Source organism: Thermobia domestica, chromosome 13 (genome assembly GCF_964235325.1).
Source record: "Thermobia domestica chromosome 13, izTheDome1.hap1.1, whole genome shotgun sequence".
Taxonomy (NCBI): Eukaryota; Metazoa; Arthropoda; class Insecta; order Zygentoma; family Lepismatidae; genus Thermobia; species Thermobia domestica.
Genome location: NC_137466.1, coordinates 179,600,873 through 179,718,383, shown reverse-complemented (window position 1 = coordinate 179,718,383; position 117,511 = coordinate 179,600,873). Strand labels below are relative to the sequence as shown.

Here is a 117,511-nt window from a genome sequence, read left to right as displayed (position 1 = left end):
CGAACACCTGTTATGCACGAACGTGAGTTAGAAGCTATGGACAATGAGTCAGGTACGAGTACAAGAGAACTTAGCCATGAAATATATGTTAGTCACATAACTGTGTGGCTTGCGTTACATGTAAATGCCCTGCACACATATCATCTGCAAAGGATACAAGGACTGACAAAAGTGGATTTCCAATTACATGAAGCATTCTGCCAATGGTCCATTCAACAAACCACTACCATCATGCCGCTTCAGGCATTAGTACTGTTCATTGACGAGACCACGTTTGGAAGGGATAGTATCGTCAACATCCAAATCACACGTGGGCAGAAGCACATTCCCATACTACAGTTGTAACTCATCAACACCAATTTGGATTCAATGTATGGTGTGGTATTGTCCACGATCAATATATCGGCCCACACATGGTATCCCGTAGACTCAATGAAGCACAGTATTTGACCTACTTGCAGGATACACTGCCTAAATTACTGGAAAATGTTGCCCTAGCAATTCGCCGCAACATGTGGTGCATGTATGATGAGGCTTTCGCGCACTCCAGTGTGAATGTCTGCCGATGGTTGAACAACTTTCTAAGACGTTGTGTAATGAAACCTTGAACTAAGAATTTAAAAAATCAACATTTTTATTCATAAAAATTATAATGGCAATTTGGTAGGTTAACAATTTGGATAAAATCACTCAAAAAGACGAAAGCAAACCTCAAGGTAAAATTAAAGATCAAAAACACTTATATATATTTTTTTTTTACATAATTACATAACAACAATATTTTTTTTTAGATTAGGATTTTCCTAAGATTTTGTAAATTTTTATATTGGCTATTGGCAAAGTAAAAAGGAAAAATAATTAAAGCAAACAAGGACAATAGTCCATATAAAATGACCAAGTTTGCAAGTAAAAAATCATTCTGCATTCTGCATTCTGGGTCCTACATCCAGCATAGCAATGGAATGGTCTATACGAAATTACAAATACCGCAAGAGAGACCATTGTCTGGTCAAAACCAAGCGAAATATGCAATAAAGTAAGATATTACTACAGAGAACTTTAACTGTTTATTTTGCATGTGACATGATATTGGGAGAACTCTAAAACTGACAGGTAGATTTGAATGTTTAAATATTTAGCTTATTTCTGTTGTAATTGGCCTAGCATTGAGTGATTCTAAAAATTATCTGTTATACAGTTAAGCTAACCTACTATGTCTGGTTTTGAACTCAGTACTCTTGATTGTTCACAGTCAAATGATTATATTGTTTCAAAAGACTATATACTATACTACCATTGTAAGCTAATTGGGTTATCAATAAAATATTGTCATTTGTGACAATAAGAGATTGCAACCATTCGTTTAATTTCACTCTCTAATTTGATTTAAGAAATTGCTGTTCTTTAAGTTATTGATTTGGTACAATTTATTTTGATCTGTATTTCTTTAATATTTTAATTATTTTTTTTTTACTTGCGGTACAGTTGGATTGGGAGTGGCAGTCCTATGCATTGGCCTGCCCAGTCTCCGGACCTGAATCCCTGTATTTTTTTTTCGTGTTGAAAACACTCAACGAGAAAAAGTGGCTAAAATCAATAGCTAAAAGTGGCTAGAAATGGCTAGGAAAAAACAAAGCAAACTGAGACAAGGGTAAATAAGTTCTGCTCCTATAATAACATATAATTAAAGCAAACCTCCCCTAACAGAAATAAATGTCATTATAATCTTCAGGTTAAGTCGAAGCTTCGTTTGTCTCGGTTGCTTGTACTGAGCTGCTTTTGTTTCAACTAGTTGCAAAAGTGTGGCTGAAATTTTATATAGAAAATAACACTTGTGAACGCGGCACAACCCAAATCTCACTCTTAAAATTGAAGATAGCGTTTTTATTTTCAACCTGTTCCTGACTCTATTCACTTGGTTAAATACACGCTTCACTTTCGCGTTCGAATGTGGAAGGATTAGTATGAAAAAAAAAAAAAAATCTGAAAATGGACTCTTCTTCAGCATCCGAGTAGTGATTTACTTCTTGCAAAAAATCTTCAATTGGAGACTTATTTACTCTTTTCACGAAATTTATGTTAACTACTGATTTCCAATTTTATCTATATTATCTTCAAGTTCCAATGTGAAAGTTAAAGCTAAGTCAATAAAAGAATGTTTGACTTGTTTCAAATTCTCACTGACACTGAAAAGCGACATTTACTGAAGGATGTCTATACTATCAGGAAGTTTATTCTGAATTTCTTCGATTTTTTTTTTTTGCTAAAACTTCTTTCTCGAATTTTTTCAATGCCTACTAGTAATTTACAGGTTTTGAGCTCATTCTGTACAGTGCAACCAAAATATGAGGAGCAATTAGTATGACCATCAATATAATATTTTAGGGATTCAATTATAACAGTGGAGTTTAGAGTGCTACCTCTTCATGAACGAATCACAATTCAGAATATTGAAAAATGACACACACACACACACAATATATATATATATATATATATATATATATATATATATATATATATATATATATATATATACAGGGGTAGACAAAAAATCTAAAAACACTTCATACAGGACACCTAAGTTTGGTCCTCCACTGTACAACGCGTGTTGCGGTTGCCGATCGTTTTTTATTTTCAACGTGTCATGTGGACCTTCCTCTTCCGTCAGCAGGAATCCTGACAGATTTCCAAAGAGGCATGATCGTTGGTGCCCTTCTGGTTGGAGCTTCAGTGGAAACAGTGGCGAACATTGTGGAGGTATCGAAAGGCACCGTGTCCATGTCACGAGGGCATACACAATTCATGGGCAGACCCAGACGACGCGTCGTCGAAAGACAAGCAGCAAGTGGTCGAAAGACAATCCTGTCAGATAGGGACCGGAGAGCTTTAAAACGGATTGTAGCAGCTAAAAAGAAGACTACTGCAATGAAAATTAAGCCTCTGAACTCAATCCCAGCCTACAGAACCCAGTTTTATCGAAAACAGTGCGACGGGAACTTAATAAAATGAAAATTCATGGCAGGGTCGCTATCGTCAAACCCCTGGTCACAGCAGTAAATGCGAAGAGGCGTATCCAGTGGTGCAAGGACCACAAGGCAAGGACTCATGAGTAGTGCAAACACATAATGTGGTCCGATGGATCGACCTTCACCTTGTTTCCAACAACCGGTCGTGTTTACGTATGGAGAACACCGTCGCAGGCCTATGATACAGACTGTCTGTTCCCAACTGCAAAGCATGGGGGTGGTTCTGTTACAGTATGGGCAGTGATATCGTAACTATCCGCAGGTCCCATCATAGCCCTGCATGGAATGATGAATGCTAAGGCATATGAGGCCATTTTGGGGGACCTGGCCCAAATATTGTTTCTGATGGTGGTGGCATCTACCAAGATGATTTGGCACCCTGTCACGCTGCAAAACTATGAAATCATGGTTTGAGGAGCATGACCAGGAGTTATCACACTTCCCCTGGGTCCCATAACCACCAGATCTGAACATCATTGAGCCATCGTGGTCTGAGTTAGAAAGACGTGTTCGGTCTCATTACCCTCCACCAGCATACCTTGAGGAACTGGAGCATATTTTGGAGGAACAATGGTACAAAATTCCACACACCACAATTCAGGAACTGTATACGTTCATTCTACGTCGGATCCAAGCTGTTTTCGACGCAAAAGGAGGCCCCACACCATACTAGGTATGATTTTCACACTTACGTTTTATATTTTTGGCACCCCTATATATATATATATAAACTTTTTTGAATATTTGTGGCTAGCCAGACTCTAGGGCCAGATTTAGCCACGAAGTGGCTAAATTGGCAACCCTAATTTTTACCTGTGGGAATACATGTAAAGTGCGGTTTATGCTACTTCTGTCAACCATGTTGACTTGGAACACCATATATAAAACTCATGTGCAACTGTTGGCCATGACCTAAGTATCTTCGAACGGGTTCGCCAATCCATGATCCGGCGTTGTCATGCATGCATTGCTTTCCATGGTGGACACTTTAAACACCTCTTGTGATGTGTCTGACGAACGTGCGTTTGTGTCTTTTTGTACGTCCATATCTACCGCTCGAACATACTGTTCTTAAGCTTTCGGCTCTCGCTTACTCTGCCAATATGCCTAATATGCTATATTACTTATCTCGGTGTCAGGAATCGCCTCCTGACGTTTGTTACATTAATTATATTACACTCTGTATATGTGTTAGGTGGTAGTATATATTTAGTCTGTTGTATTACAATTTAAATTGTGTACTTGTTTAGAGAGTTTTAATGCTACGACGAGGAAATAAGGAGAAAAGAGAAGGAAACAATAAGGAAAAATAAGATAAAGGGGTACGAAGATCGAAAAGTAAACAGTGAAAGCATGAAGTGTTGCACTTGTATTTTTTTGTCTATTTTTATTTATCTATACATTTACCTTACTTTATTTTTTACTTTCAGGTACTGAAGAAAGGAGTAACACTGAAGAGCAAACAAAATAGGAACATTTTAATTATATGACTCAAAAGAAGAGCACGAAGAACTAATATTTTTTAATTCAGGGTATTCTATTTTAATTATATAGCTAATAAATAAATAAATAAATTTTAAAAAACGAAAGCAAGAAAAAGGGTAGTAAGGCATGGCTTAAATAATTAGTTATCTTGCTAATAAATAGTGACTTGCCTCAACCTGCTGAGATTTCAAAGCCGAACAGAAGAGATATACCGTAACAAAAATTAATTCAGTAGTTGAGAGAAAAAAGGCAGAGGCAAGTCGCGTCTGCCATAAATAAAACCTGAAGGATCGGCAACACAAGTGGGTGCTTTAAAAATTACACTCAAAGACTCTGCGCCCCACACACCGCGTCTATTGTCAGGACCAGACGGCGTAGAAGTGAAGAAGACGAACGGAAGCTAGCAGCAAGAATAGATTAGCGCAGCCATGTTCTTGTTCTATAACCACAGTGATGGTTTTATAATAGAAATGTCGTGGCCATTAGCCATGTCGATTATTACTCTATAGTTATTAAATAGTAATAAATTGTTTTAAAAACAAAATTAATATGCACTTTAATTGTCATGATCGCAATCAAACTGGCACAGGCATATAGCCCGAAGCCGCCCGTGTTAAACTGTTTGTTTTATTGCTAACTTTTGTTATAATGAAAGTTAGTGACACTAAAAACGTCCACAGTCTTTAAAATTTGTATCAAACTGGAGTTCGAGACAGTGCTACCTATCACGTCGCCATGTTGCCCCGAACTCCAATGCAGCCTCTTACATGCCCAAGCATCCTCGCGCACACTACATAACACAGAGAGAACACCACTCACTCTCCTGCAGCAGAGTATCCTCCCACATACACACACAACCCATATCTTACCACTATTCATTAGCGTCACCAGCACATATACTTTAAGGGACTGGGGGTATGAAATACCCTCAAGAAAGCGGGGGTCTGGGGCTTCTTCGCCCGGAAAACTTTAAAAAAATAGTCTTCGTACATTGCATTTTCAAATATTTTTTACTTAAAAAGTAAACAAAAACTTGAATTTTTTTATTTTTACCTTTTGATCTATTTTTTTATGGTACTAAAGAAACACACACTTTACAGTTTGTTTAGTCAAATAGTAAAATTCAAGGTCGTTTTACGATTTTATTTCAACTTAAATGACACCAAGTGTATGTCAAAAGAAAAATAATGATACAAGATAGTGTAAAGTGAATACAAAGGACTAATCAAGATTTGAAAACAGGTTTTTGGCTATAAACCTACAACTAATATTATGAAGCTCAAAAATGTGTAGTTAAAAATTAGTTGAAATTAAGCTAAACTAAACTCGCTTTTCTGCTCGCTGTCTAAATAAAAACAGTTTGTTACTTTACAGCTTACTCCACCTTCAGCTTCACAGAGCCATTTTTTTTTTTTTTTTTTTTTTTGATACAATTCGAAACAAACTTTGTGCCACTTCTTTAATGTCAACTTTAACATTGCTTTGTTGACGTAGCAAACTACTACATGGTTCAGCCACTTTTGGGTCATAGTTGACTTAAGATACGTCTTCAGTTTCCGCAGAGCACTAAAACTGCGCTCTGCTTCACAACTTGAAGCTGGGCATACTAGACTTTGCCTAGTTAGAACTTCAACATTTGAGAATAACTCCCAACCTCTTTGTTCATTGAAATCAAAACTTCCTTAACGTCTTTTAAGATTTTCATCACCCGGAAGTCGTACATATTTTAGCTCATTCCCTTAACTACTGCACAATGAAACGTTATATATTATAAATATTGTACTATAAGACAGAGTTATGTTTCAGCTACAACACAAGACCCTGATTTATTTCCTTGTGTGTTCTGATATCGAAAAAGGTAACAAATAAAGGAAAATCTTTGATTTGTTTTACAATAAGCACACAATATGGCATTTGCTGTTAGATCTTACTAGAAAGGCTCAGTTTTATGAAATGTTTATTTGTGTGTGTGAAGTATTTTAAAGTAACTATCTTATTACGAAATAGACATAGTGTTTGACAGTTTTTCGCGTTATGTTTCACATTTTATTTAAATATTAATTTACATCTAAGGAAATAGATTTTGAGAAGGAACTTACGCAGAACGCCATAATCAGTTGTTGCCAAATTGGTACGTTTACTGTGGTAGTCGTAATAAGAAAATTCCTATATTCTATCGTTGCAGTTCCAGGAGCGGAACTTAGCTGTGAATTGCGGTAAGGGTCAAAAACTAATTTCTCCAGTAAGTATCCAAGCAGAATTCCATGATTACTTCCTTAATTATCTGGCAACGTCACACTATCAAACAGCGTTTCTCATAGAACAGAGAACACATAATGATCCACGTTAAAGACTTGATTTGTACCAGGTGTGAAAAAGTTCGTTGTGTTTTCAACAACAGAATTAGTGCTGTCGAAATCGGTTTTTGAAAAAACCGAAAACCGGTTTTTGAAAAAAGTGAAATTTCATAAAACCGAAATGTCGGTTTTGAAAACCGCTGTTGCGGTTTCGGTTTTGAAAATCGTTTTTCGGTTTCGGTTTTGAAAACCGCATTTGCAGAGGGGAAAGAAGATATTTTTTCTTAAAATGTCTTAATGTGTACAGAAATTCTTGTTTAGTATACTTTTACAATTGGCAGAATAAAAAAAAATAATAAGTTGCAGTTCCTCACAAAGAGGCACGGCTATCGTTATTGGGAAGTAAAAAGATATAGAGTAAAATATGATCGGTGTTCCCTTCACGTATGAACTATTGCAGGTGTCTGAGACTTGCGATAAAAAGACAGTCAACACATGCAAAACCACAACATTCTCATTTATCGGAGTGGCAAAATTATGTATTGCGATCTAATTTTTTCTTTTATTTTTTTTTAAGAAAGGGAGGGTGTTTTTTGTTAACAAAAGAAAGTGTGGCAGTACTATTTTAAAACAAGGTGAAAGAGTAATGATAATATAAAAGATCTCAGGTTAAGTGGATGTGATTTCAAGTTGGATTTCATAAGTTGCAGGTGTAGTGATCTTAAATAGGGATATACCTTATTTTCGATTTAGCTTAGTGTTATCATATTACCCGATTTTTGCGGGTACCGCCCGATTTTCAGGTTCTATATTCGTCCCTCGCTTAAACGTATCTTAATCACGAAAAACCACCCGCTTTTTGGGATTGAAGAAAAATCTAAGACGACTTAATGGATAAAGTCTTGGCATATTCAACGTAAGCCGCTACAACTCTGACAATCTTAACCGCTGAACCTCAGATTTTTATATATTTCGTAAACTAGATCACAAGGAATACGAATCTGAAGGATTTTTGACATTCTGACTTCCGGAATTCGAGATATTAAAACTTTAAGTTTAATACAGATATATTCTCTATACGAAAAATATTATGTCCTGTGAGATATATAAAGGTAACCAAGAAAGTTCTGTAGCTTTTTGTGGAGGTCTGTGTTCAATTGATCCTCACACCGTGAGTTGAATGCGAATGGAGAAAAGGCGAAGGTGAGATGTTGGTGTGGGTATATCCTACATTCTACCTGCTTGTGGCAGTTCAGTTACAACGTGAACTTGTGTAAGGACAGAGTGAATATGGAACCTTCACAGAGCGTCATAAGGGCGTGTATGCTGTACGAGTTTAAACTTGGGTCAAACGCCACTGCAGCGGGGCGGAAGATATCTCAGGCATTACGTGAGGGTGTCGTGATTACGCAGACAGTGCAAGGGTGATTTAGAAAGTTTAAGGATGGTGACAAAACACTCACGAAAGACGCACCACGTGCCGGAAGACCAACACATGCACAAAACGAAAATCTTCAGGTAGCAATTGAGGCGAACAGTGGAGGGACCTATGAGGAACTGGGGCTAACATTCAATGTGAGTGGAGAAACCATCCGGCAGCACCTCCATCAACTTGGGAAGCACCACAATTAGAGTCTATTGGTCCCACATAAATTAATTCCGGGCCAGAAGGCTACGCGAGCAGACACCTGTGTTTCTTTGCTGTCTCGTCTGAGAAAGGAGCCATTTCTGGACAGGATGTTGACATGTGATGAGAAGCTCCATGGCGTCGTCATCATTGGTTAAAATCCCATGAACTGGTTCCAAAACAGCTGAAACCAGTAATGCAGCAGAAAGTCCTGCTGTGTATTTGGTGGACTGCTTGTGACATCGTACATCGGGAACTGTTACCGGCTGGTCAGAGCAGAACATTAATGCAACTGTTTACTGTCAGCAGTTGAGTCGTATTCAAGAAAAACTCAAAACCCTGGAGCCAGCACTTCTCAATCGCTAAGGGGTTCTCCCGTTACGGGACAACGCTAAGCCCCGCATGGCTAGATTGACCCGGGACACCATGCTACGCCTTGGATGGTAAACACTATTGCAACCGCCATACTCCCCAGACATTGCACCGTCCGAATATCACCTGTTCCATCCCTTGGATACTCACCTTAGAGAACTCCAGTTCAACTCCGTAGTAAAAGTGCAAAATACACTTGATACTTTCTTCGCTTCACGGCAAACCAAGTTCTACCGCGAAGGAATCCATGCCCACCCCGAACGTTGGGAGAAGGTTGTTGATACTGATGGGTACTATTTTTGATCTTCCAGGTACTTCTTAGGCAGGGATGTAGCCACGGGTGATTTCCTGGCCCTCCTAATGATTTCCTGGCCCTCCTAATGGCCAGATGTTAAAACATCATCGTGAGATTACTTCGCTTCAGTCATTTAAAAATAACAAAGTTTACATATAATTAATAATTTACGGTAAAATAGTATGGAAAAATAGTATTTTACCATACCGATCACAAACTAGTATGGTATTTCTTCCTTATAGCCATCCGAAAATAGTATGGTATACTCTTTGTGACAGCAGATTACACAATTTACGGCGATTTGTATTTGACAGTTTGAAGACAAACGTTTTGACAAGGTACTATAAATTCTATCATAAAACAATGGTACTAAATTGTAAGTACATTATATTATTTATATGCTGTAATTAGTGTTTTAAGAAAACTTTACATCAGACGGAAAATTTGGTGAAAAGCAACGTTTTTATTCAGTTTTTCAGTTTGGAATTCATTCGCTTTTTTAAATGCTTTTTCGTGTAAAACAGTGAGATATAGCTGTTAATAAAATAATTATGTCTTTTTCGTCACGAATAATAAATAAACATTTTTGTCAGAAAATCTTAAATAAATTAAGTGCAATTTCAAAGAAAATCAGTCTTATGTATAAAAGTAACCAAGAAAGTTATGTCGCTTTTTGTGGAGGTCTGCGATAATTGGCCCTCACTGGCAGCAGGGTTTCGTCGAGTCGAAACATATATTTCGTGTCGGGGTGTTGAAGTTACCACCGCGTAGCAGCGACCCGCGAGAACTTTGTTTTGGTCCGCACTTCTTAGATTATTTGCGGAGAATCGTGAAGGGACCAACATGAACTATCGCCAGTCATGTGCATGCGGTTATTATTATATATTATTTTTCCCTGGAGAATTGTTCCTAAAGTGAGCTCCGGGGGTCAAGAATAACCTATGCCTCAACATCATGAAGTGAAAAATCTTCGATAAGTGCGATAATTGCATGAATTTAGATGGCAACTGTGGTCGATCATTAGAAAGTGAGTATGGGAGAACTATGAAATACAGTAAATAGACACGCGTCATTTTGTTACAAAATTACGCACATTTTATCTAATTCCAAACAGTTATCGTCGAATATATACGGTTAAAGGAACACTCTGATTCACCCAATTAAAAAAGATCTTAACGATTTATCCCTTTACAAGCGACGTTTCCTTCATCGCCTTCGTAGCGAAGTAGGAAGAACACTTGCATAGTAATCATAAGGTTGGTGGTTTGAGTCCCCTGCGGGGTAATTTTTTGATACTTTTTAAAGTGTTTTTTACACTCACCTTAATGTAATAAATCACACATATATCCGGTTTAACATTTTGGGGGAGTAATTTTGTGGTTCGTTGGCGCTTTGTCGCGTCTCTGCCGCTGGTGGTATAATTTTCAAAACGGTAGAGGGGCCACCGGGAGTCGTCGCTGCGGCGCCGCCAATGTTTGGCAAGATGTCGCTAATTGCCCATTTGTGGTCCATCGACGCTTACGGCATGGGGACAATTCAGTGTGAGTGGCGAAACCATTCAGCAGCACCTTCATCAACTGAGAAAACACTAGAAGTTGGGTCGATGGGTCCCACATAACTTGATTCCGGTTCAAAAGGCAACGCAAGCAGTCACCTGTGTTTCTTTGCTGTCTCGTATGAGGAACGAGCCATTTTTGGACAAGGTGTTGCCATGTGATGAGAAATGGGTCCTGTACGAAGTTCCACGGCGCCGTCATAATTGGTTAGCATCCCATGAACAGTTCCAAGACAGCCGAAACCAGCACTACACCAGAAGAAAGTCCTCCTGTGTGTTTATGAACTGCTCGCGGCATGATGCTGGTCATCGCATCAATCAACTGTGTACTGTCAGCAGTAGCCGTGTTCAAGAGAAACTCAAAACTCTGGAGCCAGCACTTCTGAATCCCAAAGGGGTCCTTATGTTACAGGACAACGCTAAGCCCCTCGTGGCTAGGATGACCTGGGACACAATTTTACGCCTTGGATAGGAAACACTATTGTATACGCCACACTCACTGGACATTGCACCGTCCGATTATCATCTGTTCCCTTCCTTGGACAATCACCTTTAAAGGATGCCAGCTCAAATCCGAAGTAGAAGTGCAAAATACACTTGATACCTCCTTCGCTTCACGGAACACCAACCTCTACCGCGATGGAATAAATGGCCTTCCAGAACGTTTACAGAAAGTTGTCGATGTATTCTTAATCTTCTAGATACGTGTTAGGTGACATATAAATGGTGGTGGGTGAGAAAGCGATAGAACTTTCTTGTTTACCTTTATAGATCGGTTCTGTGTATTGAAATAGTTATGAACAAAGGTATAATGTTTGGTCGGGGGCAGTAGTTCTTGGTTAAACATAATACAAACTATCTGTAAAATAATTTATGAAATTATTATTATTAACAATAATAATAATAATAATAATAATAATAATAATAATAATAATAATAATAATAATAATAATAATAATAATGAGAAGAAGAAGAAGAAGCTAAAAACATTGTTTTTTAGTTTTCTGGAAGGAAACCAAAATTTTCCAGTTTGTTTCAGGCTTCAAAAACACTAGCTGCAACACATCTTTTTTTTTTTTTTTTTTTAGATTGTAGCTGGCCCCCCTTCAGAAACGACGAGCCCCTCCTACAGAAAACTGCTGTCTACACCCCTGGTCTTAGGTGAGAGATCGATGCTCTAAGGCAATAGGTCAAAAAGTGACAGAACTTTCTTCGTTAATTTTATACATACTATGTAATACTACTGTATAAGTTCTAGTATCTTGAGTTCGGGAAGTCGGAATGTCAAAATTCATCAGATTCGTGTTCCTCGTGGTCTAGTTTACAAAATATATAAAAATTAGTTTTGGTCCAGTTTGCTTCCGTGGTCACTTTATGTTCGAATATCTCGAGTTCCGAAATTCGGAATGTCAAAATTCCTTCAGATTCGTGTTCCTCGTGATCTAATTTACAAAATATATGAAAATCAGGTGGGGTCCAGTTTGCTTCCCTGCAGCCGAAAAGTACATTGGAAGTGTCATCAAAGAAGTAACTTTAAAAAAAAACTGCGAAGGATCCAAGGTCAGTATTTGTAAAACACAAGTTCACATCAGTACTTACGGTTTAGAACTCCCCACTTTTCTGACTTTAAAATATTGCAACCTTAATTTAGCTGTGACCTGTACAACCATCGAACTATGTTTTTTGCACAGTGCTGCATATATTACCATAATAATCTTGGAGCAAATAAAAAAAAGTTAAAACACAGACAAATCAATACAATGGTCTCGATCGATAAATGGTTTCACAATTGTTAAAAGGTGTAATTAAAATCATCAAACATTGTTTCTGCTTTGAAAAGGACAAACGAGGTTTCGTTTATAAAACCGCAAACACGGTTTCGGGCGGCTTTCGTTTTCAAAAAGAGCTTCTGCAGTTTCGGTTTTGAAAACCGCATTTGCGGTTTCGGTTTTGAAAACCGCTCTTGCGGTTTTGGTTTTGAAAACCGCTTTTTCGGTTTCGGTTTTGAAAACCGCTTTTGCGGTTTCGGTTTTCAAACCGCTTTTGCGGTTTCGGTTTTGAAAACCGCATTTGAGGTTTTCGGTTTTCAGAAAACCGGTTTTCTCAAAAAACGAAAACCGCAAATGTCACAAAAATTCAACAGCACTAAACTGAATATTGATCTCTGAGTAAAGATACACTACATCATATCCTTCCTTTTGAAGCAACACTTTCTAGCATTGTCTGTTTTTTCATACCTTCTTGGTTGAGTATTCCAGTTTTGAGTCCTTCCACAGCAATGCCAATTATTTGAAAGAAATCACGTCTATAATCTACTTCTGGTGAAATTAAGTCATGCTCATCAATGCCTTCAGAGATTCTCTTGGGCACTAGATAGTCTTAGCTCTTTAAGCCCAAGTTCTGATATTTTTTCATTACACTCTTATTGCACAGATGAAAACTTCTCTTTCGTTCTGAGCAGGGTTGATATGTTTAAAACAAAATATTTAAAACATGTTTAAAACGAGGGCTGTTGTTTTATTCAGTTTGTTTTAAACAAATTGTTTTAAACGTGTTTTTTTTTTCGATGCTCGTTGGACATGTTTAAAACAACTAAAATATCAGATTGAAGAGGCTATTGATGTTTGTTGTAAAAATAAATGTCATTTACGTCAAGAAACTTAAACTCCAAAAATTGGCTAACTGTGCCCCCTCCCTGCTCCCCCATATAAGCAAGAAGTACAAATACACGATATCACCATGTGGTGGCCTACTTCCTTGCTTCACGTAATGGCCCCCAAAAACTATTAAAAAAAAAAAAAAAACGATATTTACCCTTTCACATACATAAAATGCACACCAGCAAAGCTGCATCTTTCAGGAATAAATTGGTACCAAAACCATCTTCCAGCCTTAATTGGAGGTTTAAGACTGAGCCATTGAGGTTTAAAGCCCTGACACAGCAGTTGCGTCAATGGGCATTTAAAGATTAAGAATGCAGACGACCAGTAGAACGTAACACACAGAAACTAAACTACATATTCTGTGAACGGAGATCGGAAAAATCCCGATTTCTTTCTCCGGAATTGAACATTTGGACGGATCGAGATTAGGAAAGTTCCCGAAATTTGATCTAGCGGGTGAATATAGATGGCAAGCAATACATAAGAGTTTAAAAATGTAATATATATGCCTATTTAGATTATTGTTTTAAACCAAATAAACATTTTAAACGTTTTTTTTGTTTAAAACGTTTTTTTTTCAACCCTGGTTCTGAAGTTTGCCCACGTTTCGTTACTGTACACCATGGCTGGTCTTAATATCGACGGCCTTTTAACCTACAACTTACTGTTTTGTCACACAGCACCTCACCCATCCTTCAGTTTAGCCAACCAGATTTTATTCCGTGTTGAGTTTCCGTATATAATTCTCCATCGTGATCGAGGTACGATCCAAGATACTTAAAATTTCGAGTTGGTAATAGAGTCTCTCCTTGGAGCTGTAGGAAACTTTCGTTTTCATTGAGTGTCATATATTCTGTTTTTGTTCTACTTATCCTCAAGCGTGTCTCTTCCAACACTCTTCTCCATTCTTTCAGTCTCTTCTCTGTCTTTTCTTTGGATGTTTCAAATTTACTTATATTCTTGACACATATGCTTAATTGACAGGAAGTCGTTCAAAAAGGCAGTATCCTACAATTTTCGATTATTTAATCTTCCATTTGCTAGTAAGCCAAAACTAAGACAGTACTCACAATAAAAATCGGCTGATCAAACTTATTAAAGGAACATGAAAATTACTTCAGTTAAACACAGAACTGTTGCTGCATTATAATTCGCATACTTTTTTTCTTCTGGGGGATGTGTTCTATATAAGCATATCCTGACAACGTTTACATTGTCATATTACGGTGTCCGGGCTCGATCCGCGTACCTTCCTGATTGAGACTTTTGTCCCTGTGAAGGGCTTAGCCATTCTATTACGGTTCTGGGTTCAAGCAGCATAGTGCTGCGTGGTGCACACCATCCTCAACCGGCCTCCGCGGAGAACTCCCTACTCCTCGCCCTCAAATAATACAGCTTTACACCATTTTATTTGTGGGTTCGGAAAGTTTGTTCACGCGACGATTGCTTGAGGAAGACGCGACACACCTCACCGTTACGGTCCAGATTCGGACGGATCACCTGGGTGAAGACCTAAGGCGTATTACGAAAATAGACGAGAGCATCACCTACTTTCATGAATCGAATACAAGTTATCCAACAACCACGTTCTCGTTACGTCATGCAATCTGTGAAAGAAAAACTGATAAAATTACATCTTATTGTGCCATTTATTGGAAATAAGCAAACGTACCTGAGATAAACAAACTTTTCTTACACTTGTCGCCCCATTTGTGTAACGAATTCGTAAGTATACTTTTTACCACTCACTTCTATGTTTTCTGTCCGCCATGGCTTATAGATTGGTGTGATCACATTTTTAGTTGAGACACTATATATCCGTCGAATCCACTCACAAAAATCGTCCTTTCTTCCGGTATTGAGAATTTAACAGACAGTCATTCCAAGTGAACGTAGTGACAACATTATGTGGTGATGTCTGTTGAAGAACAGAATTATTTCGACCAGTTTTTGTGTCGGTCGTTTGCTATAAGTCCGTTGTCTTCAAGTACCACCCGCCGAGTTCTTTGTTTCACCTTTAATCTTGATCACACAGCCTCGTTGTTATGAAATATTACTTAGGGTTGATTTACTTTAATAATGTTTTATTTCAAAACTACCAAAACATCCACATTAACAGCACTGTTTTTAATGGATGATTACGCGATATCACGAATATTAAAGTTTTCTTAAAAAAGAATATTACTATTTATATTCTTCAAAATGTTTTGGGTTCAGGATTCAGCGTTATTCTAAAATTTTAGCTGAGTCATTCATAGAACACACACACACCAACACACATTGAAGTCTAACTAAAAACTCCATTCTTTCCTTTTCCTCTTCTTCTAATCTGACTTTTAGTACCACCAGGCGGCAGCACGATCAACAAGAAGCATACACTGCACAAAGTGTACGAATTCAGATAAACGTCACATAATGCACCAACGCAGAATTTGCGTTTATACGAAAAATATTTTAAGCAAAATTTTGGTACAGTTACAGTCATATGTGTCAATCATCAGTAACAAGACATACAGAACTTACACAGGTCTACAAATATAACCAAATTTCTACACATTAATGCTTTCGAAATCTGATTCGAATACTTTTACAAAAAAAACAATTTAAAACAGAAATTTCTCTCCTTCATTTAATTTGTAGTTCAACTGCACTGAAATTACCTCGGAGGCTTACCCGACCGTGAGCTCTCGCGAGGTCATACGAAGCTTATGCGTAAGACGCGGGAAACCGAGGTTCAATTCCCGGTGGGAGCTCACGTGGTTCAGATTCAACATTAAGCTGTGTTGAAAGGGATGCTGAAGGCAACATCAACGCAAGGACTGAGAGTGAGATAGCTACTGTTTCTCTCTCTCTTTTCAGGGTGTAAGTAGCATGCTGAAAACTGTAAGTTAACTAGTTTAAAGGTCACACAGTGTAAGAAATGTGATGAACGTCACAAGTGTCATATGTTTAAGAATCGTCTATAAAGGAGCAAAAAGGTCATATTTTTATAAACTGGAATTCATAATATAATGATGGAAATATAACTGCTGATTGCATAGATGATAGCATCATCATCAGATAGTGCAAATTATTTGAAAAGGGTCTTGACAATTTGCATCATTCCAGCCGACCTATAACTGCTAGAACTCGTTACTGAGAGAAGCATTGAGGGCGATAGATTCATATGCAAACACAAGCATCAAAGTTCAATTTTTAGTATATAGCTGTAGTGTTCCGCATGACAAATTGAACTTCCACAGTTTATATGCTTGAGTACACAATAATCTGACAGACGAGCAGGACCAGAAAACATTCAAGTCATCCTTGAAAGACTTGGTGCGTCACGCACTTACCTTATCTTAGCACAATCGTGCTGCTACAGCACTCTATGATCTTTGGCCTCCTCAGCTATCAGTCTCCATTCGTTTCATTCCTTTACTCTGTTAGTCCATCCTTTTTCTTCATCCGCTCCATCGTAAGATCGGATTTCCTCCTTACTCTACCAGCATGTTTCTTTTTTTTTTTTCGCGCAGGACTTTTCTTGGTAGTCCTGTCACCCATCGTCCTCTCTACATAACTGAACAATTTTTACTACTGAATCTTAATTTTGCGTTCTTCCTTCTGTACCTTCCACATAGAATGTTTCTGAACTCTAAATTCGAACGTTTCGTACAGGCGTCTTAAGGAAGCACTTCACCCCTTTCTCTTCCATTCTAGGTCAAACATCTAAAAACACTGAACATGTATTTAGTTATTTTACACTAAAAGCCCAGAACACCATATTTCATGTCATAACCTTAAGGGATTCCGACATATATTCGGCAGTAACAAGATGTTTATGTATTTTACACGGGCTGGAACCATTTATCTTGATAAGCCCTTGTAAGTTAAACTAATGGGACAAAAACACTGAAATTATGCATCATGCAAATATCAGCAGGGGGGGATGGTTTGGCGCACTCTTGATACCACAAGGCTAACAGTCTACTAAACAAAGTTTCATTTCTTCAAATAGCACGTCACGTTCAAGTTACATTATTCAGTGTTGCGAACTAAGGACGGCACAGTATCAGCAACATCCAAATTTTGGAGTCCTCTACAGAAGCAATAACACAGACGGGGCAATGCACGTCCGAAGTACTTTAGCGTCTATTATGTTCGTGATATGACAGATTTCTAATGAACACGAACAGTTACAAGGGGTTGAAAAATTTGACTTTTCAAAAGTCTTTTGAATTCGAAAAACTGCTTAGATAAGTACATCATCCAACTGCATAGATAGTTTTCATGGAAGATCACAATGCCGTTAACAACAATTTAATATCTCGAACTGTTCTGGAGATATGATAAAAACTGTTAAAAGTTTGTAACACTGCTTAAAAGTATGTAATTCCAGGAAATTATTCTTATTACACCTACCAAAACATATTGTTGTAATGTTATAAAAGCAAAGTAAATCAACTTATTTTAAAAAGTTTCCGCAAGTAGCCTATGCAATTTTAAGCAATATATCAAATTTTACTACAGTATTTTTTTCATATCTCCCGAATAGTTTGAGATATCAAAGTTCTGTAAACGGCATCATGATATTTACGTTTAATGACACCACGAGTGTAACTCGACACCTCATCAGATGAAAAAGTTTCATTAAGTTTCATTTAACGTAGAAAAACGACAAACGCGTGGGGCATTTATACACTTACATAAAAGTTTTATGGGGCTTTTACATGTAAAGTCTTTAAAGTTTTTTTTTTCATTCGGCACTGTCACTAAGTTAAACATTTATATATGCATGACTCACAATTAATATACAAAAATTCTCATGATATACTTTTGATATTTGAATTACAATGTTACTATATGCGCTCTTATTGTTAAAATAACTCAAACATTATACGTAATCATGGCATCATTTAGGCATAATATATTCACATTACTTACTTTACGACATTATGCAAAAAACTACAAAACAAACAATTAATTATTATGAACAACTCAACTTTTCAACAAATAGATAAAATAAACATTATTTGAATAATGTATTTCAATATTCCACAAAAGGAAATGAACAAACTTATTCTACACACATTATACTTAAATTGCATAAATGACAAAGTATACTTGCACTTCTCATGCTATTCTGACAAAAAAGTTACGAAAACAAAATTGTTATTCACAAATACAAGGATTACACATCATTTAAACATAATAACTACGTGAAACAAGTTTATTACCACTCTTTTGTACTGTAACAATAAGAGTGAGGCCGGATAGAAGTAAGTCTGCCACACTTTTACGCTAATTAGCGCCTATCCACTTAAATTTTTAAGTCTCCCTTCCCCATTACATTTCTATTATCATCCCACCCCTTTGGAATGGCAACAAGACCTTCTAGTGAGGTAGGAATATTAAACAACATAGAAAAATGAACCCAAAGGTTAAAAATAAATGAGGGGGGGGAAGTTGCCGTTCATAATTCAATACTCGTGTCACAGTGTTCCACTGACACATAAAAACTTACTCTCACTCTGACTAAATCAGAGCATATCATCGTTTACATTCTTAATAGTACATGAATGCTATACAATTCACCTCGTACATTTGGTGTTTTAAGATCTTACAGTTAGTCTTGATAACTTATCGCAAAGCATCAACAAGACAATACAATTACTCATGCAAGCGGTTTTTTTCCCTTTACATATGAATACTAATGAACAACATTCTCATACATACTAGCATTTAGGAAATAGTCATATCAGTGACTTTTTTTTTTACACGTCACGTCGATTTAGCTTAGGATTCAGCAAATGATTTAAAGCTAACATAAGAGTACGATACCGACAATCTAGCTTGTCGTTTAAATATTGCAAATATGTATCACATTTCAATAGTTCTTTCAACAACAACTGAACATTAAACTTATTACTTTCGCTTTCGTTGAAAATAGACAAACTAACTTTCGTTATATTCAAAGAATTTACATTTACTAAAGTTTCTGGTTCACAAGAATCAGTTTTTTCACTATTTTCTCTTACAGAATCAAATTCTCTTTCATGTATATGTTTCTTAGCTAATTCTAACCAGATGTTCCTAGTTTTCTGAGTGGGTCTCCACACTCATACGATCAACAGAATGTACGCCACAAGATTCTCCAGTTAAAGGATCTACAAGTTCAAAGACTTTATCTGAAATTTTATTTTTACAAAACAGTGGGCCTTTATAAAGCATGAAAAACTTGCGGATCTTTTTGTCTACTGCTGAACTCAAATGTGATTGCAACAAAAATACCAAATCATTTTCTTTTATTTTATATTTTCTTTCTTGGGATGCATTATATTTCTCGTTTCTTTTTCTAACCTTTTCACTTCTGCGGTAGTCAGCCATTATGAGTTTATTTTCCCAATTTACAGGTTCACTTTCATCATAGCTTTCGTTTGTTACAATGCCAAAATGCTTCAACACAGAATAATTTGCTTTTACATTTAAATGAAGACTAGCAGGGCTGACACCTAAACTATACACACAGAATAATTTAACAAAATGACAATTTGAGGTATGTATCTCTCCCAAGAAGTATGTTCTTCGTTACACAATAATTTGAACAACCTATTCGTCTCCCTATGGATACGTTCTACAATTGAGCTCTTTGGATGGTAAGGAGTTACATAGTGAATCTTAATACCATACTCTTCCATTTTAGATTTAAATTTCGCCGATACAAAACATCCACCATTGTCTACTAGTATAGATTTTGGAATTCCCATGGTTACAAAATAGTAATATTCTAAACATCTCAAAACACATTTGGTCGTTGCATTTCTGATTGGAAACATCGTGTAATATCTACTAAATACATCCAAAATTGACAATGCAAATTTATTTCCAGTATGAGAAGGTGGATAAGGTCCTAACAAATCGATCGAGACCATGTCTCTTACATTCTTTACAGCCACAGTTTGTAAAGGTCTAGCTGGTGGTGAAGTTTCAACTTTCGTACGTCTACAGACAACACAGTCACGCAAATAATTGCTGATATCTCGACGCATGGACTTCCAATAACAACAATCACTCACAAAGCCTAAAACCTTTTCAAAACCAAAATGACCTTGTTCATGATAATTTTGAATTACATCATTCACAAGTGAAGGAGGAATACAAATTTTCCATTGATTAGGAAAATGGTAACTACGATTCAACAAAATTCCATTTTCGATTTTGTAAAATTCACCAATATTTCGATTCTTAACCTTAACATAAGGATCGTTGGGATTCTCTAAGTACTTCATGATATTTTCATACTCCGGATGTTCTCTTTGCTTGCTAATTAAATCTTGAACAGTCCAATTTTTAAAACAAGATGGCAACACTTCGTACTTATTAACTTCATACTTTTCAACCTCAGGAAACAGAATGATACGTGACAATGCATCGCTAGCTTGATTATCTTGACCTTTAATATATACAATTTGTACATCAAATCCCTGAATTTGTAAACTCCAACGAGCAAGTCGAGAATTCCACTGTCTCATTTTGTGCAAATATACCAATGAGTTATGATCCGTGTAAATTTTTACATGCCTTCCATACAACAATTGAGACCAACGTTTAAGCGCGACTACAATTGAAAGACACTCACGTTCAGTCACAGTGTAATTCGTCTCAGCAGGTTTTAACGTTCTACTATAAAACCCTAAAATATGTTTCTTACCATCTACTTCTTGAAAAAGAATGTTTCCTAAAGCAACTGAACTACAGTCTGTAATTAAACAAAAATCATGATCTAACAAAGGATGTGCAAGCATTACCTCTTGAACTAAATCACTTTTCAACTGGTTAAAACTATCTTCACAAGATTGATCCCAGATCCATTTTTTATTTTTCTTTAACAAACCAAATAAAGGTTCAGATTTTTGAGCGAAATTTTCAACAAATTTGGCGCACCACTGGAACAAACCTAAAACTCTTTGCAATTCTTTCAAATTTCTAGGCCTTGGTAGGTCTTTGATACACTGTACATAAGAAGGATTTTTTGTTATGCCTTGCGGACTGATGTCAAACCCTAAAAAACTAAATTTCGTATTACAAAAAGTACACTTTTGTAGATTTAAAGTCATACCAGCCTCGTAGACTTTCTGAAATATTTGATCCAAAAATTGTAACTGTTCTTCAAAAGTCATAGAAATTACAGAGACATCATCGATGTACGAGACCACCTTTTCATATAAACCTGCCCCAAGGACAGTTTGCAAACACAACATAAAAGCAGCTCCTCCGTTTATGTAACCAAACGGAACTCGAGTATACTGATACATTTTACCGTTCCAACAAAAGGCTGTGTATTGTTTACTTTCTTCACTTAAACATACTTGTAAATAACTTCCCACAAAATCTAAACAAGACACGAATTGAATTCCTTGAAATTTGATGAGAAGGTCATCGATCTTATTGACTTTTAACTGCTTCAATTTCACAAATTTGTTCAATTGAGTTAAATCTACGACAGTACGAAGTTTACTAGTGTTTTTCTTAGCTACGCACAACAAAGGGTGACAATGCACAGAAATACATTCTTCCACTACGCCACATTCTAACCATTCAGCTATTTGCTGTTCAATATTTTCTTTGTACTTAAAAGGTAATGGATACTGACGTTTTACAATCGGTTGATCAGTTTCAACTTCGATGGTGTATTCAAATTTATTACATTTACCTGGCAAATCGCTAAAAACCAATCTATGTTTCAATAACAAATCATAAAGTCGTTGTTTTTGAACATTAGATAAATTTTCAATTTCAAGAACTTTTGTTCTAATTTCAGTAACAGAAGGAAAGTGACTTTGGGTATTACGAGTAATTTTACTTGTATTACAAACATCCTGATTTATTTTTACATTATTATGAGACTTTTGAATTTCCTCATCCAATTTATGAATTTGTTCCCCATAGAAATGATACAAAAAATTTACTTCAGCAGCTTCGTTCAAACGTGCTTGTTTTATTTGCTCTATGTTTAAATCATTATTGACATTACACCTTTCTACATGTTCAAATGCTTTACTGTTTTCAAACAAACTATCCATCCATTCCTGCGTCAGCTGTTTCTTATGCATTTCTAAATTCTTAACTATTGGACACTCTAGCCCAGGTTCGTCTACATCTTCGTTTTCGCTTTCAATAGCTGAATTAGTGTCAACACAATTCGCATTATTTAAATGAAAACCAACCTTATTAACACTCTCTCTAGTAAGTATTTTTACTTTACGTTTACTTTCATTACTCAGAAGGGGGTCACTACCAAATCCGTGCTCATACTCTTTCATTGGTACCTTACAAGTGTTAGGGTCGTAACCTACAGTAACGGATTTCTCGCCAAAGTCTAATTTCGCATTAGCTAGCGATAAGAAATCTCTGCCTAGCAGACAATTACAATTAAGGTCACTGACAACAATAAATCTAACATCACAAGTTACAGGTCCAATTTCTACACAGAGGGTAACCTCGCCCTTAACTGATTTTGTTCTTTTTCCACTATAATCTACTAGAACAATCTGAGGAGCGGGTTGTAATACAGCGTTTGACACTATATTAGATATTTTTTTTCACGCATTATAACTTAACAAACTAGCCGAAGCACCTGAATCGCACAGAGCGTACAGATTTTCATTCATAATTTTGACAAGAATTTCAGCAGTGGCACATGAATTTACATTAGTTTTACAAAAATCTTTAGTTTCCTCTTCGTCAGATGAGAAAACATCATCCCACTGTACTAAGTTTATTAGATTTTTATCAAGCTTTACAAAAACAGTCTGACTATTTGGAAGGAGTGCATTATTTAACTCATTACTACACGTTTGAATTAATTCCCTGCTATGAGCACTCTTCAGGCAGGGTGCTTCTAGTTTGGGGGAGGAAATCTATTTTGAAACCCAAAATTACCTGTAGCGACATTCGTAAAATTCGGTCTTGGTGGCCTAAAGCCAGTAGGATTACCAAAATTTGAAGGATTTACAAAATTTCCATTACTGTAACCAGACTGAGGTGAATTTCTTGTTTGGGAATTACCATTCGCTGGCCTATTAGTCACATCACTGGTGGCTTCATTTTGATTTACATTAGCATTGCTATTACTTACATTGGAACCATGATTGCAAAAACACACACTTTCTTCATGCCTATCAGAACTACTATTGTTATTCCATTTTTTCTTTTTGTTTCTACGAAAGGAATTTTTTCTTTTCCGATTATTTCTGTTGTTTGAATTTTCGTTCGAATGTACCTGATCTGACTCATCACAGTCACTAACGTTATTCTGATTACTTTTACGCTTACCGTTCTTATCAACAGATACCTGGTTGACTTTCAGAAACCTATGATTATTGCTGTTATTACGGTTATCAGACGTGGGAATTGCTTCTAATCTTTGTATGACGGACAATACAGAAGACAAATTCATAGTGGACAAAGTTGTTAACTGACGTCGGTAGTAAGGTGGAATCAAATTGAGAATCATACTAATAGCTAACGATTCTTTTATGTCGGGATTAATTTCTTGAATCTTATTACATCTATATGACACAAAATTGTACACACTTCCGTCGACTTTTGCATCATATGGTTTGTATTGCAATACCATTAACTTGTTAGCACGAACCTGTTCATTCTCAAACTCTAATTTGAACAACTCGGCAAAACGATCGTAAGAAGTGAAAAAACCACAATTGTTAATGTACCAATTTTGCGCAGAACCAGTCAACAAAAATTTGATAATATCTAAATATTGACTACGAGAAATTGACATAAGCGAAGCTTGATCTTCAAACTTACGTAAGAATGCAGTGGCAGTCAATTCATTTTCGTGACCAGAGAATTTCTCGAAAGATTCTAAATCTCGTAATTTTAAAGCTACTTTTCTTTCCCGCTTTTTCCTCCGTTTGATAGTTTTTACCCCAACAAGGCTATTATCACTGTGAGAATCCGAAGAATCATTTTCACTCAACACAGAACTAACATCGTAATCAAGAAAAGGATTGGTGTTTTTACGTACACTAGTGTCAACTTTTTCTTCTTTAATTTCCATCTCGGATTTTACGTTTCCCACAAGTGTTGATGACCTAATTTGACTTTCAATCATACTCACGCGCAAGTTTCTGACCTCTTGATTTACTATATCGAACTTACTTTCTACTTCGCCCTTAACATCGTCTATCATCGTTTGAGTATGATGAGCTATTTCTCGTGTTGCAATACTTACATCAAAAATCTCACGAACACTTTGATCCAATTTCATGATTCTACTTTCGTGTTCTCCCACTTTTTCCTGCGCTCGCTCAGCTTTATCATTTACTAAGTTGACATCGGAACTTAAATCCTTAACTTTATTTCCAATCATTATAATACGTTCCTCGGTGTCCCTAACTTGATCTCCTAACTGATTAGCTTTAGCACTGACTAAACGTATTTTGTCCTCGTTATTTTTCACGGCAAGCTTAACTTCATCAACCTTTGTTTCTTGTACATTTAATTTCTCTTGAAACTGTGCTGACAGTTTTTCAAAGTTATCCGCACAAGTACGACTAACCCTGTCTATTTCACTTCTCATTTGTACTAACTCAGTCGACAGTGTCTGAATTTGCCCATCCATCCTATATTCTAACATTTCTAATTTACCTGTAAGGTCGTTAGAGAACTTTTCTATCTGAGCTTGGGTTTCAGTTTTCGACTCGTTAATGACTTCATTGAGCTGTCGCTTAGTGTCATTTACGCTACCATTAAGTGATTGCATTTGTTCTTTAGTATCGTTAACAGCATCATTAAGTGATTGCTTAATCTCATTAATAGCTTCAAGCAAAGTTTGCAAACTCAAATTTTCACTTTCTGCCATGATTACCAGTTACAAATATACAAACACAACAAATACCAATAATATCTTCGAGTTAGCGCATATAGCATATCATGAGAAATGAAACCTATCAAATATTACAACACCTAGATCCTCTCCCAGATGTCACATCCGTTACGAATCAATTAATAAAAACGTGAATTATTATTAATTGATCCGTCCCTGGAGGGAAACGCCATTCTATTACGGTGTCCGGGCTCGATCCGCGTACCTTCCTGATTGAGACTTTTGTCCCTGTGAAGGGCTTAGCCATTCTATTACGGTTCTGGGTTCAAGCAGCATAGTGCTGCGTGGTGCACACCATCCTCAACCGGCCTCCGCGGAGAACTCCCTACTCCTCGCCCTCAAATAATACAGCTTTACACCATTTTATTTGTGGGTTCGGAAAGTTTGTTCACGCGACGATTGCTTGAGGAAGACGCGACACACCTCACCGTTACGGTCCAGATTCGGACGGATCACCTGGGTGAAGACCTAAGGCGTATTACGAAAATAGACGAGAGCATCACCTACTTTCATGAATCGAATACAAGTTATCCAACAACCACGTTCTCGTTACGTCATGCAATCTGTGAAAGAAAAACTGATAAAATTACATCTTATTGTGCCATTTATTGGAAATAAGCAAACGTACCTGAGATAAACAAACTTTTCTTACACTTGTCGCCCCATTTGTGTAACGAATTCGTAAGTATACTTTTTACCACTCACTTCTATGTTTTCTGTCCGCCATGGCTTATAGATTGGTGTGATCACATTTTTAGTTGAGACACTATATATCCGTCGAATCCACTCACAAAAATCGTCCTTTCTTCCGGTATTGAGAATTTAACAGACAGTCATTCCAAGTGAACGTAGTGACAACATTATGTGGTGATGTCTGTTGAAGAACAGAATTATTTCGACCAGTTTTTGTGTCGGTCGTTTGCTATAAGTCCGTTGTCTTCAAGTACCACCCGCCGAGTTCTTTGTTTCACCTTTAATCTTGATCACACAGCCTCGTTGTTATGAAATATTACTTAGGGTTGATTTACTTTAATAATGTTTTATTTCAAAACTACCAAAACATCCACATTAACAGCACTGTTTTTAATGGATGATTACGCGATATCACGAATATTAAAGTTTTCTTAAAAAAGAATATTACTATTTATATTCTTCAAAATGTTTTGGGTTCAGGATTCAGCGTTATTCTAAAATTTTAGCTGAGTCATTCATAGAACACACACACACCAACACACATTGAAGTCTAACTAAAAACTCCATTCTTTCCTTTTCCTCTTCTTCTAATCTGACTTTTAGTACCACCAGGCGGCAGCACGATCAACAAGAAGCATACACTGCACAAAGTGTACGAATTCAGATAAACGTCACATAATGCACCAACGCAGAATTTGCGTTTATACGAAAAATATTTTAAGCAAAATTTTGGTACAGTTAGTCATATGTGTCAATCATCAGTAACAAGACATACAGAACTTACACAGGTCTACAAATATAACCAAATTTCTACACATTAATGCTTTCGAAATCTGATTCGAATACTTTTACAAAAAAACAATTTAAAACAGAAATTTCTCTCCTTCATTTAATTTGTAGTTCAACTGCACTGAAATTACCTCGGAGGCTTACCCGACCGTGAGCTCTCGCGAGGTCATACGAAGCTTATGCGTAAGACGCGGGAAACCGAGGTTCAATTCCCGGTGGGAGCTCACGTGGTTCAGATTCAACATTAAGCTGTGTTGAAAGGGATGCTGAAGGCAACATCAACGCAAGGACTGAAAGTGAGATAGCTACTGTTTCTCTCTCTCTTTTCAGGGTGTAAGTAGCATGCTGAAAACTGTAAGTTAACTAGTTTAAAGGTCACACAGTGTAAGAAATGTGATGAACGTCACAAGTGTCATATGTTTAAGAATCGTCTATAAAGGAGCAAAAAGGTCATATTTTTATAAACTGGAATTCATAATATAATGATGGAAATATAACTGCTGATTGCATAGATGATAGCATCATCATCAGATAGTGCAAATTATTTGAAAAGGGTCTTGACAATTTGCATCATTCCAGCCGACCTATAACTGCTAGAACTCGTTACTGAGAGAAGCATTGAGGGCGATAGATTCATATGCAAACACAAGCATCAAAGTTCAATTTTTAGTATATAGCTGTAGTGTTCCGCATGACAAATTGAACTTCCACAGTTTATATGCTTGAGTACACAATAATCTGACAGACGAGCAGGACCAGAAAACATTCAAGTCATCCTTGAAAGACTTGGTGCGTCACGCACTTACCTTATCTTAGCACAATCGTGCTGCTACAGCACTCTATGATCTTTGGCCTCCTCAGCTATCAGCCTCCATTCGTTTCATTCCTTTACTCTGTTAGTCCATCCTTTTTCTTCATCCGCTCCATCGTAAGATCGGATTTCCTCCTTACTCTACCAGCATGTTTCTTTTTTTTTTTTTTCGCGCAGGACTTTTCTTGGTAGTCCTGTCACCCATCGTCCTCTCTACATAACTGAACAATTTTTACTACTGAATCTTAATTTTGCGTTCTTCCTTCTGTACCTTCCACATAGAATGTTTCTGAACTCTAAATTCGAACGTTTCGTACAGGCGTCTTAAGGAAGCACTTCACCCCTTTCTCTTCCATTCTAGGTCAAACATCTAAAAACACTGAACATGTATTTAGTTATTTTACACTAAAAGCCCAGAACACCATATTTCATGTCATAACCTTAAGGGATTCCGACATATATTCGGCAGTAACAAGATGTTTATGTATTTTACACGGGCTGGAACCATTTATCTTGATAAGCCCTTGTAAGTTAAACTAATGGGACAAAAACACTGAAATTATGCATCATGCAAATATCAGCAGGGGGGGATGGTTTGGCGCACTCTTGATACCACAAGGCTAACAGTCTACTAAACAAAGTTTCATTTCTTCAAATAGCACGTCACGTTCAAGTTACATTATTCAGTGTTGCGAACTAAGGACGGCACAGTATCAGCAACATCCAAATTTTGGAGTCCTCTACAGAAGCAATAACACAGACGGGGCAATGCACGTCCGAAGTACTTTAGCGTCTATTATGTTCGTGATATGACAGATTTCTAATGAACACGAACAGTTACAAGGGGTTGAAAAATTTGACTTTTCAAAAGTCTTTTGAATTCGAAAAACTGCTTAGATAAGTACATCATCCAACTGCATAGATAGTTTTCATGGAAGATCACAATGCCGTTAACAACAATTTAATATCTCGAACTGTTCTGGAGATATGATAAAAACTGTTAAAAGTTTGTAACACTGCTTAAAAGTATGTAATTCCAGGAAATTATTCTTATTACACCTACCAAAACATATTGTTGTAATGTTATAAAAGCAAAGTAAATCAACTTATTTTAAAAAGTTTCCGCAAGTATGCAATTTTAAGCAATATATCAAATTTTACTACAGTATTTTTTTTCATATCTCCCGAATAGTTTGAGATATCAAAGTTCTGTAAACGGCATCATGATATTTACGTTTAATGACACCACGAGTGTAACTTGGTGTGTTAATTATATAACATTTTTTCGAAATAAAATCCTTCAAAACAAAAAGTCAAATTTTGAATTCCTAGTAACTTTGTTTCTACTTGTTCGAAATACGTTAATATAATGACCGTAATATTCGACACTTTGGATGTGCATTACCCCAACAGTTTCAGTTGAATTATTACTGTTGTAGAACCCCCCTAGAATTTGGTTGTTTTTCTATGTTTGTGATCTGTAGTGTCCTTAATTTGCAATGTTGCACACAAGTATGGTATTGTATATTTTCGTTTTACATGTAGATCTGAAATATGTAATAATTTGATGTAGTTTCATTCGAAAAAAATAAAACTTCATGTTTAGTTGGTAACACTGTTAACCTCATGGTATCACAGGGTATTACCAAACAATGTCATCCTGTCGATATTTGCATGGTACAAAATTTCAGCGAATTTTGCCCATTAGCTTAAAAGTTATAAGTGGTAGGTACACATCCTATTACAACAATCCCACCACTTTTCTTCGCACTCTTATTCTCTCCTGGGACAAACATCAAAAGACTATGGAAAAGGTATTTAATTATTTTAAGCGAAAGGTCCAAACATCAAATTTCATGTCTCCAACGTTAAGGAATTGTTATTGTAATAAATGTTAAAAAAAAATGAAATCATTAAGTGTTACGTCCCACGTTTATGCCGGCTAGGCAAAAGGAGACGGTGGTAATAAGAGTGGTTGATTTTGAGTTTAACGTTCCTTTCAGCAGCGAGGCTATATGAGCGGCGATAATGAGAAAGGAATTAAATGGTGGAATGAAGAAAGTGGGAGAACCCCGAGAAAAAAACACGCACACGGTGTTTGCCCACCACAAAGTTCACGTGGCGCGAGTTCGGATCGAACCAAAAACCCCATGCACCACAGGTGAACGCTCTACCACTAAGCCACTGCGGCCCCATGTAATAAATGTAATCCCACCACACCACACCCCATTTTAGGTCTATATACCAACATTTTACATCTCTAACCTTCAGGAATTCGAACACATGGACATTATACCTCTATCCATAATAATTGTCACCTCTATCCCCCCTCCGCTTCCCATCGAATTTACAAAAGTCCTTCCTCAATGGCATCTTACATCACAAATCCTATGCACGGTCCAAATTTGAAGTTTCTAGCTTAAGTGGTTTGCCTGCGCGTTGATCAGTCACTCAGTTCTACTACTTTACATATATAATTTTTGTAGACTGTGCGTCACGCACACCAGATATCGGCATACTGACGAATCTTGGTGTTCCCTTACACTACCAAAACAAACAAGTTCTATATGGTAAAGGAAACATCCCACTCCATGACTTCAAGAAATTCACAATCAGTTTTTCTGGTCAAAGAATCCTCTAATAAGTGTTCAGGTACATGTAAGTTAGCTTCAATGTGTAATATGTAATATTACATATTGATTACGTCAGTAACACAAATTTTGCATTCTGTAATGCTCTATCATCCCTTTATATATATATATATATATATATATATATATATATATATATATATATATATATATATATATATATATATATATATATATATATAAACCATCTAAAGTTCTGAACTCAGCAATTTATTCGTTACGACATGTTTCAAATCTAACTGCCTCACGACATCGCACACCTACATGTTTCTTACCACATCCATGTCGAATTTGCTCGATGCATTATCCGCTCAGAAAATTCTCTTTTACAACCATACACAAAGAAATTCTTGAGCATGGGTTAGAGGCCATAACAGTTCTTATCCTAAAATCTTAAAGGTTAACATCGTCGTTGAAAAATGACAAAAACTGTCCTATATACTTAACATTGGAGTTTGTCGTCGCATTATTATCTGATTCAACAATTTACCACAAGAGATCACCACTTCTGAGATCTGTCTGGGCACTTGCGACTTAATTATGAAATTTATGAATAAGGGTGAAAGCAATGTGACGTACGTAACATGTTGACTTCCTTTTCTTACTTTCTTCGAGTGTAGCGGCCTTCATAATGAAGATATTGCTTTACTTCTTTTTTTATCAGAAAGATGGAAAATTCAGCATTAAATTGGTATAAAATACATCATCTATCAATTACCAATAAAAATTGCACGAATATGCAAAACGTCGTGACGTACGCACAATAAAATGACATGGAAGTCCGACATCGAGAAGAAAACGGTAAATTCTGCTCTGCTTTTGCATGTGTATGCTCGAAGAAAATTGCGTTTATAGGCGACTACTATTATGTTATTTCTGCATTGGAACCGAGGTTTTCGATGCATCGGTATTTTAGCAAAAAAATCGTAATTAGCGTGACGTACGCACATGTTTCGTGACGTACGTAACAGCGTGCACTTTGACTAGAAGAAACAATTGTGGAGGAGTGAAGACTCTAAACTGAAAGTCGTAAAGCCTATTGAAACATTGAGAATAAAAGGCAAAAATACTTTAGAGAATGCGAATAGAGATCGATTGGAAAGCCATACAAGAAATTTAAACCAATACAAGTTACTGACATTTATTGATGATAACACACAGTCGTATGTAAATGGCCGATTACAAAATTCAACATAGTACGAAAAATGTGCTTACAAACATAGTGTCATTTTACTAATTCAGTGTTTCTCAAAATGTGGCTCGCGAGGTTTTTTCTTTTAATTGTGAAAATTTTATTTTGATGCAGAAACATGTTGTAAAATAAGCGCCATTCAGAAAATGAAAATTGAAAGCGTTTGTTAATGGGGTGAAGAGTAAGTGGTTACTCAGAACCCTGCCCTGCTGTACAGTCAGTAGAGATGCTGGGTTAAGATGTAAAGAGAATGGCTGAGTCAAAATCTGTCACGGGTAGAGCATTGCGTTGAAAATAGTGTTAGCTCTGTGTTACCTTTATATGAAAAAATTAGAAATATGATTTACAAAATTTAATTGGTTTGAAATACCACTATAAAAGTAGGTGGGCCACAAAGTACTTTTTAATATTTAATGTGGGTCGCGGTAACAAGTTTGAGAACCACTGTACTAATTAGTAATGTTCAAATCTTGCAGGTGCTCGTGGTCAAAAGTGAAGCGACCTCGTTTCTCACGGGGTTTTGGAAGAACTTTCTGGATGTGATTTCGTTCCACAGAATCATAGTCGTCTACACATAAATGAAAAAAGAATGTGTCTTTGCCCTGGTCATTTTTACACATGTATTTTACTCGGTACATTCCATCACTTTCGACAGTAGTTACGTGTCCCACATGTGTTTTGTGTCCGCCTGACTGCATACGTCATTGGAAGATAACTTCCGATCTCGATGTCAACATTTTAGGAGGGAAGCAATTCGTCACTAATACTTTGCGAAATATTTTCCTGAGATTCATCTGGATCTGAACATATGTCACTCCCACTGCTGCTGAGCAACTGTTCACCTGGCAGTGTTCAATTGGTATGAGTTTTTCAGGATCGGCACTTGTGTTCTCATATATATCACAGCAACTACCCTTTCAATAAGAACAACGTATCTTGCGAACTTGATTTCTTTTAGTTGCTGTGAAGTGTGTAACAAACGGAAGGTCGTACTTGGCTATGTCTTGGTGCGATATAAAAAGGCATTCAATTTGCTGGATATTTTTGACAGCGATGGAATGGAAATCATTAGCGTCTGTTACTTCTGTTTTTCCTTGACAAACACGGAACTAAACTACCCATTTCACCTTTGCTTCAACTCCATCATGTGCTCCCTTTTCGTGATACTTTCGTGAAAATTCCAGTCTTTTGGTATAATTTCATTTAACAGCATTAGATAGGCCATGGATTTCCAGTTCTGAAAATGTTGCCTCGCTTCGTCTGTTCATAAGTGACTTTTTTTTAATGGACATTTCAGCAAAAGGTTATTAATGATTAAATCATTGAAGATGGCTACTTCGAAAGTATCATGGTTTTTCGTGTCAGATGTAAGTCCATTACTTCGCTCTTCATTGTTGAAGTATGCTACTGCGGTGTAAATGGTGACAGTAGGATCGCTGCGTTTGACCAGTGGTCCGCCATAACTTTGATGCTTAATTGCATAATTTTCTGCGAGTCTGTCTGCAGAACCACTTCATTCACTTGGAGACCCTTTTCATTTCTTCTTTGAAGGTGCTCAGTTCCCGATTTTGTCTTCTTAAGTTGTATGTGTGAGGCCGATACACTAGTAACTGCTTCTACATTTCTGTCACATATGATTGAAAGTCACACATACAATGAAGAGTTTCTAGGGTGCCTCTCTTCCATTGATAAACTTCAATCAATTCCTCAGGATCTTTTGGTTCACACAACAGACCTTGAATGTAAACAGGGATAAAAGTGTGGGGGAACGTCCCCCTCCCACCTCGAAAAAATATGTACGGCGTCCTCCAGTTTCTAAAAAAATACAATGAGCAAAGATATGCAAGGGGAACGGCGTGGCGTCATGCCGCTACCTAGCGTCCCCCTACCTTTTCAGATCCACTTTTACCCTTGATGTAAATTAATTTACATTATATTACATATAGTAACATGATACTTGATATGCAATAGATATTATTATTCGCCGTGACGTACATAACAGATACCGTTATGTTACGTACGTCACGCATTTAGTTCGTTGGTCACGCATTTTATTGGTTAACCAGTTGTTACAAAAGTTTGCTGTAAATTCTTATTGTTAGAAGGCATAATCTATTTGAATAATTTAACGAATAACAGTTGTCCACTCGCTTTTTATTGTACAGGATAAACTTAACCACTTTTTCCGTGACGTACGTAACATTACAACACGGGTCTTCTCGATTTCGCTGCTACTAGTGATACCTACCCACATAGAGCTGATAATTTCCGTTTTGGCCTGGCATTCCATAGATGACATTTCTATGAAGAATAGTGAAAGTATTGCACACATGCTCAGTGGAAAAATAACTAAACGATGCACTTGCCTTTCATTTCACAACAGCACATTAATGCACTTTCTGTTACAAAGAAGCTGATTACTTACAATAGACAACAATTTCACAACAAATTCTGCAAAACATGTAACTACACTTCATTCTCTTTCTATGGATGTATAACATGTTATGGTGGAAGCATTATGGTTTTTGCCCTTCAGTGTCCTGACTTATTTGCTTTCACCCATAAGCCAATTTGCATAATATACCTTGAGAGCATTGATCAAGTTTATATACAACTGCGAATCGCTTTGTCTATATTTGTTTTGGATAAAGTGAATAATATTCCCGTTCTCAGTCTTTAATGCAGGATCCCAATGGTTAATTTTTAAAAGAACATTTAAAAAATCCATATTCAACGGAAAATTAATCAAATTCATAGCTCCATTGAATGTACCATCAATAACTCACTGAAATCTCGTGAAATGGATTTCTATGCCCACATTAGATAAATTCAGGGCCTCTTTGTGGTTTACTAGTAAATACTTTAGCACGAGGTATCAAGAGAAGACTACAGTATGTCTGAGAAATGGCAACCAGTGATCCTTTTAGTGAAACTAATATTACCTATCTGCAATTTGTTTACTTAGCGCGCATTGCTGATAAAGCTCACTCAAACTTTATTTTACATTCCAAAGGCTCTCATCTATATTCTTCAACAAGAAACATGATTATTGTTAATTACATAAGTTCTGAACAGCATTAAAAATATACAAATTTTTTGCCTGTATATGAAAATTAAACACGATCGTATAAGACTTTCACGTACTTTTTGGGCACGCACACAAAAACAAAGAAGTTTACTTGGTATCTTCCTGAACTGAGGACAAAATAAATGCTAGGATCTAAATTAAATGAGAATACAAGAATGGTAAGACTTTATAGCAATTTATTATAATAATGCCTTATGTTGCCGAGACAATTATTCACAATAAATGTTACGTTTACAACCAAAGTTCCTGTCACCAGATAGGACTGCATAGTGTACTTCGTGCTGTACAGACCTGAGAGAGCCCAAATACAGGCATCTAGTTCATTCCACCTTTACTAAATTCAATTGCAAAAAACGTCTCGAATTTTAACAATGACTAACGTACGATTCAGTTCAAAATTTATATTACAATGGCCTCAAATTAAAAGCTGAAATCTGCCCAAAAAAAGTATGACAATGATCAAATAGTTCGACTCACAAAATATATATATTAACAATGCAGCACATTCACAGCTCTTAGGTCACATTTACACCTCACCTACTCCACCCAAAGTCATTCTAGAGCAGACTGTCAAGTAAAGTAGTTTTTATTTAGGTCAGATCTTGTGAATTCATAATCCTGTGAAGACACTGATTTGATTCTTCTACGAGGAAGTGCGTTATTAAATCATCTGCCCGGTCCAGAAATTTCACATGTAGTCACTGCTAACAGGTAATGTCCTCTGCAGTGATGTCCAAAGTTGAAAAAACAGGAAAAAAAAAGTTAAAAACATCCATTCACTGAACACATACTACAAAACCATCACTCCCACTCTGTTGTTCCCGGAGGTTTAGATGTGAGATCATACAGGACTCTGGATATTCCAGGAACCATACGAATTTCTGATACCATTCTATTCACAACCTAATAAAAATAAGAAAGAAACTACTTATTATTTAGATACACTTTTATGTAAATTGGGACCTTCAGTAAAGGTCGGAATTCTTTAAAATATCAAGATCATTACAAGCACCTACATCATGCTATACGGTTGGATATAAAAACTAAGTGGTTCTCCATTTTAGTTAAGTTTAAAGAAACTATGGAACATCTGTAAAGTACTCATTTTCAGCTATGTATTGGCTCACCTAATAAGGAAGAATTACTAGGAACTCTTCATAGTTCTTTCATATAATAATCTCTCTCTCTGTACATTTTTCTAATTTTTAACACATGCTTCTTGTATTTTTCGATCTCCAATTTTGCTGGACTTAGAAAAAGATACTACTACATACAAGAAATTACTATCTACAATAAATCTTCCCGATTAGAAGTACTCATAACTTGCATTTAACGATATTCCGGTATGTAATAGGTGATATCAACTGGAAGAGTACCAAATTTTGGGACATTTTAAGATCTACCAAGTGGGAACACAAATTAATAAGTGACATTTCGATTTTAAGGAAAGAGATTGCTATGCAGGCAAAAGTTATTTGGTCCTCCATTACTAAACGCTGCAAGAGCGGTCATATATAAACAAATACAGATACGAAGTCTATAGAAATCTACCATATCAGCCAGCAAAAAATTACATATTCTACAACTGAATAGAGGATTCCACTCAAACCTCTGCGATTTTATCCCTATCAGTTGCAACTGTTCTGGACATCGAAACCTCCAAAGTGAAGCGACTTCCTTGCTGCGAAAGTATAAAAACTTTAATCGAAACCAAAATTTCATGGAATCTCCACTGACCAATACACCTTTCGGATAGAGTGATAAACCTCATGCTACAATCTGGAAGACGGACAGCCCACAATCCTATGAAGAACATATGCACAACGTTCCCAAGTGAATGTACTTTAGGCTAGACTTATGAGAAAGTGTCCAGTCCCTTCTTTTTCGATGAGGAAACAATCACGAATCCTTTCTACCTGAGAGTCTCTTACTTTTGCTGTACCTGGAATAGGACATTCTAGATTTTATCTTCCAACAGGACGGGGTATCCCCCTTTTTCTATCAGAAATGGCTACCAAATAAATAGTTTGGCCACACTGATCCAACATCTTCCGTGATTTCCATGTTTCACAATATCATGCTCCACGACTGTTTTCTCTAAAGTTCTGTTACAGACAGACCAAGGGTGGTCAACGTGGTGAACGTGGTCTACTAGTCGACCGGCAAACAGTGAGAGGTAGCCTGCGGTGCTGTCACATTGTCTATATCAATTATTGTTGCTGTTTTATCATTCCCTCTAAGTAGGATTTTTGAAGTAAAAAGCAGCCCTCAAACCTAAAAAGTTTGGTCACCCTTGACAGTCTACAAGCCTCTCCGACCATCCATCACAAAGTAGGCAACGAAGAAGTTATCACCCAATAGTGATATGCTACAATGTGTAGGCAGAAATTAATATGGACTTGGTATGTGTCAAATGAAAATGAGGGCTCAAATTGAGCCTCTGCTCTGAAAAAGAATTATGATGTGAGATAGTTTCTGTACTTTTCTATTGAACACCTTCTTCGTGTATCTGAGTGTAATTATACGTGAGTCATGGTTGTTTCCTTTGAAATAACCTTGTATCACTGGCATTTACACACGTTATGGAAAATCCCAATGAATAAAATTGCTTGAAACTTCAAAGAAAGAATTTACATGTTTGTGCGTCTGAAAAGCAGTACAGAACTTTACTTACATCAAGTGACAATTCTCGACCAGGTACAGCTGGAACTCCCGTCATAAAATCGTGGGTGCAAAAAGGTCGTAGTACTACTGACCGCTGACATGATGGAATCCTTGATGCCGGGTCACGGTCGAAGTGGATCGGAATTAATATAATTGGCATCTGACTAACTTTATTCACAAATCCTGATGTTGAAAGAACCTAAAAAAAAGTAAATAAATGAAAAGAAATACTTTTAGTATCTCTCCATTTGATATAATATAGTATACTTGAACACATCATAACTCTTCCATATTTGTTAAGACAAACAAAACTATATAAACGATGAGTCATGTATACTTTGAGTCTGTCCCACAATTGAAAATCTCACCTAAAGAAGAAGAAAGGAAGAAAGAAAAGAAAGCGAAAATTAAACGTGCAAGTTTATAATGGAATACATATTAAAAGATAAAAACATTCCTCAGGAAATTGTGTTCTAGGAACTGAAAAACTTTCCGATATTTCGGATACGCCAACAAGTATCCTTTCTCGAGGATTACTGAAGCTTAATATATGTTACGCAAAGAGTTTTTTTTTTTTTTTTTTAACATGCTTTTAACTTTAGTATCCTCGAAAAAGGTCAATCGCTGACGTACCCGAAATATCGAAAATACAATTAGGTGAGTATTGATTTTATTTCGTAATATGTATTCCATACGTCCTATCAGTCAATATAATCAATGGCCAAACACAAAATCAGCCATACGAAAACTGAATGTATAATCCTCGAGGAAAAAAAACTTGCCGACTTATCCGAAATATCGCAGTTTTCAGCTACTAGGTATACAATTAGGAGATTACTGTTTTTACCTTGAGGTAGGCTAGTTTATTTCAGCTTGAATGGTGTAGAAATAAGTAGTAAAACGTTTGCCTAGAATACATAAGTTGATTCGTTTATATTGAGCTGAAGTCAATGTACAACTGTGCCGCGCGTGTGCAACTCATCGCCGTGAGACTGCCACGAGGCAAGCAACATTCTCTCGTTAGTCATTCAGTAGAGCAATGTGGTCGAGCATAGTTTGATCCCGCCGAAACAGAACAGATTCTGGGAGGGGTTCATTGTGGTCCCTCCCGACGCTAAGTTCACGACGCCACGCATCGTAATTATCATAATTTTCGTGTCACTGATAATTGTATTATACAGAAATATGCAGTAGAGTCCTGGGCTCACCACACTGACGCGACCAGCTAGAAACCAGCCTCCCGTGAAGAGGACCCCGCTGCTATTACGTGAGATTCGGCGTATGGCGACCTCCGAAAATCCCCCCCCCCCACACATTATATATATATATATATTAATTGCACCATTCACATGGATTTACGCCTCACGGTCTTTCACAAGAGCAGTGTGCATGTCGCAAGTCATCGGTGAAATTTGTTGTTACCCTTGATGAGGCGTGGATTTACCTCACAGTCTGTGGTAAAGTTCGTGGCGTTACGTACAGACCTGTTGACGCAAAGGGCCGAAGCACGTTCTTCTGCCAGTACGCAGAGACTTTCCAAAAAGGATTTATGATTGTGGCCAATTCCTTGTACTCCAGAAAGTAGAGCAAAACGTCAAACTTAATGTAATGCTACGTACTACCAGACTCATGTTCTGACTGAAATGTACCAGCATAATATCCCAGCATTTTACGGAAAAGACGTGAACCAGGTTGAACTGCACCACGACAAGGTATCTAGACACACGACAGAAACATCGCTGGAACAGGAACAGGAAACTGGAATTGTGGAAATTCCCTTCTCTAACATCCCTGTCACGAGTCCAGATGCCAGCCCAATGGACTATTGTGCTTTCGGACTCAAGCGGCTCCTGTCCCATCATCGAGTACGTAGTCTCTCGCAATGGAAGCTTCGGTGCCGTGCAACAGTCAGTAGAGGTGGGGCATTACCTAGGTAAGTGGCCCATTCTAATACGGCTAAATACAAATGAATCAACCTCTGTATAAATCACACAAAGTCTAAATGCATTAGTACGGAAAACTATTTTATGAAAGGACTCACTCATGCAATTACATAACTTCTGAGAATTGACGATCTTCACATTTTCCTTCAGTTCACCAATTAACTTTTACCACTTATATACTCAGTTCTATAACTCCTGATCTACAGAATAAAGTTAATTTATTACAAAATCTAACATGCAGTTATGAAGTGTTCCGAGATTATTTTTTTGAAGAATAAAGCACAATAACACAAATAAAATTAAAATATCAATACTAGTACTTTAACGAGACTTTGCTGCAAAGTAAAGATAAATCAATGGAAACACATTATAAGTAAAATTCCATGAGTTAAAAAAAAAAAAAAAAAAAAAAAAATCAAATCGAGAACATGTTGTTAAATATGCTCAATCATGAATATCCTCACACAACTAAAATGATTACCTGATTTGCTAAGAAATCTGCCTGTCGTAGTGTACTAAGCACATTCGACGTTAGGAATGTTGGTGTTATATCTGTAACAGAATCTCGAATAAGGTCTCCGAATATGTAACAGACTCTGTTGACGTTGTGACACACTCGGGGAATGAGTCGCGCTATAAACACCAGATCATCCCAGTCCGGTTCTCTTTCTGACGAGATGCCCACAACGTAACTATACGTTCGACAATCACCCTGAAATATTAGAAAACAAAGTGCGTCTGTTAAATAGTGTTAACAATGATGAATTATGATAATCATACCAAAATAAAACTATATATATATATATATATATATATATATATATATATATATACAGTAAGTGCATATTGTGAAAGACAGGGCAGCTACCGATCGTGGAATCAAGTGCTGAACTGATCAACACACTTCTTCCAATGCACCAATCAATGATGGCACTGATTATTATGTTCTGGGGTATGCTGAATCTGAAAGTTACTTTCATTTTTCCCTATCACGTACAGTTTGCTTGCAAAACAAGAATTTTAGGAATGATCAAAAAATGGATCAAAAGATTCTGATCTTGGCCAATAATTTTAGGAATGATCCAAAAAATGCATCAGAAGATTGCGATCTTGGCCAATAATTAGATTTTGGATCAGGGGCCACAAAAGTTTGGGACGGCCCCTAAATCGAGTTTTCGTATTTTTTACGGAATAAGCACATCATACTGAGTAAATTGTTAGTTTTGCTTTGGCTACACTATATGCAGTTCTCGAGATATAGGGCCTACAAGAAAATTTTTGCCTGAAGTATATTGAATCTTTTGATTTAATAAGGGAGTGTAACACACTGATTTGTCATTTAAAACAAAACGTATCTATCATGTACAACTGAAGTATATTTGCCACTCATGACACATTTGTGGTTGACAGATTTTTAATATTTACTCTGTTGATCTGTGAAATCTTTTCTTATTATCGGGGCCGCGGTGGCTCAATGGTAGAGCGTTCACCTCTGGTGCTTGGGGTCCCGGGTTTGATCCCAGCCCCCGCCAAGTGAACTTTGTGGTGAACAAACACCGTGTGTGTGGGTTTTCTCGGGGTTCTCCCGTTTCCTCCCACTTTCTTCATTCCACCATTTCATTCATTACTCATCATCACCGTCTCCTTTAGCCTCACTGGTATAAACGTGGGACGTAAAACTCAAAGATTTCATTTCATTTTTTCTTATTATCTTTCATACTTCTCTTAGTTATCTTCGGATTTCCCGTTTAAGCATCTAACAGTAGTCTAAACTTCCCTTCACCTATTATATTCATATTTCCTCATTTTCTCTCACTAATTGCTCTACATTTTTCCTTATTTTGTACTTCTTATAAACACTGTAGAATTCACCGTTAAACGTAGAACTTACTAATAAGAGAATATCTGGCACGACTGTACTTTCAATGGCAAATGCCGAAGCTAAATTTGCAAGAAAACCTGATGTGATGGAATTTGAGTATTTTTCTCGTATTGAGCTTGCAAAAATTTAACACCACAGGAAAACGCACACGCAGTTTTTTTGGTCGTAGATCTGTCTAATAATAAAACTAACCTGTACTACATCTTTGTTTCATACACTGATACGGGTAATAACAATATACCTTTACGGTCATTGTATTCATACGATTTTGTCACATTGTGCGCTAATAACATTAGACATCATATCTTCACATTCATAATGAAGATTTCCAATAATAATATTATAATAAATATCCGATAAGGATACGCTTTGAATTCTGTTAAATCTTGGGCACACATTTCCAACTGGCCAATGTGTGGGGTAGGAGCGGGTTTTTACGATCACCGCCAGGAGAGAGAGAGAGAGAGAGAAACGTTGAGCAAAGAAATAGATTGAATGGAATAAAACAAGTGTGGGCAGTGTTCGATTAGTCATGAATCCATGAGTAGCGTATCAGCAAAACCTTCGAGTATGCCTTGTTTCCCGATTACCACTGTCTTCTATAACTTCTAGGTTTCTTGCCTTCTTGCTCTCTGTGAATGGTTTGCTGAGAATCCGAGCAGCAAACTATGACGTCAAAAAACATCCAGTTGGCAGTTACTGGTCTTCGCTGATTAGTCAATCACTAACATGCGTTCTAAAACTCTTTTTGAAACAAAATACATGGATGTGAACACTTCTGTGGAGGATTTTTTTTTTTTTTTTTTTTAATCGGAAGGTTGAACAAACACACATACTTCTGAATTACGCCACTTCATCCAGTGTTCCTTAAAATTTTCTTGTAACTTACTAATTCCGTATAGCAAAATATGCAGGACTGAGGTAAGGTGTCCACTCCAATAGGCCCCCCTTTTCTCCCAATCCAGTGTCTGCGGAAATATGTCAGGCAAATAATGGTGTACCATTTCTGCACATTACTTTTTAATATATATAAATAACTACATTATTTTCTTCTACGAGGCGCATCCAGAAAGTAAGTTTAGATCGATTGTAAAATGAAAGACCACCATGAGAAGAAAATTATTTTACTACTCTGGAGTTAGTGACACATATTAACGAAAGAAGGAAACATTTTTAACACACCAACTCCTCTATAGGTGCGAATTCACTGATACATAAGTTAAAAAGTGCATAACTGAACCGGGACTCGAACTAGAATCTGTAGCGTACAGTGCCGATGTGTTAATCACTACGGTACACAGTCAGCTCCCAGAACAGCGATACACTCTCTCACTCTTGATGTCGGTGTTCTTTCACTCAGACCACATGTTTTATACCACAACTTCGTGTTGTGTTTGGACAATCCAGTGTCCATACTAAGAACACTCCTGATGGTTGTATTATCATTATATTACATAGTGTAGTATAATATAGTGATAATACAACCATTAAAGATGTTCTGAATATGGATAGTTAATTGTCCAAGCACAAAAGGAAGTTGTAGTACAAACCACGTGTTCTGAGTGAAACACAGACTTCAAGAGTAAGAGAATGTATGGCTGTTCCGGAAGCGAACTGGGTAGCGTAGCGGTTAACGCATCGGCACGGTACGGCGAATGTCCCGGGTTCGAGTCCCGATCTAATCATACATTTTTTTCACTCTGTATATTAGTGATACATAACCTACTTTTCAATATATACACAATTTTCACTGACGCATTTGTCGTAACACTGTCAATTCTGCCATCAAAGACTGGAACCAGGATGTCAGAACCATCTGCAACTCAGTTGCGCTGTTGACACGTTGTCCCGCGAAGCATCGCTTCAGATTTAAAAAAAATTGGAAGTCGCTGGGTGTCATGTTTCGTCCACGGTGACGATACGATCGAGGAACTGCTCCTTCCTGATGGTAACGCAGCATGAAGTTCAAAGCGGACGCTAGGCGCTTCTTCTTGTGGTCCGCTGTTGGTTGTTTTGAAAAGTTTGGATGTTGTGAACCGCGGTTCTGTAGAATTTCTTGCTGCACACTTTTCACCAATTCAGCTGTAACCATGGATGGTCTTGCCCCTACGGTATTCCTCGTGTACATTGGTGTGGCCAGTTGTGAATTGTCTGCATCATGATCTGACCATATTTTTATTTAAGGACGTCCGGTCCATATACTTCACACGACTACCTGTGGATCTCACAAACTGACAGCTTCGTAGCACGGAGAAACCTGATTATCACATGTACCTCACACTCAGCGGGAGTGTATGAGCCTAATTATGTTTACAACACTATAATTTTCTCACCACTGCCTGCACATGACTGCGCTCGTGCCATGTCATGGCTGTGTGTTCTTGCGTATACACGTCCTGCTGACTGTCTAGTTTTGCAGCACTTTCAGAACTTATCTGGATATGTCTTGTTTTTAATTAGAATTTTATTACCATGTTTTATTAATCCAAATATATGTTAACATTATTATTATTATTATTATTATTTACGGCTATATTAATATCACTTATTTCGCATGTTACGTACCTGAACACCAACACTTCGCACTGGTAACAACGTTGCTGCCAAATGTTGCTTACTGGATACTTTCTCCAGCTGCATTCGTTCATCGTCCGATGTTGCACTTTCTACTCGATTTAGTAAAGCATGTTTCTACAATAAAAATAAAATAAAAACTTATTTATATTCACACACTCGTGAAACGAAATGTTAAAAAACATTCAAAGTGTTACCAAATATTTAGCTGCAATTATCGATATTGAAGAAGACCCATCTTTATTTCTTATAAGAGCGTTTTTTAAACTTTTTCAGAAACACTCTTCTGACATAAAATCAGTCTGTCTACTAGTACTTTGAAATGTACGTATCCATATTCTTTAATTCTCTCTATATATTTTATCTACTATTTAATATCGGACCAGAACCACACATACTCAGATTTGAGCCTCCTGCATTTAAATTGGGAATACTAATTACTAAGTTACCGGCAAAGGAGTTTTCCAGCGTTTTGATGTGAAGCTTCCTTTATATTGAAATAAAATTAAATACATAGTTGAAATATCGATTTATGCTCTAGGTTCAAGAAGAACTGGTCGAAAGAACACAAAGGAAAATAGAGGAATATAGATAACATTGTCCATTACGAACACACATCAAACTATGGCAAAATGTACTGTAATGACAATAAACAATACAAACATGTCTCGACTTGCGGTTTGACTACGTATCTGATTAAATATTGATTACGCATCAGTTGCGAACACCTATAATGAAGATATTAATATTTAATCTTCTGTCCATGTGATCTCCGGTTTGATCCACAGCAGAAATATATTTTGTTTAAATTCTATGTTAAACTGTAGATATAGTCTCACTCATGATTAATATGACGAGTGCAGAGTTAGTTACATTACTTTGCCCAATTGCCTCATCTGACAACTTACTTCCACAGTCAATGACGTGCTTCTACAGTAAGATTTATTAAAAATTAAGTAATACGATATGGAGCAAAGAGGCTTCTTCCTTCCCAAAACAACAATAAACTACAAGAAACAGAAACGAAGAGATATTAATACCTTCTGAAGCATTTGAGAATATTCCGCTATGATTTTCACTAGAACTTGAGTTTCTGAAAAATCTCGTTCCATATATGGTTCTTCTACGCATAAAATTCTAATTGCAAGGCCTGGTCCAGGGAATGGATGTCGCATTACTAGATCTTGTGGAAGACCTAGGTCACGACCAAGTAATCGAACCTAAAAAGGAAGAAAAAAAACTGTTACATAACATGTTTCAATATATATATATTCATATTCATTATTCAGAATTCAATTTATTTAATACAGAATGTTTGGTAAAAAGTAGCCCTCAGCAAATCTCTTCTCTGCTGAAAGGTTGTTCTCTTACCAGTTACTATAGGAGGATCGTATCAGTAGTCATCATAAAAGATTGATAAGCCACTTTCTTATTCCTCCAGTTCAATTGGTTTTGAATTTCTACACTTCGATACAGTGAAACCTGTCTGTCTGTTACCGTTTGATCTATAGATAGAAAAATCCTTAACTTACGCAAAAATTAGTGTAGTCACTAAATAAAACTGGACTTTACATTTCAAGTCGACCCAGACCGTCCTTCAAAGGTTAAAAGATAGATAAAAAGTACTAAGGTGAAAAAATAGCAAATTAATAAACTAAGGAATTTGCACACCAATTATTTATACGAGCTTTATCATATTATTTATATATTGCGCTTCGTGACACCGTCACTAGACTGTTCCTCTTTCTTCTCCGCGACAAAGCTTAATAAGTGACTTAAATTATCCATCTCTCGTTCCTACTTTTAAAAATTTGATTAAATTATATATTTATTTTTTAAATCTTGTGATATTTAATTTTCGATTTTTGTAAGTTATTGTCAGTTTTGTACAACAATTAAAACATCATTTATATTGTGTAGTTTTCTTTAATGTGCTTTGGAAACTGCAATACTAGGTTTTCGCTTTTAGCATCTGTTTCATGTTCTTTCAATCTCTTTATCACAAATAAATGTAACTTCATACAGGTCATTGCGCTGTGTAATCTTGGGGAAAATATGCGTTCCAATATTTCTGCCCTGTACTACCCGCTAGTCTAGTGATTAACATGCACGTGCTTTTAGTGTACGGGATATCGAGTTTGATTCCCGGTGGAAACGCTTTGAAATTTGAATGCATTACAGTGGTTCCGATTCCACCTTATGCTATATGTAGTTCACATCTCCTGTAGTCTTGGTGCTGAAAAGTGACGCTAAATTCCAACAAACAAAATATTTCTTCCCGATTTACAGGCCACATTAATGTTATACAAATTAAATCTCTCTTTTTATTTATATATTTCCTGTTATTAATAGGCTTGAGATAAAAAAATGCCTATTCAAATAATATTATTATTATTCCCTCACCCTTATTGACAACAGTTAAAGGCTAAGAACATATTCTTTTTGTAACATTTTCTTTCCCATGTATATAAAAAATGCAATGTTCTCTATTTACCTTCAATTCCCAGGCTTACACAGATAAGGTATTTGAAAAATAAAGTCCCATATTTATTTGATTTTATCCAAAATTCGTGAGTAGATGTTAACACAAAAATGTAATCTCGTAGTGTGCTTTCTGTACATTTTTGCATTACATTTATTATTGTTTCTGTACACAAATTTTAAAAAATAAATTACTTATTATTTTTCTTGTTGCAATCACCTTTATTTTAAGAAATATGAAAATTAGAATACCGGTTAGAACATTATGAGTACTATCTTCATGGTTGTATGTTGTCATTTAAAATCTTTTAAATTTTACGTCCCACAGTATGTCGTGTAGGCTAGAGGAGACGGTGATGATAAGAAATGAATAAAATGGTAGAATGGAGAAAGTAGGAGGAAACGGGAGAAGCCCGAGAAAATCCGCGCACACGGTCCACCACAAACCTCACTTGGCGCAAGCTGGAATCAAACCAAGGATCCCATGCACCAGAGGTGAACGCTCTACCACTAAGCCAAAGCCGCTCCATGTGACCATTTAAAATCCACTACAAAATCCGTAAGGCTTCCTGAACTTTTTACTAGTATATTATTCGTAAAGCCAAGCTGTATCAAACTGCGTTTTTGTTTGTTTTTGTTACGAGACATTGGGATTTTTATTTGGCGAATTAGAAACTTCACATATTAGGATATACTGCGTACAACATTTAATATATACTAGTATTATTCTAAGATCATCGACAAATTATGAATATACTGAATGACTAAAACTAAATAAGTAAATCAATCTTAGTTTTAGATACTTGAACAAATTAATGTATGGATTATGTTTATATTTGAAATATTATACACAATTTTACATTTAATTGATAAAAAAGGCAGTAATAAAATTTCGAAAACAAAGCAGCCTAGAATGTAGGAATTATTGATCTGAACATTCTTGGCACAACGTTATGACTGGGAATGTTTCTTTATCTGTATTTATTTGGCGTAGTGCACAAAGAGAGATACAGATGAAGGAGATCCGAAATTCGAACTGACGCAATAAATAGTCTGACCAATTTGGGCATTTTTATGACATGGTTAGTCCTTTAATCTTGGAAAGTTTACTCATTTATTTTGGTGCGGATGACAGGTGACATTAGTCTCTGGCAAAATTAAAATAATATGATATATATGCCAGTATTAATTTTGGCGCCGGAAACAAAGCAGAAACGCGACTAAGGAGACTTAAATTCAAATTTAACAGCTTTTGTATCGTGTAAAAACTATTAATTGATTTTGCACTTCCTGGTGCAAGTGTAGGCCTTCGGACTGGAAAAGTTCACAGTACGTATATATTCTTGTTAACTCTGGAGTCAAACGGATTACCGCCAAAAACGGGACTCAAAATTCAAATTCAGCATCAACATAAAACTGACTTTTAACCGATATTTTTTTTTGGTCACGTGTTCGAAGAATTTTCCTCCTGGAAAACCCACAAAAAGAATATGGTAAACGACGATCTGATTCATGTTACAAAGTGAAAAAACAACTCGTTTCAATTCCTTGAAGGTTAAAACCCAGCAGCAGGATGAATGTGAATCCAGAACAAAAACCCATGACGGATAAGATGGCATGAATATTCCAGTTCTTCCTGAAACTGACGTGATTATCTAAATTTGTTGTCAAGGTGGAAGGAAAAAAAGAATGTGGCATGTAGATAATTAGCAGTTGAAGTTATATTTGAATCATAGACTGGGAGTGGCAAACTCAGATATTTATTACATGTAATGATTTAATTTTGCAGAAATAATTTTTACTGTTTATTTAGTTGGTTGGTTTGGAATTCTTTTCAGCACCCAGACTATGTGAGACGTGCATTTACAGCTTAACGTGGAATCAGAACCACATGAGTTCTCACTGGGAATCGCACCCTGATCTCCCATGCTGAAGTTGTGTACGCTAACCATATAGCAACGAGGAAGCTGATATATAAGATGTAAACTGATATGCAACTTGTACGTAGCTATTCCATTGCAAATGTGTATGATACGATCTTTTAATTGTTACCACTTTTCAATGGAACCGACGGTAGCCAACAAACAGGTTTCACAAACGAAAGCAGCTTGACTGTTTTTATAGTTACTGAAACAAAAAAAGAGCTAGGAAAATGGGCACACTAAATGAGTGCCCTATTTGTTCCACAGCACCCCTTATCTTGGAGCCACGCGGGTTACACGAAAATTTCATATAGCCAGGTATATAATTTTTTATCACTGAAAAAAAAAACTTTAGTGTAAAATAGTTTTAAAAACTGATAAATGTTTGCAAAATAAAATATACTAAAATTGAACAGTTATTTTATTTTCTTTTTCGCTTCACACTTTTTCCTCTTATTCAAATATAATTAAAGACAAATACTGAACTATTCAATTTTCTGTAACTTGAAAATTTGTGCGTACGGAACACATTATTAAAATAACCTTACAGAGATCTTTTGAAGAATCGAATATCGTAATTAGTCCAGTCAATATGAAAAAAAGGGTACGAAACTTATTGCTAGTTTTCTCTCTTTTATGAAGAAACGCCTGACTCACATTTAGATGATTTTTTTTTTTTTTTTTTTTTAATCTTCACTCTATGTAAAATTTAATTATATAGGTTCTGAATTCATGCTTTCACTAAACTTTACAATTGTACCCGTTAGCACTTACTTTCATATTCTATAAGTGAATACAAAATTAGCATTTTTATTGTTTCTGTTTACTTTCCAAAATTCTTGTATCATTTAATTATGGCCAATAATTTTCTCTCTTTAAGAATATAGAACAGAAGCCAGAAATAAGTTTTGTATCCTCTGACGTCTCGTATTATTATTATTATTATTTAGTTGGATTAATTGCAATATTCAATACTTCAAGACATCTCTGTAGTACAAAGATTAGTACTTATTCACTTTTTTATTCAGACTCAAATTATAAATAACTAACCCGTCTACTGCCATACTAGCCATTCCTTCAGCAAATTTATATCTACCACCCCAATAAATGTTGTGTGTCAACGAAGTTACCAAACTTCAAGACCTTGTCTACCGCACCCGCGCCTCCTTTCCTAATAATACGAGCAATGAGTCGCAAGAAGGGAAACAAAGTACAAAAGTAGTCCTCTTAAAATATGGAATTGTTGAAAAAACGATTTAAAAAATAAAAAAATAGGTATATTTTTAAAAAGTAAGAATTACATTTATGACAATGTATATGCATGTAAAAAATATCTCTGCTTCCTGTTGAATGAAACTATACGCACACTTTAAACAAACAGGCCTTAACTGCATTCCTACGACTGTACACGTAAAGAATATCTCAACGTTTAATATAAGCTGAACGAACACTACCAAATGAATGTGTTTGATTACCTCATCTTTATGGAAATCCTTGAGAGGTTCAACTACTCGTCCTTCGTTTCTTAATTGCCTTATTAATTCGCTATCATTGTGATGAGTTTTTATCGTATCTGCTTTTGAACTTGCGAGAGAAGATGCGGATTCGATAAGGTCTGGTCGTAACGTTCCTTGAGCCAAAAACACTTCTTCTGGTTTAAGATTCAGTTCTGCAATTACCTCATTCGCAACCTGTAATAATGCGTGAATAATCGGATATATTAAATATTCTATAGGCTATATCTCATTATACAAATGTATTTTAAAAGACCATAATAATTGAACTACAACTGAATCAGTAGAAATCCAACGAATGAAAATGTGATAACAATTATGTCACCAGTCTCTCCATAAACTACCAATATATTTTCACTCTTGAAGCAATGTCCAGTCAATTCAACCCACACGGACCATACTACAACTTACATCTGTTGTCATGGTCAACCTACGTACTTCATATTACTGTTGATGACGGTTGAATGATACACATTTAGTGAGGGAATAAAAAAAAGGAACAGTTGACCCTTTGATTTTGATTTTGAGTTTAATGAGTTTAATGTTATTTTTAGCAGCGAGGCTATATGAAACGAAGATTTACACTTTAACGTATGATTCGAACCACATAAGCTCTCGCCGGAAATCGAATCTTGATCTCCAGCGCCGAAAACGCGTACGCTACCACACAGCTATGAAGGAGATCCGATTGGCACTTTTATACCACATCATATGTATTCAATTCGAAGAATCAGAATGTGTGATTTGATCGAGAATAGTAGTCGGGTTACCATGTTAGTATAACAACCGGCCTCTCAGTCCTTTCCAAACCAAACCACATATTTTTCACTCTTGAAGTGGTGTTCTACGAAAGGACTGTCTTCTGGGTGGGACAGTGATTTGCGCACCCGGCAAGGTATATAGGTTCGACTCCCAGGAAGTTGCACACTTCCCTTATACTTCATTGTATTTATATCTGTAGAAGATTGGTATAAAGAATATCGGTTGTTTACCCAATTTCTCACTATATGAATCAGTACAGGTGGTAATACAGATAAGAAAACAATAGTATATTGTAACTAGTAAGGACTTCCCCGAATGCGCAAAAGAAATTTGCCTTCACTGATTTTGATAAAATTTGAATATAAACGTTTAACGTTTAACAGTATATTTCATGTATTTCGCTTTGATTGTTGTTCTAAATAGCAATTAATAGGGGGAGCACAGGTAGTAAATACACAGTTAATCATATTCTTACCAAGTTCAAACGTAAAATATCTTTCTTTAAAGCAGTGTTTACTAAATAAAGGAAATAAATTTTCTCGATATTACGAAAATTCATACTTTGTTGCTTGTATTTGAACAATACATACCCTAACAAACACATCTCCTATTATTTTCCTCTTTTCTTCTGGATTGGTTGTCATGCACAACATTTTCGTTACCCTTGTTCTTGAATTTATGTCCTTCTTATCTATGGGAATTGTTGTGGATCCGTTGTAAAATTGATGACATGCTTTCACGACTAGAAAATTAACAAATCATGAGTTAACAAACCATACAATACTGCTTATGTCAAAAACAATATTAAACTAGCTTCCATTAGTACAAATCTATTACTCGTATATTCAGAAGTCTTCGTGGAGTTATTTATAATGAAATATATTTGCCTTTGGTTTTTCATCCACATTTTGTTTGTTTAATGTGGATGGAAATACAAACACCTAATTTATTTTATTGAAAGTCTTCTCTTGTTTTAGACTGTACTTTACTTCGATTAATAAATTATAGACGAACACGACTCAATAATAATTTAACTTTTAAAAGAATGAAGTACAACAGTATAAACTTAATATGAAACAAAGCTATTAGCTACTACATCAAATTCACTCTCGGCAGCAATGTTTTGGTTATGTGAAGGCAGTACACTCACTAACCTTTAACTGTGTTAATACAAAACAACACGATGTGAAAGTTTTTATAAAAACAATAGAAAATTACACTAAAAGTTCATCTGTCTCCAGAATTATCTTTAAAATTTCGCAACGTTGATTCATTCAATAACAAGAACCAATACTTCCCATTCGCCTGTTCAAAAACTGATATTTACTTTCACGTCTTTCCAGAATGAAATGAAATGCTTTTAGTTTAACGTCTCACGGTTATGTCCATTAGGCTGAAGGGGACGGATGATCAATGAAAGTGAATGATTACGAAATTATTTTTTTGTGATCTCCCACCAGGAATCGAATCCGGGACCACGTGCACCAAAGGCACAGGTGCTAGTCACCAGACCAGTGGGGAGGGCTCATGTCCTTCCGAAAATTTCAATGTATTGAGGAAAGTGCATAGGAAGATAAAAATAACTACGGATAAAACATTCCTAATGTAAAACTTTCTTGAAATGAAGCACAATAATTACACATACGGCAAGTCCGAAAACTGTACAGTTAACTTAATCCTTCTTTATTGCTTGAAATCCGAGTTAAGAATATTGATATAATTACCATACGTTCTACATTTCGATAAAATATACACGATCGTGAAACTTTACCGTTCTTTTATCCTTACTATCAGATTTACAAGTAACTTAAGGTTCTTTCGTATCATGAAACTGATTATAATAAAACATGTTTTGAAAAACTTAAGGTTGGTTGTTTATTTTATAGGTCCTTCAAACTTTTCTTAATTCTAGATTTTTTATGGTTTTCTAATTAATCCGCTCGTATGAACAAGAAAAATGGTATACTTCTACTAATTTGCAAATTGCCGTAGTTCCAAAACTAACAAGGATATATTAATATAATTGCATATGAATTGATTTTGTCTTTAAGGCTTAACTGTAAAATTTCGAGCTTCTAATTATGTTCGTTTTTAATAAATCGACATGTGAAGGAAAGTCTTTTTAGATAGTGACCTGAAATGACGGATTTCATCATAGCGGTGCCTAATAAAGTTTTCGTCTACATGTCGATATTCATCGCCAGTTGAAGGTTGTTTATTGAGACGCTGCCTGCTGACTGTACAGTACAGAAGTGCGTGTATGAATTTATAGGGGAGGGAGGGGGGGAGAAGGTCACCAAAAGTCCGCCAAGGAAGGTCAATTTGTATCACTAACGAAGAAAATACTGCTCCTGTTCAGGCCTTGGTCACAGAGGACAGAAGGATAACTGGAACTGTATTAACTGTACCCTTACAGCATTCTCTCAGTGCATCGTGAAAGAATTTTGGTAGACCACTTGGAAGTTGTCTAAGGTCAGTCGACAGCTGGATGAAGAGAATATCTCAGATATGAATTTTTTTGTTTTACTGGATAACAACATTGAAGCTCATCTCTATTACTATGAACTATTTCTTGGTAATGCCATTCTGTTTTTAAAACAAGGATTCATTTCAAAGTAGAAATTTTGAATCTAGAAGTGCCCTCGGAAGTGTCATTTTAGTGTCAGAAACATATCCCCATGAACGACTTCACATACGCTTTTGATAGGATACAAGATTGCAGCAGTGTGCAGATGTGGATGAGAGCTGTGTTGAAGTGACGGAAAGGTCTCACCGCAATATTCAACACGACCACAGACACATAAAAATGACATGTACTTTTGGTAGCATTTCGTATATTATTAAAGGTATTCAAAAGACAGCTGATTTTTCATTTTCACAAAAAAGCTATACTTGCTAACGGATGGCACAGGATATATATCATCGTTCATATACTTATAATACTTCGTAAATTTTAGAATAGGATCCTCCAGAAACCAAGTACTCAAATTGATGGATATAGCCAGGAACAAAGTTAGTGGGAGTTACCACTGTCAGTCTACCTTGCAAAAAAATAAATCTCGAATTCAAAATAGTTGTATTTTATACATATCTTCAAAATTTAGGTAATTTGCTCTTGTTCCAAATGTAGACATATCATGTAAAGTTAGCATTTTTTAAATCGAATCTATCGGAATCGAGAGTTATATATCAACAATGATTTATGACGCTACTTTATAATTACTGGGATTAGTAAAAAATTTTTATTTTTAAACCAATACCCTAATTTCTACTAAAAACTTAATATAGTTACCGTTTTTCTTGAAGTAATTTACAAGTAGTATTATTTCACAATATTGCTATATTGTTTCCCTGAAATTATTTTCTGTACATCATGCCTCAAATCTCTCTGGTCTGGATAGCTATTCACACTGATTTGGTCACACACGCACACACACAATTTCCTTCATAACATCCGGACACCACTTCAAACACAACTGCTTTTACATAAGACCCTTATCCCTTTTATATACACTGATGGTTACAAGTAGAGACCGGGTGTTAGGCAAACTGCCTATTCTTTAATATTAAAGATATGATCAAAAATAACGTTTTAAAGTTTATATGGGGGTTATAGTTTCGATTTAAGCAAATTTTATTTTGCCTATTTCGACGTTTACTGCCTAAATAATTGCTTTAGTGCCTAATGTAGCCTATTCTATGCATTTTCTTCAAAAGAAGCCTTCTTTGGGAAAATATATAATTTATATAACATAAATAACACATACATATATATATGTATATTAGGTGTTTGTAAACACAAGCACATGGTACGTTACAATATATATACAGGGTGAACTTCAGAGATGGGCACATACTTCAGGAGGTGATTATTGATGTCAAAACAAGACAAAAAGTCCGCTTGTATTTTGTCGAATTCCGTGTCCTGTACAAGTGACAGAGTGCCAACTTGGAATCGAAAATCGAATCCTGACAATTGGAATGGAACCGAAAGTGCACATACTTCGAGAGGTGATTCGTGATATGAAAAGAAGACGAAAAGTCCTCTTGAATGTAACGAATCACCTCCCGAAGTATGTGCACACCTTTTTCTCGTTCCAATTGTCAGGATTCCATTTTTGATTCCAAGTTGGCCTCCCTGTAACTCGTACGCGACGCGGAATTCGACAAGACCCAACAGGACTTTTTGTCTTCTTTTGATGTCAGGAATCACTTCCCGAAGTATGTGCACATCTTTCACGTTCACCCAGTATATATGGAATGCACAACAAGCTTCGTTTTTATATATATATATAATAAAAAAAAAAAGATATTAACAAACAAGTATGTTTCTATATTCTTTGAACATTATCTATGACTTGAATCTATTTTTTAATGGTATTGAGTATTTATCTTCATTATTCCGAGTTACATTTTAATGCCTATTTTTTTAAATTTTAGTGCCTATTTTCCAGGTTTTTAGTGCTTAAACATCCGGTCTCTAGTTATAAGACAATCCTAATACATTGGCCTGTCTATAGTTCCTTCTGTGGGTTTTGTTCATGGCTATGGTGTAAGTATTCTTTCTTTCTTTCTTTCTTTCTCTCTCTCTCTCTCTCTCTCTCTCTCTCTCTATATATATATATATATATATATATATATATATATATATATATGTGTGTGTGTGTGTTTCATCTATCCATATTGGGATTTAAGCATGTAGCATTTTTTTATTTATTTATTTATTTATTTATTTATTTTTTTTTTTTATGGTCTACATTTTGTCGTCATTTGTAAGTTTCTCTAATTTACAAGTATTTGTATTTACCTTTTATTCTAAGGCCCAATTTTTCAAGTGATTGTTCCACTCTCTGACTCTCGTTCTTCCTCATAAAACCGTTATCGATATGAACTGCTATCACTTGATCTTCTCTTAAAGCTTTATGTAAAAGAGCTGCACAGACTGTTGAGTCCACGCCTCCGCTAATTAATAACTGAAAGCGTAAAGAAAACAATATTTATATATTAGAATCCAGATATATAACATTTATTTCATATCCTTCGACTTCTACCAGTACGTTTGTTTGCTAAACTTACATAATGTTAAGCTGAATATGCATAGGCACTATAATTTATATTTTAGAGTCAATTCTATAAATCTCCCAATCGAAATTTTATACTTCTTTTTGACGAGAAAGTACAATGTAGCACAAGTCACTATTTCAATGACTATGACTGCGTCTACTTTTCTACTACTAATGGAAAAAAGTGTAAGCACAAGGACAGACGCACTGAGAATTATGGGAGTGTAGAAGATGTAAATTTTAGACAGCTATAACCAATCGAACGAGATGCAGAAATTTTTAGAGAATGTATAATTCAAACTGTGATAACAACAAATCATGATTGCATAATGGACTTAATTTGCAGATACTGGACACTAAGATAAAAAAGCTTAATAGTGACTACCCAATTATAATTCTCATTGAATTTTCACATGTACCATATTTCATGAATTAAAATAAGAGTGCATTTCATGCCATCTATACCTTCAGACAATTTGGGGTTGTCAAATATTATAGGTAATTTGCTCTGTTTTTCATATAATTTTTTAATCATTGGTGGAACGTTAAGAAACGATCTTATACATTTATATTTGAAAGGAAATGGTGTAACAAAAAAATTATGCCTATCATATTTTGTATACTCTTTACATGGTTGTGTCAATCCCGATTTTTGTGTTTGTACTGTTGTCAATATTGGGAAATGAACAGTTCGAAACACTTCTTAAGTTTGAGTGCATTTCACATTCCTGCGAATGACTTACTACCATACAGTGCTGAAATAATAATTAGCTTTACCGATATATTTTGATCAGAAAGCCCACTACATTGATCTTTATATATATATATCGCAACAGGACCAGGCTGCCTAAACGCGCATGTTAAAGAAACAATTTTTTTTTTAAATTTCTTGTGTAATTTTCGCATATTAGTAGTAATATGAATTCTTATGTACTATCCTCCCCTCTCCACACATATGTTTTGTCTGCCATAGTTGTTTTAAGATCGTGAGATTAAATGAAAGATTTATTGCAAGTTTCAACTTTTATTTTTTAATGCCCTTTAGGCTAAAGGAGACTGGTAACTAAGAAAGTGAATGACTGTGAAGTTAGATTTTTTTGTGCTCACACCGGAAATTGAACCCGGGACTACGTTCACCAAAATCACACGCACTAGCTAGACCACCGGAAAGGGTTTTGAAAACTCGGGGTTTATATTACTCACAAAATAAGGAAATAGCCTGTGAAAAGGATAATTATTGTTGGAACCGAATCTAAAAGACAAGTGTAACATGCTGAGGTTAACGAATCTAACTTCTCTGTTGTAGATCTGTCACACAGAAGTCATCAAGACGTATGTCTTTCTTCTTCAGTCTAAATCCAACTATGACAATGAAACATTTTGACTATCCCACAACTGAAAATAATATTTTTACAAGGAATTGTGAATGATTAAGACAGAGGTTCGTTTTATGCTTGAGGTTGGCATTTATTATTTACGTTCTTTTTATGTAAGTTTAGTGCGTTAACCCACAAACGCCCCTTGTGCCACCAGTGACCCACTTTATTTTTCACTACGTTACACGGGCTATATCATTCATTTAGCCAAACCACCGTTGTTCCACTTCAGGCACACTACCCGTTCTCTTGTTGTACGAATTTCGTTCAGTTTTCTTCTCAGGTTTTCGATGTAACATGGTATTGTTCAAGGCAGTTGCTAACGAATAAAACTGGTCTTGGGCGTTTGTGGGTTAATTTGTTTTAATTTTGTCAATCGTTTTCTGTCTACGCAAGTTTAAAATAATCTTAATGCTTCTGTGTTGATGCTACTGTTTACACACAATATATCAACAGAAAAACGTCAATTTTTACTTTTTGGTCTGTGCAAACCATTCATTGAAAATTGATGAGAATGATTTTTAATTTTAATATATTCGAAAATCAAATATTGTATAAATTTTTGTTAAACAGCGCTTTATTTTTAATTTTTTTTTTTTTAATTTTACGAGTAATTTTTAGAAAGGCATTTTTGTTAATATACTTTTAAAAAATCGTGCAGGTGACAGGTCATCTGTTAGAAATTGCATTGAAGTGTTGGGCCTGGTGCAGTACTAACGCAACGCAGCAGCAGACCCCACGAATTAAAAGTACTACTCAGAATATTTTCTTCTATTGCAAGACTTATAAAAAAATTGTTATTTTCTTTCCTCACAACACTTCAGTTCAGTTTCTTTAAATTACAAGTAATTAAGGATTTTCCTATTGAATTATTCTAGAATACGTGTGTATGGTAATGAACAGGATGCGCACGCAATGATTTTTTTTTTTTTTTAATCGTTTGAGGTGGACCGGAAATCAAGTTTTGCACTTCAACAGTAATACCACTATAGTTTGGAAAAATAACTGAATCACTAAAGAAAGCCTAACTCACGACGCCGTCGCTACAGGGCTAGTGTTGCCAAAGATAGCTGACAAGTGGAGTCGTACAACGGAGCAGCGATCAACAGTTGTTTTCTTTTTCTTCTTCTTCTTTTTTTTTAATGAAACAAAGGGCACTATTGTGGCGCTCAAAGGGGTATTCGAGAACATTTTCGTACACAGTGGGAACCTCTCCAACAAAACCATCATAGACTACATAAAAAAAACCCACGACAAAACAATATTGGAACCGAAGTGTCTTCGACAGTAGCCTGTGTGTTCGCCGCAAATTTCGAAGCGGTAAGAGTTGCAATACAGAAGAGTCCCGGGAAATCTGCTAAAAGGCAGCAGTGTAGCTGGGAATATGAAGATGCTCTGTTCAACGGATTCTGAAAACTGATACTCATACGTATCCATACAAGATCACCGCTGTGTAAGAACTCACACAAACAGCAGAGACTAATGTTCGTTCATTGAACTTAGGGTAAACGACAAATTCTTGACAAAGTTTGGTTTTATGATTAGGCACAATTTCATTTGGATGGTGTGTGGTTAACAAACAAAATGTGTGCTTTGGGCTAATGAAAATCCTCGATTGCTTCATGAAAACACCATGCTCCTAGGAGTAAAGTGTGGATCGCAGTTTCCAACCACGGACTGATTGGACTTTTCTTCAAAGAAACGGTAAACAGTACGCGGTACTTAACCATACTACGCAATAATTTTGTACCACAGTTACTTCCTACTATTCTATCAATCAGCACACAGTGGTTTATGAAGGATGGTAAAAAATCGCAGACTAAACATAAAAAATTGGATTTCTTACACGGGATTGGATTGTATTGGATTTCTTACACGAGATTTTCAATATGTGGGTAATTTCAGATCAGTTTCCAGACCGGTTTCATAGCGGACAATCTTGGTCTCCTCATAGTCTAGATCTTAATCTATGTGACTATTTCCTGTGGAGATACCTCACGAAAAATATTTTTCTGAAACATCCCCAAAATTTGATGGAGCTCAGAAAATTTAGTGCAATGAAATTACGGAAAACATGTGCCGCCGCGAAATTAATAGCATTCATGTTCGCTTAAAAGAAGTTCAAAAACAAAATGGCGGCTATATTAAACGTTTCTGTATTAGGAAATTTTTCCGTAGTATATCCTTTCTCTGAATACTAGTTTTATTGCAATATTTTTTAAAAGTTGAACCAAAAAAACAAATGGTGGATCATTTCATGCACCACTCTGTACACATCATTATAAAACACTTAAATCTTCAACTATCCCAATGTTCTACATGAAATTTAGTCTTTCTCATACAGAAGCTATAATTTATCACTTATGATAATTCTTAAATCTTATATTTTAGTTTTTCTTTCTTATTGCAAGACTACTATGCAGCCACAAATGGATATTAGTTACATATGAACACAAACTTCATGTAAAAAATACCTACCAAAACTTTATTATTTCCTACAGTTTCCTTTACATATCTTATACACTGGGTTTCCCTTCCTTGAATAGTATAGTTGCCTGTACAACCAGCGATATCGAACAGGAAATTTTTCATCATGGTTTTACCATTTAGTGTGAGATCAACCTACGAGAGAAAAATTACGAATCTGAAATACTTTCCTTCTTATATTAAATACTGCTTATTCATATGTGGCGCCCATTAAAGGAAGACAAAAAATAAATAAATAAATAAATAAAAATAAAAAAAATGGAATATCTCTCCAACTATCAAAGTCACGAACAATCGAAAACACCAGCGTTTTCACAATACTTAATTATTACTAATTTATGCTGAATACTTTAAAAAATAAATACATAAATAGAAATTAATGCATTAGCAGATAATGGTCAAGAAATTCACACACGCTAAACAAATAATAAATAAATAAATAAATAGAAACAAAAAGTCATTCGTAGCTTTCACTCCCTAATTTTATTACACAGCAAGTTCACTCTTGTTCAAAAATCTTGGTCATCCACCTTGCTTTATAAGGTTATTATTCTAGCAACTGTACTTACGAACCTCAAATGCTTTGGCTCTAAATAAGATCTCAATTAGCCTAAGAAACACCTGTTTGATTTTATTTTAAATATGGGTCAGAGTAAGGGACCTTCCAATGAGAGGTGGATGTTTTTATTTTATTTTATTATTATTATTTTTTAAACTTTCTTTTGAGAAAGACTACATATTGCCTATGTGTAAATGTTTTAAGTTAAAAATTTACTGACTGACACTGCATCACCTGTTGATTGATTCGCAGCTTCTTAACATTATTTAAAGGTTAGTTCAAGATGATCTTCAATTGACTGTTTGTTATTTGTGATCTTACATAAAACATACGAGGTATGACTGGAAAGTTTTAAGACAGGTGGCGCCACTGCTCAAGAGGAGTAGATGTAACTGCCCGTTAGCGTTGAAGCGGTGGCTTGGTGTGACCTTGATACGTGCTGCAAGAATCACTGAGATATTTTAGTTCAGTACAGCGTAGCAACCTGTTGAGTGTGGGCGGGTGTGTGTGTCCTGGAGGATTATGGATTGCGCAAAATGGACGAATAACTGGAACAACGTGTTATCGATCCAGGAATTTCTGGCCAAATTCAACATTCCTGTGCTTCCGCAACCCTTCTATTTCCTGGTTTGGCCCCTACCGACTTCTATCTGTTTCCTAAATTAAAATTATCGCTGGAAGGAAAGAGATTTGACTCAATTGAAGATATCAGGCAAATACGGAAAGAGTTCGTCACACTCTTACGAAATTCTCAGGAATGCTTCCGTAAATGGAAATAGGTGTGTTCAGGAAGTAGGGGACTACTCTGAAGGAAATCCATCGCAATAGCCTGTAAGTATTGCCATTTTTAAATTACAAGCCCAGTCTTAAAAATTTCCAATCACACCTCGTACGAAGAATATTTCATTACCGATAAATTAATAAGAGAATGAAATTTTACTATCGACCTACAAACTTATCAATTTTACTCTACACAATAAACAAGCATAGAATTTCATACAGTGTGTCTTTTTCATGTAGCAACATGCTTATGTTTAGATACGCTCAGGCAGAGGTAAAGTGTGTCTCGAAACCGTTCATAGATTACGTCTTTTGAATGCTTTAAGGAATGAGAATTTTTCTTTACTGTTAATAGATATATCCGAGTATAAATTAGCGAATCCAGTATATTATAATCCCTGTCGCTATACACTTCATCAGCTATGAAGGCGAAAATAAGGAAACAAGAGAAAAACATCTGAACCATCCAGATTAGATGCCATGTTGGAACGCAGGGTCAGGCTAATGTTCAGAAGTTGAGTGTAGATGGAATTTGGTTGAATAATAAATAAAGAGAAAAATTTATATAATATAGAGAAATGGAGAAAAATTAATGAAGAAAATTATCAAAAAGCATAATAAATAAAAACTAGTACTTTGTCTAAATTTTTCTAATGTTCTAAATATATATAGTGTGTCCGTAAAGTCGCGCAATCCAAAGTTTGATTGCGTATATCTATTGAATCAAGAATAAGAACGACAAAGATCTGAGACTTGAAACAAATGTAAGCGTGTTCTAGTAGATATTTTCGAGATCATGACCAATGTTAGAATTTGTAACGTTTTTCTGTGGCAACGAAAGAAAGTAACGAAAGTGAAAAATAAAAAATGTACAAAATAAAGCAAATCAATATTCAGTTGCAGGAAACTGATTTTCTGCGGGTGAATCCCTGTGTATATGTGCAGTATGCATCAACATTTATCCACTGGTGCGAAAATGTGACAAAGTTGATGCAGTGTAGCCATGTAAAAAGCTGTTTAATCCAAGTCTGTAAAATGAGTTTTTTTTTTTTTTTTTTTTTTTTTTTAAACCAGAAACACGGCCCCTGTTGTAAAATTACTGCAACAGGTGTGTTTTAGGTTAATTAATGATAAGCAATGAGAATTTGCACATAATGGATAACCTGAGTTTTTATGCAAAAATTTGCGAATTGCCGCAATAATGAATGGCGAAAGATAACTTTGAAATGTTGAAAGATCGTGTGTTACCTATAAACTCTGTGTAACAATATTTCACAACTTCTATTTATGAACGATGGAGCATTCCGCATCACACAATTTATGTTTGAGAATGGTTATATGATTGTCGCCCATCGATGATTGCTAGGCTTGACTTTCTGCGACTATTTCTTTTGAAAACTGGTGAAGCAGATGAATGAATAAAATAAAAAATTAAAAAGAAAGAAATAAGAACAATTTTGGAAGTAACTATTTCCAACGTGCTTGTTTCTCACTGCAGTCATCAGCTGCGAACGTACCAATTTACACAGATAATATTGGGGCAAATGTGGAAATTTACATGAAGTCAAACAAAACCTCATCGAATAGTGTGTGTGTAATATCTAATTCCTACATCTGTTAATTAATGAAAGTATTCTAAATTAGGGAATAGCTTACCAGAGTATGTTCATATAGCTCCCGTTATTTTTGGAAGATACAACTGCATTTAAACTTTCTTTTTCCTTTTAACAAATAACTTATTTTATCACTATTACTACAATACCCTCTGGGGCTGGACTGGTGATACTCTTCAAATTTCAACAATTAGAAAACAGGATTGACAACTATAGATAAATTCGTGGATTAGAAGGAGAGAAATAAAATCAGTCCTAACATCCAAATATCAAAATATTAGCTTTCTGAATAGAACACTAAAGATACAAAATGCACTAAAGACATTGATATTTCGAGTTACAAATTTAAATCCATTAGTTCTTTAACACTTAAAGGAAATTAGGGTTACTACTAAATTAACTCAATTGATTAACCGAGAAAACTTACCTCAGGATGGAACTGTACTCCGTACAGTCGAAGTTTATCATTAGCAATTCCAGCTATAACTGAACTTGATTTCGCTATTATACGAAAGCTATCAGCTACTTTTTCTATACTGTCTCCGTGGGTAAGCAGTACTAACTGCTCCTTTTCCAGTCCCCTGAAAAAGTGTTCATGTTAAAATTACATATTACCGCACCAACTAGTACAAATGACCTGAAAGAGTAATAATCAACACGTTGAATCAAAAGAAATTAGCTCACTCTTATTTCACTCTGTGTAGTATTACCGACACTGAAAATTACTTCATAAAATTTATTTGCAGCAGGTACTGTTAAGATCTCCACCAATGGATTTACGCATTTACGGCCAACTACATGAACAGATGGAAAACCGTATGTAATAGTGGTGAGGGTATTATCTAACTGGTTTCCTTCACCTCTGACATTGTCACTCTTCTTTGGAAGGACCTACGCAGTTTTATTTGAATGGCTATTTTAAAAATTAACGTCCCTTTTAGCACCGAGGCTATATGAGACGGACGTACGTGGAATTCAAATCACTTGAGTCCCTACTGGGAATTAAACCCGGGTCTCTCGCGCCAAAAAGCGTGTACGGTAATTACACTGCCACGAAAGAGCACAGATGACAGTGAGGAGTTTTCATTCGTGTCTTATTCTTTTCATATATCCACTCTTTAGCTTTTTTCTTTTCTTTCTTTTTTTAATTTTTATTTCCAAGGCCTCTACGAAATAAATGGTTTCTTAATTGGTACAAGTTATCTGTATTCGAGCTCAAGTAAGTTTTCCCAAACAAGCAATAAAGGATGATAAACTATAATGCACCCACTTCTATGTATCTGTTTTCCTTTATATAATACATACAGTTGGAATTTTCACGTTCAATTGTCATGGCAAGTCTCAAACTTACGTGTCAAAAGAGATGTTAAGTTTCACTCCACACTTTAACAATGCTTCCTGATAATTTGCAAAACCAGGATTCTTAAAGAAGTATTCAATTTATAAACAAACATTGACTTTCAATACTGAGCAGTTTTATCAACAAGTGTGCAAACTATCTCATAATTTTACAGTAATAAAATAAATTCAATACAAATCCTCTCGGATAAGCTACCAACTGACCTTGTTTCAAAGTGGAATTGATAATTTATACTGTTCTTTGCAATACCATGACTATCAAAATAATACAGCACATAATGCATAACTAACTAAAATACAAAATTAAATAACTTACTTAAATAAAAGATACTTGTTATCCACATCGACATGAAACGTTCCATCTTCTCGGCTGTCCTTTCGCACAACCTGACCACCAAACTCCTTATTCATCATCTGCATTCCATAGCATATTCCTACAAAATTAATGTTAATTCAAATAATTATGTATGAATATTTACCAGAAAATAGTGAATATAACAATATCCTAAATATGGTACACTAAACCCTTGCACTAACCGCTTTAACAGATAAGGAGAAAAATAAAATTCGAAGAACAGAAAAGTAATAATAATAATAATAATAATGAAAGTTCAATATTCACCTATATCCGAATATCGATCTAGACACAGACGCTGAGCGATAAATTTCCACTATCATCAGTGAGTTAAAATAAAACTTACGTTAATCGAAAAATATATTTTTCATGCATTTCCTTCTCTGTAGAAATAATAGCTATGAGTGAACTAAGCATTGTTCTTCTGCGACTGGATTGTTACTCGAATTCTTAGTAGAGTGTTGAACTTTCATTGATTTTTATTAGTTTTATTGTTTCGTTATGTAACAACTGAAAAGTAAATGAGAAGCGCGTGTAGTTCCAAGCAAGCCTTCCCTACTCTACTACGGAACTGACTTTTAGGTACTAAACGCTGAAAAAAGTTATACACCTAAAAATGTAACATGAATCACGGCTCCGCAGTTGTTACTGTTTATTTTATTTCATTTTTTGTTGCAGTGTACAATAAACAGCACTTCATAACTAACCACTGACTGTTCTATGTCGCACGAAGTCAGGCTTGCGTCCTTCAAAAAAGATTAGAAATATACGTTCTCTTTATCTATTTTGCAAGTTGGAACTGCAGCAGCAACTTTACTCAATATATATATATATATACATGTTTGCGGCGTTCGTGGTACAGTAACAGGAAACTCAACGTAAGTTACGTACAATCTCAACAAGCGGAAATTACATTTAAAGTGTTCGAGTAGTAATACAAAAGTGGTTAGCCGCCCGTAGTTTTCGTATCTACATGTATAGTTTGCACAAATCGTTTCTGTTTCCCTTGGAAAACAGTTCCAAAATAATTGTACTATTAATTTTATCATTTAGATCGCATTTTCAAAGCAAACATTTGTAGAGTTACAACGGAACGCCTTACTTATTCTAGTGTAAAAAATCAAATTAAGATAAATATACGTCGCTTCATTTCACAGGAATCTGAACAAATTCTACCACGCTGAAGCATATGCTTTGTTCTATTTCTCTACAACAGATCTTAAACTATCAAAATTATTTACATAGTATATCCATTGCAGAAAGTCACGTCCCTCAACAAGGAACAATGGACGTTAGTGTTAATGGGTGAAATCAATTCTAAATGGCAATTTTACTTTCTGTTTTCGTTTGATACAAACAAATCAACATTTGAATAGAAGGGTCAAATAGTCTCACTTCCATGTACAGTATGCACAACTTAATTTACTTGTATGGTTTTCGGATAGCTAAGAAAAAAGGGGGTTTGCAGCTTTTCCTCACATACGACGCTGATAACAAAACGCAATACTTCATCGTATTTAACATCCTTTGGTCATAATAAATGCATACTTTCAGTGAACCTAACGAGTGTGACTCAATTTACTATTCATATTTCTTTGTATGACAACAAAATAAACACCGAACAACTATATATATATATATATATATATATATATATATATATATATATATAAGAATATATATATATATAAGAAAGTCAATTAAAACCTTAAACAGGATGTCAGGCCACAAGATCGGAATTCAAGACATCTTGAATGCGAAACAAGAATGCTAAGTGTTACAATATCAGCTCAGGTGAGCACGTAGTAATATCTGGCAACGTTCAAGTGTTACATTAACAGGGCATGCGCACATAATTTTACGTAAATAGTCTTGTATAGTCACCGACTTTACATACGAACTGTATACATAACATAATATTTCTTTCAATGTAGACTAAGAAAGTATACAAACAACGAAACAAAATAAAACTATATCCCGTAATTTTTTGTGAACATGAACAACTCTAGAAATACATTTATAATTAAGAACAAGGAAGTAATGACGGCGACCACCTTAGAATTATGTATGTGTTTTCTTAAAATAATTCGAATTATTTTCTTTTTCTATTCAGAGAACAGTAAAAAGATTAACTGAAGGAATTATGTTAAGTATTCGCAAAATGCTGGTTTCTTTATTTGCATTTGCTTGTAGAAAATGTGCTGTTCCGAGTTTTGGAGAATTCTGGTACTGACATTCTGCAGTTAGGAAGTCCTTTTATATAGGCAGCCTTGCTCGAACATTTTTGCCAGGCTGTAACTCAAAGCTCAACCAATAAATCTACCATTGACTCAACCACATTTTCTATGTTTTAATACTTTATTCCTCGAACTCCTACAGCCCAGCTATTTGCTTAGCTTACAGAACATTGTTACTTATTTGTTTTGTAACTTGTATTTAATACTAACATTTAAAAAATCCATAATTACAGATGCTGATCCGTATTCATCCGAACAACTTGCAGACAGCGGCAACTTAAAACGGATTTCACAAAGCAACAGAACTGTACACACGTGCATCAATCTCAGCTGTTATGTAGCAGAGAGGAGATGTAATGCCGTCGAAAAAGTAGCTTTTACGAAAAGTACGTCATGGCTCTTTCCAATGCAAACTTCAGCATTTACTGCATACAGAACAGTGTCAGATAATGGCTTTGTGGCCCACGACGGGACACTGTGTAGGCATTACGCACAGCATCCTCCTCTAGAGCTTATATTAGCAACGAAATTGCATCCAAAGAGGGCATCAGTAAAACTCCCAAGACCTGTGATAAAGAAGATCCGGAATACGAGGGCCTGTGAGAATTCATCACCATACAATGTTATAGCCAAATGATGATTATGTAGCCCGTCAACGGTGAATCGTGCACTTCACCATAATTTGAGGCTACAATCTGTACGCAAGGTCAGTGTACATGCGTTAACACTACAGCATATTGTGAAGCGAACAAGCAAGGGCAGAAGAATGTACGAGCTCCACTTAGTTCGTAAGTGCAGAAAATTTGTAACAATAGGCAAAACATGAATCTACTTAAGTAAATATGCAAAAAGTTCGGGCCATCACCTACAGAGGTGTCCAAGAAAAACAAAGATGTAATTTTGTGCGTCGATGGAAAGAGTTTCTCGAAAAGTTTTATGGCTGTTAACGGTTTTTGCTACAGGAAGCTTAAGACTTGTAAAGTCAAAAAAGTCAAAAACAATGTTGCTTATTATCAAGTACATGTTCTATCACGTTTACAGACAAAATACCAGCATTACATTAAGACGGCACACATCGAATAAAACTGTACGACAAAACTTAAGTTACACCGCCGAAACAACACTAGCTTTCTACCGGCGCATGGTAACTGCAACTGTTGTCCATGCTATTCCGATTTAGAATATCCAGGTTTAGAACCCAGATGTTAGTCCCATGGATTACTGTGTTTTTCTACTTCTCAAAAGGTACCTTTCATTACGTCGGAGTAGCATGGAAAATTGTCTCTAGGAAGCCTTCAACAGATGTTACACCAGAGGTTCTCAACCTAATTTCTATCACGACCCCATTTTATCACATCCTCTTATAATTTCTGGTTTGTAATAAGCTTGTATGGAATTTTTAATATACTTATTGTGGAGATCTCACGATATCCACCTATTTCTATAATAGTAGAATCCATTTCTTGTACATAGTGGATACAGTACCAGTAATATATTCCCTACGATGAAAGTGCTGGTTCGAGATGGATATTAAACCCCTTGATTGAAAAGGCCATCAAAGTAGCTGATCTAAGCCCACAACTTCTCGACCAATTAATAGAATTATCGTGCAACAAGTACTTGCACCTGGTTTTCTGTAACGAAGACTTGGACAAGTTTTGGCTGAAAAGGAAAGAATATCCTGGTCTATAATTCCATTTGCTACATCGTACCTGTGCAAAGCGTTTTTTCTTCCATGGTAAGCATTAAAACAAAGACAAGAAATCGCTTATCAGTTGAAAACGACTAGATAATGTGCGACACGGAAATTTAACCGGACATTGCCGCACTAATGAAATCACACTATGCTCAGGTACTTCATTACCTTTCAATTTTAGTTGTATTCCAATATGCAGATTTTGTTGCATTTATATTTTTCTGGTATTTCAATATGCAGTTCTCATTAGTTTCATATCGTACTTCTTCATTTCAATTGATTTTTAAACAACTCTGCACCTGTTGAAAATGTTTAGTAGACCTGATTTTTTTTTTTTTTTTATCTTAACAGTATGTATAAAAATAAAAATATGCTAATCAGAAGAAAATTCAGAATAACATTTAAAAATACTTTCCGGTATTAGATTATATTTATTCTTCCGCTTATTTTCGCGACCTCCAAGTTGACCGCGACCCTGTGTCTGACAATATACCCCTAGTTCAGATGCAACGAAGTCTGTTGTAGTAGAAACTGCGATATCGTGGAATGGTCCACATTTGTAGCCATCACATCAAGCATGATTGATGGTGGTGGGGTGAATATGTTAGGAAAGCAATAACTTCAATTTGTTTGGATGGCAATGGATCGGCCTCTGTAATCATTGATAAACCGCATTTGTAAATAGATAAACCACTCTTTTTAATTATATCAGTTGTCATAAGACTTACCAAGAACTGGAATGCCTATTCGAAATATATCAGAGTCATATCGTGGTGCATCTTCTGCATACACAGAGTTTGGTCCGCCTGAGATGATAATAGCTCTGAAAAGAAGAATTTTCTACATCTGAAGATCTAACTATTTATTTATTTTAATATCACGATTATGAACTTAATATTGTAGTGGTAATGCATAAATAATTGTTAGCATTTCAAAGTTAACATGTTCTAAAAATGAAATGCACAGAAAATTAGACCACTTTATTACAAATTATATACTACATTGGACTAGCCTTGGTATATGCCTATCATTTAATAATTGTTGAAACTTTTAATGGGAACTCGCATCTTTCTCAGCGGAATTTTTACAAAGCATTGTTGCAAACTCAAGTTTTATTTTAAGGCATCAATCGATATGATACAGAAGTATCAAACGAAAATCTTTCTAGATTACATTATTGTACAAATAGCTTGTTATTATCAGTAACAGAAGTTGCGCTTTTAAACACCTGAGCTTTCCTAGAACCACTTTGAAACTCTTCTTGAACTCAAAACTTTCCACACTGATGCAGATGTACTATACAGTTACAATCCTGATACTGTAAACAGTACCATTCTATTTGTGAATAACATGATGCACTCAATATAGATTTCTTACTGCTTTGGCTTTCGAAGTATTCACAAATTAGTACTCCAGTATTACATTTTTCGTACAACATACTCAATAGATGCACTTCTATTTCTTGTTGTTCAAAAAGAAGCATCTTTATAATTCCTATTTCCAGAAGGAAGGTTTCTTGTTTGATACTTCTAAACCATAAAGATTGATCCCATTAAGATGTGAAAAGAAGCTGAAAATACTGCTGAGGAAGATACGAGTTTCCATTAAAAATGACGGCAACTCTTAAATGATAGACATATCAACGTTAGTGCAAGCTAATATTTGTAAACTTGCTTCAGTTTAGTTCCTTAAGTTGTTATATATTGCATACCAAACGCGAACTTCTGTATTCACAATACAATCTAAGAATACATAAATCCCTATGGTATTTCGACAAAGTCAGTTCAACTCATATCAAAAACTTAATTCTTACAATTTTGTTTTTGAATATCTTAATAATAAGACAGTAACTTCCAAACTAATGTAGTTTTTTGATTAACGATTTATGGAAGATCGCTCGTCATTACTAGTGGCGTTAACACATACGTCCAGTCTCTAATTACAATTTATTGTGAAGAAATATTTAATCCTATACATATCTGAACTTCATATACTTACTTATATCCTCTTTCCTTTAGCGTAAACGCTGGGATATCAAGTGGCAGTATTTCGCTTTCCACATTAAGCTCTCGTACTTTGCGATCTATTACTTTTCCATACTGAGCACCGGCATCCAAAATCGCCACCTTCTCGGAGTTGTGGGCGCCATTGGCACGATACTGTTCAGGGCTCGTATTGTGCATGTCACCTTGGGGATAACAGCACTGAAATAAATTCAACGCTTATTAATATCAAATTCAAGGAACAGACAAATGTTTTCTTTTTGTCTTTACTACACAAGGTAGGAAGATAAACACTAAAATCAACCAAGTTAGCTATTTTCTTTACTTGGCCCCATATATACGATTCAAGCATGGTGCAAAAACACGTGTGTATCCCTCTTTGATTAAACACAAGCCTCACCGGTAGTTAAATAATTACCATAAACCATCTCCGGAACAGAACCCGGCAAAATTATGTTCTTGCGCTGAGGGACATCCATGTGTTGAGTCAGATGGCTGACCTGGGAAACCCACCAAACAAGCAGGAGGCGCCCAAAAGAGGATCAATATGGCTTAATTCATTTCAACACGGCCATTTTGCAGCATTTGCTGATGAAAGGAAATCTTAAGAGCTGTGTATGCGACACTCTCAATCATGGCACAGTTAAAACACAATACACCAATCGCTGCAGAATGTTTAAAGAACCATCTAAAGAATAACATGTAGGACTTTGTGGTGACATTGGATGAGGCATATGTTTGCCTGTCAGTCTGTGACTAAGTTCGTGCTTTTACCTACTTACCAGGGTGGAAAAAAATCCCGATTTTTTTAAAAAAAATCATTTTTGTTGATTTTTTTGATTTAAATCAAATCTTTCTCCTCGTAAATTACAAGTCGCGAACTGAAGAAAAAGCATTAGGAATTAGTATTAAATGCTAATTATGCCATTTAAGTGAAAGTATAAGGGTTGAATTTTGAATTAATCCCCAATTGTTAACCTATATCAATCACAAACAATGTTTCTTAACCCTTTTAAATTGTTTTTTTTTTTTTTTTAAAAAAAAGGTAAATTATAAACTTTCAGTCAAGCAGCTACATCATCATCCCTATTTATCCTAGGATCATGATTCATACCTCATTCTCTTCAGAATAGAATAGCCTTTGAAACGGTAATATTCACATTTCCCTATCATGTCCCTGAAGCGGGAAATTTTGAAAGAAAATTGGATTTTTCTGATTTTTTTTTTCAAATTTTGATCCCCTCTGGACTCCCTTGTGTTAACGCACATATCTCAAAATCAACTGGGAAATTCTAAGGGGTGTACTAAATGTGTGTATAAAATTTCAAGCTATCTTGAATAGTCAGGGCGGGGAAAATATTTAACAATGAACTAAGAACATCCCCACAATGCCCCAGATAACCCGCATGTAATATAAAAATTTCCTCAGACATAAAAATTTGTACACTATTCTCTTCAGAATAAAAAAAATTTCAATCGTTCCATTCAAATGTCTCCATCGTGTATCTGGGGCGGGAAAATTACGGAAAAAAGGGATTTTCTGTTAAAAATATCCTTTTTTTACTTTTTACCCCTCTGGACCAACCCTCTGTTTTACGGTAGAGATCTGAAACACTGAAAAATGCTAAGGGGTGCATTGAATAATTGTGCAAAATTTCAATCTTCTACGTGCAAAAGTAGGCCCGCGAAAAATAATATCCCCCAAATACCCTAGATTCATGTATAAAACAGGATCTCAGTTAACAGTTTCCTGAAACATCCCAATTTATCCTCGGTTCATGGTTCGTTCATCATCTTCTTCAGAATAGAACAGCCTTTCAAACGGTACAATTCATATGTCTCCATCTGAATCGCGAAAAAAGATATTTTGTTAAAAATATCTTTTTTTTTACATTTTCCTCTCTAGACCTCCCACCCGATTCCTGTTTTCACGCAGAGATCTGAAAAATACTAAGGGGGTGCACTGAACGAGTGTGCAAAATTTCAGTCTTTTGAATGCTCGCCAAAAAATAAGAATAATTGGCATAAAAAATATCTTTTTAAATATATGATGTCATCACACAGTATGTCTCGACGCAGAAAGGTGTGAAAGCATATGTAACATGTTCTACAATGCTTCCAGTATTGAAGAAAAACGAAGTAAAAAGGTTTATTGGTACTTTTTAAATCGAATAATGAAGATACGATTTTTAATAGAATAAAAATAGGTAATATAATTTAAAAGGTTAAACATTAAAGAAAAGTACAGCAACGTTTATCAAAATGACATTTTTTTTTCACAAAAGTTACTGATATTTGGTAGGGGCATATTTTTTTAAAAAATTGAACTAGCTTGAGGCACGGAATACATAAATTTCGCCTTGAGTTATAAATCTTAAAAACAAAATCGGAGAGGGGGATAGGACCCCTCTAAATACGCCCTATTATCAGGGAACAAACAAGCAGACGGGCACACGAAAGAATTTTCGTCTCAAATGTCGATGGTGATTCCCCCGTTGGAATAGTTAACGATTTAAAAACCCAAACCCATTGTTACGAAGAGAAGAAAGCAGGATTGCTTCATTACCCGTTCAAAACGGGATTTTCCCTAATCATCCCGTGCGTGACACTTGTTTCCATACTATGCTGTACATACTGTACATTTGAGTCTCATTGTATTATGATTATTCACTTCCGTAACCGAAATAATAGAACAGAAACGGGATTTTACTTATTTTCACTTTAAATTATTTTATTTCGGAATTTGATTTAAATCAGCGATTTTTATTTAAAAAATCAAGTGATTTAAATCTTGATTTAAATCGTGATTTAAATCAGACTGATTTAAATCAATCCACCCTGCTACTTACTACAATAAGTGTACCTGCCACTGAAGGAAAATTTCACGAAGACTTCCGTTATCTTCAGAAGCTGGTGATTTGTAGGGTTGCAACTAATAACATCAAAAGATGATCGGCAAGGGAATAAATGAAGATAATGTATGCTGTTCACTATTAGGTGTCCAATATTCAGAAACAAATTTAATCACATAGAAATAGTGTTGCTTTAATGCAACAAGTTCGGATATACACGGCTAACTCAGAGTGAAAAGTAACGTATTTCTCACTGGAAAAACCAGCCCAAGTTAACATGGTTTACTGAACTTTCATTCCTTCAAAAACAATGTATTAGTAAATATGTTTTCTTGAAGCGATTTTTCGTACTTTTGAGAGCAAGACTTCTTTCTATATTATACTGGTATTTCATAATTGGCGCACTAATAAAGTGAATGTTTCGTTCAGAGTATTGTTATTATAACAGCAGTAATGGGACTTGACCAAAATTGCACAGGAGTACTACAGAGATTATATGAAAAGAATGTAGTACCCTTTGATGACTGAAATTGAGATGTTCAACTTAAATTTGTTGAAAATACAAACATATACAAAGGATCTTACGAAAATAATTATGGACACATGTAATACTTGTAGCATATCTTTCTTTTTTTCCTTGCCTGAGTCAACGTTTATGTAATTTAATTTGTACTTCACTGCTAATCTGTGAATAAAGACAAGACATTTCTCAGGATGATGAAAATCAGCCTGTTGTTTCAGGTCGGGTCTTCGGAAAGTAACCTTAAACTAAACCTCTGAACTGTTTATTTCTAATGTTACCAACCCCATTCAAAAGTCATGTTAAGGTACAACTCACCGCAAGTTCATATAGGGTAACAGAAACATTCTAACAGACATTAATGAGATTAATTAACAATTTTCAAATTCAACTTTAAAAAATGTGCTAATCGCCAAACATCGCTGTTTGTTGGATTTTAACTGTAAAACACACATCGCATAGTGTTTGGTTCGAGCTTTTAGTAACACCGTCCTGGGTCTGAAGCTTATCCTCTGAACTCTCTGTTGGAATAATGATAGAAGACCCACCGAAACAAAAAATATAAATTCCCTTGATCACAATCCAGTATATGAGTACTAATCGTACAGAACTACTATGATTAGGAGTACGGAACAGTTACACCACGCTGCATGTTATGATTTTATGTAATTCTACATAACCTACAGATTAATCACCATTCTAGCATTAGCCAGAGAGAACAAAAGACAAACACGAAATTGTAAATATAAATGTCTAACATTGGCAATCATGCAAAGTATCCTTCATGGAAAAACCAACAGTTAATTACAATGACCGTAACATTTCTAATAAGTTAAATTCATATATAATGAAACATGACAATATACAATTTGAAATATTAATCACATTCAAGGGGACGCCGATATTCTCTATAATGTTACATTAATTAATATAATATAAAACACTACATACTATTATATCAACTATAATTTCAGCCATTCCTTCAATTTCAGTCAAACCATTTATATCGCTATTAATAAGGTTAAAAGTGACAATATGTGTATCTCACGTTCTAAAATGTCACACCAAGAAACATGAGTTCCTGCGGTACATGTTGCTTCAACAGCTGATCGCTTTGCTCTAAAATTAAATACTGTAGAAATCGTTTCCGAACACTTTCCTCTCCACGCAAGTCATTTAAGAAATCTATTTTTAAATACTTGTGTGCATGCCAACAGCTGGGCAAAAAGAAAGGAAGGAAAAAAAAAAAACTTATTCGGTTGTGAAAAACCACACACACTCACTACTGTTAAAATTCTCTTTCGTTTTCCTATATTTTCGCAATGATTATGAAAACATTAGTAATGACAAGACACAAAGATGGAAGAAGATATTGCTTCATAATTAAAGAAGGCATTTTTGACTAACTACAATAATATATGCACAGATATATTTTGCCAGAATATTTGATGATACATTTTGAGTCAAAATGCAAGGTTCAAGCGTCAGTATTTGTTTTAGATTGCTTCAAAACAGATGTAAGTATATCCTTAAAGTGCCTAAAATTAAGGCAATTCATAGAAGTTTAGAAATCAGTCAATTTATTATTGAATCTCTCTCTCTCTCTCTCTCTTCTTGAATGCAAATCAAATATTATTTCTATTTGTGTATTATTACAGTATAAAAGAAATGAAAACATGTATGTTAGTCTTAGTAGTACTTTCTTTTCCGAATTACAATTTTTAGAACGGTTTCACTTATTTAAAAAAAAAAAAAAAATCCTCTTTGAATACTGAAACAAACGTTCCTCTTTGTTAAAGCCTCACAACCAGCACCTTATTCTCTCTTTCACTGAGTCTTTTTCCCACTTATGTGGGGTCAGAGTTTCTTATGAGTCTTTTCCATAAGCCCTGTCCCTGAATTCTTCACCTGTTAAGACCTTTCTCCCTGAAATCATTCCCACCATGTTCATTCATTTCCTTCTCCCTCTCTTCCCATCACATCCATTGCCACAATTCTTCTGACTACATAACCGTTTGTTCTTCTCATTAAATGGCCATATCACTGTAATTTTATTTCTTGAATCTTAGATATCTCCATAAGCTTGGTCTCCCCTTCTCTTTTTAAATATCTCCCTTTACTTTAATTTCTCATTGTCTTTTGTGTACCATTCTCATTTCGGTAATATCCAACCTTTCTTCAATGCTTCTTTATTGGTCATGGTTTCGCTCTGCAAATTCTTGCGGTCTAATCACTGTTTTGCAAGTTATTCCTTTATCTTTACAGTGATTCTTCGCGGTCTCCAGAGCGCCACGTATTTTCTTTCAATTTCGCCATCCTTCTTGTATTCAGTGTATTAATTCCACGTCGAAATCATTCTTGGCAACAGATGAGCCCATATATATATATATATATATTCTTGCAGCATTACTTCCTCATTTGCTTCTCCTTTAGACCTCTTCCAAATCTTCCAAAAATAAAAAATAAAATAAAAAATCTCCAACCCTACTTTCCTTTCAACTTTTTCACTGTTCTGCATAATATACCATCGGCAAGACAATGTTGAAAAAGAGGTACGGACTTAAGGCTGTCCTAGTGTGATCCAACCCAAACAGGAGTTTGGCGTGTTAATCCCACACTATTTTTTATTTGGGTCGTAACTCATATACACATATCTTAGATTATCCTTACATATTTCTCTGGCAATCCTTTCTCCCTCAGACATCTTCATATTTTCTGCCGTGCTACTCTGTCATAGGCCTTTTCCGCAATCCTATCTGTTTTTTCTGATGCTTTTCCTTAATGTGTTTTAGTGTAAAAAATGAGTCCATTGTACTCCTTCCTGGCATTCTGCCATAAATCCAACTTGTTGCTTTCCTATTGATGTTTGATCCTGTAATTGCCCCTCTAAAATTTTCTCCCAAATCTTCATCGTATGTGATAGTGTCCTTCCTCTGTAGTTTGCACAGTCCTGTACATCTCCCTTCTCTTGAAAAATGGGTACAACAACATATCCCTCTACTGACTTGGCATTCTTTTCCCCTCTCCATATAAGTTTTCTGCGTAAGATTCCATACGATATCTATACCTTCTGACCCCCAAATTTTCCATGTTTCTACTGGTATACCGTCATTTTTTTCTTAATCATCTCTTAATAATCTTCGATCCTGTCTTCATCGGTAAGCATCAATCCACCAGCCATCTTTTATTTGCCCAATATGACTAATACAGAGGTTGTTCAGTCTACATTTGGCCAATTTCGACACCTAAAATTTTAGAAGAATCCATGGCGCCAGGTCCGTAAGTGCTCGATGTGTTTCCCTTGGTTCCTAACAATAGCCCGACAGCGTAATTTCCACTGTAATAGGTTTCCCTGAAGAACTGGGAGGGGAATTTTGTCCCATTCCCTTTGCACAGCTTTCCAAAGTCCTTCCTCAGTTGTCACGCTGTTTTCCCAAAGCCCGCTTCAGCAATCCAAATCCACAATAGTCCATAGGACTTGCATCTGGAGATTTAACAGGTACCTCATTTAAAGGTATCACCTGTATACCGCTTGCCTCCTCCATCTCCCTGTAGAATGCGAGGGACGATCGTGAGGTATGTGATGAGGCCTTGTCCATGTGAATGCATACCAGATTGGCGTCATTTCCGTACATTGTTGGAATCTCATGCTCGTAGAGCGGCCGCATGATCTGCTCCTGAAAATAATGCGAATTTATTTTGCAGGTCTTCGCCACCTTACGAATCTTCAGTTTACCTCGGTAACAGTAGCCAGTAATGACCATGAACTCTTTTGGGAAGGATTCTTTACAGACACGGACCCACCTTCTGAAGTTCTTGGCGCCTTTCTCTCGGTACATGATAGCTCTCGGTTTGCCGCAGTCGGAAAGGTAAATCCATGCTTCATCGAGCGTTACGACGTACATCCACCTTTGTTTTGTCATATGCCGTTCGTAGAGCTTCCGTGTTACACTTTCGTTCCTTTTGGTGGGCATCCATGAGAAGATGGCCGCGAGCTTTCATGACTTTTTCCAGCTTGAGTTGATGGTGTAACGTACGGCTCACAGTCCTCAAAGACACGTCAAAACAATTAGCCATACACCTTTGTGTTGGCGGATTTTCTTGCATTTCCATTTTGCGAAGTTTCCTCTGCATGGTGGAGGTGTCTGCATGGTGGAGGTGGCCTTGGAGCATTCCCGCTTCCTAGGCAACTTCGTTGGTGATCCAAATGGTGGAGCTTCGTTGCCCTTGTACTTTTTAATAACGTTTTTTTATTCCATTTAAACTGATGTTGCAACCATTCTTCTTGCACTGTTTTCTAATGACACAAACACTAAAGTAGGCGTCATAAAGAGTCGCAACATAGCTTTCCCAAAACCGGCTTAGTTTGGGCGGCATTTTGGTCACAGATCACAAACTCACACACTTGGAAACAAATTTAACACAACACTCACAACAATGGTCCTGTTTTGTGCGTTATTGTCGTCCGCATGGAAAAACAACTCCGTTCCCAGGAAGCCACTGCACAACACTGCAGGACGCCACGAGCCAGGTCGGGTGAGTCCATTCTGCCCGGTACGGGGAAGGAACGAAATCGGCCAAACGTAGGCTGAACAACCTCTGTATTCTTTGTTAACCGTCTTTGGTTTTTGCTAACATGTATAGCTTCTTCATCCCCCTGCTGTTTGAAGTCCATCATATATTTCACCCAAGCTTGCGTTCTTGTTCTAGCCACTGCCCTCTTTGCAGCCTTATTAGCTGCCTTGAAGCAACATTTATCCTCTTCTGTCCCACAAGCTCTCCACTTTACTTTTGCCTCTTTCTTCGCTTTAATAGTATCTTCTGCCCCAGCAACTGTGTATTCTCTCAATCCCTTCCCTGCTTCTACCGACATGTTCATTCAAGTCACCACCTACAATTACTCGTTCCTCTATCGGGAAGCTGCGAAGTTTGTAGTCCAAATCCTCCCAGAATTCTTTTTCTTCCCCTTCGCATTCTACTTGCGGAGCATATACGCACATCACATTCATCATTTCGTCCCTGCATATCTTGATACTCATTACTATGGCGCTCCTTCTATCTACACCTACTACACTATCTTTCAGACCCATGCCGTTTCTTTTGTTGTCAATTTGCTCCACTATACTGTAGCTTGTAGCCAACTTCTAGTTCTCTTACTTTTCCATCTTGTTTCTTGCACGCACAGGATCCCTAACTTTCTTCTTTCCATCAGATCTGCAATCCCTCAATTCATCGTCCCAGCATTAAGTTCTTCCACTCTCATCCTCACGTGGACTAGCTTCTTTAACTGAGATCGTTTTCGATTCTGTAGAGTCTTTGCCCACTTTCACAGAAATCGGGGAAAACCTCCACGAATCGCCTACGGAAAACGACCTACGATTTTCCGAGATTTTATTTAGATCATCAATCATGATGGTTTTGGCTAATTTTTACGACCGAATGCCTTTCCTGACGTCAGATCCTTCTCATTTTACTGGGTTTGGGACCTTCACCAAATTGAACTGGTTTCTTGCCTCCCCTACCTTTCCAAGTGGCTGAATTCAGTTTAGTATATATTTAAAATAATCCGCACTGTATATACACAGTGGCAGTGAACTGAAACTTATTCATTTTGAAGTCTTACTTAATCGCAGAATAAGATGTAAAGAAGAAACAACACGAAAATTTTACTATAAAATATTCTCCTTTGTATTCACAAAGTACTATGCTGAAGACGGAAAATTACGTCACTTGACTAATCATGATAAAATAATACCGTTGAGTAATTAACTGACTGGATGGTTAGTTGGTTTGATTGGAGATTAGCATATGATCTGAACCACATAAGCTCCCACCAAAAATCGAACCCGGGTCTCCCGCGCCAAAGGTGCACAGGCTAACCATATAGCCTCGAGAGAGCTCCCGATTGGAGTTTAACACTCCTTTTAAGCGCCAAGACTGTATGAGAAGGGGCTTAAATACTTTAAGTTGAATTCGAACCTTTATCGGTTTGTACTCAAGATTAAGTATCCTCACCCTAGATCGAAGACACGACAGCGCATGTTAGCTACAAGGCCGCAAAAGGCTAAAAGAGTACTTTTAATATGCGTAACCCAATAAAAGTAAAACTGAAATCAGACAAAATCTAGAAATAATCAAGGTGCAAATTTTGTTATTACTGTGTGGTGTATTATTCATAGATCAATTGGGGGTGAAGAAACCAGAAATTCAGGAATATTTTGGTTTGGTTTAACACTACGTGTGATGCAATGGAAATGGGTTACGACTTTGCGGTGGACAAACACTATGAGCGTCTCGAAGATTCTCCTGTTTCCTTCCACTTTCTTTATTTTACCATTATCGTTCATTTGATTATCATCCTTAGCCTCGGTGCATATCGTGGGACGTTAAAATAATAAATAAAAAATAAAAATAACGAAGATTTTACAAAGATACCAATATGAAAATGAATATGACATTATTCAAATTAGAACAAATTGCAGGGTTTATAAAGGAAAAGCCCTTTCAAGCTCAAGCTAATAAGCGACATTGATACACACAGGCAAACAAAATACAACATGGAAATTGTACAGTTATCAATAAATGTATACGTCCTTCACGTTTTCTTGCTAATTCCTAAATGAATAAACGAATCTGAATAGTTTCCTTTGATGTAGAGAGAAAAGCTCCATGTTAGTTGCCGAAAATTGTATTCAAATACAAAATCATTCGCATATTATGCGTCACATCCGTCATGACAAACTTCAGTTTCCACACGAGTTCACGTAGTTTGTATCCTCTGTTTAGATAGACCCTGGTACTCACAAGGGCCAAACTTGAGAAAACAGAACTTTCGTATTGGCCCAGTAACTTAAATTAATAATTTCATCTCAGGGTTGGCTGGTTTAAGCCAGCTATTTAAAAAAAAAAAAAAAAAAAGTTTGAACCAAAAAACGAAAAATGTTCGTAAAATCTTGATGAACACACATTTGTGGGTTGTCACGTGTCACTCCCGCATATTATTCGTATTATATTCAGACCTAAATTCCCCATTCATTTCTCAAAGAGATTATACTACAAAAGCAACTTTTTTTTATATAAGTTTATGAATGTATCTTTTGTGATTTTTTAATAGTTTGTTATTATTGTTATGCAATTGCAATCAAAGAAAAATTCTAAATATTGTTTCGTTTTAATAATAATTACTATTGATAAAATATATCGAAATACCGTACTTTTTTTTGGGGGGGGGGGGGTCATACAAACCCCACGAAAGGCATTTACTGAAATCAGAAGTATCTTTGGTATCTATTTATGTGTAAATGGTTCAGAGCCAAAGTGGACTCAAATAATTCTTATCTTTATTCACTTTTCTTACTGGTATGCAAATTAAGTCGTCGTATTTCTTTAACTTGCACTAATAAAAGTCGTAGTGAACTAACTTGGATTTCGCGGTGGCTCAGTGGTAGAGCGTTCACCTCCGGTGTTTGGGGTTCTTGGTTCAATCCCAGCTCGCGCCGTGTGGACTTTGTGGTGGACAAACACCGTGCTCGTGGGTTTTCTCGGGGTTATCCCGTTTCTTCCCACTTTCTTCATTCCACCATTTCACTCATCTCTCATCATCACCGTCTCCTTTAGCCTAACAGGTATAAGCATGGGACGTAAACTTAAAGATTTCATTTCATTTACTAACTTGGACTTAATTAGTTCTTCTGTACTCTGCAGTATTTTGAAATTATCCATATGTAATTCTGTATAATGGTTTCACTTGTGCAACTGTTTATCTTTTTGTCCTTCTCAAATGACTCTTTACAATTAGACAATTATATTAAAAGTATGTAAAGATCAGTACAGCGTATCAGAAGTCCGTGAGTGAATCGGCAGACGTATCGCACTTGTGGCCAATTAGTCCCGGTTTCGAGTTCAAATGCAGGACAATTTGTTTCGGACGTAAGTCAAGAAACGGTTTGGACTCTGTTTTAAGCTTATGTGACCCCTTCCAGCATAACCCGGTTGTTGCATAACACCAAGGTGAAACAAACTTATTTTTATCCATATGTGGTCAGGGTTTGCCCAAGTGGGCCCAGCCCGAAAAAACCCACCGGGTTTTTTCGGGTTGGACCCACCTGAAAAAACCCACCTGGGTTTTGAGCTTTTTGTTAATATATTATTGATACAACCAAGGTGATCATATTGAAAGTGATTTTTATCAGATTTTGGACTTTCCTTGGGCGAATTGAATTCTTTCACGCTAAGGTATACAACAACATTCAACACAAGACCTTTATAAAGTTCTGAATGCACTGAATGAATAAATACAAAAACTTACCTTAGCTTGAGATAATTAAGTACCATATTAATGTATGGATTATGCTTATAGCCTATTTGAAGGGGGAAAAAATGCAATTTTATACTTTAGAAAATACTTTCCGTGAATAGTGTGCTCGCCAACTCGGCGACGCCGAGGGACGTTGTCCCTCATACGTTTGACGCGTTTAAAGGCATAGATGCCGGTACTACCAGCAAACATGTAGTGTATTAGTAAAACTATTAGTATTATTTCTTACCTTTGATGGTAACACAAGTATTCTTCAGTAAAATTTAGTTTTCCAACAACAACAGTTTAGTGCAGTTATTTGTAGGTACTCTTCAAATAAGCATTCTGTAGAATCACCACCAACAAAAGCGTAAAAATTCGTCAAATTAAAAAAAAACGATGCTCAGAGTTCCAAACTACGTACCGCTTACTATTTCGAGTACTGAATTCGAACTTTCGTACTAGTGGAAGTTTCGATGTACAGTAAAGGGAGCTGCGTTTTCGAGGGAGGAGGAAAAAAAACACGTCCCGTAAGAAGTTCTCGGGAAATTCCCCCAATTGAACGCATGAACGCACAAAGCATTGGAACTGAATACTTCAACAATAAAACTATTTATTTTATGCTGGAAGATATTTAATTTCATTTAAGACGTTCTGAAACATCCTAACTGTATATAAAACTACATGAGCTGACATAAATTCTTGAGCCCTTCCTGTAGGGCTACAATGATTAAATTTGGCATGATGGTAGCTTTCCGGGACTAACCGACAGAAAAATTGCCAAAAGTGAATATTTTTAATTTTGAGGGGGTCTAAAGAGGGGATAAAAAAATTCCCCATGTTATTTAAATGGACATTTTTTGGACCTATAATCTCATGTTTTAGGTACTTAGAATAAAAATTTGAAATTCGGTATGCTTGTATGTTTTCGTTAGCGTTAGGTTACGAAGTGAATCATCAGAAATAAAAATTTCCGACCGTAGAGTAGTTTTATGGGGAACTGAAAAAACATTTCCCATGTTATTCATATGGGACGTCTTCTACACCCCAAAATGTTTAGGCCCTTCCAGCATGATTAGAATGATGAAATTTGGCATGATTGTAGCATTCCAGGACTAACCGACAGGAAAATAGCCAAAAGTGAATATTTTAAATATTTTTAAGGGTCTAAAGGGTGATGAAGAAATTCCCTTGTTATTGAAATGGGCGTTTTCTTGGGATACAAAATCTTATTTTTTAAATAATTGAAATAGGAAAAGAAATGATAGAATTGTGGGTTCAAGAGATGCGAGGCCGTAGGCCGAGCGAAGACAGTGTGTGGGGGGGCGATGCCCCTGGGTGGGCAGATTCAGGAAATATAAAGAGCAAGTTCACGAAATTCACTGTTGATGCAAAGGGCAATAGATAAGAAATGTGAGGCCGTAGGCCGAGCAAACTCGGGGACCTGGGGGCAGAGCCCTCAGCTAGCCAAAAGCTAGTTTATTTTATAAAATATGAATTATATCTTTCTTAATGGTCTTAAATTAATTTTCTGGAAAGATCCCTCTTGAAACAAGTGCTCGGGAAATTCCCGTAATTGAACGCACAAGGTATCGAAAGTGAACTTCAACAATAAAAAACATTTATTTTACGCTGTTAAATTAATATATTTGGTGCTCATATTTGGCAAACGTCACTAAGGCTTCTGGGATGATTCAATCTGCATTTGTTCGTTCGTCTGCTTGCACACATACTACAGGGAATCACTTCCGGTCTTTTAAGTGTAAATTTTCAGAGTACAAGCACGAGACACACTAAACTTCCTGTATAGATTTTGGCGGCATACCAACGTAAAATTTCAAAATGGTGACAATTTATTTTTTTGAAAATAGCGGGTATGCACGCTACAAAGCGCAATTTTCGGTCTTTTAAGTCGAAATTTTTAGAGTAGAAGCACGAGATACTCTAAATTAGCTGTATATATTTTGGCGATGATCCAACGTAAAATTTCAAAATGGCGGCCATTTTTTCAAAACAGCACTGATGAGAAAATTGTTGCAAGTTGTGACAATGATAATCTTGAAATATAAATCACATTTTAACACTTTTGCCCCAAAGACATTGAAATATTTTGATAAAACCCAATTAAACCCAAAAAACCCATATGGGCCCAGGTGGGTTGGGCTTTTTCAGAAAAAAACGGGTTTTTTCAAACCCTGTATGTGGTGTAAATACATAGAGCAAATTATATTTTTTTTTTTTTTAAAAAAAGTTTAAACAAAAAACTTTTTTTTTCAATAAAAAACATGGTTTTTGCCAACCTTGTTTGATCTGTAAGCTTCCCACGTTAAGCTGTAGGTTCATATCTTATACAGCAGTGTTAAAATAAATACATAAAAAAACATCACATATCACACTAAACCAGGGTTTGAAAAAACCCGGGTATTTTTGAAAAAGCCCAACCCACCTGGGCCCATGTGGGTTTTTTCGGGTATTTTCGGGTTTAATTGGGTTTTTTCGGGTTTAATTGGGTTTTTTCGAAATATTTCAATCTCTTTGGGGTAAAATGTTAAAGTATGATTTATATTTCATGAGTGTCATTGTCACAAGTTGCAACAACTTTCTATTCACTGCTGTTTTGAAAAAATTGCCGCCATTTTGAAATTTTATATTGGATCGCCGAAAAAATCTATACAGCAAATTTAGAATGTCTTTTACTTCTACCCTCAGAATATCAACTTATAAAGTCCGAAAATTGCACCTTGTAGCATGGATACCCACTATTTTGAAAAATGGCCGCCATTTTGAAATTTTATGCCGCCAAAATATATAGAGCTAATTTAGTCTCTCGTGCGTCTACTTTGAAAATTTCAACTTGAAAGACTTAAAATTGCGCTTTGTAGCGTGGATATCAGCAGCGGCGCACATTTGTCTTCAACATTGGGGGGATGGGTAAAACCGTTCCCACAATATATATTGTGTGATGTGCAAAATATTTATAAAGGAGAAAGACAATGCTGAGGAGGATTACCCATGTCGGTCCCGGCGTCCTCCACAGGGGACATAAAATATGACGACATTATTATTGCTTTACAACTTTAAAGTCCGACTGGAAACATTGAAAACAGTTTACAAGGGATGATTCAAATATGATCATTCCCTGCAGTTTTCAATGTTGCCAGTCTGATTTTAAAGTTGTAAAGCAATAATAATATCGTGATATTTTATGTCCCCTGTGTGGGACTCCGGGACAACATGGGTAGGGGAGCAGAGTTGTCTTCAACATTAGGAGGCGGTCAGATTTGAGGCTTATTCTGGGATGTATCAATTTCATCTCACTTTCCTTTGTGGCAGTTGGACACAAATCATCACATTTCTTCCTAAAAGACACATTTCCAATCGGATTATTGAGGGGGACAGTTCCAAGATTGAAGGGGATATGTCCCCATCATCCCCTCGGGATTTTCGCCAGTGGATATCAGCTATTTTGAAAAAAAAAAAGCGCGACGTTTTGTAATTTTACGTTGGTATGCTGCCAAAATCTAAACAGAAAATTTAGAGTGTCTCTGGTTTGTATTCTGAAAATTTAAAAGACCGAAAGTTGAACACTGTGTGGTAAGGCAGACAAACGAACAAATGTAGATCGAGTCATCCCAGGAGCCTCAGTGACGTTCACCAAATATGAATACCAAATAGCTATATTATTTTAAAACAAAGACATAATTCATCAAAATGTCTTAAATATTTTTCAACGTAAAATAAATGGTTTTATTGTTGAAGTTCACTTTCGATGCTTTGTGCATTCAATACGGGAATTACCCGAGCACTTGTTGCAAGACCGTTCTTTTCCGAAACTTAATTTAAAACAATTAACAAAGACAGGCCTATAATTTATATTTTATAAAGTAAATGTTTCAAAATGTCTAAAATGAAATGAAATATCCTCCAGCGTAAAATAAATAGTTTTATTGTTGAAGTTTTCACTTTCGATGCTTTGTGGGTTCAATTGCGGGAATTTCCCGAACACTTCTTTCACGACGGGTTTTCCCTGAAAATGCAGCTTGCTTTACTGTACATCGAAACTTCCATTAATACTGAAGTTTGAATGCATCACTAGAAATAGTAAGCGTTACGTAGTCTTGGGACCTCCGAGCATTAAGCTTCTTAATTTTGACAAGAATTGTTACGTTATTGCTGGTGTTTATTCTACAGAATGCTTATTTGAAGGGTAGCAACAAATGAATGAACTTAACTGTTGTTGTTGTTGTTGTTGGAAAACCAAATTTTACTGAATACTTTTGTTACCATCAAAGGTAAGAAATAATACTAATAGTTTTAGTAATGTATTTACGTATTTACTGTTAGTATCGGCGTCTATGACCTTCAACCCGTCAACGTATGAGGGATAACGTCCCACGGCGTCGCCGAGTCAGGAAACACACTGTTCGCGGAAAGTATTTTCTCAAATATACAATCTCTTACTTTACTTCAAATAGGCTATAAGAATAATCCACACGTTAATTTGTTCTACAATTATCTCAAGCTAAGATGAGGTTTTATTTATTTATTTATTTATTTATTTATTCGTTCATTCATTCATTCAGTGCATTTAGAACTTTATAAAGGTCGTATGGTGAATATGGTTGTCTATCTTAACATGAAAGCATATAATTCGCCCAAAGAAAGTTTAAAATCTAATAAAAATAACTTTCAATGTGATCACCTTAGTTGTACCAATAATACACTAACAAAAAAGTCAAAAACCCAGGTGGGTTTTAAGATGGGTTTTTTCAGGTGGGTCCAACCCGAAAAAACCCGGTGGTTTTTTTCGGGCTGGGCCCACTTGGGCAAACCCTGCACTAAACCCTCTCCCTTTCTTAAACGAACATTAATGAAAAACAACGACAAAGATTGGATTCACACAGACAGTAAAAAACTGATTGATTTAGGAAGTAAGACCAGTAGTTAATGATACAGGTCTATCACAATGACTGAGTACATGATTACTGGCTATATATTTATTCTGATGCTTCTTCGGATGAACAGAATGATGCTAAAGCAACTCTAAAAATGATGAAATGTTTCACATGAAGATTATACAGAAGATCCAGCATGAAAAACTGATCAGAAACTGTGTCCGTGTTCTGAATGCTGTAATATGAAGGTTCTTTCATTTGAAGCTTACATGTACAAGAAAATAGGTTGCGGGAAGGGGCTCACACGTATGGCCGCAAAAAAATAAAACGTATTAGATATTGCACATAGTCTTAGGAGACGATACAAAGGCGCCTTTGGTATATGTCAATGCTAGACACAACAATGTATTGGTCACAAGTGAATCCCAAAATTAACACGCAGAACATTTACCAGACGATACTAGAAATATGGTGCGCTGTCTCCGCAAAATGAAATGCATCATTGAGCTCAAATTCTTTCACAGAACTGTAAAAGGCATGGGAAACATTCGTTTTATTTTTCTTTCTTATAATCCCACGGTATGCTGAAAAAGTAAGAAAAATTGTATTTTCAGCAAAACGGAGCAATATCCAAGAAAAATTAATCAGAAATGAGAAAAAATAAAATATTCGAATTTAACGTCCTACCACTTTAATTATGGCTGTTAGGCTAAGGGAGACGATTAAAGCAAGTGAATGCTGATGGAAGAATTGGTGGAATAAGAAAGTGGGAAGAAACGGGAAAACCCCACCAAAACCCACGGGCACGATGTTGTCCACCACAAACTTACTTGGCCGGGAATCAAACCAGTGACCCCACGCACCAGAGGTAAGCGTTCTACCACTGAGCCACCATGCCCTATGAAAGCAATCCATATACGTTGCAGGAATTGCAGCGTAAATAATACCAACATAACCCAAGACTTCCAGACAAGAGTTACTGTCCGTAATGCAGAACCTACTTTTGCAACTACAATAGTGCCTAGACCTGCTGCCAGAAGTACCTACGTATGTTTCATGTTAAAAGCATACAATTATGTACAGTGTTCAGAACGGAAGAATCGCCATACAATAGCATCCTTAATAAGAAATGCAAAGGTTCCTTTGCCGCACCCTATATATGCAGAATAATCAATATTGTCGGTTTGCCGTTGAATGAAACAATGTAATGTATTGACATTTTACAATTTATACAATTACTAGTGAAGTTAGTTAGTTGCAAATATAATCTTGAAGCTACTCTGTCAGAATAGGCCTATTACCATCTAAAGTTCAAAACACACTAATTTAGGAAAATGGCACACTATTTCAGACAGTTGAGTCTGTAATACTTATGCTCCGAGTTAGTCTCTGCTTCTTATAAGGCTTCTGAATTGCACTAGTACTTTACCTTATGCGTATTGGAATTTTATTAATTATACACCAGTATACTTATCATGTCTATACTTATCTGCTGGCAACGTCTTCAAAGGCCACAGTACCTTATTTTGTCAAACCGAGTTACTTTATTTTCCTGCAAATATTTATGAACTTGTTTTCTGCCCAATGCACTGAACTTCCAAATCTATTCTATCACTGAATTTGACTTATTAAAATATATGAAAAATTATATAACTAATAATATGTAAAATTTAAAGGACCGTTATTACTCAAAACATTGTTTCTATAATGATTCAGAGATGCATATATCCTTAGTATGAAAAATTTATCTAAATAAGTACTCACGGATCCAAACTGATTATAGAACTCCAATACAAATAAAATAAGGTACTACAATTTTTCATATTTCTATACATACTGGTATCTGCGTATTATACAGGCATGAAATCCTTAACATAACGTAAGATGAGGTTGATCAACAGAGATAATATATAAAGAAGTATATTATTTAAAATTCAATTAAACTAACATTATAGTGCTTAATGTTTTAGTGTTTAGTTAGTAATATGTGTAACTTTTCTTTCAGTTCTCTCCGGAGCGCTTTATAAGAATGGTTAATAAATGTTAGGTACTACAAATAGTAAATTAATAAGGATGGTTCCTACTTATAAATAATCTTAAATAATTGAATTGTCAAATCATGATCTTCGTAGTACATACTTTTGTTATTGTTGTTGTTTGTTGGTTTCTTTATCAACTTCAATCAGTGGTGAAACCATAGAAACAAATACTAAATCATATTAAACCTAAACATGCTTCATTAAGTATATACTGAAATAATACTCTTCATCCAAACACACAGAAGGAACAAGTTAGTCAATGCAACATACAAGCAATGAACATTTAGCAGTTCGAATATTCATATAAAATCAGCATCAGTACTATTTGATATATCATCTGCGTATTTGTTCTGCTTAGATTACATATGTTTTCTGGAAAATTATTTCTTCTTTCTTTCTTATTCTATCTTTGTGATGTTATTCGTGTGTCTTTTTCTACTCAAGGTCCGTCGACCCTACTGTTCCTTTCCTCTTTTAAGGTCGCGTCATAACTACCCTTCTTTGAAAACCGTAGATGCAGTAAAATTGTGACGTCACGGCGGGAGCAGAAACAGCTTTCGCCCAAGGTCCTTGTCATTCACCCTTGCTTGTTTCTTTGATTTTTGCAGGAAAGTGAGTGATTCTTGCTTTCCTGTATTAAGAAAACATTAATTACTGTAGTGCTTGTGTTAGCCTATAAGCATGTCGAATTGTACACTAAGTACTTGTTACAATTATAGTAGAAGTACTACGGGTTCCAAAGTTATTTATCATGTATTTCCCTCGGATCCTTTGCGGAAAGTTTGGCAAAAGAAATGCTGTCGGAAAGACGTCTTTAAAGTTGAAAACGCCAGCGTCTATTCCGATCATTTTATTCTCGAAGCTTATGGACATAATTTAAAATGTGAACTTCTAAATATTCTACCCAAGAAAAAGTTTAAACAAGATGTGCCTTCACTAAACTTACCATTACCATACTTAACCGTGTTGATGTAAATAATGAAAGAATTAAATGTACGGAAGTTAGGTGTTTAAAGAAAAAACAAATCAGACATTGGGGTGCAGCCAAATGAAATAACTATTGTGACTGAAACAAAAAAAAAAAAAAAAAAACTCTTTGTTTATGTTATTTTCCGTTTGTTCTGTGGAGAGTGAGGGGCATAAACCAAAAGAAGAGCTCTCCTTTTTGCGTAAAGAGAACGAAAAATTGAAGTTTAACAGTGTGTACAAAGCCAAAATAATATGTTTACAAACGAAGTTAAAAGAATTGGAAAGCAAATATAATAAAGAATTAATTTCAAAGGCCAGTTCTAAAATATAATATTGTGATCGTTTCAATAAAGTGGTTAATAACCGGGTGATGATATATTGCGAAAAAGTTTTATACTAATCCTATATTGAATAGTAGATATGTAAATATGCTAATAAATGGCAAGAAAAAACTAAGATGGATTGATTAAGATATTATTCGTGCATTAACGCAACACGCCTCATTGATAAATTATACAATCATCTGCGGTTACAAGTTCGAATCCCCGTACCCAATGTCAACATTTCGACGTTGTATGCAAAAATTACCGTTTTTCCCCTGGTATTCTTACCCCAGTTTTGAAAATTTAGACTTAGCAAGGGAGCTACTTAAAGAGTGTGGAAAAATTTTCGGTTCTTATATTTGATGAATTGAATGTTAATAGGCGCGTATGCTATGACCAAGAGGTTTATTTATTTTTAGGACTCCACAGAAATGTCCAGGTGGCAATGATTCGAGGCTTAATAGATGTGTGAAAACAGCCAGTACATTATGATTTCGATAAGACTATGAAAAGTAAAAAAATACTCTTCGAAATCATATCGAAAGTTGAGGTCTCAGTATTCAAGATAATTGCGATTCTTTCGAAGTTCAATGGTGGCAATATGAGGCTATGTGGTGGTCTCGTTTCACCTTCTTCCAGGTGGATGGAAGCAATAAAATAGTAGAAAGTTATATTTCGAACATTTCACAAAAAAACTGTGAATCGAAGAAAAGAAAAAGAATGTGATTGGCCGACTGTTTTATGTCCTAAGAAAGACAATTCGATCTTGAAACTATTCGACAAGGCTAAGACATACTTCAGAATTCGGTTTTTGAATAGAAAAACACAGGAACTCCGCAGGAGGAATGTTCTTTAAGATAGTTGATGCAAAGCTATTCTTCAAGTGCTACTCAATGCTATAGTGAGTATATATTGTATCTGTATGTAGTATTTATTTTTATTGCATTTAAAAATTTGTTTTCCTCTGCAAATCGCTACGGCGGAACATAGGCTTAGCACACGATATTTGTCCCTGCTTCACCGCGGTGACGTCACACTACAGCTGGAGAAAGTGGCTACGCAGAAACAGGAGTTATGAAGGGACCTGTAAAAGCGCGGAACAGTAGGGTCGACGGACCTTGTTTTCTAGTATGGACTCTGACTGTTACAAAATTAGAACTTCAGACATTTTGTGTTTATTAGCAAAATTAAATATTACACTTCATACCATGACCACGTAAAGTACCATATTTCAAGGATCCAGGTTCCAAACAGGTTTCAAGTTGCTATTTACTACTGATGCTTAATTTCTCGGTGTTTGGAACTGGCACGTTTTTCCGGTGCTCGCTTCTGGTGCAAAGGATCCTTAGTTCGATCCCAACCCATGTTGATTAATACCATATGTTCGTGAGTTCTTGTTTCCTCCCTCATTCCCTAATACTCTTGCAAATATTCATTTTCATTAGTAGGAACGAACGAACTATTTGCGCATCATAGGCAACCTAAATACATACAAGCTAAAATTTTAAACTGGAACACAAAAAGGTAAGTATATATTATCTGTAACTACGCTTAATGTAGTTTGTCCGTATTCACCCAGTTCGGAATCCCGAAAAGTTAAGCAATGGTAGCAAACAGCAATTCAGAACAACTACAACGCTTGAAATAAAATAATTCATGTAGTTTCATACAAGTTTATCCTTGTGTAACAGAAAATTATGACTACACTTGTGTATATATATATATAGCTAATACATATTATGATCTGAGTGTGGTAGATTCAAACTGTACAACAGTCAGTCACTAATCGTGAAGGACAAATGTAGCTCATTTCTGGTGAACCTTTGGTTTTTATATTAAATTCAAATAATGCTACGAGTTTTCTGTATCTTCACAATCTAATTTATTCCTAAATTATCTCTTTCTAGAACACATCTCGTAAAAGGAAGCACCTAGATTGTCGAAAATTCGCTGATACGCAAAACGAAGGGATACTTAATAAGTACTATAGATATTGAATAATAAGTACTATAGATACTGAATATGTATCATTCGCTGTGTTTTACAGATCACGAAAAACATAAAGATGTGATAGTAAAACAACAAAACTAAAACAAATACTGACAGAGAAACTGGACGAGGTCAACCACGAATAAGACGTTAACAGGAAAAAAAAAAAAAAAAAAAAAAAAAAAAAAAAAAAAAAAAAAATCCTAAAATGTGCACTGAGGAAAAATTGGGAAAAAAAGTTGAGTTGATTTTGAGTTTAACGTCCCTTTCAGCAGCGAGGTTATGAAACGGGACGTGGAATCCGAACATGAGCTCCTGCCGGGAATCGAACCCGGGTCTCCCACGCCAAAGGCGCGTACGCTAACCGCTTAGCCACGAAGAAGCTTAACTAGGAAAAAAGAGAAATTAATGGAAAAATAGTTTGATATGGTACTAAATGCAAAAGTACTACATCAGAGAAAAACAAAAATTAGCAAGACAGAGATTACACTCAAACTAAATAATCGAATTCATGGCTTTGCAATTTTCAGCGGATCCAAAAAGTTTCAATTTTATGATCGGAAAGTTTATAAAACTAAACCTTTACTGACCGCACAACAACAATAAAATTCGCCAGGTCCGAGACCTACGGCACGCCCCACCTCTTCTCACGGGCGTATCTAGGGTGAGGCAAATGCTCTGAGGACAAAAGTGCCGTTCTGGCTGGAACAAATACTAGCTAGGAAAAATATCAGAAATTTGGTAACTGTCAATGTGCTTGGTGTCGTCACTTCCACAATTGTCAAGTTTTGTTGTATAGTTCTTTATCTGATCACATTTGATTGACTTTACCTTCTGTGATTCACTTGATTTCGACGGCATAGATTAATATTAACTGAAAGCTAACTGTTGTGGTCCATAATAAATAAATAAATAAATAAATAAATATGCCAAGCGTCGCGTTAGCTATCTGTTTTCTCGCCATTCACAAACATAATTCTTTATTATATGTATTTTAGTTATTTTTCTATATTCTCTTTACTATTTATGTGTTTCTTGCTACTTTTATCTAAAAATATGGTAACTATGCTATTTCTGTTGAAGCGATTGTGGTACATACAACAAAGAAGTATTTTCTTTTCATTTCAATTGTCGTCATGGTACCATCCCAAGAATACTCACAGTGGGTGGTAGGCGACTGGAAGGTGGCTTTTACCAGCATCTTAATTTTCAAAAACTTCATGTTGGAAATTAACAATTTTCTTTTGGAAACTACTTACAGCAATAGTTTATCGGGCAAATGTACTATTCGGACCATCTTTTTAAAGAAAGAACAACTTCGGTATAATCTAATGAGTTGGAACAAACTCAGAAGAAAATGTGTTTCTATGATCATCTCACGTTTATAAAACTGAGAAATTCTGAAGTGTGCTAAACTAACTTACTATCTAACTAACTCTATGGCTTATGAAACCCGGAGGTTCAATGCCGCGTTCACAAAAGCTCTCAACTGATTTCTATCCTTAGCCAATTGGATCCAGTTTCTACTTTGTATTCCTATCTCTGCGAGATCCATCTTAATATTGTCCTCCCATATGCGCCTAGGTCTTCCTAATGGTCGTTTTCCAATTGGTCTTCCAGTGAATACTTTGAAAGCGTTTGTACTTTCTTGCATCCCAGCTACATGACCTGTCCACCTTAGTCTCCTAGATTTGATGAACCTAACAATGTTTCGCAATGTAGTCCGTCGTTATGAAGTTTGCGCCTCCTCTTGGGTCCGAATATTCGTCTCAGGATCTTGTTCTCAAATACTTTCAGTCTATGTTCTTCTCTCAGAATAAGCGACCGTTTCGCAACCATATAGAACAACAGGCATGATTATCGTTTTATATATTTTAAGCTTCAAATTCCTCGACAGAATCCCAACAACAAGAGATTTTGAACTGAATAATAACACGAATTCCCTGCTTTTAGTCGACATTTAATTTCTTTTGAATATGATTTTCGTCTGTTAATACTGATCCTAGATATTTGAAAGTATCCACTTTATCAAAAGTATTATTTACTATTTTAACGCATCCATAATTTGCCGTATTACAGTCCCGACGCACTTTCATGTATTTAGTTTTCTCTGAACTTACTTCTAAACCCATGTCCCTTCAAGCGTTTAATAAGATCTCTGCATTTCTTTCTATTGTTCTCCCGTCATCTCCTATTAAATTTACATCATCAGCATATGCCATAACCTGGTGAATACCGTTCAACTCTAGGCCCTGGTTGCTATCTTTGATTTTCCAATAGCGTATTCCAGAAGAAAGTTGAATAATAATGGCAACAACACATCTTATTTCAGGTCATTGTCGACGTGAAAGCTCGTAGACAAAAATTTTCCTACTCGAACTTTACTTTGGGATTCATTTAAACATATCTAAATCTAATTAGCTTTCTCGGTATTCCAAGTTCTGTAAGAACGTTGTATAATGTTTCCTAACCGAGTCGTAAGCCTTTCTAAAAATCAATAAATAGTTGGTGTACCGGGGCACATTCGATTTTAAATATAAAAGTTTTGTGTAGTAACGCAATGAAACCTCGCTCTCCTAGAAAGGAAATGGGTCAACAGGTTGGAAGAGATGGTACACAGAAGCAGAAGATGAAAAACCCAGCAAGTTCTCTCGAATCTTCTTTCAAAAACCTGAAGCAAATACTACAATAAGCTTGAAATCCGATGGATCTCAGCCTACTATGTGGGATTACGAACACGAAGGTATACGAATCATTACGAAGGTATACGAAGATGGGATTACGAATCATCAAATGCATCAGGGAAATAAGGAGATCAATAGAGTATAGTTTGATAAAGATCAGATCTACAGAGGAACAAATAGTTGCGAAAGTGATGACATGAAGGAAAGTACATCACTCTGTGAACAAATTTTGTTTAAAAGAAAAATTAGGCAACGTCGTGGCAAAGAAGTAATTTATTCATGTCCGTTATATTCTCCTGAAAGCTCTACATTTTGTTTTCGTCCTTCTGTTTCTCTTGTCACGTAGTCAATCTGCATTAGAACAAGGAACAGAATTTAACCAATAGAAGGCACCTGAAAGGATAAATGTTAATATATTCCTACCTGCATTATTATTTCAACCAATGGTGAGTTTTTTCTTTCTTTAATCTCGAAAACAGAAAATACAGATGTATTGATGTAGAACTCGACTCCAAAATACGGATAAGTGGCGTACTATATTGAAGAGATTATTACTTCATTCCGTAAAATTCCTAGCTATACAAATCTTTCAGTATGCAGACAAAGGGAATCACTTTAAACTAACGACGAGTCAAATGTAGCTAATTTCCTAGCATTAATCGAACTGCTTTTGTTTTCAATTCAATTTTAAAAGAACACCTTCTTCAAACAGATCATCATTCTGAATAGACATCATAACTTTCTTCCAGCATTTAGAAGGAATTCATCCACCTAATGACACCCTGAAAAGGGCCTATAAAGCTAAGGACTATGCCTTAATATTTGACTCCACTTCTGATCAGGCATATCAAGAGCACATGTCAAAAATAGTACGCTATGTAAAAACTGACTTTGAGAAAAGAACAGTTCACGTCAAAGTATTTTCTTGGTTTCATAGAAATAAAGCAGAAGGCTATGAACAATTTGACTGAAGTCATCTTGAACCAACTAGAGACTGACGAAGCACACAAAAGTTTGCGGTCCTGTTGTTATGACAACGCTGCTATGATAAATGAACATGGAAGCAGCTATAATAAAGGAATTAAGAATATCTGGCACTGTAAACTGTAACAAACACTCCCATGGGTGTAATGAAACAAAAAAGGACCCATTGACGGTAACGTGTTTTGATACAAGCTCTCTGCAAGTTTTCTTGAACCACAAGCATTCTTAATTCCTTTAATAGAGCACTAGGAACAACTACTGCCCCTACAGCTATAAAATCCGAGTCGGAGTAAGTGATACTTTCAATTCTTCAGGTCATAACAGATAATGAGAACGTGAACATCAAACGCAGGAGAGAGGAATGACGCAGAGAACAATTATAAGAAATGTTGACGAATTACAAATTCCTAACTTCATTAGGATTTTGAAACGGTGTTTACTTCGATGGCCCAAATTCGGAAGAGGTTCCAGGATGAACTTCGAGAACACTATCTTGAATTTAAAAAGTTTCAATGATAATTTTTACGCAGAAACAAAAACTTTAGTCTAAGATCACACTAGATGAAGGATTGGACCTGTGAAAAATGAGATCTGGAATGTGTATATATATATATATATATATATATATATATAAATAAGCCCAATGAAGTGTCGAGAAATGAAATGAAATCTTTGAGTTTTACGTCCCACGATTATGCCGGTTAGGCTAAAGGAGACGGTGATGATAAGTGATGAATGAAATGGTGGAATGAAGAAAGTGGGAGGAAACGGGAGAACCCCGAGAAAACCCACGCACACGGGTTTGTCCGCCACAAAGTTCACTTGGCGGGGGCTGGGATCGAACCCGGGACCCCAAGCACCAGAGGTGAACGCTCTACCACTGAGCCACCGCGGCCCCGTGTCGAGAAATGAGAAACTAAGCGCTAAACAAGCAGGGTTGGCTGGTTTAAACCAGCTGGTTTTTTTCAAAAAAACCAACTGGTTTCAAACAAAAAACAAAAAAATGTTCGCAAAAGTGTAAGTATTTGTAAAATCTTGATGAACACACATTTGTGGATTATCACGTTTCACTCCCGTATATTATTCGTATTATATTCAGACCTAAATTCCCCATTCATTACTCAAAAAGAATATACTACAAAAACAACTTTTTTTTAAATATAAGTTTATGACTGTTTCTTTTGTGATTTTTTATTGTTTGTTATGCAATTGCATTCAAAGAAATTCTAAATATAGTTTCTTGTTAATAATGTTAACCATTGATAAAATACATAGACATGCCGTACTTTGTTGGGGGTGGGGGTCATACGAACTCCACGAGAGGCATTTAGTGAAATAAGTATCTTTGGTATCTATTTATGTATAAATGAGTCTGAGCCAAAGTGGACTCAAATAATTCATATCTTTATTCACTTTTCTTATTGATATGCAGATTAAGTCGGTGTATTTCTTTAATTTGGACGAATAAAAGTCGTTGTTAACTAACTTGAACTAAATTAGTTCTTCTGTACTCCGTAGTACTTTCAAATTGTTCATATGTAATTCTGTGTAATGGTTTCACTTGTGCAACTGTTTATCTTTTCGTCCTTCTGAAATGACTCTTGACAGTTATATTAAGAAGCATGTAAAGACAACGATTTTTTTTATCAGGATTCCTTCGTGAGTGAGTCGGCAGACGTATCGTATTTGTGGCCAATTAGTCCTGGTTCCGAGTTCAAATGGAGGACAATTTCTCTCGGATGTAACTCGAGAAGCGGTTTTTATTCCGCTTTAAGCTTATGTGATCCCTTCCAGCATAATCCGGTTGTTGCATAATAACATCAAGGCGAAACAAACTTATTTCTGTCCATATATGATATGAATGTATAGAGCAAATTATTTAAACCATAAAAACCTGGTTTAAACCAAAAAAACCGGTTTTTTTTGTTTTTTAAATAAAAACCATGGTTTTTGCCAACCCTGTAAACAAGTGATAGAAAGAGTAATGAAGGAATCACTTGATCACGTTCTCATGGAAGTTGATGAAAATTTGCTTGGTTGCAAGATTCTGATTTCGAAGCTCGGGTTTCTTCTAGATAATAATACACTGTGCTCTAGTGTTAACTACTTAAAAATAATAAAAATAAAGCACAACCCTACAGAAACTCCCTCACTGCTATATGCTTAGATATGCGTTTTTGATGCGGGAGACGAGGGTTCGATTCCCGGTTGAAGCTTGTGTGGCTCGGCTCCCACGTTAAGATGTAGGTCTACGTCTCATATAGCCCAGATCGTCAAATGGACGCTACGGTCCAAATCAATCAATAAATCAAAATAGAAATCTATAGTGTCTAGAAAATATGGCATGATATTTTCGTCTTGAGAATGTTATTCGTTACCGTACTCGCGCTGCAAAATTTTCAAGACCTTCTAACATTAGTTGTATGGTATCAAGTTGAGGAGGTGATCTTTAATCTACGAATCGCCACAAAAAAATTCTAACTATTGGTAATTTGATTCTCCATGAACAATTAGCCACCTAATGGCTCTATTATTGGTTCTCAATTGACCTGAAACTATAAATTCGGCCTACTATCGGACTTAAAACAGCAGTAGTAAATTTTCACTAGAAACTTATTTTGCATTTAATCCGGACCCGAACTGACACAATGGGGAGGATGTATGTGTTACTTTGACACAAATTGAGTTTTGTATGTTCTGATCGACTTTCCCGATTTCTGGCTCCGTCACGTAAACTTGCACGCCTTTCTCATTATCACAGCTTTACTCTTACTACGCGGATGTTTAGTGATCCTCTAAAAGTAGGCCTGAACATTTTTATATAATTTTCCATGCAGTTCCGGTTCTTGAGGGAAGTCATATCGTTAAAAATTATTATTATTATTATTTTGCTTCAAACTAGGGAAAAGACTGGCTGACTCTTGCATGTAGACCTATTTTATGAGTACATGCTTATACAAACGAGAATTGGGTTATGTCATGATAGTTTTAACTCTCAGTACTTTAGAAAGTGACTGCCAAGGGAGAAGTTGTATTATTACGTGCACATTGACCTGAACAGGGCTTATGAGTTATAGGTATAAATACCAGGGTTGGCAAAAACCATGGTTTTTATTTAAAAAAAAAAAAAAAAAAAAAAAAAAACCGGTTTTTTTGGTTTAAATCAGGTTTTTATGGTTTAAATAATTTGCTCTATATATTCATATCATATATGGACAGAAATAAGTTTGTTTCGCCATGATGTTATTATGCAACAACCGGGTTTTGCTGGAAGGGGTCACATAAGCTTAAAGCGGAATAAAAACCGCTTCTCGAGTTACATCCGAGAGAAATCGTCCTCCATTTAAACTCGGAACCAGGAACTACTTGGCCACAAATGCGATACGTCTGCCGACTCACTTACGAAGGAATCCTGAGATATATATATATATATATATATATATATATATATAGATATAGATATATAGATATATATATATATATATAAAACGTTGTTCTGATCTTTACATGCTTCTTAATAGAACTGTCAAGAGTCATTTCAGAAGGACAAAAAGATAAACAGTTGCACAAGTGAAACCATTATATAGAATTACATATGAACAATTTCAAAGTACTACGGAGTACAGAAGAACTAATTTAGTTCAAGTTAGTTAACAACGACTTCTATTGGTCTAAATTAAAGAAATACACCGACTTAATCTGCATATCAATAAGAAAAGTGAATAAAGATACGAATTATTTGATTCCACTTTGGCTCACACTCATTTATACATAAAGAGATACCAAAGATACTTATTTCACTAAATGCCTCTCGTGGAGTTCGTATGACCCCCACCCCCAACAAAGTACGGCATGTCTATGTATTTTATCAATGGTTAACATTATTAACAAGAAACAATATTTAGAATTTCTTTGAATGCAATTGCATAACAAACAATAAAAAAAATCACAAAAGAAACAGTCATAAACTTATATTTAAAAAAAGTTGTTTTTGTAGTATATTCTTTTTGAGTAATGAATGGGGAATTTAGGTCTGAATATAATACGAATAATATACGAGAGTGAAACGTGATAACCCACAAATGTGTGTTCATCAAGATTTTACAAACACTTACACTTTTACGAACATTTTTTTGTTTTTTGGTTTAAACCAGCCAACCCTGATAAATACAGCACGTTGCGATTTATACAACATAACTACAGTGCAAAAACTACTAACCCCAACTTGTGTGAGATGTCCAGTAAAAGCACGAAGTTTATCTAACAGTGTTAAAGTACGGGGACCCGTGTACTAACGTGGAATAGTGAGGAGGCCGATAGCGACGATGATTATATGCATGCACTAAGATAATGAAAAAACACTTCATATGACATAAAAATACATGTTTTATATATGGTTTTGAGACATTTACATGGTTACACATTACTTTGGAGATTATTTTCAGGTATCACTTGAGTTCCTAACGGAAAAGGTTCTAAAATGTTTGCCCGCACACATGGTGAAGGTGGGTTAGCAACCAGATTGATTATTTTCGTTATAACTATTCAACTGATGCGGGCCAGTGATCTAAAACCCTGCCTTTTTAATAGCTTCACATGCCAGAGGGCATACACTTGGCATTATGCATTTCCACCGTATTATAGGTGTCAGAGGTAAAATCAAATAAATTTTAAAATTCTATATACACATAAAATAGGACTACAACCATTCCTATACGTAAGGTAGGCCCAAGTTTTCTGAACTAATGAAAGTGTGTGACTTTCGTTATAAGGCGTAGTAGTTTCATATATAAACTAGTTTTACATACATTTATCTCACTTGTATTTGTTTTCTCCTTGAACATCGCACTTTTAAAGTGTGTGTATTTGGTCAATGATGCTTCAAACTGTCATCGGGTCTGCTAGTATTTACATAAATTCCGAGCTGGGCATTATTCGAGCAGACGGTTCTACCAAATTTTGACAACATTTTTACATTTCCAGGCTAGGTTCGTTAGGGCATTAACTGAGCAGACGAACCTTAAAATTTTTTATTTGGTAGCAGTGTTGCCACAGTCCTAGCTCTGGAGCGGGCTGAAAAATAGTACCAAATTGAAACAAAAAGGGCTGAACTCATTACTTTATACCAATGTAATACATGGCTATATAACACGAAACTAAAAGAGTTAAAGTTCTAGAACACTCCCCCGCAAGGACGCCGACTTTCCAAAATGTATATGGGTGCATATCAATGGCAGAGCATGTTATACGTTTTCAGGGGAGTCTCGATTATTTTTCGTTGATTTCCTTTTAGTTAAAATGTTTTATGAACACTGTCATAAAGGGCTTTGTTCGATTCTACTCACAATATAGTTCCAATTTTTATCGCGTGGACTGCCTTTGACTAGGCCAGAGACAGGGAAGGAAAGGGGGAGTTTGAAACAAACAATTATGTTTTAGAGGTTAGAAATTTTAACTTCCATCTTAATGTTTTGTTTATTAATTTTTTGATAATGGCAAATGAGAAGTATTTATTTTATTTTGTTTCTATCTAAAAATCCTGTAGGCGCTGGAGCCCCGGAGCACCCACGTAGTCGGCGCAAATTCTCCCCCGCTCTTCCAAGGGTCCAAATCAAGACAGTGCTCTTTTTAAAAATCACTTTTAAAATCCAAATAGGAGGACTCCAAACAACCGTGGAAGTAGATGAAACTTTTCTCGCACGCAGGAAGTATAACAGAGGCCACAAATTAAAAAGGAAAACAGTTATCATCTTCGGTATGTATTGTAAGGAGACCAAACAAGCTTCTATTTTAAGGCGATCAATAAATCAAAACGGTATTATGGCCATATATGAAAAAATATATAAAACTAGGAACAAATCAATCATCTCCGAGGAGTTCTTGTGTAAACAGTGCGTTATAATAAAATATTACAATACAAATTAATGCACCTCATTCTCGCTTATTTCACGACCAAAGGAGGATAATAGACTGTAAGAATATAAAGTAAGTAAACCGACATTTGTAAAAAAACGTAACAAGCATTTGAAAATATTACAAGTATTTGTTAAATTGTGCTGAATTGGGTAGAATTGTACTAACTTTTTCACAAAAGGGACTGAAAAAGCCAGCGTGGTACCAACGGGCCGATGAATGACATAAAGGGCTGAATTTGGTACAATTGCACCAAGCGTGGCAACACTGTTTGGTAGAATCGTCTGCTCAAGTGAACCCCGAAGTTAGTTTATCTATTACCTTGTACGCTTAAGACTTTAGCAATAAAAACCTAAATTTTGTAAACAAAGTACCTCCAAACGCGCGTACTTTTCATTGTGGGTAGGCCTAATGCATTTATTTCGCAAAGCTTGTTAAACTCAGTCAATTGACCTTAATTTGGCCAAGTCTACTTTAGGCAAGGCAGTGACAATAACCAATTCATCTGAACCGATTCCCGCATTTATAGTTACGGTTCCCAAGAAAGGAAGACAGAAAACGTGCCCTGCGGGGCTCTAACCCGCCTTCAGTCGCTCACGCTCGTTCGACAATACTATATACTCACAGGATATCACTGCCTTGCCCAAAGTAAAGAGTTACCTTAATTTACTCCTATAAAGAAGAAAATTGGTAGTATCTTAAGCTAGATATTATCAGAAAAGTTAAATACTAGAAAGAACTATGGTGCAATTTTACTATACGGATCCACAGATTGTAAAAGGTACAGAAAAATTTGGGCAAGTCCCATTTCATGTCGAGAATAAAACCCAACCAACCCCTGCGGGGCTTCTAACCCGTTCCTACTACTACTACAACTACTTATACTATGTATCTGTATAGTAAAACTGCATGGAAGTATGTTATGTGCTACCCTAATCTTGGTTTTCGATCTGTACCTACACCTAATGTCGGTTAAAAAAAAAAAAAGTAATAAACTGAAATTAGCCTGTCCCTTGTTATCATTTGGTACCATCTTAATATAAATTACATATCTGATATGTTTAGTACTACAAACATATTTACAGTACTGTTTTCTACTGGATTTACAGAAAACAGTTCTCATAGTTAATGATAAATTTATACAGAAACTAGATAATCACATTCAATGTATAATTACATTATAGTTCTATATTTGTTTTTAGGTAATAATAATAGTTTTTAAAAAAGCAATCTATGAATCACGTTGCCGTCATAATACAGTAAAACAGTTTTAGAAACTTCGTATGAAAATTAAATTATGTTAATATAATTTATCGATTGCTCTTTAACGTAAAGTATAAATGAATAGTGGAACTACTGAACGATTCACACGATCACACTGTATTGAACACATCAGAATTACTTTACAATGTATAGCTTACACGCCTGTCTCCCGAATCTGTAATTTCACAAACACACCTTTCATAGCATACCTTTTACTTTTACGACCAAATTTAGGCTTGATTAACACACACTTTTTGCTGCGTAATGCAATTACTCGCCACAATACTCTTAACCAAACATGAAATTTTGCACGAACTTAAAATATCACTTACGAAAATTACTTAAAAACAAACACTCGTGCCATCAACTAATACTCTGTATCTCGTATTTTCTCTGCTGAGACCTACCTGTACTGTTGAATGAAAATCACGTTAATGGCCTGGGTTTAGATAAGTAAAATTGGAAATCAGCCGACTTAGTACCCACGATCCATTTGTTCGTCGAACATGCAAATAATCGTAAAGTACTTGACATCTACGTACCAAAATTAGCAAGATTTTGTGCCCCAATACTTTTAGAAATAAACACACTCCACTACCCGCACAAGTTGGCGCCGGTGTTGCTGTTCCACCAGATGGCAGCTGAAATTCAATATACACTGCCTACTTCCTTTTTATTAGGATTCATTTTCTGTCCTGGATTTAGCTATATGAATTACGAAAATGATAAATAACATTTTAATTAGTATGTCTATAATATTTTAAAATTTATGTTCATAAACTACCTATAACATAAAGTTTCATTGTGGATGTTCAAGTTGGTTAAAAATATATAAAGGGTAAGTCTAAATGATGTCCCCGATTTCAATTAATTGTTACCAGTACTCAAAACGAGGCCTATAGCCATCCCGATTTTTTTAAAGAGGGCAAAAATTAATACTGAGGGGGCAATGACAGACGTTAAGGAGCAACACAAAACTACTTATTTGTTTATTATTTTTAGAATCTGTAACAGCTGTAAATCCCTTTCTTCTTGTATTCTTGATTGTTTATATTTGAAAATACCGTATATTATCTAAACAAAGAACTGTAAGTTTCAGATGAGTTGAAGTTTTTTCTCAAAGTGTGCTAAGCCCCACTGGCCACTGATCAACTACAGGCCTTTAACGATGTGTAGCTCGATGCAACTATACCTAGGTATTTTGGAAGAGCATCTGGCGCTTCATTCCGTATCAGACTTTACAAAATTTATAGATCGTAACACAACGCGAAAAACGCATCAACAACTTCTGATGTTGAGTCTGTGGAAAAATTTCTGGATGTTATATGATTGCAAAACACAAGATTCAGATTACTAACGTCATATCGCAAAATTGCAATGACAAACAATCTTAACAATGTATTATCCACGGAGGTAAACTAAATCAAAAGCTGTTAGTACCGGTGAATTGATTACCACGCTCTTCAGAGTCAGAGGCGACTCATGAGAGAATCACACTGGCACAAATGAAAGTTTTATCACTTGGAATTGGTACTATGGGAATAAAGATTACCAAATGTATTAATTATTGGTAACAACTATTAGTACACTAAAATATTTTCTTCTTTTAGTTCAAGCGTAACACTTTCATTTTTACGGTTGTAGGTATAATTTCACTGATGAGCCGCTTCAGATAGGGCTATAACTTCTTGTGATTTGATTTTGTGCTTTCAGCCCTCCGCACTTCTCTAGCAACTAGTGCGTGTGCCTTTGGTATATGTGGTCCCGGGTTCAATTCAACACAAAATATTTAGTTTTAAAATCACTCATTTTCATAATCATCTTATCTTAAAGGGCATAATCATATAGCCAAACATTAAACTAACTAAATAAAAGCTTTTACGTGCTTTCATCAAGGACTATGTGTTTGTATAGTCACCAGCAGAAGTTGAGTTGATTTTGAGTTTATCGTCCCTTTCAGCAGCGAGGCTATATGAGACGGGGCCTAGTGATTAACTTGGAATCCGAACCACATGATTCCCGCCGGGAATCAAACCCGGGTCTCCCACGCCAAAGGCGAGTACGCTAGCAGAAGAATATAGGCCCCTTACTTCTATAATTCCATTAGTTTCTATTCAACATCTTTGCTGATGTCAAACGCCTGGATAGATGCAACCCAACACACAAAACATTTCTCCGAAATTAAGACAGTTGGTAGTAATGGTTGGTAGCTGAGAACCTTTATGCTGTGCATAGACGCGTGAACTTTGCAACATCCAAAAACCTTATTGTGAAGAGTGCAAAATTCTCACATCGCGATGTTCACAAATACACTTGGACAGGAACGTAACCAAGGGGGAGTCCGGACCCCTTCGAGACCAGAAATGAAAAAAAAAATTAAGGAAGGATGAAACAAAATGAAATGAGATAAAGAAGGAAATGAGATAAAAATTAAAAAAAAAAAAACTACAGGAAGCTTTTGGATACTCTTGTGAGGAGATTTGTATTACTTGCAATACATGGTGGCGAGGTGAGCGAGATATCCTGGAAGAGTCAGGGAATTTGAAATTTCTAGAAAAGTTACAGAATTCTCAGAATTTCTGCTACTAGTCAGGGAGATTTCAAGCTTCCGAAAGCATAGTGCCGTTGAGTAACAGCATGGACATTTTTTATCATAATTTTTCGTCATCGCATCCTTGCAGAATCAAATATGTTATTTCAAAAACAATTTTCTACTGCTCCTTTAACCTGTCATTTGGAACCGACAGTAGTTGACGGAATAATAGAAACAAATTTATATGGAAAAGGAGTTTTATTAGCATTTGATTGAACAGAAAAAGAAACGCAGATATTGTAAAATATTTTACAAGACATTGTTGAGTATGTACTTTTTATAATAGTGAATATGTAATTTTCATAATAGTTGAGATCATAATAAAAGGAAAATTGTTATGTTTGAATGAACAAAGAAAGGAACGTAAATATTGTAAAATCTTTTTCAATAGTTTTTTATTCTTTTATTACTCGAGATTTCTTCATAGTTTGTTATTAAAATACTTACCAACATATCTTCATTTTATTGTCCTTACAAACCAATATATGTTGATAGTAAAGTAGTTTAGATTGATCAAGCTCCTGAGCCTTCAGAATTTTATATCACCCCCCCCCCATTACGAAATCCTGGCTAAGCGAACCAATATATATTCCAGTAAAATAGTTTAGAATGATCGAGCCCCTGGTGTGATCATCACAGTATTTCATGTCACGGACTTTCCCCCCTTCACGAAATCCTGACTACGTGCCTGACTTGGACCTCACCAGACGTAAAAACACACAATCAAGTTGATCAAGTTTTAGTAGATAGAAGAAGACAATCTAGCATAATTGATGTCCGGTCGTTTAGAGGGGCTGATTGTGACACTGATCACTACCGCGTAGCAGCGAAAATGGGAGAAATTATCGTTGTATAAAGGAAATATTCAATGTCTAAAACAGAAGAGAGATTTAATTTAAAGAAATTAGAATAGTCATGTAAGAGAGAAATACCAGATTGAAGTTTCAAATAGATTATCGGCTTTAGAAGATTCAGAGTGCACTAGTGTTGAGGATACTTACATTGAAATTAGAGATAGCATTAAAATTTCAGCGAAAGAAAAATTGGGACACGAGGAAATACGTAGGAACAAACCATGGTTCGACCAGGAATGCATTAAACTAGCAGAGAAGGGAATACAGGCAAAATTGTGTTGGCTACAAAATCCGAATGAAATAACTACATAAAATTTCATAGAAAAGGTGAGAAACCTCCAAAACTTTTAGAACAAAGAAATACGATTTTTTGAAATCTGAAATTAAGGAACTTGAAGATAATAGTAAAAATAAAAACATTCTGGACATGTGTAAGCGGATCAACGAATTTAAGAAAGGCTATCAACCTCGTGCTTATACATTAAAGAAAGCTGACGGAATAGTTTTCACTGATACAGATAGCATCTTAAATAGATGGAAAGATTTCTTTGACGATTTGCTTAACACTCAGGCAAAAACTAATGTGCGTGGAGAAAGGGAGATACACACAGCAGAACCGTATATTCTAGAACCCAACCGAATAGAAGTAGAAATCGCTATAAAGAAATTAAAGAAACACAAATCTCCTGGTGTAGACGAAATTCCGGCTGAGTTAATATTAGCTGGAGGCGAAAAATTGTGGAACAAGATTCATAAACTCATTCTCCTTATCTGGAACAAGGGAGAATTGCCATAAGAGTGGAAAGAATCAATCAATGTTCCAATTCACAAGAAAGGCGACAAAACTGACTGTAATAATTATCGAGGCATCTCTCTTCTGTCAACATCCTATAAAATCCTTTCAAACATTTTATTAGCAAGAATGACCCCATACGCAAATGAAATTATTGGAGATTATCAGTGCGGATTTAGACCAAATCGATCAACTATCGACCAAATATTTACCATTCGCCAAATACTTGAAAAGAAGTGGGAATACAATACCCCGGTACATCAACTATTTATTGATTTTAGAAAGGCTTACTACTCGGTTAGGAGAGAAACATTGTAGAATGTTCTTACAGAATTTGGAATACCGAAAAAGCTTATTAGGTTAATTAAGGTATGTTTAAATGAATCAAAAACTATAGTCACGGTAGGAATATTTTGGTCCACGAGCTTTCACGTTGACAATGGCCTGAAACAAGGAGATGTGTTGTTGCCATTATTATTCAACTTTGTCCTGGAATATGCTATAAGGAAAATTAAAGATAGCAACCAGGGCCTAGAGTTGAACGGTGTTCACCAGGTTATGGCGAATGTTGATGTAAATTTAATATGGGATGATAGGAGAACAATAGAAAGAAATGCAGAGGTCTTATTAAACGCTTTCAGGAACAAGGGTAAATGCAGAGAAAACTAAATACATGAAAGTGCGTCGGGACTGTAATACGGCAAATTATGGATGCGTTAAAATAGTAAATAATACTTTTGATAAAGTAAATACTTTCAAATATCTACGATCAATATTAACAGACGAAAATCATATTCACGAAGAAATTAAATGTTGATTAAAAGCAGGGAATTCGTGTTATTATTCAGTTCAAAATCTCTTGTTGTCGCGAATTCTGTCGAGGAATTTGAAGCTTAAAATATATAAAACGATAATCATGCCTGTTGTTTTGTATGGTTGCGAAACATGGTCGCCTACTCTGAGGGAAGAACATAGACTGAAAGTATTTGAGAACAGGATCCTGAGAAGAATATTCGGATCCAAGAGGAACGGTAATGGGGAATGGCGGAAACTTCATAACGAGGAACTACATAATTCATACGGTTTACCAAACATTGTTAGGGTCATCAAATCTAGAAGGCTCAGTTGGGCTAGTCATGTAGCTAGGATGGAAGAAAGTAGGAATGCTTTCAAAGTCTTAACTGAAATACCAATTGGAAAACTACCACTAGGAAGACCTAGGCGTAGATGGAAGGACAATAGTAAGATGGACCTCGCAGAAATAGGAATAGAAAGTAGAAACTGGATCCAGTTGGCTAAGGATAGAAGTCAGTGGAGCTTTTGTGAACGTGGCATTAAACCTCCGGGTTCCATAGGCCATAGAGTTAGTTGGTTATCGGGTGATGCACGAACCATTTCTTCATTCTAAGATGAATCTTTATTGTTGAGTTGAGTTGATTTTAGTTTAGCGTCCCTTTCAGCAGCGAGGCTATATGAGACGTGGACCTACTGATTAACGTGGAATCCGAACCACATGAGCTCCCGCCGGGAATCGAACCCGGGTGATGAATCTTTATTGTTTGGAGTGTGTTGCTCAATGAGCACCATATTATCAATGGCATTATGATGTGTTGTGTGCATAATATATTGTTTCACTGTATATTGTATGTAAGAGGAAAGAAAAATATTGATCACACATGAGTTAGAGACTGCCGAAATTAACTCAAAATATCAAATCTGGAACAATTGAAGGAAATGCTTGTAAATCTTCGTCTTCATTCATTGACCTTTTCCAATTTCCGGGCATTCCTGTCATTTAAACATCTCTTTCCTTCTTCATAGAATAAAATCTTGCTTATTATATTGAGTATGGATTGAAATTGAAATTGAAGAGGTTCGTACGTGCCAGGATTCGAACTTGGGCCTCCGACTAAAAGTTCAATGCGGTAACCACTTAACTACTACAAACAGTCACTCTATGTTGCACAACACTGTTATCCAGTTCTAAAAACTACCATATAACTGTTGGTCAATTAAAGAAAACTATCTTGTAAGACTACACGGGATAAAAGCCCCGTATGAAGAAACTTTCCCTAGGTTAGTAGTTCCCAAACATTGTGTTGTGCAGTCTTATAGAGTCTGTCACGAAATTTCACAATTTAAAAACATGAAGCATTTAACGGAATCGGTTATTATTAAAAGGGGTTATGTATGACACAATGTATTTCAATTGTAGCATACACCGTTTCTCAATAACCGATTCAATTAGTTAAAATCAATTTTGAGATAAACTACACCAGTCAGCGCCTGCTTCAGCAGCACTACTTGATAGAAATTGTACGGTACGTGTCAGTGGCGTAGCACACTTTTGCAGGTCCCCCCGCAAAGTATAGAGAAGGGGCCCTAGTTGTAAAGCCGACAGAAGTAAGGTTGAAGTTCTAATTCCTTAAATCTTTATTCATTGCAAGACTTCGGGGCCCTCTATACCTCGGGGCCCCCCCCGCACTGCGGGGGTTGCGGGGGCAGCTGCTACGCCACTGGTACGTGTTCTGCCTGTTCCAAAAATTTCGTATATTTTTCGTCCTTCGAAAGTGATACAACTTACCCCCTCTCTGGCTGTGTGGCAATCTGTACCATAGACCCTACGTCTGTCAACCTCAACTCATCCACTGCTGTGAGACTGAGAAGAAAAGCAGACGGCTCTCACAGGATGTCAGTGAAACAGAGGAAGTAAAACATGAATCAATATTCGTGCAGTACTTACTTATTTATCAATAAATAAGAATCATAAAGATATAAATTAATTGTTTAGAACAGGGTCTCTCAACTTGGCGGTCGCGACCCTTGTAAGGTTTATGGGGGTCGCGAAGATAAGCGGAACAGATAAATATAATTAGAATCTAATACCGGAAAATATTTTTAAATATCATTTTGAATTTTATTCTGATAGGCATATGTTATTTTTATACATACTGTTAAGAACAACAAAAAATAGGTCTACTAAACATTTTCAACAGGTGCAGAGTTGTTTAAAAATCAATTTTAAATGAAAGAGGTACGATGTGAAACTAATGACAACCGCATACTGAAATACTAGAAAAACACAAAGGAAAAAAAAGAAAAAAGAAAAAACTGCATATTGAAATAGAATTAAAGTTGAAAGCTAATGAGATATCTGAGCGGCAATTTCTGGTTCAATCTTCGTGACGCACATTATCAAGTCACTTATAACACTCATTAACATTTTTTTTTAAACAACTGTCCAAATTTTTAAAACCCAAATTAGAAATCACTTAATTTTTTTTATCATATGACCCAAAGTTAAGGGAGTTATAATGTTTTAATATTTTCAAACAGCCTTCATTTTGAAACAGTGTGACGGCTTGGATTCGATATTTATAATATGAAAGAACTAACCAAATTTGGTTTTAATCCATTTGCTTTTAGGGAAGTTACTGTATCCATTATATAGGCCTACAAGAAATGGATTCTGCTATTATAGGGATAGATGGATATCGTGATGTGAGATCTCCACAATACGTATATTAAAAATCCAAAACAAGCTTATTGCAAACTAGAGATTATAAGGGGGTCACTGGCAAGAGGCTGTGATAAAAGGGGGGTCATAATAGGAATTAGGTTGAGAACCACTAGGTTAGAGGATTTTAATATGATTATGTGTCTTAATCACTGAAAATTCGACTTCTAGAATTGCAGAAATACAAAGAGAATATTAATCAATCAGGAGCCACCAACTGTTCAGGGGTGAAGCAATTGCGTGCGACGTCATTTTACTGACCTGAGTTAGCATGGCGATTAGAAGCTGAGTCGGGATACGCTCGTGGTTTCTGCAGCAGAAATTGTGCATACGAGCATTTATTAAGGTGTAACTATTATAAAAGTGTGGAATGATAGAGAAGGTGGAAGGAAGAATGTTGTAAAGGGAACCGCGGTAATTCAGTGGTAGAGTGTTCACCTCTAGTAGGTGGGGTCCTGATTCGATCCCAGCTCGCGGCAAGTGGAATTTGTGGTGGGGAAACATCGTGTGCATGTACTTTCTCGGAGTTCTCCCATTTCCTCCCATTTTACTCATTCCACCAATTCATTCATTTGTCATCATCATCACCGTCTCCTTTAACCTAGTCGGCATAACCGTCGGACTCAAAACTGAAAGATTTCATTTTATTTTAAATGTCTCATTGAAGTATCTAAATAATTATTAGTGAAACATTTGTTTGCTCATCCATCCCTTTTGTTTATCACCATGAATTGCCAACAATTTATACACGTATATTTCATAACAGAAGCAAGTAGGGCAGGGACGGCATTAAGGGTGGGCGGAGGTGGGCAACCGCCCACCCGATGAATAGCCTTACCCATCCATCCGTCTACCCCAACAGAAGTAGAATAATGGTGACATCCTATACTTCAAAAGCAATAGGCATTAGTATTTATTGCAATGTAATAGGTTTTAGGACCCTGTTTAACTCTGCAATGAACAATGATTTTAAGTGGGATAAGCAGTCTTCACCCTAAAAGTGAACACTTCCTCTTATTTGGGAAAATTGAACCACTTGCACGTCATTATGGATGTGATGTCGATAGTGTAGAGGTGGAACTGAAACTTCTTTCAAAAGTTTTGAAACGTTATGAGGAGGAAAAGCAATGCAAAATTACCTCCGTTTCTTAGTTTACTGAAGTGATGGATCGTTTCAAAATTGCTTTTCATGAAATTCACAAATTAGCCGTAATTGCTGTCACCATTCCTGTATCTAGTTCACCATGTAAACGTTCTTTCTCGTGACTTACTTGTTAGACGGATTAAAACATATCCAAGAAATCGAATGGCAAACGGTCGCCTAAGCGATCTTTGTTTCCTTTCAATAGAAAGAAAACTTGTAATGAATATTTCTGTAGAGGATGTGGTAAACGCATTCGATGCTGGACATAAAAATCGACACTTTGCACTTTATTAAAGTGCAGGTATAAAAGTTTAATGTAAGCTTGTTCGCACCATGTGATCAGCCCTCCACAGTTTAAAATAAATTCTTGTTTCTGTGGATCATAATGAAGTTTTGTTAATTGCTATTTACTTCTTTATCTAATTTATAATTGTTTTATTTTTTTTTCAAATTCAGTTTCAGTTTCAAAGATTTCTGTGTAATGTATGATCAAACAATCATGCTGTCGAATTTCCCTATTCTTTTACCAACATACCTTAGGTCTTTGCTGTTGCATATAGAGATCACGTCAAAAAAATTAATGTGCACAAATTAAGAATATACGAGGGAAAATATAAATGATTAATATTTTTTGTCTCTTGCTTTCTTGTAATAAATCCTTCAAAGGTAAAAATGTTTGCAGAAGCGTATTTTATCCTTGTTTTACTTTACCTACTTATTGTGCATTTTATGATATTAACAAAAGGTAGAGTATCTGTTAGTCTGTGTTGTTTGAACCTTCTTTAAGCTACTGTATATAGGTAGAGATCAAAATTAACTAACAAAATTAACATCCACCGTCTCCAGACTACAAAATGAAGAATGGAAAGACGTATGCTAGGAATTACCCAAAAAGATAGGAAAATGAAATTCTTCAGTTTAACATCTCACGATTATGTCTTTTAGGCTAAAGATGTATGATTAAAACAAGTGAATGATTATGAAAGAATTGGTGGAATGAGAATGTGGGAGAAAATGAGAGTGCCTCGATAAAACCTACAGATACGGTGTTGTCCTCCACAAACTTACTTGGACGAAGTTCGAACCAGGGACCCCACGCACCGGAGGTAAATGATCTATCACTGATCCACCGTGCCCCTCAGAAAAGATAGGAAAAGAACAATATGGGTCAGATAGTGATACGAATGTCGGATATTATTATGAAAATAAAGGCACTCAGGTGGCAATGGGCTGGACACATTCCAAGAAGAATTTATGATCATGGAGAGAAACAGTACTTGAACTGGACACCAAGAAACTAGAAAACGTCTTCGCATGAGGTGGTGTGACGAAATCATGGTCGAAAAATTTTCTTCCCACCTAGGCGCCAGTTCTTAATACTAGGTGTCAAAATAACATAAATCCAATTTAACGCATAGACTTACGTATTTTGCACTTGGATTCTCTAGGCGCCAAACTCGTATTTCCAGTCACTATGGCGGCGGATTCACCATCATAGCTAATGTTAGGGATGCGCTCGAGTCGAGACATGTCTCGAATCTCGACTCGACTCGACTCGAATTCGAGTCGAGATTCGAGTCGAGACACACTTTGTAAAATTCGAGACGAGTCGAGACAACGTATTTCTCGACTCGAATTTTCGAGTCGATACACGAGTCGAGTCGAGACGGCTCTTAAAAATCTCGACTCGACTCGAATGTCTCGAAAATCTTTCTATAATTTTTAATATTATTTTGAAGAAAGTATTCACTCAGAAACAGCCTTGAAGCCAATTCCAGCTTTTATTCCTTCAGAAAGGTACAGAACGCATAAAATTAATAGTTAATCTTTAAAGATCAAGATTTAATTTTCAGCTCAATTCAGTTAATTAGAACTAATAGTTAATGTCGTTGTATTTGGTTGTACTGCAAATATAATGATAATAATAATAATAATTGATTATTTAGTTTGTATAAAACTATTATCCGTAGTTTAAATCTAGTTTGTATAAAACTATTGCGATAAAGTGAACTTCATAAATTCTCTGAATGAGCAGTTGGTAGTCTATAGTAATTTAGCATAGTTATAATTATTGTGTTTTCGTTCCCATGAACGCAATAGGGTTACGTAACTTCTGGATTATTCGCTTGCCCAACTATTCTGAGGCTTTAATATGTTGCAGCATATCACGAGTTACGGATAATATATAATGTAACATTTGTTGTACATCACATATTATGTGATACGAGACTATTTTACATAGTATATCTTATCTAATATAAATAAAATAAAGAGTTTGTTTGTGTTTGTCTGTCTGTCTGTGCGACCTGAGGACCAGACGAGTGGACCGAGAGTTCCCAAAATTTGGTCACGGGTACCTTAGTCCAGACCCCAGATCAAGACGAAGCGTTTTTTTTTTTAATTTCGAACCAGGGGGTCTCGGGGGGAACATTTACTGGGACCGACCTGGGGACCGGACAAGTTGACCGAGAGTTACCAAATTTTGGTCACGGATACCTTGGTCCAGGTCCCAGTCTAAGGCGAAGCGTTTTTGTCAAAATTGGAACCAGGGGGGCGTTTAGCGAGACATGTAGTAAAAGTAATCCAAATTGATCGACATTAGTGTCAAATCCATAGTTTTCACGGTCGCTGAGATCAATGGTGACACTTCCATCAGCGATGACTTGCAAATTCAGCTACTACTGTATGCGGGCCGGGTGTCAGCGGGTGAGGAATACCGAGACATGTATAAATAGCCCATATTGATTGATACTAGTGTCAAATCCATAGTTTTCGCGGTTACTGAAATGAATGGTGATACTTCCACAGGTGTTGAGTTCCAAATACAGCCCCCATAAGAAGAATAGGTATAGTAATAGAAGAAGCTAGTATTACAATAAATCGACTGCTTGGATGCCAAGAACTAGTACAGGTAAGTACCATTCACTTCTATGAATAGGTAATTTTTAAAAGGATTTTTGTAAACACTAAGTTATAAAACAATGAACTACATACAGTAGTTATGGTTTTGGTTCCCAACATAAAAGAAATATGGATTGTTCATGAGATATTGAACTTCAACTTTCACTCCTGGAAAATTTCAATTTTAGAGTTAGGCCACTTGGCATCAAAGCAGTTCACTGTAAGATAAATACATTCCGCACATTAGTAACATAGTTGTTCAGGGGCCTTCGATTTCCATCCTCTCAAATGAAAGCTGAACGATTGCTTGATACATGCTGACTATATAGGAGAAATAGTGTATTAAGTTTTCGAGCTTTGGTGCGTATCCGTATTTACACTCTGATATAACTTTAAGTTCACACTCAAATCGAGCTAATTGTTTAATGCATTTCGAAAGCTTTTGTTTATATGCAGCTCATTAAGGAAAGTCTATTTCATAATCGTAACATTTATGTACTAAGAAACTATAAACGTAAAGTGGACTCGACCTAGCCCCGTGGCCGCTGTGACTCAGTGGCACAGCTCTCACCCTTGGTGTGTGAGGATTCTGATTCTGTGTGTGTGTGTGAACTCCGCGGCTAGTGTATGCGTCTTTGCCGTGGAAGACTCGATTTCAATTCCCGGCGCGAGCTCATGTAGTTCGGATTCTACGTTAATCAGTAGGTCTACATTTCATATATCCTCGCTGCTGAAAGAGATGGTAAAGTCAAAATCAACTCAACAATATATATGTGTGTGCGCTTATGTGAATTTCCTTGTGGCTGTATGGTTAACACATACGCCTTGATCGCGGGAGACTCTGGTTCGATTTACGGTTGAAGCTCATGAAGTTGTTACCGGCATCCCACTTTAAACTGTAGATGCATACCTCATATAACCATAGATATAATATATACTTATATAATTATTATATAATATTATATAATAGTGTATTATATAATATATACACTTATTTTCCGACTTGGAAGCCATCGAAAATTTCCGGACACAGAGTCCCGTAGACCGAAAATGAGAAACATGGGTACAAAGTAAAACAGCCATAGAAATTTAAGCTTTTTAGGCTAACTTAATCCTTACATATAATGCAACTAGCTTGGCCAAGTTGTAATGGAGGAAATGCTATCATTGCAACACTCTGAGAATAGAAAATATTCGTCAGGTATTACTATTCCCCCCTCTCCTGCAGAATGAAAACCCTGACTAAAACTCAATATATATATATATATAAAACTATTTTGTGTAATGTAACAAACAGTGGCGGATAGTATTCATGTTTCCTTGCAGAGGTCCTTACGAGGGTTCGCTTCCATCTTCCTCTCCCCAAGAACTAAAATAAATTAAAAAATTGCTATTACTTGTTAATCTTGTACAAAGGACGCAATTAAAGTCCCAGTGTAACACCCATTCACATTTAGATTTTTCCCCTGGAAGAAAACCAGTTATTATTGTTTCTTGATTTCTCAGTCTCACCTACATAAACATACGAATAGAATTACAGGATAGGACATGTTTAGAGTGCTTGAACGTGACATCTAACTATATTCCTCATCAAATGTGTCACAGATGAAAATTTCCATTTGTACTGTCTCTATTTTCTGGTACATATGTTTCATTTATGTTATGTTGCTAAAATTCGTTAGGAAACAAGTACAGACTGCGCTTGTGTGCCTGACAAAACGTAAATGTACTGGATAATTATTTCTTCACTTTCTTCCAGAAAAAAAGTAACCCATCTCATGTCGGCTAACAAAAGGAGGTAGCGGACCAAAGATAGCCGTTGTTTACCTAAAGTCGTTACACAGCAGGGGTTTCATTCAGTCAGAGGGAAAAGAAAAAAATAATTTAAGGTTTCTACATTTGTTTTGAAGTGCAATATACTTCTTCCTTTTATTTTAAGAACCATTTCCTTCTCATTTGTCTGCATTAGAAAAAATGCAAAAAAATCGCTAGAATGTGCCTATTTACCCAAAGTACGTACTAGATCACTAGTTCAATAGTAAAATCACTAAATCTAGTACGAAATCATAAATGTGGCATCCCTGGGTTGGATCGAAAGTAATGGTTGGAGTAAAAACTAGTCCGTATTTCTACTGCGTTCTGTTGTTGAATTTACAGAAATGTTCAAAAATAAATTCAAGAAGTAAAACACGATCCTACAAAAGACTGTTTACTTGCTCACTGGTTTTAGTATTGTGAACTGAAACTCAAGTGCGCAGTCATGTTGAATACTTCTGTCCCTTTCTACTTTACAACTTGAGGTGGGATGAGGGTCAGGATAGATCTAGTGACATACCGCTAAAGGAAGTGCTTCAGTACAAAGTCGGAAGCGGTATGTATTGTTTATACTACTTACAACGTTACCCCCCACATAAAATATAAATTCACCCTTTCTCCCTTCCCTTTTTCGAATACAATGAACCGACTCTTTTGCTGAAGAAAGATGCTAAAAGAAAATTGAAACATCTGTGTCTAAACTTTCTTTGAAGCGCAGTCTTTTGTATTTGTAAGGTTTTGTGAGTGTTTTCGAGAGAGCCAAATCTTTTACCATGGACTCCTGCTGCGAACTGACCGTGAGTAAACACCCGATCTCGCTGTGCTCAATTTCTCTCCACACGTGAAATGGGTTTGTTGTTTCCAAAACAAATATGAAGTTACCTTGTGCTTTTGCATTTCTGCACGCACATAGGTACCATTGTTGTTTTAATGATCAGAAGAAATATCAAAACCATCCTATATATATGATACAAAACAGCTAACAGAGGGAGGCAAAGATAAAAGTAGGCCTATACCAAGTTTTCCGCGTGGTACCATTATGGAGAATAAATATTTGATAAAGTCACGTAGATGCGCTTAAACCTATTCCATCTGTCCCTATAATTTTTCTGGTCTCATCAATTTCTCAGGAGAATACGTACAACATATGTCCAAATTCCATATATACTCTTTCTAAACTAATGAGTAAACTCATTAAGAACACCAACTGATATCAATAAACAGGAAAGAAAACAATACTTTATACTTCTATCATTTGGTACACATCTCTATGAAGCACAGCTTGTTTCTTTTTGAAATAGCTCCTTCGTGTCACAGCTGTGGTTAGTTTTGTTTTGTGTTAGGATGAAAGAGAGAAATGCAACATTTGCTTCGAGGTGAAGTTATATATATTATTAAGATGAGCGGTGATAAGCGAGGTTTAACAAAGAGTGCCTTTCGGATGCACAATTTAACGGGTA

General features: G+C 35.9%; 1 protein-coding gene across 3 annotated transcripts; it reads right to left on the bottom strand.

Moving 5' to 3' along the window:
• Nucleotides 1-34,596: 34,596 nt before the first annotated feature.
• On the bottom strand, nucleotides 34,597-103,126 carry bur (GMP synthase burgundy). Of its 3 annotated transcripts, none has more exons than XM_081736989.1 (14): nucleotides 102,977-103,126; nucleotides 69,703-69,908; nucleotides 68,433-68,527; nucleotides 63,733-63,850; nucleotides 62,485-62,638; nucleotides 59,097-59,240; nucleotides 54,987-55,152; nucleotides 50,770-50,921; nucleotides 49,379-49,594; nucleotides 44,541-44,720; nucleotides 43,492-43,617; nucleotides 39,526-39,756; nucleotides 37,112-37,300; nucleotides 34,597-35,340 (listed from the first exon to the last, which is right to left on the bottom strand). In XM_081736989.1, the coding sequence occupies exons 2-14, from the start codon at nucleotides 69,885-69,887 to the stop codon at nucleotides 35,239-35,241; spliced, it is 2,058 nt and encodes a 685-aa protein (XP_081593115.1). In that variant the 5' UTR covers nucleotides 69,888-69,908; nucleotides 102,977-103,126; the 3' UTR covers nucleotides 34,597-35,238. The 3 variants fall into 3 exon arrangements, with proteins under 3 accessions (XP_081593115.1, XP_081593114.1, XP_081593116.1); XM_081736988.1 differs by having other exon boundaries at nucleotides 102,842-103,077; XM_081736990.1 differs by lacking the exon at nucleotides 102,977-103,126 and adding an exon at nucleotides 102,767-102,785.
• Between the last annotated feature and the right edge of the window lie 14,385 nt (nucleotides 103,127-117,511).

Coding starts and splice junctions, on each gene's coding strand:
- bur (XM_081736989.1), bottom strand. CDS start 69,887: ATGCACAATACGAGCCCTGAACAGTATCGTGCCAATGGCGCCCACAAC. Junction 68,528..69,702: donor CTAAAGGAAAGAGGATATAA/GTAAGTATATGA, acceptor TCTTCTTTTCAG/AGCTATTATCATCTCAGGCG. Junction 35,341..37,111: donor GTCGAGAATTGTCACTTGAT/GTAAGTAAAGTT, acceptor TATTTTTATTAG/GTTGTGAATAGAATGGTATC.